This window comes from Zosterops lateralis (genome assembly GCF_965231275.1).
Source record: "Zosterops lateralis genome assembly, chromosome: 10".
NCBI lineage: Eukaryota > Metazoa > Chordata > Aves > Passeriformes > Zosteropidae > Zosterops > Zosterops lateralis.
The window spans coordinates 13,860,003-14,004,181 of NC_139770.1; the positions used below are offsets into that span (position 1 = coordinate 13,860,003).

General features: G+C 39.5%; 1 protein-coding gene across 5 annotated transcripts; it reads left to right on the forward strand.

Moving 5' to 3' along the window:
* Nucleotides 1-4,323: 4,323 nt before the first annotated feature.
* PLOD2 (procollagen-lysine,2-oxoglutarate 5-dioxygenase 2) lies at nucleotides 4,324-68,858 on the forward strand (the record flags this gene model as incomplete). 5 transcript variants are annotated; one of them, XM_083868385.1, is made up of 20 exons in its annotated part: nucleotides 4,324-4,656; nucleotides 32,726-32,817; nucleotides 34,243-34,379; nucleotides 39,933-40,096; nucleotides 41,195-41,307; nucleotides 43,198-43,261; nucleotides 44,071-44,168; nucleotides 45,895-45,996; nucleotides 49,788-49,913; nucleotides 51,496-51,617; nucleotides 58,676-58,780; nucleotides 59,042-59,167; nucleotides 60,362-60,503; nucleotides 61,702-61,764; nucleotides 63,094-63,207; nucleotides 63,612-63,677; nucleotides 64,168-64,272; nucleotides 66,084-66,230; nucleotides 66,461-66,586; nucleotides 67,649-68,858. In XM_083868385.1, the coding sequence occupies 20 exons, from the start codon at nucleotides 4,551-4,553 to the stop codon at nucleotides 67,802-67,804; spliced, it is 2,274 nt and encodes a 757-aa protein (XP_083724511.1). In that variant the 3' UTR covers nucleotides 67,805-68,858. The 5 variants fall into 5 exon arrangements, with proteins under 5 accessions (XP_083724511.1, XP_083724514.1, XP_083724513.1 ...); XM_083868386.1 differs by lacking the exon at nucleotides 4,324-4,656 and adding an exon at nucleotides 18,524-18,614; XM_083868387.1 differs by lacking the exon at nucleotides 61,702-61,764 and having other exon boundaries at nucleotides 4,326-4,656.
* Nucleotides 68,859-144,179: the final 75,321 nt, after the last annotated feature.

A 144,179-nucleotide genomic window follows, 5' to 3' on the forward strand; every position in this document is an offset into this window, starting at 1 on the left:
TCCAGTGCTCTCCGCTCCTCATTTAGTCCTCAGTTTTCACAGATTGTGAGTCTGTCTGTTGTTTTGCATGGAGTAAACAGAACAAGTGTTCTGTGTAAACAAAACAGTTTCACTTCAAAAGCAGACACATGAAATGGCAGGTCAATTTCTTAGCATTTATATCTGTATTTAAATTATTTAAATATTTAATTTAAATGTCCAAGCAATGGATAAGTTGCAATTTCTTACCCCAGCACATAAGCACATGCACAGAATGCCTCTTGGGATCCAGCTATGGGGAGAAGTCCTTGCCAGTATTTTCAGTTGCATTCTGGTCCTGCTGAAGAGTCCTTTTGCTCAGTATTTTCAATTTATTGGTTGCTTCTGGCCAGTCAAAAAGCAAAAGGAAAGAGAAATGCCATTAGTGCTGTGTACCTGGACTCTATTTGATGTTGGAATAGTTGTGCAAATTTGGGGCAAGAGTCCAGACTCTTCTGAAAGTCTTTAAATTGTATATTATTCCTTGTTAAATTAGCTTCTGTTGCTAAAATTCCTTGTATATGGAATTTCTGGGGGTACATTTTTGATTCATCAGCACTATTCTTAGAGAATTAATATTATGATTGTTATTTTAAAAATATTTTTTGCTTTATTGGCTATCTATTAACGAGATACCAGAAATCTAATCTTGATAAAATCAGCTAAAGAATTTCTGATTTCTTGAGTTAGGAGTAGAAGCTACATGTATTAGAGATTCACATGGCTAAGTCCATCATTATTATTTTTCCTGCAAGGGGTGGCACAGAGCTTCGTTTTTGCCTGTAGCTCTGAAGTCTCAGGCTCAAGCCTATTTGATCCCTGCACTTCGTCACTTACTCAAATATTCCATAAACATTGTTTGGGAGGTATTTGAAAATACCTGTTTACTTCCATGGCAGGTGCTGCGTAGAATTTAAATTTATAATTTGCATTAGAGTGAGGTCTATGGCTGTTTGAGGAATGCGTGGAATAATATTTTGCAAGTAAGCAAAACAGGGATACCTTTGTCTTTGCTGAAAAGGATCTTGTATCATAAATTCATCTGCTGACAATGAACTGGGGAGTATATCCAAATTTAAGTGAGGTGTTAAAAGGTTGGCCTAAGAGGACATAACCAGGAGACTTTATTTTCATTCCTCCAAGACAGTAAATTTTTTTCATTCATTTTTTTTTCTTAGCTGTTCACCCTAAGTCCTGGAAGCACCATCGTTCCAATAAACTTGCATACAAAATTACATAGAAAAATGAATGTGCATCTCTGTAGGGCAGTAGGGGAAGAATGGGAGAATGGAAATCGTTAAGAATAATCAACTTCACATCAAGATGTGTAGGAAAACAATGTTGCAATTCTTGTATCTTAAGGAGAATTTCAGTTGCAAGAGTAACAATTGTGTGAAGCTTAATCAAAGCCAAGACATCTGTGCTTACACACAGGTTTCTCAAATACAGTCAAATCCAACAGTGAAGTTCTGTAAGTTTTGCTGTTGCCCTTTAAGATTTTTTGATTTTGTGCTGCTCAAGTTTAGTGGTCAGATTGCTGCAGTTTATTCCTTTACCGGGTATTTAGCAAAATTAGTAAATAAGGTGAAAATTTAGATAACCTTGAGAGAATAAGTGAATCCAGCTAAGATGTAAGAAGTGGCAGCAAAGCATCTTAGATTTGCCAGAGTTGTGGTAAGAACTGGAAAGAAGTTCTACAGCCTCAGATCGTAAAACAACAGAGAGCATTGGACTTGGAGGAACTTTCCATCAGCTGGAGAACTGGATAACTGACACTGGTTACACAGCTCATAAACTTCTGTCTTGTGAAATAGTCCACACTCTCTTATGAAGGTAAAAATATTGCATGGGAAGTCCTAACTAAAGCTGCCAAAGGATAACTCTAGTTAATCAAACAATATCTTATTGCCTTTGTCATATGATATTTTTTTCTGATGCTATTTAATTGAAAAAATGGTTAGTCCTTAAATTTTTCAGGGACTTCTGGAGACTTGCTCATTTCTGAAACTGTGTTAAATGAAGAATAAATCAATCTTTCATTTTTTTTTTCATTTTGCAAGAATCATAACAACATCCATATTTAATAAATCACCAGTCTAGAACTCTCCACTCTTCATCCTTCAGACAATAAGCAATACAATGATTTAACTCCCTGTCCATAAATCCAGGCTTTGTAAAGCATTAGAAGATTTCCAGCATGCTGCCTGTTATTCAATAGCATCTCAGTGAGATTGAGCTGTTACATAAAACCTTTACAGAGTGAGATTTGCAGATGGATTTCTCCATCTCTGTTAATGACCTTTCCATCTGTGTTGTCCTGGTAAGTTTTTCATCTTCAGCTGCACAGGAGATGCAGTTGCTGAATAAAACCCTAGGGTCCATAAAGCACACAAAAACGTAATTTATATGATGTTTCTCTGTAGGAAAGCATAATTAATTCCACTTTCCAGAAAACAAAGTTATAAGTGTAAAAAAAAGTGATTTACTACTTTAGTCATAAGCAAGATTGGGTTTTTGCTATTAACCTTGTTAATTGGAAAAGAGAGAAATATTGCTTTAAAGTATTGTATAACACTTTGCCTTTAAAAAGCATTTTAGTTCAGATTTGAAAAGTTCATGAAAAAGTCTCCTTGGGTCTTTTTGGAGAGCCTTTACATCCCTCATGTACCTTGTGTTGGCTTTACTAACTAGAATAACTTTGACCAAAAGCTGACAGTGAGAGCAGGACTGCACAGCAAAAAGTGAACCAGGGAAGAAGAAAGCAGCTGTTTTCCTGAACTAAATTTAGCTTCTGCTACTGTAGATGCAGGGGTAACTCTTGGGAAATTCAAGAGATAATAAAGAAAATAAAATCTTTGTGCAAGGGGAATTTATTGTAAAATTGCACGGTTCAAGTGTTTCACTGCTAATGGCCATTGTATGATGGGGATGTTAATAATTTTTGAGAGGAAATGGTAAAGGTAAAAGCATGATTCAGGGAAGGAGTTGTGAAACCAGAGACACTTGAAAATCAGGGAACCTTTCACAACCAGGGCAAGGAAGCAGCTATAGGTTGTATCGAAGGGAAACCACCACTCCACCCTGTTAGGAAGAGGAAGAAGCCATGTTAGGCAATCATGTGCTTTGATCTTAACATTAGTGGGGCAGGAGACAAAAAAGGTATAAGAACCTCAGAGAAAATAGCAGGAGGTCAGAGGGAGATTGCTCTCCCTAACAAAGGAAAAGTGCAGCTCTCCCAGGGTGAAGAGAAGAGCCCAGCTGGTGGAATTCTGTTGGATCAGGGCTCTACATGTACTTTCATGATACATATGTCTATAGAGATAGGTGATATAGATATGTCTGCGTATGTATATATATATGTATATACGTGTGTGTGTGTATATATATATACACACACACACACACCGTGTTTGTGTGGTGGGGGTTTAGTAGCTCCCTGTCACCTTTCACGGGGAGACCTCCATATGTTACTGATTTTGTTCTGGAGAGGATTTATCTTCTGGTTTATAGCTATGTTTGACCTACCACTTGGGTTTAGTTTATTTACAATTTTTACCTGATAACATTACATTATAAAAGACAGTAGTGAGGGGAAAATATCCACTGCAGCATACCAAAGAGGAAGAAGAGATGAAAACAGGGACATGCAATGGCTGTGCCTCTTGCTTTTCGATGGGTGGCAGTGTTAGCACAGAAATTATCTTTCCACTGCTTAAACCTGGCTCTGAGATCTACAGGCAGTTTCCTTAGATGTCATTCTGATTTTCTCAGCGGAGGAATTTCACATTACACTATCTCCAAAGTATGTATTCCCTACATGAGTGTCGAAATCTAGATGTGTGTTTCCCACCAAAGCAGCAAAATCCCGAGCTTCAAATGCAATTACACACCACTAGAAAAATTAAAAAATGTGCATCTGCATGTTAAACCATGATCGATTTAAAATACTTAGACAACAAACTGTGTAATATCCTTAAAGTTGCATTAGGCTTGGTAAATGGTATAATTTGGAATTGGACTATGATTTCTGACAGAATTTACTATAGAAAGCAAAAAGTTATTAATGTATCGAGCAGGATACATCAAAGCAAACAGGCTGATTTACATCTAAGGGCATTTAGCCCCCTAGACATGAGATGGCTCCAGTGTGACATAGAATACCAGCCCCCCGGGCTTTGGTTTTGTTTCCCTCTCTCTCTCTCTCTTTTTTTCTTTTTTTTTTCCTGTTAAATTTAAACTTGCTGCTTATGCCTCAGCTGGTTTAACCTTTAGCTGACCTAGTTATTGAACCAGGCAGCTGGTAGCGTCTGAGGCAGTCAATATTTCTCCTTCGTTGTTTGCCTTTTCCGAGGAGCAAGCAGACACTGGTGGTGGCTGAGCAGCCAGCACACAGCTGGACCTCGCAGTGCCGCTGTCCCCGCCCCTGATGCACAGCCAGCCTTAGTCCCTGAGGGCAAATGCATGCCAAAGAACAAAAATAGGGGAGTGGGCTAGGGCAGGGCAGGTACCACTGGTCAGGAGCCTCCAGTTCCATGTGCTGCAGAGAGGGAATGACATGGAGATGTTCAGCTACAGGAAAATTCCAGTGCAACTCCACATCACCACTTCAAGGAGCACGGACAAAGGTGCATTTCCAAGGTAAGGGTGCAAGCACTGCAGTGCTGTCATGGCACTGCCTGTGGAGCTGGGAGTCAGTGCTGGCACCGTGGTGATCCACTGAGCTGGCAGGAGCCCCAGGAGCGAGCTGTGGGCAGCAAATGCTGCATGGAAACTCCCAGGCTAGCTGAGGTTTGTGCTGAAGGCTACAATTAGAGCTATTCATAAGAAGAGAAGTATAAACAAAAGGTAACTTGCTAATTTAAATGACCCAGTCATGTTTTGACCCTGAAGACACTGAAGACTTTGGGGCTGCCTTGACTTTGTGGTCTACAGCAGCATTTTGCTGGTATTGTGTATGACCAGCACATCAGTACAATAGTGTTTTCTAATTGAGGTTCCTGCTCTGAAGTGTAGTCCTGCTCTTGTGTAAATTCCTGAATGTGGGGATTTTTTTTGCCACAATTTGAACCTCCCAAGGTACCTGACCTTGCACAAGGATTTCTTTGTGCTGATCTGCTTTCTGTTTAGTTTTACCCTGCTGTACAACTGAGCTGTCATGTACATCACTGAGGAGCTCCCTCCAGCAGTCTTTACATGCTGTAAGTAGTTGTTCCTTTGGTTCTTTATGATCTTTCCCAAGCTCAGCCAACATTTCAGCTCAAGTTCAGTCTCCTGCTCTTACTGTGGCTCTCTCCAGCCACACATAACTATGTGGAGCAACACGTGCCCTGGGGAATTTGAACAAAACAAATCCTAATACTGCAAGAGTGTGTATGTTTGGCAAAGATCTAAATCCTGCCTTCCTTTGCTCCTGCAGCCAATCTTCCTTTTTAACTGGTACAAAACCTTTTTTTGATCCCACTGCATAGGAGTATATGGAGGGACTGAGGCACACTGTTTCATTGTCTCGTTCTTCTGAGAGCAGAATTTGTGGCTCGTGGAAAATATAGGTCTTTCAGCAGACTGAGGCTGAGCCTGCTGACACTGTTTGTGCCTGTATTCTGCTTGGTGCCAGACTGGAACAGAAAAGAAATACAAGCAAAGTTGTTCAACACAGACAAGGGCTCACTGTGCCCTGTCCTTTCCACTGAACAAACTTTGTGAGGGCTGTTAGAGGTGGTAAGCTAATATTAAATTGCACCAAGAATTAAAGCCAGCCATTGAAACGAACAAGAACTTACCTATGTGTTGCAGAACATAGGGAAAAAAAAGGAAAAACAAGGGAAAGATAATTAGTTAATGTGGTAGAGAAGAGAGCAAGACAGAGGAAGGCAAAATCTGTTGACTAAATCAACTAAATATTTGTACATTGTTCATGCCCCATTTATGGTGTTTAACTTTTTAAGCAATATGCCTAGCTGAAGGAAATATTTGTGCAAAATTGCATATTAATGAAAATGAATGAAAAATTAGTTTTTTAAAAAAAGTGGTTATGGATGCTCTAAGGAAGATACTACAATTCGATGCCAGAGTAAAACACCAACTGATCACCACCTCTTAATCTGCAAATATGAAATCTTTACAGCAAATTGTTTTTTCTGAGGATTTTCACTTCAGTAATTATGTGGTGAAATTTAGCAAAAGCTCTTACTATCAGATGAACTCAAGCCAAATTTGCAGAGAGAAGTGTGCACACGTAAAGTTTTTATCTTTTCAGAAAGAGGTAATGAGGTGTAAACATCTACAAAACACTTCAAAATCCCTTTGACTTCAAAATCCCTTGAGCCAAGATGGGCAAAGTCAAAGGCAAAGAGCTGCCTGGTCCGGAGGGCACCTAACACCACTGATAAATCTCTGCATCCCTGCTTGGATCCAGCCACAGCAGTATTTATATCTAGGTACAGATTCTGGGGGATTTTTCACTAATCTACATTTATGATTAGAATTTGACTATTTAAAAATGCAAATATGACTGCTGACCAAGGGAAAAAGCAAGAGAATGATGCTAAAAATATCAGGGCTTGAAATCTCAGCATAATCAAGCTGCAGTCTTAAGTGACTGGATAAAAGAGCATAATGAGCTTTCTTTGGAGGTTGCTGCCTGATTACAGGCAAAAATTGGGAAACTGTTGTAATTCCTGAAGCTTCATACATTCCCTGAGAATGTTACCTTCCACCCCAGATAGCTCCTGAGCTGTCTCCCTGCAATTCATTTTGATTTAGGTGTTTTTTCTTTGGCTAGGAGGAAGAAAAAGGCATTTTCCACCCAGGCTGCAACAAGTGATGCTGTCTGTCCTTTTGCTGCTGAGGTAAATCTGTATTGATAAAGCATTTGCAAATGCCTCCCTACAAACTCCCACAGCAATTCTAGGAATAGCTGATGGCTGTTAACAGGCTGTCAGCATGGCATCAACAGTTTACTCTGCTGAGGACCAAAATGTTTTAATCTAACACATGTTCTTTTTTGGATGTAATATGAGGCTATGAAAGAGAAATGCAGTGAGTGTGACATTCTGGTCAGAACACCTGATCAAGTGTCTCTAATGTTAAAATATAAGAACTATATTTTTTTTCTCCCAAAAGAAAGAAAGAAAGGAAAAAAAGCAAACAACAAACAAAACAAAACAAAAAAACCAGCCAGGTAGAACAATGAAGATGCTCCTGATAATCTAGCAATTTTGTATTTAAAGTTGTTGTATATGATGGAATTCTCCAAATAACGATCCTTGAATTAATGATTATATTAGATTTAGCTAGACAATGCCCTGTTTGTCAAAGATTTCTGACTGTGTTGCAGTAACTGAGTTTCTTCCAAGTCCCATCAGTTCCATGCTAATAATCGAGCAGATCACATGTGCAAAAGACTAATTTGGTTTAAAAGTTTACATATGCAACTCCCAAAGGAGTTTTGGTGCAAGACTAAGAATTTATTCAATAAATTTAAAATCTGTAGAAGTCTAGAAAGTACTCACATCCTTAAGAGTAGCATTCTCTTCCTCATCACCACTGGAAAGGGACGGGGTTCCCTACAGCACGGCTCTAGGGCACGCCCCGGGCAGTGCAGGAGGACCCAGGTGACCCATGGCCAGTGACACCCCAGGGACCTGCCATGAACAGGCACCTCAGGCACAGCACACATACAGAAACAAAGCAGATTTGCTAGTACCTGCTTTCTGAATCTTTGCTTACTGCCAAATTTTTTCCAGTGGGTTATGAGGAGACCACGTCACAGAGAAGTGTTGCTTCCTTGCTCTCATCCACCCACCATCTAAATTAGGTGTTTTATAAATATTTAATCACCAAAGTATCTAAGTCTTTGCCCAGTCATGCTCTCTGGTTATGGAGCCCCAAAATGATGGGAATCACAGGCTGAAGTTTGCGTGGAGTTAGAGGGGAATGGACAAATTCAGAATGAAGCCTCCTCCATAATGACAGACTGATAAATCACATCTGTTTTTCTCTACAATACAAAGAGAGAAAAAGCAAAAGAATGACCTAATTTAGCCATGGTGTGACAGGAGAGTGTTCCTAAAAACACACATAAAATGTAAATCTTCCTTTCCTGTGAATGCCTGGGCAGCAGTTGACTTCTGTGACTCACTTAACAGAAATTCTATGGGAAAAAGGTTAAGCTTTCTCTGGGATGAAAAGAACAAGAGTAAATGATATAAACGGTGATTGTAGAGCAAATTCCTGCCTAATATCCCCTGTCTGCACGATATCAAAAGAAAACACAGCCAGTAAAGTTTTCATTGCTGCAGTAGGTTCCTTGTCTTTGGAGAGGTGAAGAGGACTCCACAAACACAGCTCCAAGGCTTTGAAGGTTGACTGGAGAGTGCAAATCCCATTCAGAAGAGAAAAGGAGTGCATCCACCTGAGATTCCTGGTGTGCTGACTGAAAACCATGAACATTTAACCAGGAGCTTTTTCCTCCCTCCAGTCAGTCATTGGTGTGACGTGGAATAAGCCACAGGCAAAACAACTTCCCCGGTTGGATGCAGGGAGAAAGAGTCAGTGTGGAAAAATGTGTGGATGGTCTACGTGCAGTTGAGTTCCAGCTCACAGAGTCTGTTTATGGAAGTTTATATTCAGCTACATCATCAGCTGTTTCAATTACAGTCTTAGAGCACAGGGGAAATAAAAAGCTAGAATTATGTTTGAGAACTGGAGAATTGTTTGTAATAACTCACCAAATGAATATTGATAAACAGCAATCTGGGCTGCTCAGGAACAGCAGAAGGAAGAGATGAAGAGCAGGATTAAATGGCCTGGTCTTACTCAAACAACAAGAATCTTCATTCTCTCTGATACTGATTTGGAAAAGGACACATGAGGTATCAAGAACAGAAAGAGGCTGCAACTGAGATTTTGCACAAGCCTGACTTTAGCAGAGTATAAATTTTTTTGAATATCTGTGATTTAGAGGGGAGTTTTTTCTGCCTTTATATTGTCTTTGTTAGGTGTTGGAAATTGTGTCATGGTGCTCTCTCTGGCTTTGGTAGCTACTTTGAGCAGGGTCCAATTTAAAGATTATATTTTGTTTTGGAAGCAAAGGATTTCAATTCTTTAGACTAGAAAGCTGGGGAGGTTATCACTATTACCTCTTGGGGAGTAAACCTTTAAATTGGGTAATATGAATAGCCTGTGGCAATAATAATACCTCACAATAGCTTTATACAGTTATTTGAGGAGTCCTGATGGCTCAGTAAATATTTAGTAACAGTCTCAACATCATGATTCAGATTGCTAGCCCCCTGCTAGCCCAGGTGGTGCTCAGTAGGCTTTTGCAGGCTGTCACTACAAAACTGTGCACAATGTGTCTGACCCTTCTCTGGAGTCAAACAATACCATATTTACCCAACTGACACCAATAATAAAACATAATTCATAATAATCTGCTAGGATTACTTAATGTTCCTGCTGAGAAAAGATGTTTACTAAATACTTTTTATCTCGGAAAAACATCTGTCAAGAAGTATATTGAAAATGAGGATACATGGAAGTGAAATAATACGACGATAACTGATGTAAAGGTAAATTTTTTATTTATAATTTATATCACATATCTTTGGTTAGGAAGAATTTAGTAGGTTAGCACCAATGTTTATGTAGCTTTTCCAAGCAGAGTAACAAGAGTAGTATTACTGATCTCTTTATTTCCTGAATCACATGTACAAATCCCACTCTAGGAACCTGAATAGAAGAATAATCAATATTCTCACTACATGTGGGGAGCATTATAGCTGAGCCACAGTGAGTTCTGCAGTCATATTTTCAGCTAAATTCTAAATTGTAGCAGGCAGAATGTGAGCACAATGGGGCAGCCACATTAATAAGACTTTCCTGAATATAAGGGATTTTGCAGAGGTGATAATTTGCTAGAAAGCTGCCTGCCAGAGTTAGATATAGGGGCTATAGGTTTTTCCTTATTTCATTCTGGTTATATCAAAGAACATTGTTTATGTGTAAATGCCTCAATGGCAAGTATAGCCTTACATTGGTACAGGGATACAAGGAAAAGGAACTTGTGTCTGCCCCTTTTTCTTTGCCATGACAACAATTTGGCTTTTTCCTGGCCCTTTAGTAGGTGTCTCCTGGGGATGTGTGCTCTGTGCCTGCCACGTGTCCCTCCTGCTTTAGGTACTCTGGAACAGAGGCTGCCTGTACAGTTTGTCTGAGGATGATGAGTTAGGTTGAGTACTGTGATTTTCAATCTTCTAAACCCTACAAAAGCGATTTTGGCTACAGCATTTTATAGATTACATATCCTCTTGATGGAGTGAAAAAAGACTGAGGAAGAGGGAAAAGCAGAAGACAGGGACCCAGGTTTGTCAGCACATGATATTTCAGTTTATTCAGCCATTAATTCTGAATTAATTCTTAACTCTGCCTGGAACTTTATGAGCAGGCATGCAGAGTGCTGGGGTACTGCAGGGCTACCTGTGACTCCTGCTATTTATCCACCACAATTTTCTCCCCACTCTGGAGAACACTGCTGCCTTCCAACCCACAAAGTTTGTTTAGTTTTCTTTAAATAGGAAGGAATTTCTTTCCATCACATTCCCTAATGCAGAATCAATCTGTATGTTGCCTTGAACACCACAGGTTTAGGATTATCTGGATGTGAAGAGCCAGATCACCCCTGAAACTACCCTTCTAGAGCCCAGATTACAGGACCAAATGCACTGCCAACCTTGACAAGTCATCAGGTTTGATTTAGAGACTTCATCTTCTTGAGCATCCAAACTAAATAAGCACAAATTGCAGTCTCTGAATACGAAGTAGCCATCCTCCTGGCTTCTGTTAAGTGATGTGCTAAAAAGATTTATATTTAAAAATTTTTAGGGAAGAGTTCTTTTGAGGTACTGCTGGAAGTTCTCAATTCATTTCAGTCTTTCTATGAACAGTAGAGAGGTCTGTTGCCTTGAACACAGGGTGGATAACATTCACCAAAAGTGACCTCCTATTCAAAGTTTGCCTCCTCTGTGCCACTTTCTGCGTAAGCTGAGAACAGTTAAGCTCCCAGCCTTAAAAAAACAAAAGATCTGTGCTTTTGCTCACCAGCCTAAAAAATACAATTGAGAAGAACCATTCAGACTGGATGCATATCCCTTTCACAGTACACAGCCTGTAACCTAAAACCTTCGTTCTTTCAGTAACTCCTGGCCATTTTAGTGTTAAAGGTCTGAATCTGTTTTGCTCTCACACTTGCCCAAGCAGGCACTGAGTGAAGTGATTGAGTACACCAGAGCAGAGGGAGTTTTCTAGAAGTGATCTGAACCTAAGATCCCTTCATATCCCCTTTTATCAAATAAAGCTGTGTACACACACAGTGCAAGATGGGAGAAGAGGATGAGGAAAAAACCCTCAAAGGTGGAAAGCTCCTAAATGTTTCTAAGTTTGAAGCACACTCCCCTACTGATTGAGTCATGAGGTTTTCTTGCTTCCTTGCTTGTGCCAGGGACACTGCTCACAACCTCAGCTTTCCTGGTAACTGTGTTTAACTGTTCATTCAAATATGCTATTTTTACTCTCTTTGTTTATATTGGCTGCCACCTTTTTTCCCTGTAAAAGGTTTTTTTTGTCAAGAGAGAGGCAAAATAATTGGGTATTGAAAAGCCATATAATATTTTGACCAGCCACTAAATTAAGAAAAATCTCTGGTTCTTAGCTTTCCTTCACCTTTCCTGAGGCTGCTCTTTGACACACTGACTGCTGAAAAGTGGGTCCAGAAAGGCTCTGTAAGGGGACTTTGCAGCAGCAAAGTAATGGTCAGTCCATCTCTTCTCTTTTCTATCTTGACTCTAGTGCTCCAGAAATGCTGCCAGAAGTTGTTTTCAGGCCATCTGGGATTCCTCATTTGCATCATACAGGAAGTAGGAATAAGACTAATTTAATGGCAATTTTGTTATAAATCAAACTAAATTACTGAAAAAACCTACCTGTTAAAATTAGGACAGCAGTTTCTATTTAGCTCAAACGAGTCAGCCGGAGAAAATGAGATCATTGTGGATAGACAGAACAGACATAAAACTCCCAGAGCAGGGGAAGGAAAAGAAATTTTGACCAAAACCATTCCAGTAACAGAGGGTATGAAACCTGATGTCTTCCCATAGGGGAATACTTGTGGGACATGATTCTCTGCTCCAGTGGTTTTCCCAAATTGCCCCTCTAGAACTCTCCTCTGGTCTTCTGAAATCACAGAAATAGTCAGCTTTAGGGGAACTATTGTAAAACACATTGTGAGCTCCCCTCCCCTATTGGTCACACATGTGACACCCTTCAGCCTGCCCAGTACCACAGGATCACTTCAGTGGAACATTTTCACAGCGATGGGGTTTTGACAGGCACAAAACTCCAACTGATTCCCAGCTCCAGAAAATTTCTTTAAGGCATTTTTCTACTAGTTTTTTTATTAATCCCACACAGCAACTGTTTAAAACTATTTTTATTTTGCCAGTTTTCTTGAATGTTGCTTCATTTTCTGTTATATTCTTTTCTGCATCCCTAAACTATAACAAAAGCAGCACTTTAGTCATGTTGATTAATTGTGCATTTCAACACCTCTCATTTGAGGCTCTGGGAAGCATTTTATAGTTTATTGGGTGATGGGAGTGAAATCTTTACAAGATCAACCGTGGTCAGCAGGGATTACTCTGTAGGATTTAATTTTCAGTTTCTTTGCCTATATAAATCATGTAAAAATGAATGCAATGGAAGTGAAAAATGAGGATCAGACCCTTGTGTCCACCAGAAGCAGTACCAGAGGTCTAATGCATCTGGTTTAAGGCCAGATCAGCAGGATTAACACTCTTATGGTGCCCACTGACTTCTGTACCACAGGACAGGCCCTTGAGGCTGCAGCAACCATGTCCTAAATGCTGAAGGATGGACTACAGACAAAAAATTAGCAGGGCTTTTCATGGATATTCATGTTATGCCACTCCCATCTCAGTTAAAGAATGCAACTCTCCTTGTAATTTCAAAGCCACTCGTTCAATCTCCTTGAGTAATTATGGGATGACAGCCGATTATACCCTGGAAATGCTTGCTAGCCCTATTAATCTTTTGCTCATATGGGCTGTTTATAGCTATAATTATAAATGAGTGAATGAAATGAAGTGATTTCTGATTGGGTGGTTTGGGAAGGAAGCCATGACTGCAGCCCAAAAGGTTCCCCCAGTGCTCCGTAGTGAAAGGTGCTCCATGAGCATCCACAGAAATCAGTGAGGGCTCAGCAACCCTGAGGAGCACTTGGCAGCCCTTGGCCATGGCTGGATCACACCCACAATCACACCACTGGGGCAGCAACTCAGAGAAAGGTTCTGATTGAAACTGAGGATAAATCAAAGGGAGGCAACCAAAGAGAAACTATTTTCAGAGAGCGAGACTAGAATTTCAGTGCCATTTAGCCTGATTCTTCAGAAATAAATTGTCTGTGGAAGAGTTCTTATTAGGGTTGCAGTACTTAAGAGGCCTTATTACAGGCTTGCACACATATATTGTCAGACAATGTGATGCACAGTTTAATGCCATGTTATTGCCAGATGGACTTTCATGTCCCTGTTGATGTTTTTTTTTTTAAAAAAAAAAAGAAGAAAAATTAATTCTAGTTTAATGCCAGTGTTTTATTGGCTTGTAGTCAAAGTTAAACAACTTCAGGCAACTAAACTAAATATGTCTGAAGAAGGTTTTGTACGATGACTGACAAGGGATTTTTATTATTAATTTGGAATGTCAATTTTTATTAGTGTTATTCTATTATAGCAAACATCTATATTCAGCTACCCCAACTCATGTAAAATACTGATACACGTTGAATTTATAATTCAAAACTAGGATTTTCTTTTTAGAAATTATACTAGGTAAATAATTTAACTGGAAAAATTGGTATGACTTACTATCTCGAAGGCCTTTTCCTAATCTAGTCTCAAAAATGAACTCATGTAACTACTTTGATTAAAAAATTAGATCCATGAGATAAGAAAAAAGCCAAACCCTTTTATTTAATTTTATATAAATTGATATAGGTTATCAATTGATCCAGGCAGTGAAATCACTGCTATGAAATTACTGCTGTGACACAAAGACAGGACAAAATTTATGCAACAGTCAAAGACTTTCAAGAAATCCTTGAAATCTCAAAAAAAACCTTCTCAAGAAATTTGAGAGGAAAAGTTGGAATAGGAGACAAATCAATTTGTTCTTTATAACAAATTACTAATGACTGCTGCTATTGAAAATACATGGGGAATATCTGATTTTTCCCCAGACAAAACTTCATCTGTTAGAAAACTATGATCTTTATTGAGTTAAGGGACTTGGAATCGTTCATGATGATTTTATTTTATTCTTGGAATGCTGCTGCTGGGGAATTGTTGAAAATCTCTTCTGTCTGTGGCTTTCCACACATCAATCTTGTTATTTTTCTTTTGTTTTAATTAATGTATAATGAATAATTTCAGGGTTACAATGTTAGGGAAGGAAGTTCATTTGACCAGTGCTTCTCCATTTCAGCATTTGTGGAAAAGGTAATCTAGTGGGGCTCCGGAATAAAATAATAGCTTTTGAGGCTTGGATGCAAGGTGAGATAAGTTCAAGGAGAGGAAAAGCACTGCAACTGCACAGATTGTTGTTGTTGTTTTTTTTAAGGACAGCGAGATGAAGAGTAGTTAGAGGATGTGAAAAAGGTCTCCTAAGAGGTTCCTGTGGTTTAGGCAGCTTTCTGTGACAGGACCTCCCTCCCTTTGGCTGCAGTGGTGGGCTGGTACTGCAACGAACTGTCTTTGTTTCCATTCCACGTGGCATTGGCTACGCACATTTTGAAATATAAAATTGGTGGTGGTTTGGGGAAGAGGGGTTTCTAACCTCATGATAATTTCCTACGGACAATTAGGAGACAGGGAAATGGAGGTACAGATGGGCAGATACAGACAGGGAGTTACTGAGACCATAAAAGGACTCTCTAAATATCTAGGAAGAGCTACTGGAGGAATTAAGGTTAGAAACAATTCAGAAAGCTGTTGTCTTCTGCAGAGGTCCTGCAGAATTTTGCCCAAATACTTGCCACTTGAATTTGAGATAGTATTACTGAGCTGTTGAAAATGTGCAGGGTCTGAAAAAGAAATAAATCTGGTAACTGATTATGAGGTTAGAAAATCACTTTTCATGATTGCTTTTGGAAGTGAGGACTGCTTGCAGTTGCTCCCATTCTTGTTATCCTCACTACTGCTGGAGTTTTATGACAAAAAAACTCCTTGGAGTCCCATGTTCAAAGCCTCACAACTAAAACTCTGCTGTCCTCCATGCCTACTTAACAAAAGAGATTCATTTCTTATGAAGAAATTGCCTTGTTGCAGAGGAAAGGGAAAAAGGCTCAATAAAGTCAAAAATCAAAGGAACAAATAGTGACAATAGCAAGAATGTGAGCCTGTTTCTTGGAACATCTGTAGGAATTGCTTCAAGAATTAACATCTGTAACTTAACAGGCATATTTGGAGATTTAACTACATACTGCCTATGTTATTCCTTATAATTGTTTTCATTTGAGGGTAAGTTTCAACTTAGGAGCTCAGATATGAAATTGTTCTAAGTGTTACAGATGCCACACCAATAATACAGTCCTGAAGCAGCTTGCAAAAGCATCAGGAGAGCTGAAGATCCTGCTAATTACCAGTTCAGGCCTTGAAGCTGGTATTTGTGCACAAAAGCAGCATTTCTGACCCAAGTGTCTGTGAGAGCAGGGCAAGACAGTGCCCCTGAGCACTGCACAGCTGGTGCAGCTCAGTTCTGGAGTTTCACAAGCATTTTCCTTTCCATCAGCCAATGTCCGAGTGAAGCCTCTGGGGGTAGGAGATGTCTTGACCACATCTGTCACTTTGAAAGCAGTGTTTTGGGTAGTTTTCAGCTCTGTTTTCTCTCTGGGGACAAAGCTTGCATTTTCTAAGAACAGTCTAAAATTGAAATTAGCCTTCAAGAGACCATGGAAAATGACAATAAAAGGCATAAATTTCTAGTCCAAGTCTGGGCTTGCACTTATAGGTATGAGCTGTGTTTATATCACAGTTCTCTCATATCACAGTTCTCTCAACCCATTTTCCTCCTACTTTAGGAATCTGTCTTTGCCAGCTATTTCCTTTCCTTTCACTGTTGCATATTTACAGAGTTCCTTCACCAATTCTTTTCATTCTTGCCTGCTACTGTTTACTTGTACATTTTGATAACAAAATGCCTCTTAGGATTCCTCTTGGACTCTCTCTCCCCTTTATGCCCATTGGTTTCCACCTAAGAGTTCTGTTTCAGGACCTGTGTATTTTCTCTGGTGAAAGCAGCCACTTATGACTGTGATTTCTCAAAGCACTGGATATGTACGTGACCATCAGCCACTGATTTTACTCTCAGTTCAAGGGGCTGAAACTTTGTCTGATTCCCATTCCATCCCTGGGAGCCATGACATCATCTCCATGGTATTCTGAAATTATACCCAGTGGTCCTGTTTTTTCCTCTCAGACTTTATTGAAGAAATCTGTGATTTCTTTCAGGGTTGATGGTACTCAGTGTGCTCTACATGCCTTTAGTGATTTATTCTCAATGAGGTTTTTTTCTTTTTTTTTCAGCTTTGCAATTATACTTTCTTTCTATCTCTCAGTACAAGTTCTGGATATGAGGTGAGGTTTGATCTGTTGAGGACCTCTTTTGAAATGCTTGTTTAAATTGTTTTCTACCTTAAAACTACAGCTGTGAAATATTAACTATTTTTTTCCATCTTCATTTTCCATTGGTCAAATTTCTTGAACTTATTTATTGAAAAACCAAACCTGAAGATGGATGTACTTGTAGGATCATTCCAGTCATGGCATTGCTCACTTTCAGCTAATGTGGTGAGGCAAGCAGCAGAGGTGTTTGGTCTTGGAGGAGTGAGCAGAGTCTGTTCATGGCCGTGTGCAGTAATGTGGTCATACTGCCTGCATTCAAAACATATTTGTTCTCTGGTGAATCTCTGCATGCCTGGGAAGGTGGGAGGAAAAAGTACATCATGAGTAATTGCCCAAGAACTGGAGGATCATTTTTATTTCTCAATTTTTCTCAAGTTTTTGTAATCAAATGCATTATTACATTTTTAGTTCCCAGCTGCAGTTTTCATGAGCCTGTATGTTGCAGGAGCTCCTTCAGACCAAGGACCCAGTCTTTTTATTTGGTTTGCTCTTCATCCCTGTTGTCTGTGCAGTCTGATCTAGAAAGAATGAGCTCTCCCAATTAACCATAAAGACATCTGGGAGAATAATGCAGGCTGATTTCTGCCCTGGGTTCCAAATAACAGCACATGTTTCTTAGAGTTATAGTAGCTCAGGTCAAGTTTTCCCTTTCTTTTCCCTTTTTTTTTTTTTTTTTTTTTTTTCCCTCTGTTCTCTATAGGCCCAAAAAAGAACATCTGTTAAGCCCATAGAGACATTTAGGATAAAAAATGAAGTGTCTATTTGATGGTTACATACATGGAACTCAAATACATGAATCTTACTTTCACCACTAATTTTTATTTTGCATTATGCCTTTGGTCTTCAAATAGTATTTCCAAGGTGTGAACCTACACTGATGCCAATAGGTTGACATCTGGTTTATAATTTTATGTCACTTTTAAACACTCATGGTATTTTTATGAGTATGCTTTGCATCACAATAAGAAAAAGAGTGAAGGTGGACCAGTACACTTCCTTTTATCACCACCGTGCTCGCCTGCACTGATTTTTTTGGCTATTATTTAATGATAAAAATGTAGCAATCTTGTGTGTTTTGATTAGACAAAGGAACTGAGTCAGCTGAATGCTGAGGTGATGGAGGCTTTGACAGAGGCGTCCTTCTCAGGCAGAGCGGACGGGCAGCGCGCTCCCGATGCCGCCAGGGCACACGGGGCACACAGGGCACACAGGGCACACAGGGCACACAGGCGAAAGGCTCGCATCTTGCTCGGCTCAAGCCGTAGCAGCTTCAGGTAGTCGCAATCTCCCGAACACAATCACATTTCGGGAATAGGTTTATGGGGACGTAACAAAAGCACTGAGCGAGGTTCTGGCGGGGCTGGGGCCGCCACAGCACAGGCGGGCGCGCTCCCCGCCCGGCAGCGCCCGGCCCCGCAGCCCTGCCCGCGGCTCCGAGCCCGCGGCTCCGCCCGTGCAGCGCCGCGCCCGGGGCCGGGGCCGGGACCGGGACCGAGGCGGGGCTTGGCCGCTCGCCCCTCCCCGGCGGCGGCGGCCCCGAGCGCCCGCTGCGGCTCCTGTTGCGCGGCCGGTGCTCCGGCTGCCCGGCCCGCCCACCGCCCTATAAACCCCGGCGCGGGGGGGCGGCGAGGAGGAGCGGTGTCTGCGCTCCCCAGGCGCCTTCTCTCGGCTCTCCTTTTCCACGGCCGCCGCTTTCCCCCCGCTGTCGGGGGCTGGTGGCGCGGGCAGGCCGGCGGATGCGGGGGGCGACGATGGCGAGGAGCGGCGCCCGGTGGCTGCTGCTGCTGCCGCTGCTGGCCCTGGAGCTGCCGGCGGCGGCAGAGCGGAGCCCCGGCCCCGCAGGTGAGCGCGGCGCCGTGCGGGGGTTGGGATGCGATGGGGATGCGGTGCGGGGTTCGGGATGCGGTGGCCGTGCCCGCGGGAGGTGTGTGGGTGTGGGTGTGTGTGTGTCTGTGTCTCTGTGTGTGTGGGTGTGTGTGCGGGCGGCGGGGATGCGCTGCTGGCCGGGCGGCACCGGCCGCTTTGTGCCTCGCCGGCTCGGCTACATCCGCCGGGAAGTGAACGCTGGGACCCGCCGGGTTATTTATTTATTTATTTCCCCCCGGCCCGTCCCTGCCCCGCACGGTAGCGCGGAGCGGCTCGGCGCTGGGGGAAGGGGCCGCCGGGCCAGCGATACCTAATTCCATTTAAGGGAGAGAAAGGAAAAAAAAAAATTCCTTAAGGGGAATTGAGACTCCTAAACTTTATGGTTGCTCGCTCCCCGCCTCTTTTCCTCCTGTCTCCACGAGGCAAGGTGTTGATGAACATATTTTTCCAATGCTCGGAAAAGCAATAGCATCAGTCACCGCTTCAGTGAACTTGAGCAACCACTGATGAGGTTTCTCACTTGGTGCAAAAGTCAGCCGGAGTCTCCAGTGCCTCTTCCCGTCCTGCAGAGCCTCCCTGCCTTTCATTCGTGGAGTGGTTTTTGCTTCAAGGAGCCGGGATGTAGAAATTTTATATTCAGCATGTAAAATAAAGAAATGTATATAAAGAATCCCCTCGGGGAGAGGTGTCCAAGCACATGTATGTCCAACAATATGCCTAAACATATTTTTTGCTCTAATACTGTTTAGGGTCTGTACTTCTGATTTCTGTTCTAGTCATAGGAAGGTATTTCATTCCACTACATTATTACCACATGAAATCCAAAATAGTTTCATTTCTTGGCTTGTTTTCTCAAGACCTATCAAGTTATTTTTAATATCTATTTTAATTTCTTCTGGGGTGAACAAGGAGTCTTCTTTATTTGAGCAGCAAGTTTTCCCAGCTGGTTCTAACTTAGATATTAAAACTACTGATTTAGTTGATAAGTAGTGTAAAAAGTTAAAATACTTTTTTTAAAGCTGTTGAAGAATACCAGACCACTCAATAAAGTTCTAATTTCTAGTTTTTGTAATACTTTGCTACTTTTGGCTATTCAGAGTATTTCTCTGAAGGCTGTGGTGTGGTTGCTGTGTGTTGGGGGGGTGTGAGCATTACCCTTCAGCCTCTACTGCCCCTCGGAATGCACCCCTTGGGCACAGGTTTGAGCAAAAAGTTGAGCTCCTATCCCTGTTTCCAGGGCAGTGAGATTATAAATCGGATTTATTTGGAAATCAGTTATGGCAAACAGTTAATCTTGCAAACATATCTATTCAAATAATGTTTCACTTTAACTGTGCACTTGAAATGGGGACTCTCAGGCTGGAGTTAACTAATAGCTGGCATGGTAAGGGTTTCTCTTTAATCCTGCTGCTTTTCAAATGTGTGCAAAGCAGAGCCCCTATCCAGACAGGACTGGATGATTCAGCAACCCAAAAATAGACTGCTTTGTCTATATCAATAGTAAAAATGATTCTACATATGTTACAGTGCAAGAAAGCACTAACAGGCTAATATGTAGGTGTTCATCCAGGAAGACCTTAATTCTTTTTAATTTAGACACGAGTAGCCTGAACTGTAACAATCTCTGCTGAACTGAAACCACTCTGAGAGTAGTTTCTTGACCTCAGACACTGCCTGCTGTGTTACTTGTTTTTATTCCAGTTTTAACTCTGAAATGTTTTCCCTCACTCTGTGCTGTATTACTAGAAGAAGCACAGACCTTATGGTGCCTCTATTTCTAGAAATCTGTTTTTTAATTTCTAGTCTCTTGATACTTCATACAGTTCAGTGTAGAACAGCAGGCAACGACACAATTTACATGTCAGTTTGTAATGCAGTCCATTAGTGTTGCTTACTTGCAATGAAAGCTCTAACAAGACTTTCTGGAACCAACTGCCAAGCTGCATCTTTATTTCTTAATAAGACTTTACTCAGAAAAGCTTGGAAAAGCAGTTGCAGGAGGGCTGCCTGTTGCACAGCGCTGGTTACAGAGAGCGATCAGCACGGCCCTGTGGCAAACTGTGTTTGCAGAAATCCCTCTGCGCTCCTTCCTTGGCTGCAGGTTTATGTTTCAGGCAATCACAGAGAGGAGCACTGTTAAGCTCTGGAACACTGGCTCCTGTGTGGTGAAGATGCAAAAGTTTCTGTGTTAAAACATCAGCGCTGAAGTATTTCCATTGTGCCGTGCTCACTGCCTGCAGATCCCTTATTTTGACACACAGAAAGTCAGTGAAAATGACATTCGTGATTGTGTGAGAGGCAGACGCTCTCTTGGCAGCAGATGTAGATGGTGTTCTCACCTAGGATGTTTTATCAATCAGCTGTTTGCATGGAATGAATGACTTTGCAGCCTTTGAGTCTGTTCCCCAGAGTGGCTGTGGTGACTTGGCCGCGCTGAGGCGTCGGGGCCCAGGTTGTAATGGTGGCTGTCAGGTGGGCTCTGAGGTGGGCCCCAGGGTTTTTTGCTGGTTGTGTGCCCTTCCAAAGTGGGAGGGGTGCCTTGGGGGGCTCCAGCAGCCTGGGTGGCTTCCCAGAGCAGCTGGGCTGGGATGTGTGGCGGCTCAGCTGGCTGTGGAGGGCACTGAGCCACTGGGCTTTCCTCCACCCCACTGTCCCTCAAGTGCTGGTCACAAATGATTCAAGCAGTAATTGCTGGCTGGTCTAGCTCTGCGAGGACTCACTTTGAGATACAGCATTTGCTGCCGCCATTTCTGTTAATTTGGGCTCAGCCTGAATGGTCTGAGTGACAGCAATCAATAGGCCTTTCCTTCTGGGTCACCTGTGGTGCCCAAACAAGAAAATTTAGTCATTCAACCATCCTGACATACTTATTAAAAGTACTGACAGCCTGGGCGTGCTTGGTGAAGGAGAGGCCATAAGTACAGTGCTCTGTGTCTGCCCCTGACTCTCTGCCCAGCTTTCTGTCTCTTGCCTCTTTACTGCTGCTACTTCTGTCTCCTCTTGTCACCACAGTACCTAAAACTGCTACATAAACCTGTGTTGTGGAAAAACCACCTCCAGATCTTATGGGAGGTCTGTGCCCTTTTTGTGAGTACTGTATGAACAAGCTGCCCCTTAGAGGGGAAAGGATAAAAGCAGAATGTGATGAACCCAGAACTGACTGTGAACTAGACAGTGCTTGGGCTACTTGTGTCTGGGGCACATCATGCAGGTACCATCAGTGTGCACCACTTAGATGGGAATCACCTACTCATGAAGATATCTCCATCCTCCAGCTTTGAAATAAATAGTGAATGACAAATGAAACAGTGTGTAGTGGGAGGTGTGGGTGTTTGAAGTTAGCTAAAAATGAGCAAACATTGTGGTAGAGGTGCAGAGCAGCAAAGCTGTGCTTTCGTCATGTATTTTTCCCTGGAAGATACTCATCCTTGAAGACACCCAAGGTTTGCAGTCTGAGTTCTCCATAGCACTTGGGATAGAGGCTGCACAATGCCAGTCTATTTGGTAAAAATAAAACAAAAAATGTAGATTTATTCCGTCAGGCTTTCCTTTCTTTTCATAGGTGAATGTAATAATTAAGCTGTGGAAGTACACCACAGGGTTGGTTGGATGTGACATTGCTTTGCTCTGTGATATACATTGGGGTTACTGCAACTTTGACTGTAAAATGCATTTTCAGTTAAAGCAAGGAGAAGTGAAACAGTTGTGACCTTTATCATCAGCATTGGGCGCTGTAAATTGCACTGAAGGGGCACAGTGGAATGACTGCTGTATTTATCTGAGCCAGGGGTGGTTTGTGTGAAATGTATTGCTGTCAAGGATCTAAACGAACATTATTTCTCAGGGATTTCTTTAGGCTGATTGTATATTCTGGAGATTCATCATTTATGGGCAAGTTTTTAGCTTTTTCCCCCACTGCTGCTTACTTAAGCATAAGTGACTTTGTCTTTTCATGGGGAAGTGTTTAGTTTGTCTGTTGAATTAGCACTATTGCACTGTGTAATCCAAAGCAGTATCTTTCCATTTGTGTAGAGCCGCCAGTCTGAATTGCAAATTAATTGACATGCTGCTCAAGTGAATTCCTTTGTCATGGGGAGTAAGCATGGTTGTAGTAAGGGCATTTTTGGTTTTGTTTATAATGTTAATTTTTAATAGTTTTTGAGAGACCAGTTGCAAACAGGTTGGAAAGGGAAGGATATTTTTGATCCCTCTTAATTTGAACAGTAGCAGGGTTCTCTCCAGTGCAAAACACAACTTGACCAAATAGATTAGCAGGAGGTTTGTGTCTCATGTGTGATAATGTAGCTCTAGAGAATGACACTTAACTCTCAAGGAATTCATGCTTGCAAGAACAGCCTGACACTGCAGGTAGCTTTAGGATTAATAGAACTGCTTCTAGATTTTTCCTTAAGGTAAATTCAATTTTAAAAATATGGATTGTACAGGTGATAAGGAGACTAAATATGTAAAGTTGCAGTTTTATGCCAGATATCTATGTTTGTAAGGAAAGAGCAAGTATGTGTTTAAAGCTGCAGTATTTGTAATTAATGGAAACATACTGTAAGGAAACGAAGATAAAAAAATGCTAAACAAAAATAGGCTTGTAATTTAAGTGCCACTCCTCTGAGAATTAATTCTGTACCTCTGGTTCTGCGTTAGTGTGCTGAATGAGCCCATTCTTGCTGAAATCAGCTGTGCCGAAACTGCATCAACATCTGATAGCATTGCTCTTTGAATTTTTTTATTTTTCTTCTTTTTAGAAAAAGTAAAAATGGATCATTTAGTTTTGTAATTCACGTGAAACTTTAATACAGTGTCTTTGTAAGCATTTTGCTTGTTTCTATTTTGCATCACTGTAAAGCCGTTGGATCCGAACTAGGCTCATATCTTTAATATTTGAAGTTGCTGGATTAAATGTATAATGTTGAAAACATCTTTAAATATACATCATACATGCCACGTTGTGGTGTCTTGTGTCACAAGTAGGACAGAATTTTTTATTTAATGATTTGAAGGACTGAGTTGTACAGGACAGGGCACAAGTGTGGAGTTTAAATTCCTTGTTCACACAGAAAAAGGAACTTTGAAAAGTATGGGGTTTTTTTGTGGGGGGGAGTGGTGTTGCTTGTGTATGAAGAATTTTACATGTCTAGTGTTTGGACACAGGGCCAGATGAGAAGCTGTAGGGCAGTTTTTTTCAAATGAACTGACTGATCTGGGTGGTAGCATCTGCTTACAACATGGACTATAGTGCAGCCACGAAGGACAGCAAGGACAGCTGTGGGTCTTCAGGATGGCCGGCCCCACTTCCAGCTTAAATTCTTCTTTTCCTTTTTTTTAAAGACTAGTCAAAGGAGAAACTATTATTGCCAATCTTAACTGCTGAGTTTCATTGATGGATTGATTAACTGTCAAAAGATTGACTTCAGTAATGCCTGGTGCTGTGTGTGACCTCTTCTGTTTAAACAGCTGGGTTTGTTAAACAACAGCCCAAGAAGAAACATGCTCTTCTCCAGATACATATTTATGAGAGAGACAAGAGAGGGCAAGGCTACAAAAAGGCAGAGGCTGAGTAAACTTTCTCACTTAGGCAGCTGATGCTAATTGTGTCCTGCTCTCAGGACACAGCCCCGGTGACAGTTTATAGCGGGGCTGTCCAAGCCACGTGTTCGAGCAAGACACAGCCTGTGCCATGACTCCATCCACTCTGCTCTCAAGATTTTTGTGGTTTGATTTCTATCTGGGCACCCATAAACAGCTGCAACCTGATCTGTTCCCCATTTGTCAGGAAGTTAGGCAGCTAGGAGTTCCTTCATGCATGGTAATGATGTCATTTACAAACAGTTGATTTTAATTTTTTTCTTAGTTTGGGAACTAAGGCATAGGTCTTATCTTTGCTGTACTGCAGAATAGCTGACTCAGTACATAGGGTCTCATCCAAGTCCTCTGAAGCTGATGGAAAAACACTTTACTGCTGCTTGTATTTGGCTTTGTTCAGCTATCAAAACAAGGAAATCTTGCATTAGAGTGAGTGCAGGCCTGAGCACTGGCCAGTGCTGTGCTCAGGGCTGACGTGCGTGATTGATGAGTGCACATACAGCTCTTAATGAGCTCTTGTTGACTATATATTCAATACTGCTGAATTAAAGGAAAGTAAGTTAAGAGCTGAGACATAATCAGCTTTCAAATGCTTCCTGAAATCAGTTGAATATTGGGAGTTCCTGCTAATCTTTGAAAGTGTGTGTAGGTATGGATAAACATGTACAGAAAGAGCTGTGATTTGTGTGTCACAGTTTTTTTGGTTTGGTTTTTTTTTTTTTTTTTTTTTTTTTTTACCTTACTGGTTTTGACCTGGCTCTGTTCAACATTTGATCATTTTAGTGTAACTGTTCTAGCTGTGGTATCAGTGTGACATCAGAGACAATGCGGTCAAAGACAGCAGTGAGCAGCAGCTCTGTACACTTGCCATTTGAGTCAGTCTGCATGGAAGAGGAAAATGCCTGTTCACACCACTGCGTGCTGTGAATTAAAGCCTGAGGGAATTTCAGTTTGTAGGAAAAAAAAAAAAATGGTGTCCCGTCCAGGGCCTGTGTGTAAGCAAGTGCTAATTTAATATAGATTCTCTACTGTGAGAAAATTCAGAGCAGCTCATGCTTAGTGCAAGGATGTGTTTTTGCTAGCTCAGCTTCTTTGTTCCTTTAAACACATGAGAAGAGGGAAAACCCTGTAAGAGGTGGCATGTACTGTGGCTGAGGAAGTTGCAACAGTAGCAGCTGTTTGAAAGTACTTGAAAGTGTGAAATGATACTTTCTATATTTCTTTCCCTAGAGAGCTCCTGAAAGCTTCTTGCCCTTATTGGGTCTATTCCCTGGTTCGGGACAATGTTGGCAGGTTGGATACCAGCAGCTTTTGCTCTGTAATTTCAGCAAGGTTTACAGATAACATGGAAGAGCACAGGAAGGATTATCCATAGGCAGCCCCTGCATTGAGTGATCCTGATAAACATAAACATAAATGCCAATCGTGGTTATAAACTGTTTGTAACAGCTTAAAGACAGAAGTTTTGGTGGTGTTTCTTTTTTTGGTTAGGGTTTTTTTTTGTTGTTGTTTGTTTGTTTGTTTTTTTGTTTTGTGTTGGTTGGTTGTTTTTTCTGCAGATTAAACCAGTATAAAGATCAGAGATGGTAGCAGAGGTCATACCTGTCTACCTCCTTTAGTTAGTTCTGCAATAACTTTATACCATCATAAGAAAGATTTCTACAAATCTCTTAGTAGCTGGCAAAGAAGAATCTCATAACTTTTTGGAAATTACAGAAGTAATGTTAGTGTTACTGTCTGTACTTCGCAGTAAGACATGTATGCATAGAAATGCAGTGATTAAAGGGAGGCTTGTCATGCAGAGGAAAAGAAATCAAACTGAGGTCTGTACAGTAAGGTCTGCTTCTTCAAATTCTGGCCTTTAATGGCATTGATTCTTAGAAAACCTTCTCTCTCACACAAGGATTGCATTGGTATAGAAAATCAGTATATACTATATGTATGGCAATCTATGACTGCTCTTAACTTGCTATCTGTTAATTTTATCTTTTATTTTAACTTGTATCACTTTCTGATCTTTTATGAGCTTTTCAAACATATTTTTTCTCCCATCCAAGAACAGATTTTAGCATCAATCCAGCCATACTATTGAACTGCAGAGAACCCAATCTTATTATGTGATCCTGGCTGTGGTTAGTGGGACTTTGAAACCAGTCTGCCTCTCAGGGAAGCAGTGAAGTGTGGGATGAGTGGAGGCACGCAGCAGTGCTCTGTGCAGAGCGGAAGATGACTGGATTGTATGAAGATCAGATTAAAAAAAACTTCAGGACTCCCAAGTATGAAGTAGTATTGTTTTATGCCCCAGTCATCTTTCCCCCTCCTGCAGTGTAATGCACATTTATTTCCTGAGAAAAGAAGAAGACCATGTTTGCCATTTCAGCACATTGTTGTGTTTCTGAAGAATCCTAGGGGGAAAATAAACAGCTGTCGGATGGCTCTGGCTTTTCCCTCTTTAGGCCAAAAGTTTTATTTGACCAGAAGCTCTGCTTTTAGCTTATTACTTCATTTGAGCATATGTACGTCATAAGCTTTCACTGGATGTGTATACACATATACATACATAGTTTGTGTTTTTTTCATTGTGTACTTAAGATCTTTGTTAGCTGCTGGATTACAGTAACCATGCATATGTCTGTAGATATAACTTATAATCATGGTTACATTGTATATGATGGGTTTTCCCCATCTCCAGCTGTTTGACATCTTTTCAGAGTATGTGGATTTTCAAATATTTTGTTTGACACAGAATCTTAAGTTTAGGCAATAACTCTTTTTCATAGTGGAAAATCCAAATTTCTTTTTGAAAAGTCTAATATTGCCTTTGTGAGTGATAAGTATAAGATTGTGTTGTGCTAAAAGATCTGGATTTTGAAAGTACTCTTTAGTATTTTATTTGTCTTAATGCTTCTTGGGATTTTGAACATATAGTTTGAGTCGAAATAAATAGGGAAGTTGTTGTTGGCACCACTGGTGATTCTCTAGTTATCTGCAGAGCTTCAGCTTGTCTTGAAAACATGTGGAAGGATTGGATTTTGTGCTCTTTAAGAGTTTGACAAGAGGAATCCATGTTGAAAACAGTTTTTCAGTTGTGTCGAGCTTAGTGCATTTCTCAAATGATAGAGAAGCATGCTTTTATGAGGTGTCAAGGCATGCTGCATCATGTCTGTGCTCTGCTTGGAGTTTGTTTGGGGGAGGTTTTCTTTTTTTAATTATTATTTTATTTTTTTGTTTGTTTGTTTTTTGTGGGAAACTATATCCTGTTGGTTATATTGCCAACCGTGATTCGGGAGACATAGTAGATAATTACATAGCTTTATCAGTGAGCTTGGACACATCCATGTCCTTCTTCCAGGTGTCTATCCAGCCTATGCTTTAGTACTATGAGACCTTTCTTTTCCATTTTGTGTGCTTTTTTTCCCCTTAAATCCACAGAAGTATTTTTAGTATCCTTCCAGTTTCCAAGCTTTTTCCCCGTGATATCTAGCAACTCATTTATTAGCTTGCTGTTGATTTGTTTTGCGAATTGTAAAAGCTAACTTTATGTATCAGTCTTTCCATTAAATGAGCAGTCATTCCTGTGCTGAGCAGCTCCAGGTGAGATGTAATCTGCAAATGGGAAAGTAGGCTGTTTTATGTAGACACTAGGATATGGATAAAAATGCATTACAAGTTACAAACATAATTTATTACCATTATAAGCCACTAATTTTAAAGGCAGAGATAGATTTTAATGTCATAATGTGGTACCATGAATAGATGTCTTTTGATCTTCCAGCTTGCTTCTACTCCAGAGAAGTTTGTAAATCCAAGGACAAAATGTCAGCTTCTGTGTGGCTGTAAGCAATATCCTCAGTTTTGGCTGCTCTAAAGCCACTATACTAGTGCCCACAACCCCTGGTAGAAATTATGTAGTAATCTCTGAGAGTGTTCATTCAAGATAAATAAGAACCATGTGGGTGTGTGAGGAATGACTGCAGTTCTTTGCATACTTCTTTGCCAGGATACAGGAGAAAGGTCACCACTACTTAAAGCGCTCCTGCTGTGGCAATTCCTGGCTTAGACCTTGCCAGGCAATTCATTGAAGGCAAAGGCTCTGGTTTATTGATCTTCTTTCTGGAAATAAATATTTATGATGCAGTCAGGTCCCTGAAGGTAGCAGAAGAAAAAAGACTAGAAGACTGAGTTGTTTTGATAAACTTTCACTGGATTTCCTAATGCGCCGCATGTGCTCCATGTGTAGCGTTGTTGTCTTTCACAACTTGTGTGCTAAAGGGTTTCTAATTTGCATGTAAAAATGAATTCTGTTAGTCACTGGATATACTTTTCTTGGCTAAACGCGTGCCCTCTCAGGCTTGTTTTCAAAACAGAACAGCTGCTTTGTGGGTGTAACTATCAGAAATCTGTCTGACACAATTACATCCCAGTAACTGAGCACATACCTGGCATGGAGCTCTTGGGAGATTTTTTTTCATGCCTTCCTGTTGAACTTCAGCATGGGGTTTACATTTCCTTTTTACACAAGCTGACTTGTGGAAATAAATGCCAAGCTCAGCAATCCCCTCAGTGAGTGCCAAGGTACCTCTGGCAGGCTGTGTGTGGAGATGCCAGCAGCCTGTACCCTCTGTGGCATCTCAGCATCCTTCCAGGGGGGAGCAGTGGGAGCCTGCTGTGTCCTTGGTCTCCTGGAAGTTTGCTCTTTGAGGATTCTGTTCCTGTTGGAAGGTATTCCCAGGGCTGTATTTGTCCCTGTGTGAGGTGGATAGTCAGGGTTGAACTGCAGAGCTCAAGCCTGTGTGTGGGGTCACACAGCAGAGCTCCTTAGGGTGGACACCTCCATGGGGGACAGGGGTTTGTGGAGGGGATGATGAAGCAGGAGCAGTGTTTAGATGCAGCTGGAATTCCTTCTGGGGGTTTTGCAATGCTCTCACTGGGGAGTACCAGGCCACAGTGGCAGCTTGGGGTCCCAGTAATTGCAGACATCCTTCCACTGCTGTGCCTGGGTCCCCATTGCACAGCTGGAGATGGGGATGGTGCTGGGGGCTCTGGGCACTTGCTCAGCCTCTCTGTGCAGGGAGGGCTCTGGGGCAGCTCCGAACCTCTGCACCCACAGGCTGTGTCCTGGGCCAGACCTGCCCTGTGCAGCACAGACACTGTGGGTGGCAGCAGCTGAAATATCTGAGCACATCCCGAAATGGAAATGACACTTGGATAAACTTACGGCCTTGGGAGCGTTGTGCTTCACATTCACACTCCTATGAGATCTTGAAGGTCACTTTGTATCCATGTTGCTGCTCTCAAATGGGATGGATAAGTGTTCCAGGAAGTTCTTCTTCACCTAACTGTAGTGAGCAAGGGATAGATTTTTCAAAATGAATGAAGTTTAAAAGGTTAAAAAGAAGTTAGCAGAAGTATTTAGTGGTCAGAAGCATTCTCTTCACTCACTTCCACTGGAAGAAACAAACATCTCCCATGCTACGTTTAGTGGAAATCTCCCAGTGAAACTGCACAAGTTGTCACATCTAAATATAGTCACAGCAACCTACAGGAGCTAGGCTAATATTTTTATTAGCTGCAGGAGAATGGTTCTGTTTTCCTCATTTGGTTAATAATACCCCCTATAACGTGCCAAGGTAACTAGAACTTACTGCAGTTTGCGTTGTGTTGCCATATATACTATATATAGAATAAAAGCATGTTTCTCTGCTCTATGGTCAGGCACAGCTTTAAAAAACAAACCACCCCACAAAACAAACAAACCAAAAAAAAAAAAAAAAAAAAAAAAAAAAAAGGCCCTAGCAAAGACTAAGTAATTTATAAAAAACTAAGTAATTTATAAAAAACTATTTATTCAAATACTATAATTACACTTCAGCTGCACTTAAAAATTATTTAAGCACTTCCTCCATTTAAAGGTCAGTGGTGCAACAAAGACATGAAATAAAGTCTCTTAAACTTCTTCCAATGCAATTAAAAAAAAAAGACCATGGATAAGCATGTTAAAAAGAAAACATTTCCAATGTAAATAGTACCTTTCAAATAGTTCTGTGGGTGTTTGCAAACCCCACTCAAGCAGCTTGTTTAGATTGTGTCATTGTCTGTTGCTGCACTACAGCTCTTATATCAGTTTAAACTATATTGTTTGCCTGCTCAGCTTTCTTCATTTCATATAGTTCAGGTTGAAATCCCTTATGATTTGGCACATTATTCTCTTTCCTCTTGTTCCACAAGAGTAAAGTAACATACCAGACTCCATAGAGAATCTTGAAATACATGTATAATGTGTATTCCATTAAGAGAGAGTAACAGTATCCCATAAAGAACCATAGGGTTTTTTTGCTTGCCAGACTGTACTTGTATGTTAGTTTAAACTTTCTTTGACTTAGTAACTGTGGAAGGAATCTGATGCAGCCCACATTTTGTCATTTACATCTTGTTTTCAAGTACAGATTTTTGAGATCTTTGCTGTCAGTATTTCTTAGCAATGTGTAGGTGTGAAATATGCCTATTCCAAACCAAATTCCATGGTTATAGTCAGTGATCTGGTCACCTAGGAAACTTTTAATAATTGATCCAGTTGGTTTGATGATGCAATTCTGGTATGATCAGTTTTTTCCAGTTCCCTGTAATTCAAAAATGTAGTGCTTGAACAAAAAAGTAGTCATGATTTCCTTCATAGAGGAAAACCCTCCTCTGCCTTCAGTTCTCTTTTAGTCACAGTCACAGTGTTCTTTATTCATTTTGTGGTGGTTTCAGTAGAATTACTTGAATTTGCGTGATCTTTATAATAAACTGTTTGGAAGGTATCTAGCCATTGCTCTGTTTCTGTCTCTTTGTGAATCCACGTGAACTCATTGCACTGTGAGGTCCTCCTGTCCTTTTGAGATGTACTTGGGAGGTTTACTTCTGATTCTTTGCTACAAAAGTCTGCTAGCACTTAGGGGTTGAAAAAGGTGGAGCAGTTAATCTTCCAAATCTGTCTTTCCAAAATTTTTGGATGTTCGAGTTGATGAAGAATTGACAATATTTTCAGTTTCTTCTTTGTTGTGTATTGTATTGCAGGACTGTTTCAGTGGGAACAGTACAAGTGCCACCTGAGACTGGTCTGCAGAGTTTGTTTGCTGTGGCTACTTCAGACAGATTTGAATTTCATTAGAACAGGGGGATTTATGTTTTTCTACAAACTCTGTCTATATTCTGACAGGTGTTTCTGCCTGAGTCAATACACTTGAAATATTGGCTGCAGAGCATCAGCTGAGTAGGTTTCAAGGTGCATTTCTTCTACAACATGGGAACTGCATCATTATCTTTTGTGTTAACTTTTGCTGGTGTCACATAAAACAAAATGAGGAGTGGTGAGTGGTTTGAATGCACTCAGGATGATGTCTTGAGTGTCTGAGGGCTGCTGAGCCTACGGTGGTTGACAAGGCTGAAGAGTTAATAGGAATATTTTCCATAGCAGACACTTCTTGCACACGTTACTGGATTGAGGAAGGTAAATCCAGAGGATGTTTTTTTGGCAGGTAATGCAGTAACAGGCACTCTGTCTGGAATACTCATCATAGGTGATGAATTTCATTTCATTGTAAGGATTGATCTCATGGGCTCTGTTTAGAGGGCAGCTGTTGCTTCAACTAGGCCTGAATTGGGGAAACTGCAATGTACTCTGGTATCCAGGCTGGTCTGATTAAATACTTGATTTTAGATAGGGATAAAGCCTTCTCATAGCTTCATATTTTTTGGTTCCATTGTGCAACATATTGCATGGGGTTCTAAATGTTGTTCAGTAGTCTAATTGGGAAGCTATTTAGTGGAAATCCATGACCCCATTCGAGGTGTGTTAAAAGCCCTGGAATGGGAAGAGGAAATTTGTTGCATAGTCACTTCCCTGTATGCAGTAAGAGGGCAAAATTAGCAGTGCTGTAATGTACATATGCTCTGAATAAAAAAACCAAGCAAGCAACCTCCTTGCTCTTTTGTCTCTGCCCAAGGACTTAAAAGCACTAAACGCTGTTTGTTGGGGGATTGGTTTCATTGGTTGGGTTTTTTTTTTGACTTATTTTCATGAAGAGTATGCACTGTTGGCTGTCAGGGGAGCTACTGGGGTTGGGTGAAGTTCTCTTACCACCACTCAGTCCTGTGGTAACAGGTGACAGGATTAACTCAGACTGAAAAGTAGTAAGTTATTTTTGTTTTGAAGCTTTCTTCCTGTCCAGTAGTCATGCTGGCTTTATTTTTGTGTCTTTGAACTAGTTGTTTACAGAGTAGATAGACTTATTTGCTTCGTCTTCCAGAGGATAATTTTAAATACAGCACCTCGCCCATGGCAGTTGTTGTATGGTGATCTCACACCTGTACTGTGGTGGCCTGTTTGCCTCCTCTCTTTGAGTGAGATCCAGAAAGTCATCCTGAGCTAGTGCTATTCATTGCATTTTGTTACAAACAGTGCCCTGGAAGGCTATTAATACATGATCTTTCCTTTTCTTCCTCAGATAAACTTCTAGTCTTTACTGTAGCAACTAAAGAGACCGATGGCTTTCACCGTTTCATGCGAACTGCAAAGCATTTCAACTACACAGTAAAGGTATTGTGGGTATTGTGTGTTTTGTACCAAATATCTGTGCTATCCATGCTGTAAAACAGAGCCAGTACATGGTAGCTGACCTTGCCTTAGCTCCACTGTGTGCTGGGACAGAGTGGAACAACAGCAGAGCTGAAGGGCAGGAAGGGCATTTGCTGGTGCCCCTCTGAAGCACCAGGGGAGGGAGGTGCTTCCCCTGCCTCAGGAGCTGCTGTAGGGGTTTGGAACTATCATGGCCAGCATCCTCCTCACTCACAGGTTCTGTCACAGTTTGTCACAGAGCCTCCTTTTTCAATGTGGCTGATTTTGTTTGTATGAACACTTCTGGGAGCTCTACTGCACTCAGGGGCTTTGGATTTCTGTCCTTGAGCAAGGCTGGAACACTGCTGCAAGGAGGGGTCACAACTGGAAATTCCTCTGTTTCTTAGGAACCTGTAATTTCTGAGAGGACAGTGTGTTTCTGTCATTCTTGCCAGCCTTTTCTGCCTTGCTCTGTGCCTCTCTGTGTCACGTACTTAGGTTGGCCTCTGCATGACCCTGGGAAAGAGGGAGGGCACTAACCTCCTAAACTCTCCCCACAAATTGGTTCTGCCAAGAGAAAATCCAGGAATTCAGATGCTGATATGAAATTTTTCTGCTTGCTTACCACAGTGCCTGCACTATAAATAGGAAAATATTTGGGTCTTTGACTTCCACCACTGAATTTAGAGGACTGAGAGAACTTTTCCTAATATGATAAAGGTGTACTAGAGCACCTGAGCAGCCTGAGCTCTGGATATGTCTTTTAACTTCGCAGATTTGTCCAAAACATCATGCCGTGTAGTTCTTCCAGGCTTTATATATTCCAAAAATATCATGTTCAAAACACATAAAGAGCTTTTTATTTTTGCTTTTTTTTTTTTCCTTTTTTGACATATAATCTGCTATAGTGCTTGGCTGAGGAGGAGTTTTATGTTTAACTGAGTTTTAACAGTGAGCTGTGTACTGGAAAACCTATCCTTCTCTTTTGCTACAAAAAGCTTGCCATATGAATTAGTTATACCCTGATCCACCAAGGCCTTTTGTGCCTCCTGTTCCTAAAGGGATGTTACTGAATTTTAAACATTCAGAATGTTTTTCTTATACAAATTTCGAAACAATCCGTAGCTTTTTTTTTTTTTCTGAAGGAGGCACATATGAGTAAATGGCAGTAGCAGGCAGTTGCTTGACTCGTCTTTGGTTAAGAAGAGTCTCGTGTTTTTGCAGTGATGTCATTGTGCTGAATGTTCCTTCAGACATGGAAAACTCAGGATGCTGGAAGTGCTGGCTTGCTATGCTTTAATGTGCTGCTTCTGCTTTAGCATCTGTTTTCAATAAGGGTTTGCTTTAAAAAAGCCTCATGGGTTTGGGTACCAGCAAGAAGTGCTTTTTTCCCCCCCCTTCTTCCAGGTTCTTGGAAAAGGTGAGGAATGGAAAGGTGGTGAGCTGCCTAACTCCATTGGTGGAGGGCAGAAAGTTCGACTGCTGAAAGAAGGCATTGAGAGCTATGCTGATCAAGAGGACTTGGTTGTACTGTTTGTTGAAAGGTGAGCAAACCTGGCTTCTTGTCTCTGTTTTAGTTTGGGTAGACATGCAAAAGTAGCTGCTGTGACATGCTGAAAGTGCGTGATGCTTTTGTTCTTTGCTGTTTTGTTTGAGAGAGTTTGCATCGTTTCTTCATTCATAAAAATAGTTGATTGCTTTTGGAGCAATCGTTACTTTTTAGCAGATTTGCAGATGTAAGAGTTCATAGTTCTGCTGCCACCAGGGAGTAAAAAAATGTTGCTGGGAGCTAACAGGCTTTTAGGCAAGCATTTGTCCTCTCCCTGTTCAGCAGCAGTGAGAGCAGGATGTGGCTGCAGGCTGGGAGTGTGGATGGGAGGGGGAGCAAAAGCAGCTCCAGAAATAAAAGTGTCCAGTAGGGACTAGAGGCATTATCTTGTTTCATGAAGTAACAGTGATATGGGGGAAGCTGGGAAATGGCTCCCTGAGGAAAGCATTTAACAGGAGAACTTCTATGTGTTAGAGAACTGAAACAAGAGTCTTGGTGTCAGATGTAGCCTGGTGCCTGTGCTATCTGTGTGATAGAAGGATGGAGAGCACTGCTGCAGGTGCCAGATCACAGCTCACAGCACAGCTATGCTTCAACATCCTCCCTGGAAGCCATATAGGCTTCTCCCTGTCCCAGAAAGCATAGAGCTCAAATGTGTTCAAATCACACTTTCTCTATTGCTTCCCTCTCCTTTTTTCTCTTCCTCTTATTTCCCTCCTGTGACAGCAGCATGATCAGAGTAGTTCAGAATCCAGCTTGCAGCAGGCACCAGGCTCTTCCACACTAATGTTAACCAGAGCAGGGGCACAGCTCTGAAATAATCACTGCAAGGAAGGTGTGGGACCAGCTCTGGAATCAGGGGCAGGAAACTCCAGTTGCTGACAGACAGCCTTGGAGAGAGTCATGTGTGAGTTCACCCATGCTGCTGGTACCACGTCACGTTGGAATGTCTGCTCCAGAATTCTCTTTCTGCTTTTAACCTGCTTGATTTATTTAAATTTTGGCAGCTGAAGAGATTTAGGGACACTTTTTCAAGGCAGGAGCTTGGCAGGATTTGCACAGCAGACATCATCACAAGGCAGAGTGGCTGGACACTGGCATTTTATGGAGAGTTAATTTGTTGTTTTGCATAAGTTAACACTTCAGGAAAGTTGCAGTACCCAGCTTAAACTGGTAGCAAATTCAAATATGTTACTTAATTTTCTGTTCCAATATTACCTCATGTGATGAATAACAGAAATACCTAGAAATAAATATATAGAAAAAATACCTAGAAAGCAAAAAATCTAACTAATTTTCACTAATTTATAAATAAGCATTATAAGGAATGCGTATTATGCTGAATATTTTTTTTTTGTATGCTTAGGTTTGTAAAGTTACCTAGTCTGGAGGTACACATCCAGTTTTTGAATTCTTTTCTTATTGACTTGTTTAATTTCATTAAGTAGAAAAAGAATCTTTCTAAAAGTAAATATTTATATGTTTGTTCATAATGTTGTCCTACTGATCATACAAGAACTGAAACTTTTAAAGTTTAATTTCAAAGGTTTTGTTTTGTGTTAAAGCTCAGATGAATCAAACATTTCCCAAATGCTTTCTACTTACATTGAATTTTTTGTTTCTGAATTTATTATCCTAAATCATAACTGTATTCTTCCTATGTGGTAAAATATGTAAATTTATTATCACAGTGGTACAAAGGTCTAGCTCAAATTTTTCTCCATTATAATTTACTCTCTGGAGGGGCAGGCTGCTGGATGGGTGAGAGAGTGCAGAGGACCATGTGTGTCGAAGTGCAAAGGCCATTATCTTTCTCACATGAAAAATCACAGGATTTAAGGCCTCCCAAGTTCCTGAAGTCTGAAATCCCAAGTACATATTTATTTAAAGCTGGTGGAACTGATTCCAGAGCGGAGAGAAAAAACAGTTTGCTGATTCTAGCATTATATTTTAATTCTAATGAGCTTTTTGGTTTCCAGAAATCCTGGTTTGCAATTTAAACGCTGATCAATGTAGCAGTAAGTTTGGAAAAGACAAATGTCATGAACTTCCTTTCTTCTTCAAGTGTTTTTTGTTATATTCATTGTGAAGCATTTGGAATATTAATCTTGGGGGTGGGGAAAGGAAATGTCTGGTTTGCTTACTGTAACTAGGCAAGTAATTTCTAGGGAACTGTTTACTTAACAAACTTAGTTTCTTGGTTTGGGTTATTGGCTTTTTTTTCAGCAGTTTGTTATATGGCTCAGAATTCTGGAAATAGTTTGAGCTTCATCTGTGGACAGCTTGTGCCTGTGTGTAGATAGCAAAATGCCTGCAGATGGAACACTATTTAAATTAGGCTTGTTTTTGCTCAAGCTAACCTCTGGTTTATTTTGGACCATTTCAGATTGAACTGGCTAATGGCCAATCTAGACTGGATAAATTGGTTGGTGCTGTGACTGTTCATCCAGAGCTCCCACAGACGTTTCTTTGTATTGTGGAAAAATTTTGAAGCCTCTCAGTTTGTTGTTTGTTCAGTTGTATTTTTTTTAACATTTGTCAGAAACTAAGGCATAATTATATTTTTTATGTATCTCAGAATGGTTAAGGTGTGATCCTGGTGGGGACACAGTAAATGACAAAACAGTCTTGTGTCTGGTGACATTGCTGGTCACTAGTAGGCACTCTCTCACTTGTATTTTGAGATCTTACCTGCAGTTCCAATAACAGCAAGTTCTCATTGTTAAAGTTGTGGATGCAAAAATTGCCTGGGCAGTTCTAGAGCACCTGTGTCTCTGCTGCTGTTTCCCTGTTTTGCTGGGAATTCAGGGTGCATAGGCAGGATGCTTTGCTGCTGCAAAAGAGAGGGGAGGGAGGGAGGGTTGGATTCCAGTCCCAAGCATCTGCCATCTGGGAGCTTCAGGAAGTGGGATTAGGTTGTGGAAACTTTCTGGGTTTTTTTCTCTTTTTTTTTTTTTTTTTTTTTTTTTTTTTTCCTTTTCTTGCTTTCTACTTAATTGGAAGGATTTATGAAGAATAAATAAGAGTATCTGAGCTGTTCCTGGTTGCCAAGGAAGCCTGCTTTTTCTTGGATGTGTCCATACTCTTTTTCCCTGTCAAATTTTGAAATAGTTTTTAAAGCAAGTCGTCATGTAATGATGATATCCTAATAACAGTATAAACTCTCAAGGGTAGTCTTGGGACCTGTTTTGTGATGCTCTTAGTGGTGTAGTGAACCCCCCTTACAGCAGGAGATGAGGTCTGAATAGGTCAAATGGAATCTGACAAAGCAAGTAAACAAGGCAAATGATGCATTCATAGGTGTTAAGAGGTTTTCCTTTTGCATGGAGAGAAAAGTGGGATCATCATAAAGCAGCTGATGAGGATACTGTCAGCAAGGGTGGAAGGCTGGGGGAGGTCCTGCCCAGGAAGAGGTGTGGTGGTAGTAAGTCACCTCTTGACAAAGCAGAGGGCCTTGACTGTTAATGGCAAGTGTAGGTTCTCTCTGGATTAATAGAGCTGCATAATATCCATTGCAGTTTAGCAGCTCAGCCCTGGGTTTAGGATTATAAACTGTGTTTTTTTTATAGCTGTGTATTAAGTAGCATATTCCTTTCACAAGGAGAGCCTGTGACTGGCCGAGCATGTTGCTCAACTTTGGCTTTCTTTCACAGAATGACAGTCCTTGGAAGCAATTTTCCAGGGTGTTTGGTTCCTTCCTGCAGCTGTAAGTTCTAGCAGCAGCAGCACTGCCCTGATCACCGAGGAGAAGCACAGCCTGCCATCAGCTATTAAGTTAAAGCCTCAGACAGATCTCTTTTTGTCTGTCTTCAACGTGTCTCCTGTTCCTTGTGTGTTCTACAGGCTCGATCTGGCATTGAGTTGGGCTACAGAAATTGAAGGGAAAAGAGAGTGTATTCCTGTAAATTTGGGCAGAAACAGGCATTTTTTTAATAAAACTGGGGAAGGTCCAAAATGTACAATTCCTTTCATGCGTACTTCTGCCAAAGTTGCAGAAAAACATAGCAGAGTTTTCAGAAAACCACTTACTTATATAGACTACATAACACACTTCCTCTCCAGGGTTCATACTTCGCTTTGTGGTGAAAGTCTTTTTTTACATTTGTAAGCCAGCTGTTGTTCAGTTCTCTTAGGCCAATTTCATTAAATCCTCTTTGAAGAAAATACATCTTGAATAAGTTCAGAGCTGTAATAAAGGAGCACCGTAAGTCAGCAATGGTTGATCTGTTGGCACTATTGCTGGGTAATCCTTTGCAATGCAAAATGTTCTGTGCACTGCAGGTGGGGGTACTACTGTCCTAGTTAGCCCAGCTAAAAGGCTTTTCAAGAAAAGTCTTGGTCGAGGTTAGACCTTGGTTTTTGGTAGCTCTGCTGTTCCTTTGCCTGTTATCAGGGCTGGTGATTTTTACTTTCTGAGGTACATGTGTAGAGTAAGAATATTCCTGCATTCAGATGAGGAATCAGCAAGTCTGAGATGCTGCCATTAGAATATTTTGCTGCTTCAGCCAAAGACTACTCAGTGATGTGATTCCAATTTCACTGTGACATTCTTCATGCTGTGTAAAGTGAACCTTGAAGTGGGAGGCATTGGCACAGGTCATCCAGAGCAGCTGTGGATGCCCAATCCCTGCCAAATTCCAAATTCCAGGCCAGATTTGGGTGGGGCTTTGAGCAGACTGGTCTAGTGTGTGGCATCCCTGCCCATGGTGGGGGCACTGGTTTGTTTGTGTGATTTTCTTGGTTGTGTTCCCAACCCCTTGTGCCTGCCAGGCATTGATTTAGATTTGGTTCAGCCACAAAAAGCCACCAGGCTTGAGATGCTCCATTCTTACAGGACCTTGGCCAAACCTGGGCAGGGTTTGTTCTGGTTTGGCACACTGTTCACCTTTGGCTGTGTGTAACAGCCAAAGATGAGCCCTCCACCTTTAGGCCTTTGTCTTCAACAGGAATTGTGACTCAAAGGCATAAATAAGGTTTTTCATAAATAAATATTGTGATGCTTTGAGCCTTTTTTCAGCACACTAAAGAGGTTGAAAGAGAAATCCATGCCTTGTCAGGATGCAATACACTTTTTATGGGCAACTAGACTTCATTGAGATCTTGATAAGAGTTTTTAGAAGTCAGTGCTGTTATATTTAGGAACACGATCATCTAAATTTTCCCAGTGAAAGTCATCTAAGTCATCTCTGTCCTACTTTTCATCTGTTAAAGTTGTATATTTTTAATTGTGGTTCTTAAAAGCATAAGTAAAATACCTGAAATAGGAAAATCAATTTCAGATAAACAAAATGTGAAGGAAAAAGAATGTCCAAAATGTGGAAGACTAAAACGTAGAAGGGCAACTACTTTGGATAAGTAATACCAGTGGAAGTTTCTCTTCTGGAAGGGTATAGAATTTTTACATGGTGGTTAAATATGATTTAATTGAGTAACTTTTCAGAATTTAAGGGCTGTTTGACTTTTAAATTTGTATAATCCAATGATTTGTTCTGAATACAGAAATATTAAATGGAAACTAACTAACAGATGTATTTTCTTTCCTTTTAAGCTATGATGTTATCTTTGCTGGGGGCCCTGAAGAACTGCTAAAGAAATTTCAGGAAACTAATCACAAAGTGGTGTTTGCAGCAGATGGGCTAATTTGGCCGGATAAAAGGCTGGCTGACAAGTATCCTGTTGTCCGGAGTGGGAAACGATTCCTGAACTCAGGAGGCAAGTGTGGTCCTCAAATACTTGAACTTGAACATGACCCATCTCTGTAATCTGTTCTCTGAACTTGCTGCATGTGGAGCTGTTCCTAAATTGCCCAAGTATAACACTGATGACTGAACTTGGTGTCATCTTCCCCCCCCCACCCCACCTGAATAGCTCCCCTTCTGTGCTCAGGCATAGTTTTCATTCAAATTTGCACAGTGTGTGTTTGGCAGTAACTTGTAAAAAAGCAGATCAATGTAGTCAGGGCCTAAGCAGCTGTGCATGGCAGGGTGAGGCTGAGCAGGGCTGGCCCCATTGCTGCAGGAACAATGCTCTGCACGGGCCCAGGCACAGTTTAGCCTGGTCACAGGATTCCTGAACTCTGCTGCCTGCTTCCTGGAGATCCCTGCACACAGGCTGGATGTGCTGGCAGCTCTGCCTGGCCTATCAGAACAGCTTACACAGCTCCTTCTGAAAGGAGTGGGAGCTACTCCCTGTATTCTCAGTGATGGATGGATTCTGGAAACCTTCTTTAAATGCCAGCTTTGCTAATCATTTTGCACTTGATTAATACATGCACTGATACAAATGCTGTGCTGTGTAGAAGCCTATTGAGTGTGTCATTTCTGGGGCACTGTTCTGCAGTGTGCAGATCTGGGAATGTCCCTGCTTCTTTCCCTCACCTATCTTTCTTTTATTTTGGTGTATATTTGTTTTGAGTTGAATTCTCATTCTATTTCTGGCAGTATTAGATTCAGGCATCTCTGCCAGTAAGAAGTGATCGATGAAAATGAAGCCCACAGATGGGCTTCTTGGTAAAGTGATAGTCTGATATCATACTTTGGCATTCTCAGAACCATCCTGGACAGATCTGATTTTTTTTTTTTTTTTTTCCTTAAAATACCATTAGTACAAAAATAGCCATTAATTATTAACTTTTTGAAATAGACCTGTTACATACCTCAGGAAGAAGATTGGATTTTGTGCCGAGTTTCATTAATTTTGTATTTTTTCTTCACTGGCCCCACTCAGAATGAAGTCCCTGGTTGGTGTACAACTTTGACAGGGTTGTGCTTTTTGTGGAAATAACCTATGTTTGTGTGTGTGATGTTGCAGGATTTATTGGTTATGCTCCATACATAAATCGTATTGTGCAGCAATGGAATCTGCAGGATAACGATGATGACCAGCTGTTTTACACCAAAATCTATATTGACACATTGGCAAGGGTAGGTAGTAAGTTGCTTTCTCTTTTCTTTCTGCTTGAAATAACATGCTGCTCCTCATAAAACACCAGGAGATGAAAAGACAAGGAATGCTGTCTCTATACTGGAGTGCCATGTTGACAGTTGTTTGTTCTCCTGAGGTTCCTACTGCTGGAATGATGAACAGGCTCCCAAAGGGTCACAACTTGATATATTATTTCAGGCTATCTTCAGACCCAGGCAGGTTGTGCTTCATTGTTAGAAATAACAGCTCTGAGGTATATGATCAGACGCATTTATCTCAATGAGGGTCCCATGTACTTGGCAGTTTGATGGTCAGAGAATGTGGCATTTTTCCAGGATGTCACTGAACTACTTGCTGATCCAGTGTTTTATATTTTGGCTTGCTGCCATTTCAGATCCTGCCTTCAGCTTTCTGTGCAAATATGTTCAATAAAGCTGCATTGTAAATTCTTGGTGAAGACCCCTCTGTGTCCTCACTTAACAAAGTTCTCTGCTGAGTTGCAGTGTTAAAGCATGATAGGTGTTAGAGGTGTGTCTCTGATGCTGGGAAAAAGAGGAATAAGGGCAGGCAGTTAGCAATATATTGATGCAAAAAGATTTCAGAGGCTGATACAGCAGAATTTTGAGAAGGATTTTGGTAATTAGTATGATGCAAAGCTCTTGAAACATAGACACGTTGTTTCTGGCATAACTTAATGGAAAATCAAGTCTTGGTTCAGAAATAGAATATTACTGTTGGAAGGGCCTACAGTGATCATCTGGTCTGACTGGCTGACCAATATGGCCTGACCAAAAGCTGAAGTGTGTTACTGAGGTCATTGCCCAAATGCTCTTTAAGCCCTTGACAGGCTGGAGGTATTGACAACCTCTCTAGGTTGTCGATAGATCCAAGGTTTGACCACCCTGGTCATAAAGAAATGCTTCCTTATGTCCAGTCTGAACCTTCCCTGGTGCAGCTTTGAACCCTTCCCACCAGCTCAGCACCTCCCTCTCCCCTTCCCCTCCTCAGGAAGCTGTGGGGAGCACAGAGGTGGCCTCTCATCCTACTCCTCTAAAGCAGACAAACCTCAGCTGCTCCTCGCAGGAAATTCCTTCCAGTCTTTAATGTTTGAATTCCTTATATGCAAGTAAAGTCAGATGCCAGGGATGCAATTGAAGAGACAGGGTGTAGAGATATTAAAGCTGATTCTGCATCCAAGTCAGAAGTAACATAATTAGCTGTCTAAATGGATTGTCTTCTAGATCAAAGCTGTGTATCTTTGCAGAGCACTGCTGCACCATGGTTCAGACCACTTCCATGGTGCTTACTGTATGTCACCACTGATTCTTTGTATAGTAATAACATGCCCAATGCTGTAGAATGTGTAAGAAAATCTTGGAAGACCAAAACCAAGGATGTAATCTGTACAGGGGGTTTTTAAGTGTTTTAAATATTCCATACTTGAATCAACATTTTAAAAATGGTAAAACATGGTATTTAAAGTAGGATTAGTAATACAACATTAGGAACATGTTTTAAAACCACCAGTGTTTTCTATTCTGACATGATACTTAAATTTGACTTTTACATTTTTGTGACTCTGAAACACACAGCATGTTTTGTTTCTTGGCCAAGACTTGTTAATTTTTTTTTAAGACACAAATTTTCTTTGGCTTATACTGCTAAATTGCAGTTCCTGTGGAGAGTTATGACCTTTATCTTTCAAGTTCAAAGTTTCTGCATATGCAAAAATGATTGCACAACTTGGGAATACAGAAAAATGTAGCAATGTAAAGAACATGCAGAGTCATTTTCCCTGATTCCTTGCTGCCACTGTGGTATAATTGCAACAGTACTGTAAAAACATTGGCTTGTAGAATGCCTCAACAGCTTTGGTACTTTGATTTCAGGAGCGTATTAACATTACTTTGGACCACAAATGTACAATTTTCCAGACCCTAAATGGAGCTGTTGGTAAGTGTATGATTTGTACATTGTGTGTTTCATTAACTGTTATTGACACTTCCTTTTTTTGTTTAACTGTGAATGTAGTTCTTTAAACATATGCTTATTTTAAGGAAGTGTTTGGATGGGCCAACCTGATCAGCAGATTGGTTACAGATCTTTTGGGTTGATTCTTAATTGAATTCTCTCACTGATAATATTTGATATAAAATGGAAAAAAAATAGATTTAAATAAGTGAAGGTGGCAGTAAATACAGAGTTAAGAATAATTTTTCCATCTGCCTTTCCAAAACTTAATTACAGGAGTAAGGTTAGTAACTAAAATTGCATTTTAGATTTTCTTAAGCAAATGGCTATACATAATGAGGTAGAATGTAGAATAATGTAGAATTTTCTTTATTTAACTATTATGAATTTAAATGGAGAAATGCATCTGTGCGAAATTCCTTTCTTACGTCTGACCTTCAATTTTGGAACAGCTTTTTATAGTCAGATCATGCTAACTAATATATAAATAATTTATGAATGAAATAACTAATTTTTCTATAAATAGCATTTGCACTAAATTAGAATTATTTTAAAAGCAGATTTCATTCCAATACTGAAGCTGCTGTTGAGAAACTTTGAAGTTTGATGTCACCTTATTTATCATAAGGAGGTTAGAATTCAAGCTCAAGTTAAAAAAATGAGCAAAACTTCTAAATAAATAATACTGACAATGATAGTAAAAACAAGGTATATTGTATTAGCAAGGACTTAAAACTCTGAAATTTTAGCTTTTATTTATGAACTCACTGTCCTGCTTTGTTGATTTGCAGATGAAGTCCTTTTGAAATTTGAAGAAGGAAAAGTAAGAGCAAGGAATTCAGTGTATGACACCCTCCCAGTCACCATTCATGGAAATGGCCCAACTAAAGTGAGTGGCATTTTGGGTTTATTTTCATGTAAAACCAAAACATCAATGCAGGCAAAAAATAGAATGGTAGAAGAGTATGAAACAGTCATAGCACACCACCAGTGCATGCCTTCATTTAATGTTGTTAGGAACTGAGAGGATAAAACCCCCCTTCAAATTCATGTTATTCTGCTGTCACTGTAACTTGGTATTGCTGCTGAAACAACTCATTCTGCTCCCAAATTCATTGTAGCATGGGATATGAGAAGCAAGAAAGCTTTTGTTAGTTTGCTCACTAACACAGAGCTGTTCTTGAAGCTAGTCAAGGATGTCCAGCTGGTTATTAAATGGAAATCAGAATAACAAGGGGCAGGATAATCTAGCCAAGAGCATGGGCTGGGATACAAAACAGTAAAACATCTGTTACTACCCTGGACTCAGGTGTGTGGATATACTTACATAAAAATACTCTGCTCTTAGGCAAAGGAAGAAATCTCTGTAAGTGTATCTCTCTAGGTACACGTGTGGCTTTTGCCCTTGCCTTCAGTGTCACTGATCACTGCTGTCACTGTGCCCATGGCTTGTCAGCTTTGCCCTGTGAAATAGCTGTTTTGACAGACTCTGATGTGTAAGGATTCAAGGGTTCAGAGGCTCCTGCACAGTTGCTCTGAGAGGAATGACTGTGTTTTGGTAATATGGCAGCTGCATCTCTTTGTTCTGTGCCCAGGAAGTGAAAAGGTTTTACAGTAGTGTCTGTTGGCTGAAGGATTGGGCATGACTACTTTCCAATTTCTTCTGAATAAATGTTCCTTACTGTAGCTCTTTATTTTCAGAAAAATGCCTTTCAGGAGAAATAAAGTTTGAAACTCACTATTATCCCAGGAACTGCTGCTGCTTTGTTTGTGCATGTGTATTTTGATTTTGGAATTAGTGAATATAATGATGCCTTTATCTGTTTGCCTTATAATTACTTAGTGGGGGTGAAATGTATGACCAGTTCCTTCCACTTTTGCCTCATTAAATCTTCAAGTTCTGTCATCACTGGCTTTGCTGACGTGTTGCCAATAAAATGAAAGGTTCTGTATTTTACAGTTGGGCAAACAGCTTAGGATGAAACTTCTTATGCTAATCTAAGAGTTATGCTACATGAAGAAAAAACTCCTTTTACCTGTAGTGATGTTTTAAAAACAAAGAGGAAACTCTTGCTATGTATCACGTTGTCAGTGTGGTTAAATTCTTCTGCTTTAAACCCAGGATAGAATCAAAAGGACAATAATATATTAGGCAGAAAGATTTCTCTAGATAGTAAATTAGTTAGTCAATAAATTAACATAAAAATAATTCCCAGAATTAACTCCCAGTAGTTAATAGTTTTTTATTCATAAGATACTTCTGCTTTGTCCTTAATCTCTCCAATCTGCAGACTAGTATATTGCATTGGTTAGATACACTTCTTGAATTGCATACCAAATAATCTTTACATCCTGATGTGTAATACTTTATTTTTCACCATGAGTGCATGTCATTTTGATGAAATACTCATTTTTATAGACTCATGGTACATGTGTAATCTCTGTTTTGTCAACAAAAAAGAGTAAGATTAAGTTTTTTTACCTGCTGTGTTTTTATGTTTGTATCTTGTCAGTTGCCTTTAGTGATTAAATGAGTAAACCTGAATTGTTTGAAAGGTACAGATCATCCTTTGCACACATCTTTCATTAATTTGAATTGTTCATTTATGTACCAGATTCACTTGAATTATTTGGGGAACTATATTCCTAATGCTTGGACACGGGAAACTGGTTGCAGTGTTTGTGATTTGGACTTACTAGATCTGTCAGCAGTAAAGGTAAGAATACTCTGCACTGGAACCTTTTGAGTACATTTGAAAGGTTTGGTGATTTCTGAGGCCAAGTGGCTTCTTCGTGCAATATTACGGTTTACTACTTTCAGGAATATTTTTATGCATGTACTTTAATATAGATTTGCACAGTATTACTGAAGGTGATGCCATACCCAAAATCCCTCCAGATCTTCATCTCTGTTCAGTGAGGGTGAATATGCAATATTTGAACTGTGCAAGGTTTTAGAGAATAATTAGAATTTTTGAAGAGGTAGAAAAACTCGAGATATTTCAGATTTTTTGACCTACAAACCAGTCAATACGCATCATTTGAACAACTTCTGTCGCAAATAGAGTTATAACAGTTTGAACTAACATGCTTACAATTACTATTTTCTGAGGTTAAACAATCCAAAACTGCTTTGCCTTGTAGAGGACAATACACATATTTGTACTGTATAAGCAAATGTGTTTCTGCAGAAAAAGATGTGATGTAGTTGAGACTGGATTTCAGTACAATTTTCACATTTCTTGTAGGACAAACACACACAAACACATGGCATGTGTGTGTATCCAGTACTTGGCAGCTTTGGCTCTTCCACTCCAAGCATGATGTCTTTCATGTCTCTATAAATATTTCAGCTTGTACACAGTAAATTTGAGGCAGAGTAAATACTAAGCTCTGCCATGTGGAGTTGTAAGACTTGGACAAAGAAGTAAATTCAGATTATTCCTAACAGGCTCTTTCCAGCAGATGTTTCGTTTCTGTTCTGTATTGAAGATTTGAATGAGAACAGGTCTTAGAAGATCATGTTGAGGATAGCATGAAAGAAATAGTGGCTTGTTATCTTTGTAATGAAAGGAAAAAATGAAAGATTTTCTGGGCAGTAAGTAGCTAATGGACTGGAATATAAACTAAAAAAGTCATTGCTGGAATTTTAATAACTTTCAGATTCTTTCTATGTTTTTAAATTTTATTTTTGCTTTTAAGACAAACATTTGAATGGTGTTTTAATTAGACAGTGTTTGCACTCCTATCATAAAGTTTACCTGACGAAAAGATGTCAAAGATTTTTTTCCAATGGTGTTGATAATTAAACTATGGTTTTGAAGCAGTTAAATTGTAAAGCCAGTGAGGGGTATGCAGCGATTTACTGGATGGCTTCCTATAGTTTATGTACATTTACTTGGAATGTGTCTTCTTTACTGTAATTCATTCTTTGGACTTCATACCTCACTCACTCTGCCAGAAGAAATAACAAGGCTTTTCCTTGGCCTCAGTGGAAGTGTTTACTTCAGGCATTTCTAAGGACCAGCAGTATTTAATTTTCTGAACATGCTCTCTGTTCAGGCCAGTCTGGTTGCTGCTTAACAAGAAATTTTCAGTGAAAAGAGCAGTTCATGTTCTGTGCCTCAAATAATTTTCTCCATATTGTTTTATTTAACTGCCTGCATTTATACATTCATATCTTCTGAGGATTTTGCTTGGTTTTTGGGCGTTGCTGACAAAGAAGCTCAGAGGAACCTATGCACCGTCTTTTGCTCAGTCCTTGTCCTTTGAACAGAAACAGGATCTCCTGGGCTACAGTCATGGCTGAGGTGTGGGAAAACTCACTAACTGCTCTTCTGGTAGTGTCAGCAGCCTGTGCAACCCCCAAATTAGCCCCCTGTTCAGGTAGAAGCAACATAGTGGAAAATAAGTTGAAGAGGACACCTGGACTCAATAAGTGCAAATTTTTTCTACTTTCTTATGAGTTTTTGGTTTTGTTTTGGTTTTCTTTCTAAAACCTAAATTAAATTTGCTGCCCAATTTAACCTCCCCAGAAATGCTTTTAAATTCAAAGCTTCTTACTGGTGTGGAGTCTTTCCAATGTGGCTGAAAAGAAGGACCTTGCTCCTCTTCTCATTTCACTGGCAACTCTTGTGGCAAGAGATCCTGGACTTTGCTCTGTGCAATTGTACTAAGACATTGTCCTGTGTTTCTTCCAGAAATTGTCTTACACTCAACTGCTTATTAAAAAGTAAACTTTAAAAATCAAATCTATTAAAAAGTAAACTTTAAAAGTCAAACACATGACCTCACTGAAAATGAGAAAATCTGTCAGAGAAAATGTAACATCTGGGTGCAGACTGGGTATTCCCAAAGTGCTTTTGCTGAGAGGCAACTTCTGATTTCATTTACTCAAAATGCTCACCGTGACCTAGGTTCAGATTATGCAGTGACAACTCTTTGTGGTAAATGAAGGTCTAAATTGAGGAAGTCTGTGCTTTGAGGAGATGAAGTTTGCAGGAATTTTTGCTCCTAATTTTTTAAACACCATTCTGCTTAGGTCACACTGCGATTCCAGTGTAGAACCAAGTGTTTCATGTTTCAGTCTAATGAAGCCATGTCAGTAACTCCTCATTGTCCCCATGGCCTTTGCACATCCATCCTGAATCTCCTTCTCTTTCCCCTGGAGAATAAGGAGAGGATGACTCTGAATGAGAAGAATGTACCAAGTACAATTACTGCAGCAGTGATGGCACACAGGTGTGCTCAGCTTCGACAGGCAGCTTTCCTTGTCCCTGGCCATCAGTGGGACCAGTTCCTGTGACAGACCCACAGAGAGGGGCACAGGTGTTTTGTTGAAGACACATTCAGTGCACTCCTCCAGTTGTTCTGGAGTTATTGGGGTCTCTGTGTGGCTGTGCTTTCACCCCTACACTTGTGAGGCTTGCAGCTGTGAGTAGAAGGTTGTCAGGGATGTGTCTGGGCTGGGGCACTGGCCAGGATGTTTCTGGGTTCCGATGTAGACGGTGACACTCAGTGAAACCTCAGCATGTGTTGATGCTTTATCCAGACACTTCTCAAGTGGGTGTTGGCCTGCTTGAAAAGCTAGCTGGCAGCCTTAAATGCACATATAAGGTTTCTCTCTGAGCCTTGTAATGGATTAGGTTTTTATAGTAATTGTCTGGTTTAGAGATGGAAATAATTTTTAGTCAGTGTATTTCTTTGTGTAGGAGTCGAGGCTTTTGAAGGTTGAATTTTTTTGTCTTGCATAGTGCAATAATACACTTCAGGACTACAAAAAAGTGCTGTCTGTGTTTCTTTTAGTGGTCATGATCTCTATCAAGCACATACAAAACAGCCAAATACCTTTAAAATAAGGACTTTAAAATAAGGTCCATGAAAGTTCAGTATTTTTGGATGTAAGGAGAGAAGCTCTGTTAGTTTATTGAAGATCTTTCCAAAATCAGTGAGTAGGGAAGGAATGCAGAGCCCAGTTAAAAGGAATGGACAGAAATAGTGCATATACATTTATAGAAGGGTATTGCAGTCTTTGGCCTTAAGTAAGCTGAGTAAAACATTTTGTAGTATTCATTCTTTAACTATTTTTAAAAAACTACTCTCCCCTGTATTTTCTTGTAAATGTAGTCTGTGTCTGTACTTTGTTTAAGAGAAAAAAAAAGGAATTACCATTCTGTTCTAGGTGTATTTCTGTAAATGATTCTTTTGCTGTTTTGATGGGGTTTTTTTAAAGTAAGAATTTTAAAAACCATCTCAGGTTATTTTATACTTCTGATGTGTGTTATTAAATTCAAAGAGTTTCATATCAATATTAAATCTGTTATCTTTACTTATTTTGTGAAGCCAGTGAAAATGAATGGGCTGCATAGCAGTTTTGAGCACACTGGTTTTGATTGTTTGAAAGCTGTGTGGGCTAAGTTTACTACATGACATTAGTTGCTCTTTACTATAACTAATCTTAGAAAAGAGGCAAGTCTTATTGGTTGTGTCAAAATATCATTTTTTTTAGGAATATCCAAGAGTAAAAATTGGTGTTTTCATTGAACAACCCACTCCTTTCCTACCTAAATTTTTAGACAGACTGTTGACTCTGGACTACCCACGGGAGGCACTCAGTATCTTCATTCATAATAATGTAAGTATGACTTTATCATTGTACAAAGCTTCAGTTTTGGAAATTATGTGATGAATAAACTGTGCAGTGTAAGGATTTGATATAAGAACACAGTTATAGTGCATAGGGAGAGATAATCCTTCAGAATTTAGTATGCAGAGCTGGAAAAATTAAATTGTGTCAGGACTTACTGAAGTCTGTTTGAAGAAACTGCTTAGATTCTTTTACTAATGAAAAAAATGTATTTTGAAGTGTGTGCTTCTGGAGGAAGTACTGACTGACATAAAACAAGAACAGAACAGTTCCAGTTGGAAGGGCCTGCAGTGACCATCTGGGCCAGCTGCTGACCAGCAGTGAGACCATGTTATTAACAGCTGTCACCTGGTAGTTGGCATGGGATGGTTTTTTCCTCTTGCTGATACCCCAGTGCATTTTTGTTTCTGTTGGCACCCCTGCTGTGTCCTATGCAAAGGTTGGTGTGTTCAGGTGTATTTTAACTGGCACTGCAGATGAGTTGCTTTTGAATACTCTCTGCTATTTTCCTAATGATCTGGCATTGGTGATACTTCCCCAGTGACTTTAGTCAATATTGCTGTTTTGGACAGCCTGGTCTAATGGAAGCTGTCCCTGCCCATGGCAGGGGAGGCAGGGGTGGGAGGAATTGATCTTTAAAGTCCCTCCAACCCAAATCATTCAGTGATTCTATGATTTTAGTGATTGAGGTGTCAAATGTGTGCAATTATTTTGGAAAAAAAATGAGGCTGGAAGAGAAATGGGAGTAAAATGCAATTGTCCCCCTTTTCAGTGTGCATGCATTGTTGTTGATATGATAACAAAAAGGGGATCAGCAATAGATGTAGAGCTTATCTCTGAAGTATTATTTGTGTTTTTGTAAGGGGATTTTGAAGGTATAAATGTGATGTGCACATGGGAATTGTGGGCTATGTAGGTTTTGTAGCTTCAGCCAAAAGTTTTATGGTATTTGAAATGGACTTTAAAAACTGAACAGCTTTTTATTATAGAAGGGGAGAACCCCTACCCAATATTTCAGTTATTCTAATGTCAACCATAATAGGCAAAAGCTACAATGGTGACACTGGTTTGGAAGTACTGCATGCAGCTGAGAGCTCTTAAATAGACATAAATAGAAAGGTGAGGAGGAGTGTAAATAGAAATTAAAGCAACAATCCGTGGGACTGCATTTTAAAGAAACAGTGGCTGTGCCTGTACAATTTGGTACAGATGCAGCTCTCTCTCTAAAGCGATTCTGGAGGGGCATTAAAAACTCCTGCATGCCACTGAGGTTGTAGGATGGGATTTAAAGACTGTAACATAAATATCCTGAAAAATACTGCATAGACAGTTTGTGAATCTTGCTATGTTGTAAAGCTTTGATTAATATCGCTGACGTGTTAGATTATTTTCCTGAAGTTTTGTACAGAGGAGGCTCATTTTAATGACAGATACACTGGAATGTCTTCAAACATCGTTCGGCATCTGTTTCTTTAGGACAGAATACAGTGTGTTCTTGGACACTATGTTTATGATTCATAGTAATTTGTGCCTTACATTTGCTATAAAAAAAATGTTTACATGATTACAGGAGGTTTACCATGAAAAGCACATCAAGAAATTCTGGGAAAAAGCCAAGAGCATTATCAGAAATATTAAAATTGTTGGACCTGAAGAAAACCTGAGTCAAGCAGAGGCCCGGAACATGGGAATGTAGGTTCATATACACTCACATTTTTTCATCTTGCACGTGTGTTATTTTGCATCTTTAATGTTTACATCTTCAACTGTGAAAATGGCAGCTTTTGTGGTAGAGAAGATCTAGACATAAGATATGAGTTGTTGAGTGTTTTATGGTTTCTGTCGAATATATAAAAAACTGTTAATCACTGTGAAAAAATCTCTCTGGTTTGGGCAACTTCAATAGTCTGTCATCTTGTCTTGTGATGGTGGTGTAGACAATGCAGGTGTTTATTTTATTTTCCAGCTACCTTACTGCAGTTTTTTTTTTTTTTCATTTTTGCATTGGATATGCTTTTAACAATTACACTTTTGTTGTCCTAGTGCCAACTCTTTTTCTGAAGTGACATTATATTTAAGTAAACATGAAGTTAAAGCTTGACCAGGATGACAGAATTATATTATATACAGGTGACTGAATTATATTTCTTGCTGTGGTTCAAAGAGGCAGGAATATCCTTTAGAAGTGCTCTAGCCAAAGTTTCTCACAAAGGCAACTGACTTTGTCTTATGTTTGGTCTTACTTTTTTCTTTTGTCCTTACTGGAATACCCAAAACTTTAGCTTTTAAACATGGCATTCCATGCCTAAAGTTGAACCCTGGAGTGTGTCCCGTGTCAGACCTGCCTGTCACAGGGTCTTTTGAGTGGCTGCAGTGCTGGCTCCTGCAGGGTGGCTTGTGGCTCTCTCAGTGCTTCAGTCACACGATTGAGTTTCTCAGCCCAGGGTCCCACCAAGATCAGGACCCACCTTCCTGTGACCCTGGAGCAGGATTCATTCCATGATAATTCTTTGACTCATTCTTCTACCAAATCTTCCCTGACTGTCAGAGCAGAGAAGTTAATTTCAAAAGGCCATTTTCTGTTCAGAGGTTGAGCATAGGCCGTCATGGCCTCAGCTAAAAGAATGAAGGTCTTGGGTCTCTGTGGTGCTCTTGGAAATTTGCTTGAATAGGGTTTTGTTGTGCTGAAGCCACTGGAAAACTGATCTCTGGCTGAGGTCCCAAGTTCTCCCCTCGCCTTTCTAGGAAATGCTGCAGATGTCCAGTGTTAGTCTAAGCATTCACATTCTTATAAATCATTCTTTCTTTATTTCTAATACTCACTAAAGCAGATGTACCATGTTGACAAACTGTTTTTAGTGTGTGTTATGTGTAACTGAGGTGGAGTTTCTGGAGTTGCCTTTTCCTCTTTGTTGTTACATAGACAGAATCTTCAGTGTAATCAGTATCTATAGTAATACTAAATCTCACCCAAAGACCTTGAAACCTGTCATCTTTTGGTAGAGCCTACTGATTTATGATGTGACAGAGCTTTTGATATAAGGTTCCTGCTTGATCTGTGGATAAAAAAAAATAATAATTTACACGTATATTTGCACAAAGTCATTTCAAATCCTGTTTGATAGGCAGGTGGATAATCATATGTGTGATATGTTATTCATGGTATGGATGTAATTTGACTTTTTGTTCCAGTTTTGAAAGGCCTCTTTGATAAAGATTCTGTCCCAAGAGATACATAGAGAAAACTTGAAGTCCAATGTGTGTGGAATGAGACCATGGCAAAATACTGAATCATCCAAAAAGTATGAACCTTAGAGTAGGATTTTCCAAGTGAACAATGTAGATGTAATTCCATGGCTCCTTTCAATTTGTCTGAAGCAGATTCAGTTAATCTGCTGCTTGCTTAGCACACCTGGTGTGCTTGGCTGCCCTTGTGAACATCACTGACTTCACTGGAACAAACACATTTTACATTTCTTTAAAAAGTCTAGCTTGGAAGTCTGAGATACTCAAGGTGAAAGCAGTTACTATAAAAAATTATTTGCTTTCAGCCTTTCATCTGGCTTTGATCATCATAACCTCTTTTATTTCTCACTAATACTGCAATGGGAATAACTTGAAAAGAGTGATTCTTCAAACTTGTTTATTGTTCTGATTTAGAAATTGATATTCAGTCTTCTGATTCATCTTCTCCCACCTCTATCTGCGTTATTGACAGAGCAAAACTATCTGCTTCAAATACTTGCCTTCTTTTTCAAATCTGCTCTTCATATCTCTCTGTTAGTTTAAAGTAGATTTAGAATTAATTTGATCTTCTCACTTGCACATTTCACACAGTCTGTTTAGCTGAAGAAGCCTAACAAGGTTCAGTTAATACAAAGAAGGAGCACTTAAGCATTGAAAGTCTAGTTTGTTTTCAGCAGAATACTTTGGAGTATATAATGCAGTTTGATCAGTTTTCTCCTCACCTCTCTTCTTCTTGGCTTTTGGCTCAGTAAAAAGTGGTGATAAATCATAATGATATTCTCAGTAAATGACACTTTCATGTCAGTATAAATGTCAGAAAATAACCTTTATTCAGTTTCACCCAGAGCCAAGCAGCAAACTTTGGTCAATTTTTCTCATTCACATAATAAGGAATAATTGAGTCATTTAATTTCTTGCTTCTTCCTGATATGGAAAGCCCTCACTTGTGCTTGTGAAAGTTGGAGAGGTGTGGGAAAGGATCCAAAATTGTGCAATCTGCAAAACCTTTTAGAATTTAACAATACTGGGAAACAGGAGTGCACAGCTTTTCTTCTTGTGGGCTGAATTGAGATAAAAGGCAGGGAAAACTAAGTACAGTAAAGAGAAGAAAGGTTTAGATGCTTGTTGTCTGAATATTTTCTCTGCATTTTCATCACTCAAAACACTTGAGTGGCATTTCCATGTCTTTAATTTTTCTAGCCTTTTTAAATAAAGTATGAGTTCTTACAGTTAGTTCTTTTTTTCTTTAAGGAAAAATCCTCTTTGCTTTTGCCTTGGTTGCAGATGAGATTTCAGCCAGCTGTTACAGAATTTGTTATGACAGAAAGCATAAAAAGCAATTAAATATGTTCAAGTAATAACAGAAAGTTGGGAAATATTCACTTCTGAGGTTTTATTTATAAAAAGTCTATTTTCCATAGTATTTTTTCTCCTGGTACTTACAACCTTCAGGGTTTCTCTTTTGGGGGAGTTGGTTCTTTTTTGTTCCTCCCTCAAAAATATTAGTAACAGAACAGGGTAGGAATTTTCCAAAACTTTGTAAAAATGTCATTTATCTCAGCTTTTAAGTGGGAATGTGCACATTTTAGTGAAAGTTTACATTGAAAGCTTTCAAAAGTTTTAGGAAAAATAGAGAGATCTGAGTCAGAGTTCATTGAGAGCACTGACAAGTTTTGAGCTGTGTTTAGGGTCTCCTGTGTGTTTCCTGAAGGAGGATATGAAGTCATTGTCTCAGAGTTCCCATTTGGTATTGATAAACAGTGGCATGGACACAGGAGGGAGTGGGACACAGCCCTGGAGAAGGGCAAGGATCTTGGCTGTGGGGGGAGGAAGGGCAGGGATTACATCTTTGTCTCCCAGATGTCAAGTGTTTTCTGTTAGAGACTTGGATTTTCTGGACACTTAAATAACTTTGGGGTTCAGTCTCAGATGAAGGAGGAACACTGAAGTTCGAGTGTTGCTGAAAAACACGTTTCTACCAATAGCTGATTTTAGCAGTTTCCGGGTGTGATAGCTGTACTAACAATTCTTTAGCCTGAGATGCAAACCTGAACTTTAGTGCTTTTTGTTTTCTGGATTTGTCTTTATGATGTTGATGTCAATGTGTTTATGCTGTTGTGGCTGTCTGGAGAGATGCAAAATGGCAGGGGGTGTCAGGCAGGCTTTTGGTTGCAGACTTGTGTCTGGAGCACCTTTTCTTTCAGAGATCTGTCAGGTGGTTTAAGTGCTCTGCCTCTGGCTTGCAGTCTGCATTTGCAATTGTATTTCCAAACTGAGAGGTCTAAAAATGATAACTTGAATGATTGCAAGTTCAAACTATGTCTAAAAAAAAAAAGATGGTTCAATGGTAGATGAATTGAGTAGAAAAAATGTCTCTGTTATAACCAAGTAGACCCTTGGAATGTCTCAGTGGAAAGTGTGATGAAGGGAAGAGCTGTGACATGTTCCCATTTTCGCATGAGGTCACTGTTCCAGATGGACTTGTGGTTTGTGAATGCAGTCAAACATCACTCTGATTGCAAAATACTTTAAACTGATCTGCTGAGCTTCACACAGCCAACCAAAAAATCTTGGCTTTCTTCTAAATTGTTGTTAATCTCTACACTACAATTACTCTGTTAAGTCCAAGAACACAGCTTTCTTTTCAACATTTGGTCTTAGTTTAGAGCAGGTGGAGTGTAAAGGAAGTAGATTGAAGGTTTTAGCCATTGAATTTAGATAAGGAAGCATTTTACACACGAGCTTTGCCTAAAGTACTTTGCACATGTTCCTTGGAATAACCTGCATATGCATACAAATAGTTTCACACATAATCTGGGATTTCTGTATCTGGAGAGATTAGCATACAGTGTAAGAATATAAAGGATTACATTTATTTCCTTGGGCAAAGCTACTGGGCAACACTGAAAGCCTAAAGAGAAGATGCATTAATTTCTTGAGAGTGTGCTTGCTTTATTAATTTTGACTGAAACTTTTATCACTTTCTTTCTCTCCATCTCAAATCTGTAGTGTTTTGGGGAGATTTTTGTTAGTGACCTTAAAGTGCAAAGGATCACCAAATGGCAAAACTTAATGCTTGCTGCATAATCCTTCCAGCATTTTCAGATACAAGTCATCATGTCAAATGTGAAGGATAAGTTCTGCCATGTGGTGATCCAGTCTTCAACACTGTAGAGAAAGAAATAGGGGGAAAATATAAGTCAGATTAGTGACCTTGAAATTTCCTGACTGTTCAGGACAGGAATGCTTTCAGAGAGCTCTCAACAGGGTACTGAATGACTGAGTGTGACTTAGACCAAAATGTTCAATTTAGTATTTTGTGGTTTGGATTATTATGTGAATGAGGCACAGGAGGGTTTCTAACACTAAGCACATGGGACCGGTTGGAAAAGAATTTTCTGGTTCTGGATTTAAAAGGGATAGGGGACAGAAAAAAGGGTAGAAGTTAAAGGACAATGCATTTTGCCATTATGTAATTAGTTTTACAGGTATATTTGCTTCCAACTAAATATAAATTTGTTCCACTTTATCACATTTTTATAAATAAAAACATTAGTTCTATTAATGTTTTTGTTAGCAGCAGAGGGTTTACCTGCTTTTGGGGCAGTGCTGGCAAGTGTTATCGCTAGAACCTTGGACTGAGATCAAGTCTGGTCTCAGGTCTATTTTCCTCACTTAGAATAAGGATAAAGGAGCTGTTTTTTGGAGGAATTTAACATCTAATGCCAAGTGCAGAATACAAGTCAGGTTACTATTAATAATTGTATTTAAGCAAATATAAAGCTACATGTGACTTGTGTTCAGTGGTTGTAAAGCTTTGAAGAGAATGGATTAGCAATGGAAAATACTATAAATAATGAATTGCAGGACCATGTTATGGCCAAAATAAAACCTGCTGGTTTCAGCTGGAGCAATTATGTGAGAAAGTGCTGATTAAGGAATTTCTGTCATAAAAATGTCTATATAAGATGTCGGTTAAAGCAAATCCAGAGACTGACCAGAGATGTAAATTGGGTGTGTGTTCAAATATAGTCATTTTAGCATCAGTGGGAAAGCCATTTCTGACATATGGGTACTTCAGAAATTTTTCTGAAATTATTGCTAGATCTTTAGTGACCAAGCTCAAAGAGGAAGCAGTGCTTAAAGTCATGGAATAAAAAAAGCTCTGTCTTCTATTGTGATTATAACAAAGTCATACCTCGTGAGTCCTTTGAGCAGAAGAAAGTTGGAACAGAAAGACCCAAACGGTGTTGATGAGTAGTAATTCTGATGGAAGATTTAGTGCTAGGTTTGGAGAGGGATGGAAGAAGAGCAGGCAGGAAGCCATAGCAGCATTACCTTGACTTGTATGTAACCTGTCACATCCACCCTTTATGAGATCTTTTGAAGTGACAGAGATCTTTGCCTTTGCAGAAAACAGTCACAATCAATCAAATCAAGTGGAATTTGAACTAAAGCACTGGTTATAAATATTTTAAAGCAAGAAAATAAGATAGTGTTTCAAGCTGTTTTGGTGGAATTAAAAGAGGGAAAATTGACAAATTCAATAATACCACCTGCATGATAGGAAGCTACTGTTGTAATATTGACTTGAGGAAATTGTTCCACCTTCTCTAAAAGTATATTTGGTTCCCTGTAATCTCCTACTATCCTGATGGCATAGGAAAGCTGAATTCACTATACCAAGTTTTGACCTAGCAAGTCCACCCTACCAGAAACATACAAACAGTCTGTGGATCTTTTATTTTTACAATAGAATGTGTTTTCTTTGTCTTTCTCTTGAAGGCATGGGAATTTGTGCAAACACTTCATTCTTCTGAGATCAAAATCACAACTGATAGAAATAGTGTATGGACACATTCAGTTACTTTCTCCAGTAAAAATTCACTGCCTTTGCAATTTGTTTATATTTCTCTTTACCAACTTTGTTGTTCTTGTAGGTCAAAAAGACAAGGAAGAGGTCTTTAAATATATATTTCTTTATAGTTTTTGTCTTACACTCTCCATAAGGTTTCAATTACCATTCAGATTAGCAGATTGCATCTGTGGAATATTTTTCCAAAGACAGCATTACAGCCACATGCAATTACTTGCTAGAGGAGCTTACTAAATAAGGTCATACTTCACTATTAAGGGATTGTACTGATACTCAGCCATATAAATTAATGGCATGTTTCCCCTGCCCCATTTTAGGGCACTGTACTGAAGGTATTACTGAACTTGGTAAAGGCTAGAGGCCACTTAGTTAATTAAAAGAAAAATATAAGGCATCTTATCCATGTATTTTAATCTTTTATTTAATTACACTACTGTAATCTAAAGACACCTTTCTTTACAATTCTGTGCTGCAGAGGACAGTTGATGCAATGAATCAGTTCAGTTCTACTTGTGGTTTGGGGATTCTTTTGTTTGGTTGGTTTTTTTTGATTTTTTTGAAATTTCTGGACATATATCCATGTGGACATTATTATTAACATGTTAATAATTCTTTTTTGTCTTTTTAGGGACCTTTGTCGCCAAGATAAAACATGTGAATATTACTTAAGCATAGATGCAGATGTTGTGCTGACAAACCCAAAAACTTTAAGAATACTGATAGAACAGAACAGGTATAGTAAATCTCTTATTTTGTAGAATTTCCTCTAAATTGAAAGGATTCTCTGGGGTCTGTCCAGAGAAAATATGATCCCATTTGTTTTTGCAGAGTTAATCCTCTTTGTTTACTTTTGGTATTTCATTGCCATAGTTCATAAGGGGCTTGGGGGCCAGCAATTCACAAAGCATTTTGTTCCTGTCAAACAGCAGTTCCTGATGTGAATTTCAAGTGCTTCAGATTTTCATATGTTTTTATTCAAAATGTCACTTCACAGAAAGATAATTGCTCCTCTCATGACTCGCCATGGGAAGCTTTGGTCCAATTTTTGGGGTGCTTTGAGCCCAGATGGTTACTATGCTCGATCAGAAGATTATGTGGACATTGTCCAAGGGAACAGAGTGTAAGTAACTGTAAACTAATTGTTGAAGTCAGGGCACCCAGTGTGGTTATTAGCAACATATTGCATGAAAATATAAGAATATGGTGTCATTCCTGGAGAGATGAGGTTAGGTATATTATTTTGTGGTTTCTATTTCATAGAAAATACACTTGTTTATTCCCAGCTTGAAAAAAAAAAAGCCAAGTATTTAAGGTGATGAGCTGGTGTTAGGACTGGACACAGTCATTACTGGTACCTGTCTGATGGTGTCTGGTTGCTCTAGCAGAGCACAGGACAAGAAAAGGCAGGATAAGCAAACAGCAAACCCAAAACTCTACATCCCTGGAACCTCAGCCAAAAGGAATGGTTGTTGTATTCATCAAATGACTTTGTCATCTCTTTAGGGCAAATGCTTAATCAGTGGAACAGCTCTAATTTCTGTGTGTTTCATTCTGTATATGATGTCAAGTATCTCTTAAGGAGTTCCTCTTTCGTCAAGGATAAACTTTTGGGTTCATCCGTCCCCTAAATTAACAGGATGCAAATTGTTCTAGGCTTGATTTTTCCATATGGTGCTGTCTTTTCTTTGCCCCAGAAAAAGAAAAGGGTCTGAAACAGACTGCTTGAATAGAACTGGCTTCTTTTCAGTCCTACTGTCCTAAAAGATGTGCTCGTGGCACTGAGAGGGGGAGAAATCTGCAGAGGGAGAGTTTTGGAAGCAATGCTTTTGTGTTGATATTGGACCAACTCACATAAATTCATGGCCTGCTGTGGTCTGTGGGTATTTGTGTGAGGAGGTCAGACCAGCTGTGTGAAGTCTCAGTGAAGTCTTTAAACTCATTTAAAAATCTGTTTTGGAGTTACTTTCTCCATCTGGTAGTGAAGAATAATATTATAAGAGAGTTTGACTGATTGCCTTAACTATGGAAACATGAAGTACATGTGTAGTTAAAACTCTCTAGAGAATTAGACCTTGCTATATTTTTATAACAGTATTTCATAAAAATTGAATTACTGCCCACGCCTACATTTGAGATGTCCAGATGTAGTTTTCCAAATGTCTTGGGAACTTTTCAGCTTCTTCTCCTTGTTGCAACTTGCTTAGTCTTGTCAGCAAATACAGAGATGCTGATTTAATTGAATAGGCAACAAATTAGTTTTCATAGTTTTTAACTATTTTTGTTTTGTTTTGTTTTTTTCCCTTATTTTCAACAGAGGAGTATGGAATATCCCTTACATGGCTAATATATACTTAATTAAAGGACAAACTCTCAGATCTGAGATGAAGGAAAAGAACTATTTCATGCGTGATAAGCTGGATCCTGATATGGCTCTCTGCAGGAATGCCAGGGAAATGGTAAGGTGTATCTGGAACAGCTTGCTTGCAAATACACACATTCCTTTGTGTCCTGCTGTACTCATGGACTGCTTTACCTGATTGATCTTGGATATTATATTTCACTTCTGTTCAAAGTACTGGCCAATTTTTGTGTGATAAAACCCTTCAGGTGTATTTCTTTAAATTGTTGAGAACAGAGTTTTTTTTCAAGGCCAGTGCACTGATGCACTGACTGCATGGTAGTTTCTAGTTAAATTCCCTGAAAATTTCTGTTGAGGTTAAAAAACCATTCGCCTTGGCACAACCTCAGCAGATGAAAGAGGGCTCGACTGTTCTGCTGTGTATGACTTAAAACTTACCAATGCATTTGGATCATCTCTGTCATGCACATTTTTATACAGCGTGAAACTTCCAGCAGACTAAGTTGGAATATTTTGCAATTTTTTATTAATTAGATATATATTGAATCTAATGATGGGCATTGTGATATAAAAAGCCTAGGGGATTTAAGATACGGTATGAATCTTCTCAGAGACCATGAATTAGTCATTCATTTTTCTAGGTAGATTAGAACTGTATCAGGTAAATGTTACTTGTGTTAATATGGAAGTAATGAGAGAACTTATTTGTACTGTAAAATTATGAATCTGTAAATCCATATTTCTACTGATATTTACACTAGTTTCAACACAGAGACAAATAACACCTAAACCAGACCTATTTCCAGACACTATAGCATTGAAAAATATTTTTGCTGAATTGAACAAGAAAAGTTGGCAAGTATTAATTTTTTTATTCCCTCATAACAAGGCATGATCTCCTCTGTTTGTACTGATTCTTCAGAACATCCCCGTCCAGTCCTGTTGTATTCAAACCCCTTCAGCATCAGTTCCTGCAAAACCTGTGCTTTCCATGTGCTCATTAAACTAATCTGACTGGCTCAGAAAATTGCTTCCTCTTCTTCTCAGTCTGGGCTGTAGGAGGGTTTGGTTCGTGCTTGTTTTTGTACTGCAGCAGATAAGAAGGGGCTGGTGGAAACAGCTTTGACATGTGTATGAAGAGCTTTGCTTGGAGATGCATGTTGTCTGTAAAGGCATATCAGCTTTTGATGAAAGGCTGCTATTTCCCTGATGTAACTCTGGAAACCTAAAAGTAGTCGGAAAAAGAGAAAGAAATTGTGTCAGAAAACTGATGTGATGATTCTCCTTCATTTTAGACCTTACAAAGGGAAAAAGACTCCCCTTCTTCGGAAACATTCCATATGCTCAGAGCCCCAAAGGTGTTGCTTTATTTTTTTTTATTAATTAGTTATTATTACATGCAGTATCATTCTACCACAGGAAGATACTTCTCCTCTGTCCACTTCCTCTGATGAAATACTGCTCTAGCTTTCTCTTCAGTCTTCTAAGGTTCAGGTTTTTGCCAGGGACAGGTTTTTTCATGCCCAGCTGAAAGCATCCCAGAAAGGCTCTTTGTTTCCTTAGGGGGGTTTCTCAGTGCTTTTAGGGTCAAGGTGTGCTGACACTGCTGTAGCTAAAATGGATGGAGCAGTCCTAGGAAGGAGTAAAGCTCAGATCACTGGTAGGTCTGCCAGGCCCCCTCAGTGACCACATTGTCACTTTAAGCTGTTTTTCTTGATCCAGGCCCTCCTTATTCTCCCTGCTGCAGCTATTTTATGATTTGGTAAGTGCCCAGAACTGGGCATGTTTAACATAATCATAATCTTTCTAACAGTTTAACTCTTTTTCAGACAAAAACATAGAAGTACCAAAGTACCCAAATGGTAATGTCTTCATCTGCTGCAAATCCAAAAGTCACAAACATTTCAGAAAGAAAGTTTTAGTCTGAAAAACCTTAAACTAAAAATAAAAAAATCCCATAGAACCTAAGTTTCTTTTTAAAAAGACTATTTTCTGCTACTACTTCTAATCAAGAGAATTCTCTTAATACCTTCTGTTAATAGCTTGATAATAAAGCTGTATCTTACCGTACTTGGTATCTTGCATATAATTACATGAACAGACTTCAGAGTGCTCAGCTGTTTTGGATGCTGATCTGAATATTCTCGTGTGCCATATTTGCCAATATCTTTTTATTTCAGTTCACCAGACGGATCATGTAGTGAATACTCTGAACTAACTTTCCTGTTCTGACTTTCATGAACTCTTTGATAGTTAGCTTATTCTTTCAGTTTTTAATTTGAAAATAAACTTTAGATGTTGGTTTTCTTGTGTGTGAGCATTGTCAGTTTGAGATCAGATGCTTTCAGTGTGTCTGCTTAAGTTTTCTGGAAAACAAATCAACCAATCACTCCTCTACTTTTTCCTTTCTATAGCTCTACATATGTTCTCAACAATATATGTTTTGGTTTAATGTGTTTAAAAAATAAATGCAGTGAAATGAGTCAAATGCTTGTAAACAACAACTTATGAAGAGTAGTTGGTGATTAGTTGACCACTTGAAAATTAAGATGCTAAATTAACAGCACCTTTACAATATATGTGTACACATATGTGATCATATTTTATGAAAGCTCAGTCATGAACAAACCTTTCTAAAACTTTAAGATGGGCAGTTTTGCTAATGACGGTTTCTCTAATTGGTATAGGGTGTTTTCATGTACATTACCAACAGACATGAGTTTGGAAGACTTCTTTCTACAGCCAATTACAATACCTCCCACCTCAACAATGACCTCTGGCAGATATTTGAGAATCCTGTGGTATGTATCTAATTATTGCTAAAAAGTTACTTCATTTTAAAAAAGTAGAAATTTATATATTATAAAGGACTTGAAATTTCAGCGCTTTATGTGGTGAACTTTTTTTTTACTGCGTGCTAAATATTATGTGCTAAAAGGTGTTCTCACCCATCTAAGCAGACGACAATGTATCATATCAGTAACCCAGCTAGTGGCCAGAGCGTGAAATTGTAAATATGGCCCTGAGGTAACAGGTTTCATGATTTTTGACATGATGGGAACCAGTTTTTTTATGAGAACAAAAAATTTTTTAATTGTTTCTGGTGCTCTCAGTAGAGCAAATGAATCAAGTATATATATTTTTATTTAATCACTTATTAATGTTGTTGTTCTGTTATAATGCTTTTAAATTGTGGTTTTTTTAGGACTGGAAGGAAACTTACATAAATCCAAACTACTCAAAAATCTTCACTGATAACATAGTAGAACAGGTGAGTAAAAGTATTTATTAAAAAATCTGTGGGACTGACTGATAATAAATTGGCATGCAGTAAATATTTCCATGCAAATGCTGTTTTGGTCTGTGACTAAACAGTTTTTTTGATGTTTTGGATCAGAATTTAATTTTTGCCATTTGGTATAGGCTGCTTGCTTTTATGCAACTGATCTGGACAGAGCACTTGTGTTGGATGATCAATTGTGGTAATTAAGGACAGTGACTTGATGAACATTGCCTCTCTAAAAAGCTGGGATGAATTGTTTGTATGTAAAGTAATGTTAAGTTTTAAGCTGTTTTCCCATATTAACCTTAATGTGAAAGACCAGGGTTGTTATTTAGAGCCAGAAGGTACAGAAGGTGTGGCCACACTGACACAATCTTAGTGCTGGGTCAGAGCCTAGAATGTAACTCATAGCTTTTGCTTTTGTGAGAATGTGCTTGAGGATCAAGTTTTTAATTGTTTGGGTTTTTTGTTTTTCTAGCCGTGTCCAGATGTGTTTTGGTTTCCCATATTTTCTGACACTGCCTGTGATGAATTAGTAGAAGAAATGGAGCATTTTGGGCAATGGTCTGGTGGAAAACACCAAGTAAGTGTCAGCCTGTATAAACTTAATCTTAACGAGTGATCTTTACTACTTTTACGAGAGTAAGTCACAGTGTACTGCAAACATCCCAACAATTGCCAATGGTCTGAAACATCTGCTTTTTGGTATGAAGTGCTTAGTTTAGTCTACCTAAATTTGCTTCTTCAGTAGATTTAGAGCCATTCTTCAATTAATGTTGTGGCGTGCTGATCCTGGCTGGATGCCAGGCACCCACGAAAGTCACTCTGTCACTGCCCTCAACTCGACAGGAGAGAGAAAGTGAAAAAGAGTTTGACTTGAGAGATAAGGACAGGGAGAGATCATACAATTGCCACCATAGGCAAAACAGACTCAGTTTGAGGAAATTAGTTTACTTTCTGCTCTTCTTTCTACTCTGGTTCAATTGGTAATATAATGAGCAATGAAACATCTTAAAAACACCGTCCCCCCACTCCTCTCATCCTTCCAAGCTTAAATTTACTCCCCATTTTCTCTACCTCCTCTTCCCCAGCAGCACACAGGGATGGAAAAATGGGAGATTGGGTCATCACATCCTCTGCCCTCAGGGGGAGGGCTCCTTCCATTCTTCCTCTGCTCCAGTGTGGGCTCCCTGTGGAGGGGGCTCCTGCCAGGAAATCTACTGCAGTGTGGGCTGCTGTCTGCTGCCAGGACTGTGCTCCAGCACAGGCTTCCATGGGGTCTCAGCTTCCTTTGGGCATCCACCTGCTCTGCCGTGGCCTCCTCAGGGGCTGCAGGTGGATCTCTGCTCCTCCAGGGACCTCCATGGGCTGGCCCAGGGGCTGCACGGGAACCTCAGCTCTAGTGCCTGGAGCGGCTCCTGCCCTTCTTCCCTTGACCCTGCTGTCTGCAGGGCTGTTTCCCTCCATTTCTTCAGTCTCCTCTCTAGCTGCAGTTTCTGTTGCACTGGTTTTTTCCCCCCTTTCTGAAAGGCACTGCCACCACAGAGGTGCTGTCTGTGTCACTGCTGGGCTCAGCCTTGGCCAGTGGCAGGTGTGTCTTACAGTGGCTGACATTGGCTCCACAGGGGAAGTTTCCAGCAGCTTCTCACAAAGGCCACCCTTGCAGCCCTCCTGGTACCCAAGGTGTGCCACATAAACCCAATGCAGACTTTGAATTAGCAAAATAGACACTAACAGTGGTGCAGCTCTGTAGCAGGTACCTGACAGTTACCCAAGGTTGATTTTTGGGTAGCTGTTAAGACAAGTTTTACTCATTTACTTCTTAAGTACTAATTTGTCAGACTTGTCCCCCTAAGGAATTACCTGCAAATGTTGTGAGCTATTGTGTCAATGTTCTCAAGAATTAAAGGTATTTATTAACTACCACTAGAATCAGAGGAATGTTTCTCTTATTCATAAATGAGAAACTATAATTTTGTAGCATAGGTAGGAGACTCTGGAAAGAATTTTTGCATACTTTTATCTTCAGATTATCTCAATGTTTATTACCCTGTCAAGTTGAGGCCTGTAGTTTCTTGATCTGATAGAAATTCAGTTGCATCTGCAGCTCAGTAAATAAAACTTATTATCCCAAGAAGCCCTTTTATTTATAGGCAACGCATCCAAATATTGACTCATCCTATAAAAACTTCCAATTTTTTGCTCATTGATACCTCTGCACACTTTTTTCCTTGACAGTGAGCTGTGGAATTGCTGTACAGACACCCACTGAAACATTGCTTTGTTGCAGTTCTGTGATTCTGCGGATTTCAAATAAATATTTGTTGAAATGTCAGAAGCATGCTCAGAAATCCCATGTTCCTGTTTCCAAGCTGTTTGTGGTGTTTTCATTAGGACAGCCGCATTTCTGGAGGTTATGAAAATGTCCCAACTGATGACATTCATATGAAGCAAATAGGGCTGGATAATGAATGGCTGCATTTCATACGAGAGTTCATTGCCCCTGTAACACTGAAAGTCTTTGCTGGCTATTACACCAAGGTAGGGGTTAAAAGTTTTGCACATAATTACTCCATGGTGTGGCTAAATTTAAGTGTTTAAATGAATATAAAACTCTTTGGTTTGGTTGGGGAGTTTATGCATGACATAGCAGTAGTTAAAGATGAATGTTGTTGATGTTTGGTTTTAACTAAGCTTTAAACAAAATCCCAAGAATCCTGTGTGTGACTTGGCAGTTCACTGCCTGAAGTCTGACTGCGTGTTTGTTACAGGGCTTTGCTCTGCTGAACTTTGTTGTAAAGTACAGCCCTGACAGACAACGGTCGCTCAGACCTCACCATGACTCCTCCACCTTCACCATCAACATTGCCCTCAACAAAGTAGGAGAGGACTTTCAGGTAAGTTCTTGATTAAAAAATGTTGTCCTTTGAGTATGTAGTATTATTTTTAAACTAAAGCTCAAACACATATACTTAGAGACCCGGCTGAGAAGGAAAAGATGCACATCACAAATTGAGATAGATTATGCCTTGTGGGTTTTTGGCTAATGCTAGATTTGTTCAATTCCAAGATCCAGAACTGTTGATGCAGTCAGGCTGAATTGATCAAACTGGTTTCAGGTGGTGGGAGAGAAGGGTTTTGAAGAAAAACTTAGGGAGATGTTAGTAATTTCATTTTTGACATCTCTGAAATGCTTCATTTCTGTACAGTGAAAACCAACTTTTCAAGAGAGTTTAAATAGTGCCAAGTTGACTCAAGTGGCTTCTTTTCTGTAGAATTTTTTAATTTATACTTTTTAGATCAGCCACAGAATGAAAATTTTTAATTCTTGTATCTGTTTAGTTTTTTTTCTGAGCTAAATTATTTTCTAATCTGATATTGGTTCAAATAAAACAGTTCCCAGAGTGTGGAGTTAGGCAGGGCAGTGGCAATAATATCCAACTTTTACTTACAGAGGAATTTAACCTGTTGTGTTTATAAACCTGTATCATTCACAGTACTCAACACCAATAAATGTGCTTGCTACATTTACTATTTTAGAAAGCACACCTTCAGTTTGAAATCAGCAGCCAGATGAATTAATTTAAGATTTGTTTAAATGCTGTCCTGGAATAGGTGTGCAGTCCAGGAGCAAGGCCTCTGAACAGAATTTGCTTCTCTCTGGTAGAATCTATAGTGAAGTTACTGAAGATCTGTTGGTCAGATTTGTTTCTTGAATGAGTTGTTATCCAGTGAATGCTAAAGCAAGACAAGGAGAAATCTGATTGCTAATGCTTGTCTGTTAAATAATGCTCTAAAGGTGGCGTCATGTAAACAGCTTTACTAAGGGATGGTAGAAGAAAAAAAACCCAGCTTATTAACAATAGCAAATTATTTTAAGTAATGGATATATAAAAAGGTCTTTATTATAACACCAGGTAAATGTTTGGGGTTTTATTGTGTTTGTGTTTTTATCACAGGGAGGTGGATGTAAATTCCTTAGGTACAACTGCTCCATTGAGTCTCCCAGGAAAGGATGGAGCTTCATGCACCCAGGAAGACTTACACATTTACACGAAGGACTTCCCATCTTGAATGGCACAAGATACATTGCAGTATCGTTTATTGATCCTTAATTTTATTTTTTTGTCCTCTTCAACAGCAGTGTTCTTTACATAAACATTAATTTATAGATCTCTTCTGGAAGATGGTGATAAAAGAAACTTTAAGTTACTGTTACTACGCAGCAGAGGTACTTTGGGCTAAAAGGAGGAAAACAGAAAATGTTGTAATATTGTTGAAGATTTCTTGATATCTGCTCTGAGCCTTGAGTCCCAAAGTAAACATGTCCTACTTGTTTTTCCATTCTGCTGTCCTAAAGAGTGGGTAAGGAGAAAAAATGGAAAAGCACAGTGAACCCATTTCTTCGTTGAAAAAACCCCAAACCCCAAGCAATGCTAAATCCAAAGTCATCGGAAAAAATTGATCGTGGTTTTCATTCGGTAAAGTGACACAGCTCAAGTTTGGTGGTCTGTATATTTGGTACCAGCCAATGAAAGAAAAATCACAGCATAGAAACAAAATCAAATGAGTCTTGTTTACAGTTGTTTCTGGTAAGCAATAATTCCATATGCTGGTTTATAGTGAAGGGAAAATGTCTCTGTAGCCTGGTCTCTTAATTCATTGTCAATACCGAAATGTACACCCTTAGAAGAAAAAAATAATTAATTGCAGAGATGGAACAAGGATTAAATCCTTTATCTAAGGAGAAAACGGTTTATCATTTGTTCTGAGAACTCATCCTGTAGAAAGCTTACTTTTCTTCAGCAAGTGGCCTTTGTTTAAAGTGAGTTATTTTTCTAAATGTGTAGTTGCAACCAATGGATACTGGAAATTTGATGCTTATTTTCAGAATGCTGGTAAATTTTAATAGGATGTTTTATAGGGACGGTTTTCTACTCTTAAAACTACTTGAATTTTGTATCAGGAAAATAAAATGGTGGCAGTGTCTTTTAAAGCTAAGGGTCTTAACTTGACATTTATTTTAAAGAAATTGGTTTAAAATATTCCTACTGTATCTACTGTTTGTAATTTAAAGAAACTTGAAGCTAACTGTCTCGAAGTCTACCGTGCCAAAATGCACGAGATGTTGGAAAACCTTGTGAAAAATAAAGGGTAATTTTAAATTAATGGAGCAGCTGTTACTTGACTCTCTTAGGTGGTTTCTCTGCATTTGTGACTGTTCTTAAAGAAACTGTTTTACTGACAAATATTTGCTAATGATCTGGAGATGGGAGTGTCAGATTTTGGCTTGTTTGCTATTGAAATTGTTTCAGTGAGTCCCTGTGTACCAAGCCTTGCAGAATGACCCCAGCAGGAGTGATGCTTCCTGGGTTTGTTTTTATGTGGAGGCTATTTGATGATCCAAACAATACTTCACTTTTTAACTTTGTATCTTTAAAAAAGCTTTATATCACATTTTCTGAACAGAAACTCTATATGCAGCTGACAGGATTAGGAGAGACTTTCAAAGTTTTTTTGTTTTACTGAAAATAACTGCATCTGCTTATTTCCCTGTTCTGCAGTTTTGAGGAATGAGTTGTAGCTGTATTTAAAGTAATGCTGAAGCAAATACATCCAAGTGAATTAACCTCAATAAGGTATTAAAATGGGCTGGCTTCAAAAGGAATGCCTTTTGACAGGAAAATTTTTGCTTTCTTTTAATTTCTCTTTATGCTATCAACTTTTGTCCTTTTCTGGCTAATATTTGGGGGTTGCTGTCCCTCAGCTTTGTTTCCTGGTGTGGAACAGCTGTCTCAGTCTCTCTATCTCTCTCTCTCTCTCCTGCCTGTGCTTAGACAAACCTTACAGATAAGAAAATCTTCAGGCCTTCAAAATGAAAACAGCCTTTGTTAATCATCTTTTTCTGAGCATTTTTCTGTGGTCTCTTAGGCTAACTTAGAACAGAATGATATTTTGTACGATTGGATCAGTTAACAGATAGTGTATTGTTTTGAGGAGATTTCTTGGAAAAAAAATCACAAAAATACAATCCTGTAACACAGGGGAGTTTCTGCAGAATTTTTTCTCCCCCACAACTTGTATTATGATTATGTATTCTGCAATCCTCAGCTAAGTTTTTTTGTTTGTTTGTTTGTTTTTGTTTTTTTTTTTTTTTTTTTTTGGTTTTTTTTTTTTTTTTAATTGTATATTTTGCCTCAAGTAAACCCTGAGGGCTTTGACTGCTAAATTTTTGTGTTTGCAGCTCTTGGTTCACTCTGTCACTTAGTGACACGTAACTGTGTTTACTGTCCTACACTTTTGTTGGAAGGGAAAAAGTGTTTGCCCTGCTCAAGTTACCACTGTTCTCTATTTCTTCTTTCAATAAAGTATTTGCAAAGAGTGGCGGATGCCTTTCAGGTGGACAGCAACAGGTATGAAAGTGTTCTCATTAACTTCTTGGGAACTCACACGTGCCAGGAAACTTTTTTTTTAACAGTTCACCTGAATTATTTCTGAAAGCTTTGCCGTGCTGTTGGAATGTGAGGATGTGAGCTCATGTAGACTAAACAGAAGTGCCACTATTAGAAGATTCTTTCTGTATTTCATTACTTTTAAAAACACTTAGACTCTTGTGTCTCTTCAGCAAAGTTTGTTTTGAGGCATAGAAGTTACAGCAGCAACCTAAACTCCAGCAGTGTGTGAGAAACCTCAGGAGTACAGGGACATAAGGGTGCTCTGCAACAGATGAGACATTTGTATTTTTTGTTCTGCTTTCATCTAGCTTTACTTTTCACTGTTAAGTGCTTGGAGAGGCTGTGGTGTGGGTAAGAGAGCAGTATATAGGCAATAGTTTTCTGAAGTCTCCTTTTGCTTAAAAATACCGAGTATAGCTTGGTTTTATTTCATATTTGGGAACTACTCTAGCTCTACTCCTAAGAAATGTTCAGTGCTTTTGGTCATATTTTACACATTTAATCTTCCTGAACATCACTGTTCAGCAAGTAATTCCAATATCTATTTGTCTGTTCATTTTTTGGTTCCCAAAGGATTTCTGTTTCATGCTTACTGTGAGCGGGTAGTAGTAAGACTATGACAAGCCCAAAAAGAATATAGATTTTTTTACAGTGAGGCAATAATAATGAAATCTATTTGATTGTGCCTGTTTCTTTATAATGACTTTTCCCCCACATCTGCTGTATTCATGGATTTAATGCTAATTCTATGCAGGTCTTCCACAGCAGTTTCTCTTGCAGCAAATAGAGATATTAAAGAGACAGAAATCTAAAAAAGACCCTTGTACTTCTTTCCTCCCATGTGCATGTAACCAGTTTTGCTTTTGTTTTTTCTGCTTGAAAGAACTGGTTTAGATTTTTCTCTTCAGCTACTGCAGTGAGCTTTTGAAGAACTTTGGTTTTATTTGATTTATATCTGATATGGTCTTCAGTGGATTCAGTTCTGAAATGAGTAAGTATTTTTTTGAATCTTTGCCTCCCTGAATTCTCACTTCCTTGGACAGCAGAGTAAGCTGTTCTGCTATTTTTGTGACTGGAAGACAGTGCCTATCTCAGCAGCCCCTATGACTTGAGGTGTCAAATAAATTACTGGACTATTGCTTTTTTTTATAATGGGAGTTTTTTTTTTTTTTTTATTCCACAGCAGACTATGAATTGGAGGGCAGAGCTTTCAGAAAATACATTTGTAGAATTGATATTGGTAATTCTTATAGATGAGATTTGCACTAGTAGTTTTAATTGTCGAGTTGTAAGAATGAGTAATTAATTTATGACTGCCAGGGTTTTGTTCTACCTAGATGGTGCAAGTGCCACTTCAATGTCTTTCCAGCACGGTGTCCCAAATACTTTGTGTCTTAATGTAAGAAGTTACTTGGAATTTAATAAAGCAGGTAGTCTTGTTCAGCAGTGCTGGAGAACCTTGGTCCAAGCCTTAAATACAAATGGAAAGAGAAGCTTTTAATTTCTTCAGTGAAATATTTGGCACTTTGTCACCTTTCTTAATTTTTTAATTTTTAATTTTTTTTTTCTCTCTGTGTGTAATTCTCTTCCTATTTGACATATGGATCAAATCTGTATAAATGCATCCCACTTACAGGGTGGTGGCTGCCTTTTATTGTATTTCAGGGCTTGGGGGAGGGCAGAATGAGGAAGGGATGGGTGAAAGTTCAGAATTCACCCCATACAATTGCTTCCTTTTGCAGCTGTTTGCACAGAGCTGTGTTCCTACAGCACCTCAATCCTAAACTAGCATGAGGAGGTCTGAGAAGCAGTTGATATCCTGGCATGATGCTAAGGCTGTTAAATGCAGGATCATCCTTTTCTCTTGGTAATTTATTATTTCTGGAAAGTGAGTTTTCTGGATTCAGCTTCACTTCACAAGAACTGTTTTGGCTGTGTTAGAGCAATGCCCCTCAGGATTATTTTGCACAAGGATCAAATGTAAGATCAGCTCTCTGATAAAATCATATTGGTATTAAGTTATTTAATAGAGTATGGCAAGAATTCAAAAGCAAGATTTCAGTCAGCATGATTACAGCCTGTACTGGCATCAGTGCAGCTGCAGAAGTAGCAAAGCTCAGAGCCCGGCCAGCGAGGAAGGCCTTGGCCTGGGGTGATGCTGTGCTGCTTAGGCAATGGAGAAAACTGCTGTCTTGAGAAAACCTGCTTGTGTTCTGGCTCCTGAATATTGATCCTTCTGCACTTGCCTGCTCCAGTTACTTCTGCTTTATGGTTGTTGAATGTCTGAGTGCCTGAGGTTGGCAAGGGAGATGTATAGTCATATAGTAACAGACTTAGTCAGAACTGGCCTTCTGGCCTCAAACCAGAGTTCTCCTATTTCCCAGAATTTTGCCTACTTGTGAAAGGAGTTGCTAAACTACCAGTGACTCTGCACCATTTTGTTTTTGCAGTCTGTTGAGTGAGGAGAGCAGACAGAGGAGGCAGGGAGCAGAATAAATTTATTGTAAGCCACTTCCTTGCTACAATGTCTGTAGTGTAGACATGAAAACGTTGCATTTTCAGAGCCTGAGTTGCAATGACAGTCAGTGTGAGCAGTAGTGTAAGCCCATGAGATGGTTTACCATATTTAATACTTTAAAACATCAGGACCTACCCTTCAGAGTGGCTTTACTGACACTTCAGGCTTTAAGCTTTCTCAGACATGGGTTACTGGTCTCTCAGCCATCCACTGTGTTTGCAGGCTTGCTGTTTTCCACTTCTCCATGTCTCTAGCAGCAGGACTAGCAGAACAACTGCTCAGGTGTTTGTTCCTTAAAGCAAATTGCTGACTGATAACAATTATCATTCTTCTGTAAGTGGAAGAAGTGTTCAACTTGTGATGTTAATATTTGAACAATAAGTCTTTCTCCAGCTCTTGTGATAGCAGTCAGGATGGAGCGATGGAACTGGGGAGGGTGCCAGAGAGAACAAGCTGCATCCTGCTGTGGTCCCACAGTAAGCACACTGATTACAGAGAAATCTAGGCTTTACTGCCAGAGTTTGATCCAACTTAGTTGCCTCCAGGATGTGTGTAAAGAGCTTAGAGAAAATGGAGTGTGCTTTGTAAGGATTAACTCCTCTGATGTTTTAGCTCCTAAATTCTATCTATGAGAGATAAAGATTTGGGGAGTTAACTTGCTTTTTCCTCGGAGAATTCTAACACAGGCATGGTGCAATTAAGGCATTTCTGTAAGAAGTGCCTTCTAAAGGAAGGTACTCCAACACAAAATAGATGGAATGCATGAGAAGGTGGGGCAGAAAGTATTAAGTCCAAGCTACTGGAAGCTAGTTTTATCTTTGGCAGTGCTAGAAGAATGTACGAGGTGGGCGGGTACAGAATGTAACAATGAACTTCTGGCCCAGCCAAATTTAGAGACTGATCATCTCTGAATCACTTTTGTACACTGATTCACCCAGGCAGCATTTCAAGGTCATTGTTTAAGACACGTACCACATAAAGTGAGAGAGGTCCTGGTGTATAAAATAGTGATTTGCCATAGAATTTCTAGCTCCAGCTGTCACAGACTTGTCTTTGCTGTGCCATCAGGAACTTTAAATTGGAGATTTTGATAGAGTTACTTGAAAATAGAGGAAATTGTCAGTTTTTATACTTTAATCACACATGTTAATCTGCATGAGAACATTTTGGCCACATGTGCTATCAACTTCTAGTTCTCTTGGCCTCTTTGCCTGTGTTCCCATCACTCAGGCATACAGTGCACGTCTCTCCATCCAAACTGTGCCCCCTTTCCATCTCATGTGTTTGCCAGATGTCGGCTTTCCAGGGACAAAAAATAAACATGGGTGGCCGATGGCTTTCGCATGAATGGAGGCAGGAGCAAGGGAGACAGAGACAAGGGATCTTTATTCTCAAGTGTTCTTGAAGTGTAAATTTTTCAACTGCTTCTTTAGAGCTCTACAGAGCTATGCCCTCTAAAAAATCACAGAGGAGGTTTCCTGATTTTCTTCTAGTAGCCTGTGCAGCCAGTGGGGTGAGGTGCACATAGAGGGCTCCAGGCAAGAGCAGTTTCTCAGATCCCACAGGCAAGCCCTTCACCCTGAGCTTGTGCCTCTTGGAGCAGGTGAGCAGTGCTGAATTTCAGTGATGTGCTCTGGCTTTGGAAAGGGCTTAAGGGCTTTTTAGTCTTCATCTCATTATCCCTCAGTTGTATGTGTATTAACACAAACCCATGCTTTTTTTTTTTTTTTTTTTTTTTTTTTTTTTTTTTTTTTTTTTTTTTTTTTCCTTTTTTTTTTTTTTCCCTATAGCCAGGCTGTAGCTTGGCCTTCTTCTGTAACTTCTTCTGTAAATAGGTTTTTTTATTGTGCAGCTCATAGTGAAAAAAATTACCTCCTTCTGAAAATTAAGGCACAGAGTACAGAGGCATGATTTAATTTTTCTCTAAATATTACTGACAAAAAGGGCATATGAGTATGAACTTCACATGAATTAATTGATCTCTGTTAGTTGTTCAAATAGCAAAAATAGGAAAATGAGATGTTCTTTAGCTTGAACATAGTGGGGTGGGAAATGCTCTGTTTTCTGTCATTAACTAGACATAATCTACCTGAAGTTACACAAACAAGAAAGGCTGAATGGACATCCCAGTATGTTTCCAAAATAGCTGTGCAGGTGTTCTTGAAATGTTTTTTGAGCAAATAAATAAATCTGTTCTTGGCAAGCTGTTCCCATTTTTATTTACTTTTAGTATCAAGGGAACAAAAGCACATTAATGTAGTGTTATAGCAGCATTCAAATGCTGGGAATCCAAAGCTCAAAAAAAAAAAATAAAAAATTAGAGATTAGATTGCAGAGGAGAGAAAAGCTTTGTAGCCATTAAGACAACAAAAATATTCCCTGTGTGGAGTATTTTGTGACCAGAACCCTGAGATGGCACTTGAGGAATGTCATCAAAATACCACAGCCTGAAGACTTTTTTTTTTTTTTTCCACAATTTAAACTCTTTTTAAAAAGAGCTTCTAGTTCCAGATTTTATTCCTGAAGGGTTTTTTCTTTGTGCACAACCAAAGTGAGAGATTTCATTAAAACATAGGTATTCAGAAATAAAGGCAAACTATCAACCTAGTTAAGGTTCCTCAGCTGAGATGCCCCCACATGCAATTCTCCAAGTCTCATGCTTGGCATTAAAATTCCATGGCAAGTTCTGCTAAGCTAGAAGGCAGAAAGGAGTCAAGTATAGGGACAGGTGTATTTTTGATAGATTTCATACAGTACTGACACTGGTTGCATTTGTGAGTTCAGGTTGCAAATGTGAGGATTAATTTCAGCCAGAACAAGCTTTTGCACATGGCTTCAACATGTCCTCTGCTTGTGGGGACATAAGAACTGGTAAGAAGCTTGCAAAATACTTGGGCCTAAAGGGCTCTTTATCTGTTTCCTGCAGAGCAGGAGGTGTTATTAGATAGTGAGACCACAGAGGCCAAGGGTTGAGAGAGTAAAGGTTCACAGTTCTGGTGTCTTGGACAGGCTTCACATTTAGGATAAATAAGAATTATTGAATAAAAGGATGCTTGTCTCAAAGGATGCTGAAATGGCTCTTCCAGCTGGGAATTAAAGACACTTTGCTTGAGAATGGGAGCAAATGAACCTTTTCTGTCTTGGTAATTAAGAAGTCCAAGTAGAGCTCCTTGTTGTTTTTTCTTGTGGATCTGTAGGAGCAGGGTGGCAATTCAGAGTAGTGCCAGGGCTTGATGGAGGTCCAAGCAGAGCAGAGACAGAGCAAAGCCTCGGGAAGAGGGAAGGTTGATACCACAACATACCTCTGCATGTTTTCCATGGCATTGATCAGGGCTGGTTTCTTCTGCCCTTTTTGTTTGCTTGGTTGGTTGTTTATTGTTTTTAATTGGGAAATGAGGAAGGCTAATAAATTTCGTGAACAATTTAAATCACTAGAACTATAGAAATGAGAAGTGAACACTTCTTTCTTTGAGAGAAATAGTAAAAATACGTAATCGGAGTGTTTAAATATCAAGAAACTCTGGTTGACAAAGTGTAGAAGCTCTGCAGTAAGCAAATGCTATTCTTTTTTCTGGAAATGCCCTTACAGAGTTATTTGATTTCTGCAGATAATGGAGTAAAATATGCACAAAGTAAAACTACAGCTCCTTGCCTAATGCAAAAGGAATTGGTCTCATAAGGCTGAATTTATTTTTTTTTGCTTCACAAAGAAACTGTAGAGAAGGGTACTCATGTATGTATTGTAAGTAACTCAAATATAAATTCTCCTTCTGTATAGTTCTTTTATAATTATTCCCATCTGCTTTTGCCCTTTTGTTTTTGATGTGCTTATCTCCAAGCTGAAGATTTTATGTGCAGCATGCTGTATTGTAGTGCCGCTTCTTTACTTCAAAGGCAAGCCAAGGAAGCTCTTTTGGACTGAATATCTCCCACAGAAAATCTGCTCATGATAAAAACTTAGAGCAAACTTTACTAGATTTTTATCTTTTCTCTTTTAAATGTCTAAGAAGTGATGAGTGTTTGTTTCTAATGATAAGACTGTTTTCCTTTCACTACTGAAGCTTGCAGATTTTTTTAAAAAATAACCCTGCTGAAGAAAACTGATTTAGGATTCAGTTTCATTTCTAAAAGGAAAGAAATAAGTTTGTGGGTTTGGTTTTTTGGGATTGTTTTTGTTTGGTTGTTTTTTTGTTTTTGTTTTTTTTTTTTTTTTCTTTAATAACGGAACCAAGTAGATGTATACCAAGCAAAGTTATAAATCTTAATCTATAGGAAGTGAGTTTAGAAAAAGTGCAAGGCAGTGGAATTGAGTGACAACAAGTGATAACATTGCATATCATGGTCTATCCTCCATGCAAAAGATAGCATTAAATGTCTTACTTCATTCCACTTGCCAAGCTGTAATGGAGAGTGAAATATATTGATTATGTCAGAAGTTAACACATCCTCTGTTGTCTTTCATTTTCTGTTCTAAGGAGCTGAATTCCCAATAGGCATCTCTGCTGTCATTTCTCAAATTTGGCCAGCTGAAACAATAAGAATTACTCATAAGGCCACTAATTGGAACCCCTACATTCTCCCTCCCCAGCTTAAGTTGACTCTCTCTTTGCTTGCCAACAGCTGTTGGATACATTTGATTCATTATTTTTTGCTGTTGCTGTGTGTGTTGTTTGGTGCAATGTCTCAAGGTACAAGCAGAGCGCTGCTAAGACATGGCACTTCTCCATCCCTTGTGCCAACTACTTTCTTGAATCCAGTATTTTCCTAAATGCCTGTGGTCCACTGGTAAAGTGATTACAGAGATGCCTGCAGTCCTTCCTCACTGTTTTATGAAACATTTCGCCGCTTCTCTTGGATTCCTGGAAATTGGTTGTAGATACAGAGCTTCTTTCTGTGTTCCCACCTGGCTTAAGTTCAGCATGTTGATGGCCCTCTGAATAAAGTGAACCTTGATAAAGAGAATATTCTTCCTTTTCATCTAGCTTTCCAACTGCCTGAGTTTTGAATTATGAATGTTCTTCTGTGTAGTAGAGTGATGTGGGAAAAGAGAAAACAGTCCAACAACTCAGCCAATACCACTGGCAATAAAAATGTTACTTAAATGTGAAGCATGGTTTCTTCATGGTATGCTTTTCCAGGCTCCAGTTGCTCTCTCTTCATCCCTCCTTCAGTTCAGAAATAAATATGTTCAAACCCAATGCCAAAATTCATCTTTTCCTTTCCTTTTTAGACTAGCAGTAAGTTCAGGGCTGTCTGAATAGATAGTGGACTATCTTTGCATAGATAGTGGACTAACAGCTTTGCACAATGTCAATTTTGTATTTATTTGTCATTCAGGAAATTATTTGAAGGTGTGTTAAAACCCTTTGAAATGAACTGCTGCCCTCTGCAAGCTGGAGTGCATTATGTTTTGGTTAAATGATAACACATGAAGCTCAAAGAAGGCCCTCTGAATATGTAATGGTGCTTTTTTGTGCTCATTTTCATGAGAACTTGGGGCAGAAAGCTGCTAGAATTCTCATATTCACTAAACTTAAACCAAGAATAATAACAGCATGAAAAAATGCTTATAATTTAGGAGTGAGTTTTGGATAGTCCTACAATAGCCTCCTGTCTGCTAAGCTTCTGGTAATTCATTCTGCTATCTTGGGTATGTATTGCATAAATATACCACAAGAACATTGTTTCATTTATTTGGTGGTTACTTAATGGTGGCTGCTCACAAGAATAATCTTTAAAACTCTGATAAATAGAGACTAAATAACTATAATTTTCAAACAATTAAAATGTACGAGCAGTGAAACAGTGAGATCTGTTTTGGGGCCATGCCTGCAAAATGCTGAATTTCTGCACATTTGACTTAGGTCATTACCAAGAAGAAACTTTTCTCAATTTAATTTCATGATATGTGTGTTCCATAAACACACTACTGTAATTTGCTGGGGAGGTCAAAGTATTTAACCTAGTTAATAAAAATATGAGCAAACAGAGACAGTGGAAGAAAAAAAAAGGCTTTGTCCTATCTATGTACTTTTTCTCTGGTGAGTAGAAGCTGTAGGTAAAGTAGTGCCTTTATCCTCTGTCTGCCATTCCACAGCCAAAATTGAATTGTACAGATGTTTCTAAAAACCAGGATGGGGTCTGGATAATAGAAATGAGGACAGAAATAAAAGCTGCAAAAAATACTTCAACATAATACTTAAGGTACAGTTATTGGAGTTAAGCAATATGGTCATATTTGTACAGTGTGCATTTGTCCACATGCACCTAAAAATGTCATGAATAGTACTTGCATACCCACATTTTTAGGTGGAAGTTGCAATTTACAACCTGGGAGAGGATGAAATAGTGTCTGGTAATCGAGCAGCGCTCGCACAGCCTTTCATCTGAGTGCGTCAAAGTATTTGATGGGAAAATTGTGGCTCCGAAGGACTGATTTGTTCATTCCATTTGGCAGCAGATCTGGGAAGAGGCTGCAGAGTCTCAGTTTCCAGTCTTGGCCATGGCCCCTGACTGAGTTGCCAGGCGAGTGTCCGCGATTGCAGCGAGCGCTTCCCGGCAGCCCGGCTGGGGCTGGGGCAGGAGGGGGCTCTGAGCAGGGACAGCTCCAAACACCAGGCACAGCCCCCTGCCAGCTCTATCTGCAGAGCAAGGAAGGAAAGACAAAGCTTCTCTTCCCTGGTCCTACTCTGTTACTTTCTAAAAATGTCTTCTGGTGTAAGCCCAAACTGCGGGAGCCAAGAGAGACACGGGCCAACACAATGCTGTGGGAGCATCGCCTCCCTTCCCTCCCTGCTCTGGGCTCAGGCTCTCCTGTGCCTGTCTTATTTTCTAATGAAATGCTACCTCTGGCTCTTGTGCTCCTGTAGATTTGAATGTTAATATGTGGAGGTTGTGTTGATCCATGATGAGGCTAATTATTTGGTTAATGTTTTCCTAGGTGCTGGTTGAGTGTGCCATTCCCATGTGGTGGTGAGTATGAAGTCGCCTGGAGAGGTGTGACCCCTTTCCCAAGCCTTTCTGCTAATTATTTGGATATGAGAAAATAACTGGTACTTCCCAGAAGTAAAATGTCATTATGTTTCTTTGAAATTATTTACTGTTTCAAATATTGAAACACTATATAATTTTTTAATATCGCTTCATTCCTTATCAAAACATTCAAATATTTTAAGTGACCACTGACATATATGTTTAGTTGTACATTTTTAAAGCCAGGTCAGAAAAATAATATAACTTATAATAACTTAATATAGTACTATAACTAAATAATAATATTATAAATATTATAATTAAAATAATATTATAATAAACAATTATAAATATATAACTATAATAATATAACTTTTAATAACTTAAAACTGTATTAAAAAATTGCACAGACTTGTCTTGAAGTTTCTTAACAAGAGGCAGGTGAATAGAGCAATTTTCATGAGCTCTTATTTGATGGATTTGTCTAATCAGTCAAGTCAGAGAAATTTAAATGGAAACTTTGTATACTTCAGTGAGTGCATTAACCAGTTATGTGGTTTGTAGGTTTCAGAGAAAAATACAAAAAGGAAAAACTATGTACATTTTACACCTTAAACCTGTGAAATGCTTGGGCTATTATGTTTTATAAATATTCATTGTTAATTTATTTTCTTACCTGTTCTTGAGGTAAAAATCTTGAACTACTGACTAATAGAATGTGAAAATTTTGTATTATCTCTCAAGTTCTCTGTTGGCGAAGTTCAATTTTTTTCCATGTAACTTTATTGTCTAAAGAAGTCATTATCAGAAGAGGCAATTTCTTTGTGAGTAAAGGCATTTTTGAATTTTTTGGGTTGGCTTTTGATTTTATGGGTGTGGCAGATCAGAGAGTACAATTGCAAATTTTTTCTTACTTGAGATTGTTGATGTTATCCTCTATGTGAGCTGAAAAAATTACAGTTCTGAACCAAATGGAGCCTTTTTGTGCTGTGGGATTTCCTTTCTAGATATGGTGAATGGGAAGAGTGTTCTCAAAAAAACGTAACTGGAAAATAAGGGAATTCCTAAACTGGCCTTAAAGACTAATCCAGAAAATAAAAATCCTTATCTTGTTTGGTGTTTGTTTAATGTTTTATTCCTTCTAAATGCACTAAAGGAGTACACAAAGGGTTAAGAACATTCTTTGCTATAAGAATGGAAAATGTAGCAAGTATCTTTACTTACCATGGGATTTCTGTGGTTGGTAGTAGTGAATCAGGTTGAAGCAGACTGATGGGGCAAGGGGGAAAGGACACCTTTCTTTACAGGGAAAGCAGTGTTGGAAATAGGAAGGTGCATCCAGTGGCTCTTGTGCCACGTGTCAGCGCTGCTTCACAAAGGCCACAGGGCTGGTCTTCAGCGTCCTGCTGGATACCCTGGTTCTCCCACAGCACTGTGCAACCACAGCTGGGCTGTCAGCTGGGTAAGTCATGCTGTGTTTATCCTGAGAGGTCATTCTTGGCCAAGGATCAGTACAGATCTGGCAGTCCCAGAGAGTTTTGAAAGAACGAAGCGGTGCTAGAGATCTGAGGCTTTTGTCACATTGCCGGAAAGTTTGGGGATGTGGAGGGGGTTCAGTCTGTGCTTTGGGCTGTGGGCAGATGCTGGGAGACTTGTTTGTTTGCATGGCTCTGCTTTCCCCCAACAGCCATCCTCGCTGCAGAGACACAGGAGGAGGTGTGAATGCAAGAGTTGGGGGTGCTGTGCCATTGCTAGGGCATCTGCTTCCTCTATCACCTGTTCAGCTTCACTGGGCTCGGGTGACATGGCTGGGAAGCAGCAACAGAAATGTCCTGTTGCCATTTTTAGTCCTGACTGACATTTATAGCATCAGGCACAGAAGATGTTCCTCAGCTCTGAGTGAATGAAGCCTCTAAATCAAGAGCTCATAAAGCACCTGCTTACTCATCAGATCTTGCATCCTCAGGAATTCTTCACATCTCTGGTCAGATTTCATTTCGTAGATGTATGGAAAATATAGATCCATCAAGGAAGGCACTATTAAGGACAAATAAGTGTGTGTAGTATGTTTTATTTGAATTGTCATTTGGATGGAGGTGCTTTCAGAAATGGCTTTTTAACTGGAAGACTGTTTCAGAGCTGAAGTGATTCAGAGGAAGAATAAAGCCTGTGAAACTCACTTCGAGCAGGGGTGGAAAGGGGCAGTAATTTGTCTCTTACTCCATTATATAATTCAACAGTAGGACAGAAGTGCTTTCAGCAGCAAAACCAGGTATTCTAAAGGCAGCTTGTGCAGACAACAGATTTTTCCATGCCTTGACTCTAAGGGGATTTGGCTCTTATATTTGCAGCCATGGGGAGGAAGCTCAGCCTGGAGGCTCGTGCCAAAGCTCATTCCTGAGGACAGAGACCATGAGCCCTGGCTGCTGCCAGGCTGTGGGCTCTCCCCACACCACTGGGAGCCTCAGCCTCCCGCAGAAAGGCATTGGGAGCTGGGAAATGGAAACCAGGCCATGGATGCTTTTGGCAACATCCAACTCTCTCTCTCTCTTTTTATAAGACAGCATACCTGGCTTTTGCTGCACCTCACTTCCTCCCTCCCAGAACAGAGTAAATATTTGTCCTGAATCTCTGTCTAGCTCATAATATTTGGAAATCTGCCCTGAAGGTGTGTAGTTATAAGAACTGGACAGGGAATAGGGAGGAATGCTTCAGTTAAAGCTGCTGCAGAAGAGGAGAGAAAAGTAGCTTTATTTTTTTTTTTTCTCCCTCCTCCTCCTCAGAAACAAAATCCAGCTAAATTACCATTTCAGGAAATGCACAGATTTGCTTAAAATTTTTCGTTCTGCTTCAGCATATTTTCTCATCTCTGGAATTCATCTGCATTCATTGTCTCAGCAGTCACTACAGCCTAAGCACTACTGTAAAAGTTTCCAGGGGACTATATTAATGTTGTGTTATGCTGATGCCTAATCAGTGGATTGATAGTGGCAAGAAAGATTTCAGAAATTTGACTTTGTTTGCCGGCACATGGTAATTTCTGATTTAAACTCGGCAATTGTCAAGGGAAAATGGTGACTCTTACAGGCTTTATTGGACAGATGTGTATGAATGCTGATTATGCTATTTATTGTGTAGATCTCAACTGACTGCATGCTAATCATCTTCTTTTTCCTTAGCTAGCCTGGAGTTCCTTTTCTAGCAGTTTCTACTTTCCTCATTGCCTCGCCACGTATGTACTTTCTCTCCTAGTCTTATTCTGCATAGATTCTCTGTTGATGATCTTTGAACACAGGCAGGGAAAAGCCCCTTGTCATAATTTTTTTTTTTTTTTTTTTTTTTTTTTTTTTTTTTTTTTTTTTTTTTTTCACCCCTCTTTGGCAGTGAAGCATTTGGCCACGTCTTCATGTTCTCTTCCTCCCAGTATTGCTTCCAGATGTTGTCTTGGTGCTTTTTTCTTGTTTGCGTTTGGATTGTCACTTGATCATTAGCACTCTGTTTTTGAGAGGGAAGCCTTTGACTTGGTAGCAAGCAGACATGAACCCAAGCCACAACTGTCTGACCTCAGCTTCCTCTGTTTGAGGTTGTGTTTGGATTTAAGACGTTGGTTTGGCCTGTGGCAACAATCAGACGCAGCCACAAAGTGGATTTCTGGATTCAGAGGTGGATTTTACCAATGATCCAAGACTACACAGGCTATTGCTTCATGCTGACTACGTGTAGAGTCAAAAATCCTGTTGCTAAAGATTTAACCCTTTTCCTTTTGTCTGGAACACTGCTATGGACAGCTTGCATATTCAGAAGAATTAAATAACCTGAAACTCTGTTCTTGATGTGATTTTGTTCTTGGGGGCCATAAATATCATGATGGAGTGGAGGGTGGTCTCACGCCAGACTGGAAGTGAGACCATCTCTCCTCAATGACCCTAGCACAGACCTGAGCTGTGCTGCTCTGATAAGAGGAATTGGAGCTCAGGTTCTTCTGCAGCTGCCTCAAGCACCTTTTCCTTCCCATTGCTCCTAGAGGAGCACTGGGGGAGTCAACCTTGTTGGAATGACAGATGTGACACTGCTGGGGCTTTGCAGAAAGAATTATTAATTACCGATGTAAATACCAAAACAAGCTCTATTAACCTATGTTCCTCACAGCTTTCTCTTACTACTCATGAATCAAGCAGAAGATAAAGAGAATGCTCCTTTCTCTCATAGCCCGGGTAATCCCATCCTCTGTTCCTGGCTGTTGCTTCTGGCATGAAGAAATCAGATACTAGGTTCCCAATCTTTAAGTGATATCTGTGTTTTGTGAATCACTGATTTTGGAGTGTTTCCTACTGGGGAGTGTTTCCCCCTCCTACTGGTGGGGAATTTGCTCCTTTACCGCACCATTAGGAAGTGGAAGATTAGCTGGAGACCAGCTTAACTGGATGCCATCCCCAAATCAATGCAGGCACAGTTCAGAATGGAGGCAGGCCCCGAATTCAGTCTGGTACAGAAATGGGGACCTGCAGTCCCCAAGTGACAAAACATGGAAAGAGTCACACAAGTGACAAAGAATAAACTTTGTTACAACAAGGCTGTTTCAGAAGAATTCACTCCAGCCTGGGCAAGGGAGAGGCCTTCATCAAATTTCAAGCAAAAATGGTTTCTGTCTGGGGTTCCTCAGGACTAAAGCCTCCCAGTGTCAGGCAAAGGATGGGAAAAAAAATCACTCTACCATTAAAAACTGCTGAAGAAATTGAAGTTGCTTTTGTTCCAGCAAACTTCATGTATCTCTTCCACTCCCTTGGCTGGAAGAAAGTCAGCATAAATACCATCTTTTAAACTGTGGTTGATTTGGCAAGATGCAGATGTTTATTCCTATGGAATAATTTCCTATGCAGCAGACTTGTTCCAAAAGCAGTCCAGAAGTGATTAAATCTGGAGAACAATGTTACATTTACATGATCCACAGGAATTCAGCTCATCTGTGCTTACTCCTTCTCAGCTGGAAAGAAGCAAATAATGCCCAGATTTCTCTTGCTGTGGTGAAGGTGTGAAGGAGCTCAAGGGCTCTCCCTTTTCTCGGCCCACAGGAGGGCAACATCGAGCTGCAGCTGATACAGGCATTGCCAGAGCAGGTGTACAGCTTGCTAATGCAAGAATCAATGAATTGAAACGAATTAGCTAATTTAGAAGTGCTATAGACTATGGCTATTTAGTGCTATGTCAGTCTGCATCCTCTCTGGCTTTGGTTGTGTTTGTGGTTAATCTGTAATTGCTCTAAATTCCTTGTCATCTGTGGCCAACAACATATGATTTGAAGAATAAGACAAAGTTGTTTATTAGGGTGTAGTCCTGTTTTTTTGTTTGTTTGTTTGTTTGTTTGTTTGTTTGTTTTCTTCTTGATTCCCTTTCCAAACTGTATTGCATAGCTGAGGAAAATGGACTCCTAGGGTTACAGTTTTGAGTTGTGGCATTATCTAAGAGTACCTGTATGTTAAAGGCTGTGCTACACAGATTGCAGGCTGAGAGCTGCACAATATTGATGGCATGAAGTTCAGTTATTTCAGCAACATACCAGCTTTGGTGTTTAATGCAGCTAGTAGTATTGCAGTAGCAGTGTAGCAAAGGTGGTGGCACAAAGGGTTTGTTTTGCAATAACCTGCAGTCTCCATAAATGCTGATCACACTCTGGAGTGAGGTGCTTTGGGAGGCTGAGAAGCCTGACTCTGGAGCAGCTCTGCCAGATCCTAAGGGGCTGGGAAACCAGATCAGACAGAGCTTGGCACTCAGGCTTTCTGAGTCTCTGGACATATGATGTTTTCAGTTTCACAGAACTACAGAATATACTGTGTTGGAAGACACCCATTAGGATCATTAATTGACCGGTGAGTGAAGGGAGGGAGGGCTTGTGACTGCAACCAAGACTTCAAAAACCTTCCTTGTGCTGTATCCCTTTGGCTGGCAAAGCTGGTCTCTCCAGGGGAATTACCTGAACTCTCAGGCCCTTTTCTTCAAGGGGGAATGGAGACCCAGATGGAGGTTGTGATATACCAGGCACTAATAACATTTTTGTTTCTAACCAAAATTTTCTAGAGGGATAAACAAGGTAAAGTGATTTAGTAAAGGTGGTGTCTTCTATTAAACAGGATAATCCACAGTCAGGTTGAGGGAGGTTCCAGGTTTTGCATGGATGTTAGTGGTATGGTTAAAAGATCTTCATTTGGGTGCTTTGGGGTTTCATAGAGGCAGTATATTGCCAATTAAAACAAAATTCATGGTTTGGAAGCTCCCCCTTCCCCAGCAATATAAGCTAAAAGCATTATTGAAACTGAAAACCAGGAGTCTGTAACAAGGCGTGGATTTTTGTGCCAAGTTCTGCAAGGGGATAATACTTGAATTTCCTTTTTAGTGTTCAAATCAGGAAAGAATGACCTAGGCTTTCTCCCAGCCTCCTTTTTTTCCTTTTTTTTTTTTTACCCCAGGATCTCCTGAAGTATATTGGCATATACTAAAACAACATTGATAGGACATTATAGATGATGGATTGGTGTGTGAAGGATGCATTCTAGTATTTTATTACAAAATCAATTGTTTGGATGTGTATCACTTCTAGTTTAGCCAGAGGCAGTTATATAGTTTCATATAGCCAGCGAGATTAACTCTCTGTGAATTGACACTTTGGGAAGCTATCAATCTTGCAAGGACTCAAAAAAGAATCTCAAGTAGAACAAGCTTGTGTCCATTTTGGTCTATATCAGCAAATGTAATTTTTGGGTCCTTGGGAGTTAGACTTGCTCCAAATCATTATTCTTTAATGAAGGAAAAAAGAAATCAGTCTGGAAATGAGTGGGCCATCAAGCCTATTCTGTTAGTTTTCTGTTATTGGATTCTCAAACAACAGCTTTGCTTGTCTGTGCAGCCCTGACCTTGCCAGTAAGAAGTGTTGGATGCATTAGCTCAAGTCATTATCAGCAAAGGGTGTAAGTACTAAGGGATACTAAGGGATCAATCATCGTGATCTGTTAAGGGTGAATAATAAAAAAGCTTAGTGCTTTTTTGTAAACTTTAATTATGTTAATAAAAACTTAAAATAAAGAAACCCATATGAGTTCTAAGTCTCTTAAAAGTAACTCTAGTTCCTACAAGTGCATTTGACTTATTTTTGATGGCTTATGTGGAATCTAGGGAGTTTGTCCCACTTACATTTTACCTCCTCCTACTGGTTTGTCACAATCCATTGGTGACAGGATGCTCCATGCAGGGTTACAGTGCATATAGAGCACTGTATATCCTATAGAGCTCTTTATATCCTATAAAGAGCAGTCAGGCATATCAAATCCAGGGAAAAAAGAGGCCAAAATAAGCACCTAAGAGTGGACACATGTAAATATGCAGGTGTGGCCATGCTGTGGATGGGCAGGAGGAGGGCTCAGGCCTGTGTTCAGCACGGCACCTTCTCTGGCTGTGGGAGTCCCTGCACCAGAAGCAGCCCCAGTGCTCAGTCAGCCACGTCTGCCATGGCAGAGAATGGCTCCCACAATGGGCAAAGCAATCCCAAAGGCTCCCTTCCAGACCCTGGTGTACAGGTGGAAACCCAAGGGTAGTAGCAAGAGTAGGTAACACACTATTTTAGATGAGCTCAGTCTGCCCTGACTTGCCTCAAACAGAGGTGCCAGGTTTTGCTCAATTTTTCTCTCCATCTACAAATTCCCTTCTCATGCCACCTTTAATCCCTGTTCTCCAGCCCCCTTTTTGTCCTCCTGGAGCACTCTACAAACCCCTTGTGATGAGTAATTTCACGAGCTGTCTCTGGTGCCTGTGCCTCCCCCAGTCCTGCACTGATGCATTGCTGTGGAAGCCCCAGGTTCCTCTGCTGCAGAGGAACTCCACAAATTTGTGGGAGTGGATGAGAGACATTGCAAAAACATCCCTGCTGCTGTGAGAAAGGCCTCTGGAGCTGGAATGTAAGATTCTCATTGACAGTTCATGTACAGCAAGTGGGATGAGGTGGTATGGAAATATTCATAAAAACACAGCCCATAAAAATATTCCCTCCTTTTTTTTTCCCCTCCACCTCCAAAAAGCATAAAGTATTTGGACTGCATCCACTTATAGCACAGGTTTGTACATTAAGCACTGTCAAATAGCAAAACTTAGAGAAAAATCTGAAACTGGGGAAGGAGACAGGATGTAGGGTGGTTACAGGGGTTAATATGGTTTCAACATAAATGTGAAACACTGCTGTCATTACTCCATAGCCTTGCTAAATCAAGCTGCAGATAACAAAAAACATTGAACAATGATGACAACCTCCTGGACAAAGCTGCGCACATCTCACCCCTTAGGATGGTGTGCAATAGTGTTCTGCTACCAAGTTACTGGTGTGTTCTTTCTGGCTTGATTTGATTTTTTCAATTGAAAAATATGATTTCAGAGCGGAGCATGTGTTTTTGTATGCATGTGGCTGTTTGTGTATAAACTCACTAATTTCAATAATTTCCTTGGCCTCTGGGCCCCGGGTGTGAATGCCAGGACTGGGCTATGACTCGCTGCTGTCGAGACCTGTTGGAGCAGCCATGGATGTGGCAGAAATCCACACAGCTGCAGTGACTGCCTCAGTCAGGCTGTGCACAGCCTGTGCCCAGGGCACTGGGGTAAATAAAAGGAGGAAAGATTAACTGATATTTCCAAATCCTGTCACTAAAAAATTCGTTTGACACACCTACACTCTCATGCACACACACAAATTCTGCTTCTAGAAAGGAAGCACTCTGCATGTGCTGTATCCTCTGTATGGAATCCCTTAGACACCCAGCTGGTGAACACTCATAAATGATTCAAAATTTATTCCCCAGCAGTGACTTCCTACTGTGGAGGAGGAGTCAGGGACTTTATAAAGTGTTCTGGGACTTGTTTTGAGTGACTGTAGGCAGAACCTGTGAAGGGATTGGGAACCTTTAAAGCCTGTGGGAAGCTCAGGGAGGCAGGTGAGTCAGCAGAGAACTTTGTGGCAGGCAGTGAGTGTAAGAAGCAGAGAAAAAGCACAGCCCCAGGCACAGGCAGTTGCCATAGTTTCTGAGAAGCAGAGACTGATGTTGTTCCACTGTGTCTTGTAAACCTTTCCATGATGCAGCTAAGTCACAAGGCAGAGAGCCTCTCTCTGAGGGGAATGGGGACATGGACAGGAACAAGCCCACCCACCCTGGTGATGCTCTGAGCTTGCTGCCAGCTCTGTCACTATACTAGCATGACAGTTCTGAGTTAGTAAGTCCTGCAGAGAAACATTTGTATGGGCTCTGTGCTGCACTCATGGGGTCAAATGGCTTTTGGATCAGGTAAGGTTTGTGTCCTCCAGGACACAGGCACAGTGAACAGAAGTTGTTTCCATGTGTCACTGGTGGATGAAAGACGATTTGTTTATTGAACTGTAAAAAAGAATGGGGAGCTCTCAGGTGGGTACAAACACTATAATTCTCCTGAAGAGCATGGTGATGTGTCTCCTGTAAACTGTAGCGTTTAAGACTTAGCATGTCGTGATGAATGCAATTCTGAATTCCAGGAATTCTAAACTCCTTAACAGCACTAAGGAATTAAAATATAAAGCTCTGGATCATCAGCATAAGAGAAAGCCTGTACATCTTGACTTCACAGAGTTCAGAGTCAGTTTCCCCTTCTGCAGTAGTGAAAATTTCTTTAAGCAGAGGTGTCCATTTTAGGTTGTTTAAATAACGTGTCAGAAGAGCATGCATAGATAAGGGCATGATTGATGGGTGGGTGGAGAATAACTATTACCTTGATGTCTAATATTACAGGCTAGCAGAAACCGGAGACGGATGTTTTCATTACATTTTCTGTCTTCAAAAGATGGTAAATTAAGGGTGGTCCTGGGTAGCAAGGTGCTTTTCAAAAAGTGCAAGGGAACAGCTCTGAAATTGATGTATTAGTCATTCTTCTCTTTGTCCTCTGAAAAATGAAAGTGCTGCATGCTGGATTATGGAACTCTGCTGATGGTGTCATTTGTCATGAAAAAGTGTGCTTGCTTTCTGCACCACCTTTTTTAATAATTGATACCTACTCTGAGATATAAACTCACAGTATTTGTGTAGTGACAGAAAATAAAACCTCCAATAGAGAGCCACAGATAATAAATTGACCTTTTCTTATGCTTTTTCTACTGAGACTTTGAGCAGAATTGTCATATCTGGAAAAAATGCTTATGAAAACTTTTAAAAGTGAGCAGTCAAGGAGTGATATTTCTGGAAACAGTAACTACGAGGAGCATGTGATGCTACAGTTTGGGGAGTTTAAATGGTCCTATTCACTTTGATTAGTTCTAAATATCTGCATTGCTAAGGGTGAAACAGTGTTTTGGTTTTTTTTTTTTTTTTTTTTTTTTTTTTTTTGTTTGTTTGTTTGTTTGTTTGTTTTGTTTTTGTTTTTGTTTTTGTTTCTTTTTTTTTTTTAATGCATGCAATAAAGGTGAGGAAAGAAGGTAGCTACTGCTTAAAGTATCAGATTATCTAAGTTTTTTGAATATTTGTCAACCTAATGGCCCAGAGCAATTCTCTGCCTAGAAAATATAGATACATCTGTGCTGTCTGTGCTCCCAGTTATAAAACTGGATTTGGGAGCCATTAGGTCTAGCAATACACCAATGCTGTTGGTGCAAAGCCTCAGAGCTGGTGTTTGGATCTCCCTGGGAACTCCTCTAACCAATGAGAGTAGTGACCAGGAATCAGTTCTTGACTGCAGGATCACTTATTTGGTGCCAGACTCTTTTATCAAACAAGGGATCCATAAGCCTCTAAGTTGTAATGCCCTTTTTAGCTAGACACAATCATTACCTGTGTCTCACAAACCCAGTGTCCTTGAAGAGCTAGAAAGGTCAAAGGCTGTTGATTTGAGCTGATGAGACCTTTTTCCCTTAGGAATTCTACAAGCAAAAGTAACTGACTTTAGAAAGCTATCCTAGAAGTTTTTGTTGTTTCAAAAGTTATTCTTTCAGACAGTCCATTGAAATAAGGATTTCTCTTTAATTTCTTCCAAAAAAGAACTACTGCCAAATGTCAGCAGAGGTGGAAACCATGAGTTCAGTGTATGCACAAACTGAGCAACACCAACGCTGGCACTGAGCTCTGGCAGAGGTGCTCAGCTCTGTTTTGAAAGGGCCACCTCCAGGAGCAAGAGGCAACAACATAATATTTTCCAGTTTTCTCTGAGTTTTGATGATTTTCATACTTTTAAGATTTATATCGTAAAGCCAGAGAAGGAAATACCACCACCAAATGTCAGGACACTCTGTTTGCAGCCAGGTCTCCTTGGGTATGGCTGGCTTGCATTTTCCACATCACAGCTCTCAGCTGAAGCGAGCTGCTCTGACTGTCCTAACAGTGGAATGGTTTTCAGCAAACTCTTAAAAAAACCTAGAAAAGAACAAACAGAGTGGATGGATTGCTAGAAGTTCTAAATGCATTTTAGAGGAGTTTATATTAAAATTCTGTCTGCTCATATTTGGATGAAGGCTAAACTCCTAACTCACAGTACTAAACAGCAGAAAGTACTGATTATTAGTTTTAGTTTAGTGGCAGGAATCTGGTAACCTTCTTCCTCAAAGGAAAAGTAATTTAAGTGTACATACAGGAAGAAACTGCTAATTCTGGTTCTTTATTAAAGGGCTAAACCCATTTCTTAAATTTTAAGAAATAATGAATATTTGTCCTGTCCTTGCTAATCATATCTTCACTAAGTTTTCTCTCTGCTTGCTGCCTTCTGCATAGATTTATATGGTGCACATTCACCAGTGAATAGATTTTGGATAATCTCACTGACAGTTAAGTCCTATAACCACTACCCTCTTTCATAAGGAATTATCCACCTACTTCTTTAGCCTATAAAAATTAACTGCACAAACTTTAATCATCAAAAATAATGGTATATCTCATATTATTTCTCAGGGATACTGGGTTTTTCCTCTCTATGTATTTTAAATATTAAAACATTAAAGGTATTTTTGTGGGGAACATACATTATGTAAAAGTATTTCTACACTGGGCACATTAGAATCAATCCCTTCTTGCTCATTAAAATAAATGCATGTGTTGGCTGGTCTGCACTGGTTGCTGTTAAATATCTTTGTCTTTCTCTGCACAGACTTTGTGTCTTGAAAGTCAGAGAGGTTTGACTAATGATCCTTGACCATCACTAAATTTCCATACAACTGGTGAAGTGGTTTCCTTCTGATAGGAAAAACTATTCCAGGGAACTTTCAATGGATGTTATTTCATATTTCTTCCTATTTCAGGTCTAGACAATGTGTGTGTATGTGTATGTAATAACAGTGAAGGCAAAAAAAGCAAAGCCCAGGAGTGCAGAAGCACTCACTCTGGGGTATGGTTGGAGAGTGGACATTTTAACAGAGATAAGTCAAAGTCTTGCTGTAGCCTTAATTAACTACAAAACTTAATAAACTGTAAGGTCACATTTGCAGTTAAATGCCTTAGTATTGATTAGAAAACAAAGAAAATTAAGTACTAAAAAACCTCCAAACATTTCACAAAATCAAAATAGCCACGTATTTTTCTTGCTTCTTGTTGTTGTTGTTCCTAGGATGCACTTAACTATTTTCATGTCTAGCAATCTTGCCATAATACAGGAGGGTAGAATTTCTACCTTCCAACATTTCTGTGCTTGTGTTACTATTGCCTGCTGTGCTCCTTGCTGAAGAGAAGATAAATAGCTTCTGATGATAAAGAGAATATTCAGAAACCTTTCTGAGAATGTGCTTGCCAAAAGGCATTGGGCATTCCTGAGTCTGCTTGAAAAAAAAAGCCTAGCAGAGACTAATTTCAGTAAATAGGTTAATGTTTATGTTTAAGACACAGCATTTAAAATGTTTAACTGAATCATGAATTTTTTCCACATGGTCTGAAGTTCTTTGGACATTTTTCAAATCTCAGTTTCTTAAATGTCCAAGAGTAAAACCACATTAGTATTCAGAAAGGTTTTTTGAATCTTCATGCCTTATTTGCTGAGGCTAAGTGTGCATCCCACTTTGATTAAGACTTCACTGATCCTGGAGTAAAATCATTAAAGATTCATAAACGACCATTGCTTTTTCTCCTCCTTGAGAATGTACTGACATATTTTATGCAATTATTTGTCTTGAGTATCTTCCTGAACTTTTAACCCTCTTTACATTCTCTTACATCTCCTTATATTAAGTCCAAAAATCTCCATTTTAAAGCATTTTTAAAAGCTAATATACAATTCATTTGAGTTCAGTGAAAGTAAAATTATGAAAAAGCACCCTGTCGTGGAAGGGCTCATTGTTAATTAACTACTTGGGTGGTTTCCTTTGAGGAATAATTTCTCTCCATTCTTTAATTTCCAGGTTAAACCACCTTGAGTCTAAGCTCATCTTTTGGAAAGATGTCTCTAAAAGTGACAGCTGGATAATGTTGTCCTCCAAGGTGAGGTCTGCTTTCACATCTCAGCTCCATGGCAGGGGCATACACAGGGAGTTTAATCCACCAGAAATTTAATTTTTTCTCCTTCCTTTAGCTTGGCTTCTAAGCACACAAGGCTTGTGCTTCCTTTAGCAGTTATCTAACCCAGTCCCTCCATTCTTCCTCATTGCTTGTGTGTGCTCTGAAGTGAGGGGGAGTGGGACATTTCCAGGACTCCAGGGCGTGTCCCAAGGCACCCAGCCCAGCCCCAGCAGCCAGGCACCATCTCCTGCCAGGGCAGGACCCAAAGCACCAGACCCCAAAATGCCCCTTGGTGCTCCTGGGGCTGCCTGAGCACACCTGAGCACACCTGAGCACACCTGTCCCACCCTGGGGCTTTCTGGCAATCTGTGGAGCAGTAGCAGTGAGGAGAACTGCTCCCCATCCTGCCAGACCCTTGGGCAGTGCCTTTTCCTTCCTCCTGGGTTTGTGCTCTAACCCAGCACCAGGTGTAAAAGCCCAGAAGAAACAGATGAGGCCATTCTGTTCAGAATCTGGAACATTTTAATGCTGAAATAGTCAGAAAGCAATTTGAATTAGTGGGTGTACAAAGCTGGGAGAGTAACCAGCTTTTTTCCATCAGTTATCCTAAGAGTGAGGAAATTCTTTTTAGATGTCTGTATAAAATGCTCTTGGATATCCAGTTTGTTATTAAAACAGCTTTCTTTAATGTATTTATAAATTTTGCATGTGTACTTACTACAATTAAAACTGATGATAAAACCCTCACTGGCTCCAAGAGTAGGGATTAATCAGAATACTCAATTATTCATTACTGGGAAAACACCTGCACAGGATTTTAGGTTATCAAACTTGCCTGCTTTTGATGCTTTGGTTTAATCTCAATGTACACTGGAGCCTAAACAGGATTTTGGTATAAAATAGGAAGGTGATGTCTACATTGGAAAAAAAGGACATTCAATTTATATTCTCAGTAAAGGCTGAATTGTCTTTGATTAAGGTGAACTGTAAATGTCCCTGTATTAATGGTGTCTAACTATTAAGCAAGATGTTTTTTAGGTCGTAGAAATGACAGCCAGCCACCTCTTTATCTGCTGTTTGCTTTAATTGAAGAGCTAGTCCATTACCAACATCAGAGATACCAGGAAACAAATTTTTTTTGAAAAAGAACAAATAAAAATTTTAACCAAATTGTTTTTAACATTTCAACGTGACTTGTTTTGAAATGCCTTTTTCTCTCAGAAGCCAAGAACTGAATAACTTACCATGTGTCCATGCATTCAGAGCACACGATTTAGATTTGTTGTAGTCATCCTTAATGCTAAAAATTGGTATTTCTCTATATAACCCGTTAAAGAGAAAAAAATATCTCACATAATCATTTTTTTCAGTCCTTCTTCATGGTCATTAACGTATAAAGCATTTTTTAAAGTGGCTAGCTTGATTTGCCTATTTAGGACTTTTAGTTTAGCCAAGGGAATAAGAAAATTTCCTCCTACTCCTCTGATTATATTGCTTAGAGTCATGTGTAATCTGAGTGTAGCCAGTCTTAGCTGAGAATGTGAGTAAAAGTGTCCTAATTTATTTTTCAGAATGAAAAGTGAAATACATCCTTTGACAAGTTACCACTGGGACTGGTTTTCAAACATTTTGCAAAATTTTTTTGTCATCCATTGTGCTGCTGCCTCTCATCTTTGATAAAGTTAATATTTTTCTAAGTTGTTATATAGTCATTTTCTCAAAGTTTCTAGAAGTTATTTATATTATTTGACATATATATAAAATGGGCAACTTTCAGCAATTTTACCAATGAACTTTTCTCATGGATGAAGTCTTTACAAAGGAATTTAAAGTATTAAGAGATTACCATTCTTAATACAGATTTGAAAATATGACTATTATAAAAAAATTCCCATCAGGTATTTTGACTTCCTTCAAGGTTATCTAATTAAAAACACAGGAAACCCCTCCTGAAAAAGTTAGCATAACCTTGGCTTTGGGAAAAGAAAATGCTGTATAAGATTTCAACATCGCTTTTATGTAAGAAAATAAAGCCTGAGTGCTGATTTTCAGGTTCACTCCATTTGAGCCACAGGACATTCTGACATTGTTATTTATAACTACAATATTGTCAGCTGGATATTTATGTATATAATTATCCATGCTTTTTTTAGACTAACCATCTGCAAATATAACCTTAAAAAATATAGAAAAATATCATTAACCTGATAATATTTTAGCTGTCACATACACTTTTCTTCTTTGATTCTTTTTTTACAAATATGTTTTCTGTAATTTATTCCTTGATGGAAACAAATTCTCTGGAAGTAAAAATTTTAACCTTCAGGGTCTATACAGCAAGAGTAGAATAGAGAACTTCAAGAGATGATGTAAAAACCTCTTAACTGTTCACATACACAAATCTGTTATGACTGTAAAATTGAATTTCACAGGTTGACTACCAGTGAAGTTAATAAGACTGCAAGAAAGTACTTATTTTGGTAATTTTTTCTTCAAAAATTGCTCCATGGTCTTTACAACAGTATCATTGCTTTGCTGGGACTTGTATCTCTTTTGCTGCTTAGTGCCTTGTCAGAGGGCTCTGTGCCAAAACAGAGATGTGGGTTTGCAAGGGCTGGAGTGCCAAGGTCTGCATATCTTATGTTGGTCCATTTCTCCTTGAGGGCTGTTTTGTTTCTCTCTGCTTTAAGACCAGTAACTCAATCTAGAGCAAAGTCCTGCTTTGCTGATGTGACTGAGGTTGTGCTGGTGGGTGCAAAGTGTTTGTAAAGCCTGGCAGTGGGCAGCACTCCCTGCTATCACAGCGTGGCCTGGCTGCCATCCCATAATAGTCTAGCTACCTCAATCTCCCACCTTTTTACTACTGCAGCATATCTCTTCCTAAATGTAGAACAAAACTCTTTCTAGCCAAAATCTCTCTGTTGCCATTGAGCAGCAAACACTTTTCTGTACCACCACCTGTTGTGTGCTGAGATTGTGATCTCCTCTCTCTCCTGGAGCTTTCCAGGAAGCTTTAGGCTGGGTGGAACCTTTCTGCAGCATCAACGATACATTTATTTCCATTTATTTATTACTCCATGCCCAATCCATTCCTTCTGTTGCTCATGTCAACACACAAATTCAGTGGTGGCTGTGGTTGTGCAAATAACTCCACCACAGCCTCCACGACAGTAAAAGATCAGGAAAATGTCTGTTTGGGGATATTTGCTGGTTTTCATTTAGCAGCTTCTACAGCAATGAATCCCATAATGTTTGGGTGGCCTCTGTGGCAGAGTTACTGAATATTTAATTACGAAGACAAAATAATGTCAAGACACAGATTCTTTTCTGTGGTGAAAAAATTGACACTTAGGTGGCAAATACACACCACACCACCCTGCCCTCAAACTGCCTGATTCAGAAAATTTAATACCTGATTAATGTGTCAAAAATGTAGGACATATTTGATCAAAGTTGGAGTATAAAAAGTTCACTGAAATGTTTTGACAGGGTTGCAGTAAAAAGGCTTTTAAACATGAGCTTTTTATTTTGGGATCAATATTCTAAACGAACACCTTGAAACCAATGTTTCTGTCACTGTAGCAGTGTGTTAAACAGGCAAGCTGTATTCTGTGTTAGGTAACATTGCAGACTCTGATTTTAGAAAGCTCAGGAAAATGTACTACAGTAACCCACATTTCCTTTTAGATGCTGCCACCTGGGCACCGTGAAGCACCCACAGTGGGGAGGAGGAATCTGGTGCTTACTTTGAAAATTCTCAGACAGAAGACTCTCTGGTTTGTGTACGTCTAGAAAACCACATAATTCCCTGAAGTGTTTTCTGTCTCAAATAGAAGCATTATTTCTTCCTGAGGAGTGGCTTTCAGCATGGAAAATGAAAAAAAAAACTGAACAGGTTGGAAAGTACTTGAGACAAAAATAATGAAGTGCAAAACTTGTTGATCAGCATTATCCTGTTTTGGAGGATGATCCTTCCTCCTTGACAGGCAGGAGGGAGACATTCTGCTACTAGAGCAAAATTGTCCCCTTCCCCTGTGCCTTGAAGGAGTTAGGTGCAGATCTAAAATATTTAACTCTATTGCCTGTGTGTAATGTTAATTTGAAACATCAGTCCAGTAGGAGAGAGTGGAGGTTTGCATTCAGGGGTGATCATGGCAGCTCCTTCCATCCATGTCCTCCTGAAAGGAGCTGGAAGCACAGGGCACAAGAGGTCATTGCTATGACTCCACCAACTTCATTCCTTTTATTTTTTCTGGACATTCTATGCCATCCACATGATAATGTAAATCCTTTTTTGCAAATGTGGTAGGAACCTGAAAGAAGGTTGTAGGCAGGTGGGGGCTGATCTCTTCTCCAAGGTAACAAGTGACAGGAAATGTCCTCACATTGTGCCAAAGGAGGTTTAGATTGGGTACTAGGGAAAAATTTATTCACTGAAAGAGTGGTCAGGCATTGCTGCCCAGAGGAATGCTGGAATCACTGTCCTTAGAAATGTTCAAAAACAATGGAGATATGATGCTAGAGACCTGACAGTGCTGGACCTGGCAGTTGGGTTAAAGGTTGGACTCAACGATCTTAGAGGTCTTTTCCAACCTATGATTCTAGGAAATGGCTGGCTGCAAATTGTCCTTTAACCGCTCAACTGAAAAAAGTATTTCACAAAGCACTTTTTTTCCTTTTTTTCTTTTTTAAGATCTTTAGAAATATGCAAGAAAACCTGAGTTTTGGCACTTAAAATCTTACAGATGTTGTCGTTATACTTACCAAACCACATCGTTATTGTTGGAACTCATGCTAGTGTTGCAGGAGTTGCTAGACCACTTCAGTAAAGCAGGTGGCGAGAAGCTGGAATTAAACCCTTTGTTTCTGTCCACTGGCCTGCAGGCATGACTACATACCTTCAGTGCACTTAGGGGACTAACAATAATAGCTTGCCAAATACACTTTTAATTCCTGGTGACTGAACAGATAACCTGGGGGCCTTGCACTGATGTTTTCCTGCCATTCCACTTTATATTTTTAGTGATTTGTTTTTCTATGCAAGCTTTGTGTTGTTTGCATTAGTATTTTTTAAAGGCCTGGTTACAGACCAGTGGTGAGAAGCAACTCAGTCCTCAAACTGTTCACAGCTGGAATTTTCTGTTATGATAAGAGGAAGCATAGGGAGAGAGCAGAAGACTGAGGGGAACCTGAGGAGTTCCCTGCTTAGCACTGGCTTGCAAAGATCAGGTCTGGAGTCAAACTTAAATTCAAATAGTCTCTTTTGCTTTCTTGCACATCAATAGTCTATTATTAATGCCCAATATCTGTAGCTCAAAATTAGTTTAATTAGCCTAATCTTTATAGGATACCTCTAAATATTCGTCTACATTGTCCAGGGACTGCCTAAATTAGGTTGATTGGTAACTGCTTATAAATTGCAAATATGCATTGATCCTTTCTGCCCACCCCTGCGTTCAAGTGGAGTTCATGTTCAGGAAAATTCTTTCCTATGAAGCCAATCCATACCTTGGAACTGCTGCAGTCAATACATTGACAGCACATGGCATGTGAAAACAGATGAGGAAAACAACTCAGGTTTGTTTTCAGGAAGAATACAACCTGTCCTGGTTGATAGACCACCATTACTGTGCTCCTCACTTCTCAGGTTCAGCTCCCTGTTACCATCAGAGCTGACCAGAATTTTAACTCTCAGACAACCATAATATGTAAATGGATTCCTGCTTCCAAATCCATCAATGACAGTGTTTAGACTTCTTTGGGCAAGAGTGCAAGGCACTAGAATAAGCCCTATCCCCCAAAAAATGGATATTTAAGTTTCTTAAACCAGTTCAATACCCACTCTGAATACCCCTGTTGGAAACACCACTGAGCTGAGGCTGGTTGTTGTTATGACAGAGCTTGCTAAGATGTGACAGCAGAGGGGGGAAGATTATTAGGGAGAAAAACTCATCAGGCCACCAGAGAAACAGGATGTCTTAAGTTCTGCTGGGCTCTTTGTAAGAGCCAGAGTTCAACAAATGGCAGGGTGATATCCTGGGGTCCTGAGTCTGGAGGGATGAGCTCTGGGCTAGCTGCCACAAGGAAAGGGAATTCCAGCTGGCTGGGGAATTGTTGGCATGAGCACAGGGATGTGGAAGGGAGGCTGTGGGTTTCTTCCCTAGCACATAGTTCCCCTTTTCTCTTGCACTGTGGTACAGCTCCAAGCACTCTGAGCACTATTAACTCCTTAATGCTCCCAGAAACAATACCAGGAGGAGTTCATCAACAGTGTGAAAGGGGAAATCCTGCATATAACAATAATGCAGCACCAAGACATGCAAACATTCCTTTCAATACTGAAATAATTAAAATATTTCCATTTCTTTCTGATTTTTTTTCTAGGAAACTCTTCCTGCTTTGCAATTCTTGCTGCATGTGGAAGATTAGATATTATGTGTTCTTGAACTCTCACGGTTCATTTAATAATTTGGAGATATAATGACAATGAAATTAGGTGAAAATCCCATAAACCACCAGAATTACACATCTAGAAGCACATGGAACTCAGAGTCAATATTTCTGCTGGAACAGAGATGTAGAGCACGTTGCTGTTTTCATTTAGTGATACTGACTTTCCAAATTGCTGACATGCAGTGGTATGAAAAGCATCCCTACTACTCTGTGTGAAATCAAAAGGTCTTTTTTTCTCTCAATTTATTTCTCAAATATTTTTTTGCCCAAATTCATACTTCCAAGAAGTAATGAAATTAATTTTGTACATTCCAAAGCTGGTTTTGATGGCTTATTGTCAGGGATAAATCAACTGTAGAATGTCCAGATCTTGGGTGCTTAGAGTTATCAGGCAGTTTGAACTATATTGTACTTATGCTGCAGAGGACTTGTAGAAGCAGACAGAATATAAAGAAGCAGATTTAAACACTAAAGAAAAAAGATAAATACAGAACTTTCTTGTCTCTTTTTTTTTTTTTTTTTTTTTTTTTTTTTTTTTTTTTTTTTTTTTTTTTTTTTTTTTTTAGCTCTAAACACTACCTATAAAATGGCTGCCTTACAGTAAAGGTGGTACCAAATACATGATGCCATCCACACCCTTTCCTACCCAGGCCAACAAATCCTGTTTTTACTGAGAGCAGGGTGAGATATGGACCCACTTGCTCCACGTTCACTTGGCCAGAGCTGCTTGGACCTTGCTGGCGCCTTAATGCCACCTGAGACCTGCTGTCACTGCCTGCTGGCTCCTGGCGATGCTCAGGGGGTTTTTTCCTTCCAGTAATGCTGTTCCTTCTGCAGAGTTCATCTGCCTTTTCTTTGTTATCCCTCCTTTACTGGCACATGACTGACAGGAACAGAGCCATGAGGTCAGTTTTTCATTAATTTCTATTCATTTCTCAAAGTCCTTAGAAATCTGTGACCTGTTTGTCCCCTGAAAGGGGACACACAGCTGTCCTTCCAAGGAAGAAGTCAGGTAGGCTTTAGAGAGTTGAATTCAACAGGAAATGTTAGTGAGATTCACTGAAGCATTAGAAGTGTTTTGGCACAATATCCAGGATATTTGTATTGACCTATGTAGCACTGCTGCAAAAAACTCCCAGCAGCTCCCAGCATGCTCAGAAATACATGATAACTGTTTCTTTTTCCCCCTAAATGCTTTAAGATATGTTCATTCTGATATTTTGTATCAGGTATTCCTACCAGCAGGGAGGCCATAAAGATATTTCTGAAAACTGTAGCACTTTTTAATATACGTTTTCTCAATTCTTGGGAAAAAAAATGATAGAAAAGGCACTCAGTAAAGCATTCCAGATTTCTATGTTCTGAACTCAACAAAATGGTTAAAAACTATAAGAAAATACACTAGATAATAGTAGGCTAGTAAAAACGAAAACGAGTTCAGTAATGGAGCACTGCCTTTTTTTTTTTTTTTTTTTTTTTTTTTTTTAATAATAAATCAAAAGTTTCCATGTAAAAAAGGTTTTATATTAGACTTTTATGACAATAGTGATTTTATCCTTGCTGGGATAAGCCTGAGTGTTATTCACTGAAGTAGTAATAGGCTGCAGGAACACCCATGCTCCCTACTGCTGATGTATTTATTTCTCATGTGTATTCCTGTTTAGAGACTGAGAAAAACCTCTAAGAATTAGAGGATTAATCCTGTCAGAAAAGAGGTTTTGTGAGAGATGCAGAAAACTTAATAAAGCTAAAAAAATTCTACTTACTAGTTTTAAAACCAGATGTGATAGGCCCCTATGAAATCATTTCCTACTGCTATCATGCTGATTAGCTGCACAGGCTGTGGTTCTGGTCTCTTGAACAGATGGTCTATACTTCTCTTGCAAACTCCAGAGTTACTGGATGACAGAGGCATTTAATTTTGAAGTCCTTTTTAAAAAATAGTCCTGTTTTAGATTTACTTCTTGATGAAGATTCACATTTTTTTACTACAGGGTAATATTTCTCCAAAGCCTAAATCCCTACCACTTTATTTCTGGAACGATTCACAGGTTTGGCCTCCAGCTTTTTCTGTGTTATGTCAGTCTGGCTCCCAGCTCCAAGGGCTTTGTTTTCTGTCCAGTGCCTGCTACACTCCACCCATTTGCCTGTGTGATTGAAAGAAGGCAGTGATGCCTCAAGTTTTCCATATTTTCCAGATTCTGTACTGCATTGGTATATAACTTTGAACTTGATATCAAGTGTTAGCAAGTTCTTGTCACAGTTTAGTTAGACAAAACAATCCTTTTACAGCTCCAGAACCAAGGACACCATTGCAGCTTCAGGCCCAAAAAGTATAAACAGCAGTGAATTGAGGAGAGCAAACTGGGAGAATGGAACTGCATAACCTGAAGCAGTAATTGGACAATTAACCCCAATATGTAAATGGACCAAAACTTACAAAAGTGTGAAAATGTGTGACCCAGAGTTCATCTTGAGTGTAGCCTCGGCCAGGCTCTTGTACTGCCCAAGGTGTATCCTTTGAAGGCCCTTTAATAAATACCTACTTTATTCCTTTAACACTGTCCAGCCTCTGCTCTACGTAGCTTCCCAAGGCACCAGCAGCATTAAGCAATCTTTGCTTATGACAGCATTTTCCAGAAGAATTCAGATACTTTCAAACTCTCTGTGTTTGTTTTCTTGGGTATGAAAACAACTTCTGTTTCAATGGCTGTCTTGAGGACTTCTAGGTAAATATGAATAAGCATGAACCAGCTTTATGACTATGGCCAGTCTTAGTCTGACACAGTGCAGCAATCGAGCACAGAATACACAGCTCTTTCCCATCTGTCTTTATGTAGCACACAGCTTTGTCTGGCAGGGTGGCTCGTGCATTTATAGATATATATATATATATACACACACATAAGTATGTTTAAATGCTTCCTGTCAGTATAAGACAGAACTGTGACTGCTATAATACTGCAAATTGCACTGAACATTTTATGAACTCAGAATTTATGTTACTGTTTAGTTTTGTTTTGCTTTTCTGCCATGTGTTTTCTTAGAAAGACCTCGAGCTGACAGTATATCAACCGAGTTCCAAGTTAACAACTTTACTGCCTTATTTTATACTTCTAAAAATTATGTTTGTGAATTTAGTACCTGTGAAACTCTAATAGCTTTAGGGCTAAATTCAATACAAGGATCTATAGCAGCACAGCTAGCACACACCATGACAGATGGATAAAGAAGCTGCAACTCCATTTGTTTGGAAGGAGTTGCATAAGTCAAACCTGAGTACAAAAACTGTGAGATTATGGTAAACATACAGACAAGCACAGTCCCATCTGGACTTCAGGGCTCATTTGAGCACTCTTGAAGCTGCTCCACATGGGGAGGGGTTCTTGGTCCCTTCCTCACGGACAAAATTCAGAAAAGCAGCTTCCTAGACACGGGATGCTCAGCTGTCACAAGGACGTGTAACTAATCTCTCTCTCCAAATGACCGCATAACCACTGCAGCCTAACCCCAGAGTCCCCTCACCCACCACCTTCACATCAGCTGGCAGCTTCTCTGCTTCTTCTGCCCATGTTTGGGTGTAGTGGTGTGGGTTTGGTTTTATCAGTTTATGTATGTATTTGTTCCTTGTATTAAGTTCATTTTTATAAGTTACAATGGTTTGCCCCAGGCACCCATGTTCCACCCTCATTGGTTTCATCCCAACCCCAGTTCTATGTCAATCAGAAGTTACCCAGCCCCTGGGCCTTGTCTGTCACTTTGGGGTCTCTCCCAAAAGTCTGGAAAGTTCCATGAAAAACCCCAAGTGATTGGACAAGACTTCAGCTGTCTCCCCACCTGAGTTATTAATTTGTTACTATGTATGTCATTTATCCAGAGAGCCTTGCCCCTTTGGCCCCTGATTTGTCCCCAGTTAGACCCATACCTGAGTTCCTCACCCCAATAAAAGGTGCTGCATTGGAGGGGTTCAAAGAGATTCTTTTCCCTCATTTTTCCCCTGCTGCTTCTGCTGAGGGGTGTCCGCTGGGGCAGATCCCCTGATGAATAAAGCCAGCAGTTAACCCAGAACAGCCTCCTCTTTTTTCCTGCCGTCGCTGCTTCACTCCTTCAAGCAAGACAAGAACTCACAGGGTCGGTGAGGTTCACCCTGCTACCGAGCCGCCCCCTTTACTGTTGAGGTGTCAGGGCTAGCTGAGGCAGAAAAAGACACCTCAGCATTTGGGGACCACAAAAATAAGTGCCAGACTGGACAGGCATATTATTTGCATGCCTGAGATCATCCAGCCTTCATAGATCTGACATGATGAAACATTAATTCATACCCTATCAATTTTTTTGCAGTTGACATTAGATTGATCCCAAGTGTCTGTTCACATCTGCTTGAAGGATTTGTATTTCACACCTCTTGCTGAGCACATAATGAAATGTAAATTCCCTGACTCACCATGTACAAAAATGGCTTACAAAAAGGATTTTCTCTTTCTCTGGCATATCATTCAACAAAGCCAGGTCTCTGCTTGCTCTTTCAGCTGATTTAGCACCCTTTCACTCAGGAGAGGAGACCAGGGAATATACCTTTCTTACATAATTTTTATTACATTCTGAACCAGCCTCTTAGCATCCTCCCTGGGTTTAATTTTTGACTGAGATAAGCCATTTGAGACAGATCTGAAGACAAATTCCTATTGACCCAAAGCCCAGGGAGCCCTTAAGGAACATCTTGATCTTCATGATCTTCACTCTGCTGTTCTGCAAGTACTTCCTTCAGAAAGAGTGCTTAGGTAATGATTGCAGGAGTTGTAAGTTGCTTTACATATTTTTTCACAGAAAGGAATTACATGGCTCTATTGCATTTTTTCCCACTTTGTTACCAATTTACAATGTTTTCCTATAAATCTGGGAAGTCTTTATTAGGTAACTGGGCATGCCTATTCTGCAGGAGAGGATCTGTCTTGTTTGTAATCTGTGAGAAGTTATATGAACTATTTAGAGGCTAAAATATTTTTATTTTATTTTTTATGTAGAGAAGCTCAGGGAATGGATATGGCTGTTTGTTTTACCTACAATGGCTCCCGTGTGCTCTTTGGCATCAGTGCTGCTCTCTGTTCCCCTCCACAGGGAAAGAATTTCAGTTGTAGAGAGGTGACCTTATGAATTGTCATTAATTAACACTCTACATGTAAATTAGCACCTCTATCTTAGGCATGCAGAGAAGCTGCTACTCCATGAGAAATGCAGGCACACAAGTTACCAACAGCTCTGTTCAAATGTGAGCAGTTCCTTCCTACAGCTCCTGCCAGGCCAAGCACACGGACAGGCAAATATCCACCTCTGGGACAAAGGAAAATATTCCTGAGGATGTTAATGGGAAAGTAAGTGATATTGCCAGAACATGTCATTTTCAACAAAAATCACATTTTCTAGTCCTCTCAGAGTACCAAGAGATTTGCAGCTGTGTGAAGCTTATGGTCTGAAAACTCTCCTAGAATGTCTAAATACAGAGAAATTTAATTTTTTTTTTATAACTCCAGGGCACAGAATTTTTTATTTTCTCTCAAATATATCTTAAATTTTTTCAGTCAATCTATGTGGTTATCTCTCAATATTACAAAATTTAGAAAATATATGGGGTTGCTCTACAATATTCTTTGAGTTTATATTGTTCTGGCACATAAATATAGAAGATGATAAGAGTGACCAGCTATTTTTGAAATTATCTCAATGCTGCAAGAAAATTATTGGTTATTTTTGAATATAGCTTGATCACACAATGTGGATTTATAACCTCCTTGATTCTAAACATTTAAACATAAGCATTTTCAATACTGTCTGGAGGAGGGCCATGGATCTGCCTGCTATGGGATTGATCAAATTATCTTTCTGATAAACAGCAGGCAGTTGGACTGCCAATAGTCAAAAATAGTACTCAGGGAACAAAATAATCTGGCTGTAGAAGAAAAATCTTTTCTTTTTTAAATAATAAATGAGAAAATATTTGTGTGGAATATCAACACTTCTGGCAGGAAATCCTTACACATAAAAAAAAAAAAAAGTTCCCTGGCCTGTAAATTGTACTATATAAGAAAAAATTAAAAACCCTTTACTGCTTCAAATACTCTTTTTTTCTTTCCTTAGTGTCACTGTTGCACGGCAAGAGAACTGGGGGAGCTGCTGAAAATGGAGTAACCAGCTGGCACCTGGAATTAGGTTCCTTCTCTCTCTGTTAGGGAACCATTGGAGTGCCTTCACATTTTCTTCTGGGAAATTAATTGTCCTCTACCTTTTCTTGCTATGGGGTCTTTGCTTTCAGGGCCTTGGCTTTGCTGCTTTGGAGGGTTTGACACCAAGGTTGAATCCAGAGAATCAAGTGTATGAACCAAAGGGCCAAGAAGGGAACAGTGGTGGTACAGCCTTTACACCAGTGAGTCTGTTGGGCCTGGGAGGTCTCTGTGTCCCCTGGGTGGTTGTGGGGCCAGCCTTGAGGAGATGCAGGAGCCCTGTGCTGTAAAGCATCCTTCACCCTGTGGGGCAGAGACACTCCTGGAAGGGGATGTTACATCTGTTCCCTTGCAGTGCCTCCCAGGACTCTGTGTGTTCCAGCCCCAGGGGCTGAATGTTTGCTCAATCAATTCTTGTGAAATTTTAAACCCTGGCTGCAAGAAGTCTTTTTACTTAATGTATATTTAGTCCAGGGAATAGTTCCTCTTTTCTTATGGAAACAATCTTGCTGTATGAGAGGAAATGACACCTACAAATTTAACCTTCATAACCTGTAAATCTTGTCACAAATGGGCAGAAAGTTCCATCATGCTCCTTTTCAAGTCCTTCAAAGGAGAAATGAGTTTGTAGTTAGCATATATACAATCATGAGCCCTGTGAGTTTGGCAGTTCCTGGTGTTGTGCCAGTGGCAGAACCACAGATGTACAAGTAGCAACTCCTCTCACGGAAATGTCATCTCCTTCAGCCTCTCAGGGCCAGAAATGTTTCCATTTAGGAAAAACAGACCATCAAGTGGTGTGGTGGCACTTACCACCACAAACAGAGATCTTAGATGAAATCACATGGATGGGTCTGTTTGGACTGTGCAGGATACAATTTGCCTGCTCCACAAATGGAAACAAAAGAAATCAGGGTCTGATGGTTCTTGCAGCCTGGTGTGTATCATGTTGTTTATTTAAATGTATCACATTGTTTATTTAAACAGATCAATGAATCTGGGGATCTATTGCACAGCTTAACTCATACTGGAAATTGAAGATGGAAGATAAATAATTCAGCAGTTGAATAGTAAAAATGCAAATTTTTGCGCTTTTTTTGCTGCTTGAGGGATGTGGTTATGCATAAATGTTTCCACTGGGACCCAGTGACTGTAGCTGGATGCAGTTTGCACTGGCAGCACTAGGGTGCCCATCTAGAATTAATCTGTTTAACAGCTCAGTCTGAAGCCCCAATCAGTACAACTCATCTCAAAAGATATTTCTCATGCACACTGATTTTAAAGTAATTATTTAAATTACTATTACTGTTCTGTTTTCCACAGAGCCTGTCAGAAGTTCTGCTTGGCCTCCATTTATTGTCAGGCTGGGAAGCTTACAGGGAATTCAGGATCTCATGGCAAGAGAAAATCTGAAAAATCTTGTAGAATTCCCTGCATTCAGTGCTGTGAGTATTTCTGTCTGGTTTAATTCTACAGAGGTTTTTTGAAACTCATCATTATAACAACTCCAGCTTCCAAGGTGTAGCTGACCCTCAGATATACAGAACTCCAAATGGGTAAGAGTCTCAAACTAATTTGCCCATCTTAGGAGACATATAAAAGTTATTAGTTAGAGACTAAATTTTAGGCAGAACAGGTTCTAATGAAACTTGATTAAACCGGAAACATAATTTACAACACAAGTTGGTTTTGGTGAACAAACATATTTAAAAAAAAAATCACAGCATGTTTAGGTAATGATCAAAATGTTAGCCTGTTTGTGAATAATTCATAGATAGTCTGGATGATGTACAGTGGCTTAAGTTCTGTAATTAAGCATGAGAAACACACCACTGGATTTCAATTTTAGTGGAAATTTACACATTTGTTAAGAATATGATCATCATCACTTTTTAAAGTGCCCTTCGTACTTATTTCTTTAAGGTGTAAGGTGTTTTTCTAGATCAGTAACTAGGTAAAATGGACCGAACAAAAAAAACCCCTGATTATTTCACTAAATTTTTGATGGGTCATTTCAGAAAGGCTTAGGATGCAATGGCTCCTTACCAGACCCTTAGGGACTGCCTTATTCTAGGAGTGCAGTTGATGAACTATTCTACTTTTGCTTTTATTTTGTGAAAGTAACAGACATGAAGCATGGGGCACTCAGACAAAATTGTGTTATTCAAATTAGAGAAAACTACCAGGCAGTTTTCTAATGCTACCTTGAAGTGCTTCCTAAACCTCCATGCAGCTTTGTTAGCAAGTAGTCTCATCAAATAAACATCAAACATCAAATAAACATCAAAACCGGTGAAAGCAAGGCAGTCACAGCTTGTGCCCAGTAATGAACTGAATGAGTAGAGAAAATTATCTGAGGCTAAGCTGGTCCTGGGCTGCTGTCCCACTCCCCAGGAAGAACCAGGGAGATGCTGCTGCAGCCCCCCAGGGCTCCTGCTCACCTGCAGCCTGGCTTCTGGACTGTAGTGGAGGAACTCTGTGTGCTCAGCTTTCTCCTTTGTTACCGTGAGCTGCTCCACAGAGATGCCAAATGACAAATCCCAAAATAGGAATAAACTGCTTCCCTTCCCAATGGCAATCTGCCGTGAGAGGTGTCTGTGAAAGTGTGTGAGAGCAGTTACCAGGGGACCCATTGTGGAATCACTATCCATCAGAAGCACAGGAGGCTGAGAGGAAAAAGGAACACCTCTGTGTACACTAAGCCAGTTACTTTATTAGGATAAACCAGAGCTGTGAGCTTTGTCAAATAAGGCACACCATAAAGTTCGAGTTTCGCTCCTGCTTTTCACTTTTCACTGTTTTGCCCTGTTTTAGTTACATGAGTGACAGCTTAGATGGAAGTGACAGCACAGCCAGAGCCAGTCAGCACTGAGCCCCCTGAGCCAGCAGGAGATCAAACTCCCTGAGGGAAGTTTGGGACCAAACACCCCACTGTGACTCTGAGCCTAAGCTTCTCTGATGGATGTCTCAGCAAGCTGGCTGCTCCCAGCCTTGTCAAACATATTTCTGCACCAACACAGAAGAGCAAAAATAGCTCTCTCACTTCTTGTTAGATGTCCATGGCCAGGATATCCCTGTCCGGACTAATAGGTCATTGCTAGTTTAGAAAAGCACAGCTCATATACCTCTTTACATCCATCCTGCCCTGCAGAGGTAGCCAAGCAGCAGGATATTTTCAGGCACCACCTGCACAGCCTGGCTCAGAACCTGGCAGAGAAACACGGGTGGTCTCCAGACACCAACTGCAGCCGTGCTGACACTGCACCTCCAGCTGTACTTAGAGGGACTTGGAAATGTATAATGCTAGGTTAGTAACTAAAGCCCCTATTTAGGCTAACTCAAAGCAGCTTTTAATCTTTGCTAATGAAAATCTGCAGTTATGATCCTAAGTCTTTTTCCAAATACTTCTGCAGCTTTGGGTGCAATCCAACACCCACTGACTCAAAAGAAAAAAATCTGACTGTAGAAGGCCACTGCTGCTGGCAATTCTGTACCAGCTGCAGAGGCTGCCCAACAGGGGAAGAGTCCAAAATTCAGCAGCGGCTCCCCCTGTGCTTGCACAGGCCTCCTGCACACACCCTGAGCAGTGCAGAGCTGGCACTTTGCACTGAGCTGTGCTAGGGGACCAAGAGCCCACAGTTTCTCTTGAAGCACTGCTGTCACAGCTCAAGTGCTCCTCAGGTAGTTCTTTCTCCTCTAAAGGAATTTGAAGTTTTGCACAACCACAGCCTCAGATTCCAATTTCTACCTACGTGTGAGCTGAGGAAAGATTGATCAAATTTGTAGTGTTTTTACTTTTCTGCTTAGCCAGAGCAGATGAGCCTCCAAGGAAAACAATCTGCAGCCTGGAGGGACCATTGGACTTGGCACTTGAGCTGCACTTCATAAGCATTGCTTTTGCCAGCACTTCTGAGCTAGAAAGAGCAAACCTGGACATGACAGCTGAGGAGAATGAGAGCAGGTTAGGAAGCACTAATGACTTGTTCACTTCCAGACTCCCCCACAGCTGAGAGAGCTGAGTAATGGGTTTTGACTAGAGCAACATTAATGCATTTGTGGCTTTCCCTGTTCTGCAGCCCCAAGGCTGGCTTGCTGGAGCAGAGTGTGGCTTGGGCTGGCTCTGCTGCTGCTCAGGTAATTTCCCTTACCTTGGGAAGATGTCTGTGCAGTTTGTTAAGTTCAAAGCTGGGCCAGTAGTGCTTGGGGACTGCCAGTGCAGGGACATGGTGACATGTGGGGGAGTGACTCCAGAGTGGTCCCAGGCTGGGGCTGAGCCTCTTCAGTGTGAGCATTGACAAGCTCCTGAGGTAAACCACTAAAGTGCCATTGAAACTTTATGTCACAATAAGAGAGACAGTGACAGGAAGGAAACCTGACTGAAAACTCTTGAGGGAGACCCCAGGTCTGCAGGGAGACAGAACCCCTGCTCATGCAGCAGTGCTGCTGCTCCAGCCTCTATGCTCAGTCCTGAGGTAAGGTTTCAGCAGGCCAAAATAATCCCATTTAATGAGGTCCGGGGGGCATTGTGCCTCTCGCCAGCTCCTCATTAGTGAAAGGACTGCACTACAAAAGGCAAACCCCATCAGCCTGTGCAGGCAGAGAGTGCTGCTGGGTCTGTTGCTGATTTACAAAGCTCAGCTGTTCTGGGTTAAGCAATCGCATATGGGAGCTTGTTGGGAGCTTCCTTCAAGTAAGCCCTAAAGTAAGTTACATCTTTATGGGAAAGTGTTTAAAAATAAAACCATATGAAGAAGCATGCAGGAGTATGGGCTGGAAGGGGAAAGACAGCTCTGTTTTTGTTTGGCTGTAGCTCGCTGTCTGCATCTAGTAAACAAGAAGAAGATGAAACAACTACTAAAAGTGAAGTTACTATTTCAAGAGGGAAGAAAATGGGGATCATTCCAATCTTACCTTCAAAGATTTTTATTGATCTTAGGGGTTTTTTTTCTACTCCTTATGAGAAACAGAACCATAGTTTTTTTGCCTTTATTTCTATTTCTCCAGTTGTGAGAAAGTATTATAGTAGGGACAGGCAGTGGAAACAGAATAAGCTGGAGTTACCATCACTCTCCTGTGACCATGAGTATTTCAGTATTTGGTTTTCATCTCTGCTAGATCAGAGCAGATCCTTTATGTGGGATGGCGATGCCAACAAGGTCATGGCTTTGAATAAATGTTTCTGTGCAAATGTAATAATTTTTTGACTACTAGAAAATATTGCATAGAAATGTGACTCGAGCACAGCTACACTGTCAGTAGGACAGAATCTGTGATGCAGAGCCCATAGTAGAGTCCATCATATGTGAGCTGAATATGAAGGACATAAATTCATACAGTTTGCTCTTACCCCGGTTCTGTGGGAGCAGTGAGTGATTTTTGCTGAGTCTTTAGTTAGGAAATGCAGTTACAGATTGCGAGAGAGCTGACAGAGGTTTCTCAGGAATGATGGGCTTGTGGTCCTTGGAAAACTGTTTAATGGTGGCAGAGAAGTGGGAAAATAAATGGCTTCTACTGGGGAGGCTCAGACCTTCTCTTAGTTTAATACCTCTAGGAAAAGGTCTGTGAATATCAGCTCACAGTGTGAAAAATTAATATTACCTCCTTATATTCTCTGTTCTTTTCCAGTGCGTTTTGCCACAAGATTTGGAGTATTTTCACGATCAACAAGGGTAAAGGAAAACATTTTGAGAGGTTGGCAGAAACATACTAACAGTTTAGCAGGAAGCTGAACACTCTATTTCCATGGAAGTGCATAAACTGAGATCTTTTTATAAGTAGGAGGAAATGAAGCTTATGTTTTGTGGGTTTTAAAAATAAGTTACTGTATCTACCACATATTGCATTAAAATCAAAAGTCAAGGAAGCTAAAGTTACTCACATATGCTCAAACTGGCACACTCATTTCATCTATAAATACCTGGAACTGATACATTCATTGATAGGTAAATGGGATCATTGTCCTCTTAGGTCTGTATGGCTTAGTGGTCCCATTTTTAAATTCTATCTTCTAATTTTAATCAAGGTTCAGACTTCAGAAATCTTGAAATCTGCTGAGAGGGGAAGCAGGGGCTGGGAGGATGTGAGAACAGAGGAACAAAAGCATTTCAGCTCCTTGGCTGGGCTGCTCCTGAGTCCCACAGCAGCCTGAAGGAACCTGAAGAATGCAGATTCCTCCACACCTTTAAAAATTAAAACACAGCAACAAAAAATCTTTGCACTTTCATTCATGAATCAGTTCAATGACTTTGATGCAACTGTTCACTATTAATAACATACTATATTTTAATCTCCTTTTTTATTAATCAATTTTATTTCGTTTTTTAATAGTATTCATATATTTCCTGGTTTAACTTATTCTGGTGTTGATAGTCATGACATATCAGTCAGTTTTTGGGACTACAATTTTTCCTTCTTTGTAAACAGAAGTTCTACTTGTGTTTCTCCTCAGTCACAAGTCCTCTCAGGTCTGACCCCATACCAGTGCTTTTAGCATTCTGGATGGATATTCCTTGAGTGAACACATAAATTTCAGCCTTGGATGAATGTTGAATATGGTAATTTAAATTTCTGTAGTCACAGTTCATTAATTAACCATAGTTTCATCCCAATATTCTACTTTATAATCTTTACAAAAAATGTAGGCATATGTTACATTTAATTTTTGGGCTTAAAGTTCGTTAAAATTTTTACCATCCTACTGCTTAACAGTTCTGTTTAGTTTCTTTTTCCTGCCTTTTTTTTTTTTTTTTTTTCTTGACTAATTCTTTTGGAATGTATTTTACATTACCTTTGAAAATTCAAACTGAATTTGTATTTTGATGAGCTTCACTCTATTAATTAGGTCTTTGTTCATTGAAACCTGATTGTTTTCCAGCCTTTCTCTGAAATCTAACTTGAACAAGATTCATAAATGCAGCAGAGCTATCATTCTCCATATATTTGTCAAAAATCTGCACTTATTATACAGAAGCAGCAGAATATATTCTTATTTTTTTATATTAAAATTAATAGAACATTATCAGAAGCAAGTGGCTCTAGAAAAGACACCTGGGAACTAAAAGCTTTTTATGTGTAATTGGTGGATATAATTTCATGGAAATTAATTATAAATGGAAGAAATATGAGCAACCTTAGTATTTTAATCTTGTTGATGATCAAGGGCATTTAAAATTTTGCACATTGGAATAAAAACAAATATTAAACAGAAGAGCTTTCTAAATACATATTTGAAGCTCTTGAAAAGAGTCCTCTCAGTCATCTAATGAGTTAAATTTCTGATTACTCTTGCAAGTGTTTTCTAAAGGATTTTGTGAAAGGTGAAAAGAATTGCTGACATCATACTCAGAAACTGAGAGGTACAAAATAGGTTAATATAACCTGATGCTGAGTCAATTTTGTTTGGGTACTCATTTAAAAAAAAAAATCTACAAAATTTTATTCATTTTCCTACAAAAAATAGCTCATCTAGATTTATGCATATAAACAACAAAAGGTGATAACTTCCCCCCTATGTGACAAACACACCATATAAGAAATACTTAGTATTTTTAAACATAAATCATAAAAAATATTTTATGCTTGAGAAATGGACTCAGCATTTGGGTGCCAAATGACTCACACCAAAATCCTTTCTGCTGCAAATGTTTTATTCACTTTTATACCTGCAAGGGCCTGAAGAGAGAGGCAAGGTTTGAGGTTTGTGAATTCACTGAGAAGTGAGACAGCTGTAAACAGAGACACCAAAAGTAGCCTCTTTTTACTGAAAGTGCAGCTTCCTCTGTGCAGTGTTTGTTCACATCTCCCAGGTGTTGTCTGAGGACACGAGCTCCAACCCTGCACGGCCTCTCAAGGGTTCTGCTGGGCCTTGGAGTGTCCTCCAGCCAGGAGACAAAGATGTGCATTCAGGCACTGGACCTTCCCCCTGGCACAGGAGGATGACCACAATAACTCCATGGAAAAGCAGCTCTTTAGCACCATTCAGGCCTTGCACTCCTCTCACTGTGCCAGAATGGGCTCCCTGCTCCTCACTGAGACACACAACAGGCAGAGGAAGGAAGGACTTCACACAGAATTAGATGTGTGCACAAACACACCTGATAACCTCCTGAACAAGTTTGTGGTTTACAGCTCTGATGAACTGCTGGGGTAGATGTTAAAACACAAGAGGAAAATCTTTAGAATTCAACCCTCCTAAAACAGGCCCAGTAGAAAAGTCAACAACTCAGATCTAGCTCAAGGCATCTGCCCAATGTATAGAACAAAAAAGGGTACAGAAGGAAAAACTCTTGTTAAGACAAAGAAAGAGATCTTTGAATTGCTTCTGTCCTTAGAAAGACTTTTCTCACACCGTGCTATTTCTCACACTATACCTGAGGCAATGGGGCAATCACCTTGTCTCAGGCCCCTCAGTATTACTCCACTCTTAATTGCTTAATTGGACTTCAGTCCCTATGCTGACATTCACTTTCTGTGGGCCTGTGTAAGCAATTTCTGTGGAGCTGAATCCAAGTTCAGCAAACTATAAACTGATGGATATTATCTTTATTGGCATCACAGAGAGCTTTTTGCTTTTTTATTTTCATGAAATATGTGACATAGAAATATTGTCATATTTATACTAGAGTCATAAGAACTCTCCTGCTCTTTTACTTAATATCACATTGGTAAAGAGCATCCAATACCATCCATTTCACTGATTTTTTTTCATTTATACATGAGTCTGTCGCTATTTTACTTCAGGATTCAAATTCATTGTGTTATCCAATGTCTGCCAAGTTATTTTCCTTCTTACTTAGATGTTTGCCTCCAATCTGCTGACCTGTACTTCTACATGTGTTTTTTTCCTACACCATAAAGTGCACTGAGCTCAGGAGCCAGTGCATCAGCTTTTACATAAACATCTTTGTTCCCTCCTAGCCCTTTTCTGTTTTGGCATTATCACAGGGTGTTGCTGCTCTGACAGTTATGAAAGGCTAATCATTATGACAACACAGGTACCAAGCAGAAATATTAACCAGCCTATTGCTTGCTCATGCATTCACTAATTATACAGAATGTGGGGACTTTTTACATAACAACTATGCTTCACTGATCCCTGTCCAGCATTTGAGGGAGAGTGGAGAGAAAATCCTCCACAGAGCAGTGGATTTCTTAAGGTTTAGGTTGGCACGTGCTCAGTCATGGCACCTCAAAGACTTCAGAGTTTGCCCATCCTTTGGAGATACAGGGACAGAAGTGATGACAAATTTTGAAACTTTATACATGATTTTTGTGCTTCAAAGCAGCCTGGAAAACATTTGCAGCATTCTAGGGTAATGGAGCACTGCTGGGCTGGGCTGACAGCCAGTTGGAGTTGGTTACTCGTGTCCAGTGGAGATGCAGGTGTGGGGTTTCGTTCATGTTTTATGTATGTTTCAGTTATTTGTACCTCAGTTCTATTGTTCAAGATGGCTCCCCTGGCCTTGTTCTTTGTCCTCCATTTTGTTGTTTACCCCAAAGTTATATAACCCTCTCCTTGCCTGCCCTGGAGACAGCCCCTGATTGGCTGCTCCTTCCCGCCACCAGCCCTGTCCATCACCCCTACCCCCCCATGCCAATCTCCCTGAGGCCTGGGCCTGGGGATTGGCTGGGTCCCTTCCCGCCTTTTCCCTGGTCTTCTCTGGATGGATCACCCCACCTGTTTGCCACTCCCTGGTTCCACATTATTGGTTGTCGCATGTTTTCCCCACCCCTGGATCTGTGTATACTTAAGGCGGTGTTTCGAGCATCTCAGGGTCTCTCCTCGGAGATCCTGGGTAGAGAATAAACCTTTCTTTACCCCCTCCGTGAGAGTCCTCTCCCTCATTTCACCCGACTCCTTTGCAGCAGGGACAGTCACTGACTTAGGTGGAGAGCCCAAAGCTTGTGGGTGCTGTCTCGTGCGCCTAGGGCTAGCCGCAAAGAACAGGTGCACGGCGACATGCAGGCACCTGCATTGGGAAAAAAATGGCGCAAGGGTTTGGTTCAGGTACAGTCAAGGCAATGTGTTTAAACCTGATGAGGTCTAGGGACTTAAAGACAGATTGGCTTAATCATGAGTTTAATGACTCAGAGTACCAAGGTGATGGGTAATCCATCTTTCAAAAAGAGTGGTCTGGGAGGAGATTGTAAATCAACCAGGATAAAAATTTAGTTGTGAAGCAAGAAAGTAACTGTCTTCAGGTGACACTGTGACGTTGATGCCTGGGGAAAAGATGGAGTGCAGAAACAACAAAACTGCAGCCTGGTGGTTTCTGTAGAGGTACATAGGTCCAATATGTGCAGCAATTTCTGATCTGTTGTGAGGAAAGCAGATCCTTTAAAAGAAAGTGGGGATCACAGAGATTATTGAGTCATCAGATCTGTAGAAGAAGCTGCAGGCTTAAGGAAAGGCGAAACTATAAAAAGAGCAGTGCTCTGTAGCATACAAAACCCCATGCAATGATTAAAATAAGGACAGCAAATCTGTCTAAAGGGCATTCCTGTCACTAAGCAGCAAACACAACCATCCTTTTGGAAGGTTTCCTCAAAATAAATATTACATTTAACTGGAGCAGGAGTGGCCAAGAACAGTAAGATACAACAAAAAATGTGTGAAAGAGACATGAGCCTGCCCTGTGAAGGAGTGTGGCTCAGGAAGTCCATGAGTGGTTAATGACAGAGAGAGATGCTCATGCTCAAAGGAAACCCAGGGAAGCCTGGCACTGGTACCTTCCTGGATGCTTGTTTATCCACATGACACAGGGTGTGTGGTGTGTGTGACACTGGGGATGCCCCCAGGGAGCTGCTGAGCTGATTCCTCCTGGGAATCCCTGCCTGGCCCGGGTTCAGAGGAGGGAGCAGTGCACATGTGCAGGCTTGCTGTGCTTTGGCCAAATACAGCAGTGTCATGCTTTGAAAGCAAGTTGTGCTCAAGAGAGACAATTTTATGGTTAAAACAAGGAATTAGATTTAAAGCCAAAAGTAACTGTTAAACCTTCATGGGCTGTATAAAAAAGTGCTGAAGGACAAAGGAAAAGTTCATTGAGTCTCCTGGCATGATACCTCTAGGCAATCTATCTTGCTGCAGTTTGGTGATAGTATTATAACTATGTCTTTGTAGCCATTTTGAGTACCTGGAAGCATAAAATAATAGTAGCAGAAATAAATAACCCATTAACTGATTGGAAAATGCTGGGGTTTTTTAGTGGGTGTTTTTTCCCAATAGTTGGCATGTAGATACAATTATTATTATTTTATTATTTTTGATTTTATTCTTGCACTAAAAGAAATTCTTCCTGTGGGAGCATTCTAAAAAATAGCAGACTATATATACTACTTACCCTTTATTTGGTTTAGATTTGATTTACTTCCTGCACTAATAACATTGCCAATCAGATATGTGTAATAGCACCTTCTAGGCTTAGCTAGCCCAGAACTGCAAACATTTCACATTGAGACAAAAGCAACTGGCTTTAGGTTAAGATTACTACAAAATAGATTAAAACCCCCAGCTTTTCTGCCAAAGGTCTTGTAATTCTTCTTAGTCACAGCTCTTATCTCCTTTCCCACCTTGTTTTCTCTGTCTTTAAGAGAGAACTTTTCTTTCCTGGAAAACTTTACTGGTTCTTTTGTTTCTTCCAGTTAATTATTATCATGCTGGTTTTTGGTAGATTATGTATCTATTAAAACACTGTAGAGAGACTTGGTCTTTCCTACTATGCTTTGTGAACTATTTTAACATGCAAACTGGATTTGTTTGAAGTGAAATGTCACTGAAATAGCTAAAAATGTATTCTTAATACTCTGTGAGATATCTCACCACTCTGTCCAGGTTTGAAACAGTTTAGACCGGTGCTGAGCTATATGAATTAGTTCTTTTTTTCATGTTTTGGGAACTCTGTAATCTTAGGCTACTCTGAGCTGCCACTGAAATAGGCTGACAATAAGATTAGAATGACTGAAGAGGTCAAATTCCATCCAGAGAGACCTTGACAGCCTTGAGAGAAGGACTAACCTCCCAAAGTTCAGTGAGGGGGATCGTCTTTAAACTGAAGGAGAGTGGATTTGGATTCAGTATTAGGAAGACATTCTTCCCTGTGAGGGTGCTGAGGCCCTGGCACAGGTTTCCCAGAGAAGCTGTGGTTGCCCCATCCCTGGAAGTGTCCAAGGCCAGGTTGGATGGGGCTCTGAGCAGCCTGGGATAGTGGGAGGTGTCACTGCCCGTGGCAGGGGAGTTGGAACAAGAGGATCCCTAAGGTGCTTTCCAACAGAGACCATTCTAGAATTCTATGATTTCCAGACAAACTGGAGCCAGGCCATGGATGTTTTCTGAATTAAACCAGCTTAAAATTTAATGGCCAGTTAAAACTCTCTGAAGTCAGACTGTAGACTGGCATAAGAAGACACAACTATTGAGATGCCCATGCTAGCTAATGAAATAAATCAATAAAAATAAACACTCTCCCAGTCATTGCTATATCTGCTCAGTGATTTTTCTTATTCTCTCCTGGGGAAATTGCTCAGTGAGCACATCTGGATCTAGAGAGAAAAGTAAGACTTAAGGAGAGAGGATGTTAAGAGTGACAGCTGGGACCGACTTGGTCTGTGTTAAATAGTGGGGAACTACTAGTAACTATAGCATTGTTATAATTTTGAAGTATTAAAAGGCATTTGGAAAAGGTTAAAAATGCATTATTAAAACATGATAGGCCTTTTTTGATAGATTTGCTTAACAAACAAAAGGAAAAAAGAATTTTGAAACATGGAGGAATAGCTAGGGAAGAGAGAACATTATATCTGGAAAATGAGAAGGAAGAAGTCAGGATGAAAAAGAAAAGAAAAAGTATGAAACGGGGATTTTATAGTCATTTGTGTTCAGTTTGTCTGCAATAATCCCAGCAGAAAATCCCAGGAGCAATTTTTCCAGCAGATTAATACAAATCCTTATTTCAAACTGCTTCATTTTTCAGAGCCTATGTTTTGCTAAATTTTTTTCCTGGCTATACAGCAAATATTGCTTTCTCTAAAAGCCTACAGCATTAGCTGGAGCAATGGAAGCTGATTCCAAATAGTGTAATTCTCCCTCTGCAATCCATGATGCATGAGAAGGAATGGGTCTGTAACAGAAGGGAGTCAGTGCAGGTCTGGGGTGTGCCAGGTGTGGTGGGAAAGAGCAGGAGAAAAGTGTGGGTTTGACTACCATGATCATATCAGCACCTAATGACCATGGCAACATTTGGTATTGCATTGAAATAGAAGTTTGCAGGAGCAGTTTTCAAGTTCTATGTTCAGTAAAAACTTACTGGCTGGTTCAGGTTTCAGACAAATTTATTGAAGCCACATTTCACAACTTAGTCTGTGATCCATTCCTCAAAAAAGGAAACTGATCTACCAAAGGGCTTGAGTATGAAAAAATTGTGATTTGTCTATGTCTGATTTTGCTGTAATGTATTCCAAAAATCACAGCACTTTTTCAAAAGACTGCTGTTGTTTGCTCTCGGATTTCAGAACTTCCCACACAGTAAAAAAGACATTGAAAGGGCTAAACTAATGAAGAATGGAACTATTAAGCTAGAACTATGTCAGATTTCTTCCAAACCAAGAAGTGTTTCTTGCCAGAGGTTTATAATGGCTAGAGCAAAGGTTTACAATAAATTCAAGAGCACATATTAGATCCTTGAAAGCAGTTACAAGTTTCTTCTGCCTGAAGCCTGTTTTGATAGAACAGGAAATCTGGGCTGCTCTACCCCAGCTCTCTCGACTGGCTGATATTTAAACCCATGTTTAGTTAATCAACATATCTAAACTGAATGCCAGTGGCTCTGCTAAATGATATAATCAGTTCTGAAAACATATTTTCTAGATTAAAACCCAGAATATACTCCTTGTTCCCATAGTTATTTTCTTGCAGTATCTGTGTCCATTTTGGGTGATACATGGAAGAACAGAGTGAACATGAGGACTGGGTATCTCACCAAAATTGTGTTCACTATGACTATAATGTTGCCACTAATGCCCAGAATCCTAATATAAGGCCCCCAAATAGTCATATTATGATTATAATGTATTAATATTACATTAAAATAGTGTATTTATGGTTCCACAGTCCTCATTTTGATATAAGCTAAAACACTATTGGGCGAGGTGAGTTTGATCTCCATGCAGCTTAGCAATTGGATGCAGACTTTTGACCAGTCAAAACACAACTGCCTTTATTTTAAGGGTAGAGAACAGACTCCAAGTGAGCTCCTTCCAGGAGCAGTTAATGCTAAAGTCATAAACCTGTGTGAGCTTTGCAGCAGAACACACATATCAGAGGGTGCTTGACTTTTACACAAGAACCAAATCATATCACACACAATATATTTTTGACAGGAGGTTAAATGTGCTTTATGCATTCACAAAAAAAAGACCAAATGTCAAAATAGCATAAATGCAGTGTATGTGGTGATGATTTTTAACACATAAATGAGGCCAGACAAGTAAGTATTTTGGCAAAAATCTGTGAAAGCTTCTAAGTTGAACCAGAAGGATGATTCTGTGCCAGTTTGAAATTGACATATATTTCTACACAGCTATTTCTTTGATGCATATAGAAAGCCATATTTGACACCTTATTTAAAAGATTCCACTCTGTATGAAACAATTCTGTACTAAGTGGAAAATGGTTTAAATTTTTCTATTTTTTCTATTGGAACAACGATTTCAGCAGATGGTTGAAATTTTGTCACATGTTCCTGTGATTTCCATAACCCAAAGGCAACTGAGGAACCATTTCACAGTTCAACATTCTTTGAAGACAGTGTGAGCCCTTCCACAGATTTGGGATAACAATCAAAATTTTCTTTAAATGTGAACTGTCTTCATATTCAATTGATTTTAGATCCGTCCATGTTTTTTTTCCAATACCAATTCATAGATCTCAAACTATAGAGCAGATTTCCTCTCTTATATCTCACTTCTCCCAGTCAGGCATTGCCATGGTTTTTTTTTTTTGCCTTGCTGTCAATAATTTCTGAGATGCCTTTAGACACAGTTATAAAGTCCATTGACCACCTCAAGAAAATACTGATTTCATGAAACCTGTTGTACAAGTGATGCAAACAGAACAGTAACACTTAAAGTTGGATGAACCCAGTCTTGGGATAAACACTGGATCTTTTAAGGTCATTAATTTTATATGTGGGAACCCATGGAATTGAAGACACCCCTGTCTCCTGTGAAATTTTTAACTGTAAAATACTGTATAGCAGAATAGCTCTAATGGATTGTTTCCTGTTCCATTAACATAAATCCTGTGAGTTGCTGCAACGTTGATCACACCTCTCTCTGATTTTAGAGATGATAATGGAAATTCTCTTTTTCCCATCATGGAGTTGACGAAAAGTTTTTCTTTAAGGCTACTGTGCATGGGCCAGCACAGGGCAGCAGATGCTCTTTCAACTTTTCTAGGAATTTTCTGCTATAAGAATCTCCTCTATTTACAAGAACACTATTTATTTCTTATTCTTTTCTAATTTGAAATCAGTAAGAAGGAGTGAATAAAAGAAATGTTTGAACCATCACTTCCCAGAAGGAAAAACATGAAAAGTACTAGGGGGAAAAAGGTTTGAAGGAGTTGGAGTTTTTTAATTGACACATAATTTAATTTTTTTAAAGTTTCTTCTTTTTTATATTTGTACCTATCCCTGGTTTTTGCTTTCTCTCAACAAAAGGAAAACTATGAAAAGTTAAAAGAATGACAAAATCTCCATTCTTATTATAAGAAGGGTTTCTGTTTTTATTTTTATGTTTTTGAAAGTGAGGACAACGTCATTTGAAAATGAGCACAATACCTGGTCATGAAATGTTGGCATTACTAGGAATGCTGTCCACTGATGACAATGCACTGCTCCAACAAGCATCTTAGAGAGGTGTTCCCTGATTTCCAGTGGTAGTTGAACATTGGCTGCTGTTGACTTTTTCTGCTTTCTTTAGCCTTGGTCACAACGTGACTTCCATACAAAATCCTCTGAGAGGACTGTGGAGAACTTTCTTTCTTGTGGTTGAAGAAACATCAAAGGAATGACTGGATTTATTCTGCTGAAGTGGTGAAACCTGCCTGGAAATGTCTTGGCCCATACAGGAATAATTCATTTTATTCCAGTTAACATGTGGAGTTATTTGCATTGTACTGCATATTCATTTAGCTGTCATCACCACGGGTGGGTTTCCATTTTCCACTTTCTGTCTGAGCCGTGATTTGGTAGAAGACAGTTCCTACAGGAACATAGGAAAAAGTGATCTATAGCAGTCATAAAAACAGTCAAGGTGGAAAATGGTTTTACCTACAGGTATTGATATTTCACTGCACACTTCAATCCCTGTTGAGCAATTGCTCGTAAAAGGAAAATGCTTTGGTTAAGCTGGCAAAGATTAGAAATTAGAAAATATTACACAGCCCAGATAGCATTCCTGACCTGGAATGTGGGTGCCCATAAATGATAAATATGACACAGTAAATAGATGGCAGAAAAACCAGAGATGTGAAGATTCTATGTCCTGAAATGGAAATAAAATTGGAATTTTGTAGTAAGAGATGGCAATATGACAACAGAAACACTGAAATAATACTCTTTTTCTGAAGGGTCAGAGAGTTTTCTAATTATTTTATATTAGATCTTACATTTTAGGGGTCAAAAAAATTGCAGGAAAAATGTTTCTAGTTTTCGTGTGGGTTTTGGTGTGTTTTTGTTTTTGTTTTTGGAACAGGTGTTCCAAACAACATGAAGCATTATTTGCTAAATATGTATGTGGCCAATAGAGTTCTACAGGGTATTTTCATTCCTCCCATAATGACATCACTTCTCTGTAAGCCTTCTATATAAACACCTCACTGTTTGGAAAAAACATTTATTTTTGTATTCTGTACTCTTTGCTTTATGCTACTTGTGCGGCTGAAAATGTTCTCTGAACAAAGCAAATTACAAAGTGTCATTGGAATGGCCAAATTCCATGGAGAAGGCCCCCAAATCACAGACTTAGAACAACCACAAAACTTCAACTAAAAAATTGCAGAAAAGTACTACCTTTTCTATTCTATTCTAGAACAAGCACTGCTGTGCTAAGGAAAGGTGGGAGGCAGAGGAGCGTAGAAGATTCATTCTACCATCAAACAGTTCTAGCCTCAATGTTAAAACCTATTCCACAAACATGTTACTTTGTTAAAAAAAAGATTTTTATTCTCTGCTTGAGATTCTTAGTAAGATAAGGTTGAAAAGTAATCTTGTTGGGGCGAACCTAGTAATTGGGAATAAACAGCTGGGGATTGGCAAACTCAATTACCTGTGTTCTCTCATGTGCAATCCTCAGAAAGAAAGGCAAGAGGAGCATTTGCAAACACATACTGCCCTTTCTGCAGCCTAGTCTTTCTTTCTCTCTGGGTCAATTTGAGCTGTCTCAGAAAATCTTACAGTCTAGTGAAAACAGAGATGTATGAGAACAGAAATATCTCCCAAAATTTTCTTATAGAAAAAATATTAGGAGATCTTGCATGTATTACACTCCATTTAAGAAATATGTTAGAACAGTAATCATGAAAGTCAGTGCTGTGTTGGTTTTCCAGGGAAATACGAGTTTCAAATTCAGCTGTGTAGGTGGTTCTGGCCTCTCTTTAGCTCTGTAGGTTTGAAAAATGCAAGCTATGCACTGAGAGATTTTCCATGTTGAATGTTTATTTTGGTATAATTTTGTCTTGCAATCTTAAGCCAGAATTGTGTTTCATGTTAGATACCTGTGAGCAGTTTTCAGACATACCATAATTACTTTTTGGTAATTATGGGATTATTTGTGCAAAAGCAGCCCATTGCCCCAAGGCAGAAGCCATGCACTGGAAGTGGAGACCCCAGCATCCTGCAGTTGTAGCATCTCCAGGGATTCACCTCATCCAGCAAAAGGTGGGTAACCAAAAACTCTGAGGGGGCTCTGCTTTCCTTGGCAATGCTGAGACTAATGTAACTTACATGATGCATGGTTTTGATTCTGAGAGAAGGGATCCAAAGAGTAGTCTTGAGTTTCATTCTGAGGGATCCAAACAAGTAATAAAACAATTTCCATCTATGCCTAATTCGAAAGACTGGGCCATCAGATCCAGATTAGCCTGAAAGAGTGATGGAGCTTCATGCTGACAATGTCTGTACCCATTTCAGAAGAAACTGTGCACTCATAGACTCCTGAGGCATGTGAGCTTTGACAAGATAAAACTGATTCATTCAAGAGCAGAGGGAAAGAGGCAAGTTAGAGGAAAGCAGTCCCTTACTGAGAGCAGCATAAGCCAAAAGAAAATACTACATATCAAAAGCTAAGGAAAGATAGAGAATAACTTGGCAAGATCCAAGATAGACCCTGATTTATTATACAGAAAATGTTATTTGGCAACTTAGAGCACAATGATGAAGAAATTTTCCAGGCTGGGACATAATTTTATACCAATTTTTCAATTTGTTTAATTTTGCGCTTGGCATAGGAACATCAGAAGGACGACACTACTTGAAGGAGCTCCATTTTGTGTTTGCTTTGTATCTAAAAAAATATTTAATATTTCTTATGAGTTGTTATATGCTTGCATGTTTCCCCATCAAACTTTATTTTAGTTATTTGTCTATCTCAGTAAGCTTTTTTAGTATATTTGCAAAAGATGTGTGCAATGCATTATGCTGTGCCAATTTCTTCCAAAGTAGCTTATGAGAAAAACTAACAACCCTAAAATAATGGGAGTTTTTTACTACTATTTCAGTGGTCCAGTCTTCATTCCAATCTTATAGTGAAATATATAATCAGAAAGGTGTATTTTGACAGCTCTTCTGAAGCTGAGTAGAGAATAATTAAAGCAAATAGCAATTAACCTGTGTCAGGGAAGGCATCATAATGTAAGTGCTGCTTCAGGGAAATTTCTGTTGTAAAATCAAAATGATAGACAAGGAGAAAAATAGTATTTGTGGCAAGCTGCCAGTCAAATTATGTTCAGTATGGTTGACCGAATGTTCCTTCATCTTCCTAGTCAGAGTCGTGGTCTTAAGGAACTTAATAGGAGCTTGCAAGGAGCTATAAATATAGAGCATGTAAAATGGAATAAAGACAACATTGCAATTTGGAATTAAAAAGATGAAAAAAAAAAAGCATATATATATATGCACATTTACTGAAAATGAAAGCAAGACTTATGTAATTAGGCTTAGTTCTGTTATTTACTAAATAGAGATTTTATGCTTTTTAGTGAATAAATTGCTGAATACACTGAGGCATGTCAGTAAAAGCTTTAAAATGGCTATACAGAGTAAAACCAAAGTCCATAATATGCTGTCTCAAGCAATGAGTAAAAGCAGATGTCTAAGACAGCCCAAACATGAAATCAGAAACTACCTCAGTCAGTGAAAGTTTTCTCTTTTCTTCCCCTTGTTCTTAACAATTCTTAACATTTGTCTTTATTTTTCTATTCTCTGAGCAGATGTTCTCATGGACTGTGTATTTCTCTGCACGATGCAGTCTGCTGTAATTTATAACACATCATGTTATATGTGAAATGATGATTTGTCTTTCCCTCATCTATATCATTTCACATTTATTTTGTTGAATTGTATCTGCCATTTAAATGACCAGTGGCCCATCTCAAAGGGTTTTTTAAAATTTCTTTAGTGAATCTTCAACTTCTGTTCCTACTCTCTCTTTTCAGCTCTTTTATCCTTCTCTTTTGACAAGGGAGATTTTGAGAGCCCTTTGGAAAGCCAGATATGTTATATTAAGTAGATCTTCTATATCACAGACTTTTTGTCTCCTTCAAGAAAACAAAGAATAAAGATTCATTTATGTTTTAGTTTATCAGTTTCGATTTTTCTTGTACTTTTGAATAATGTTTAAGGTATCAATATCAAATTTACTGTCTTGTAATTTTGTGCCCTTCTCAGGACACACATTTATCATATTTTCTGTTTCCCAACCCTTGACTACCAAGGTGGTTTTTGAGCTGGAGCTCATGAAACAGAGCCAGGTCAATTACTGCATCACAGATAAACTTTAGAATGTCTGGAAATGGTCCTGGCAGATCTGCCTCTTGCCTAGACTGATTTTCCTGATGTTTATGTTGATATGTTCCTAACTATTCTTTGATATTCTTATCTACTTATACTCCACAGAATGAGAACCAAGCTGTGCTATAAAGTTATACCCTCTCACACTCTTCAGGGGAACTCTACCCTCTGCTAATTTGACTGCACATTTTGCAGCTAATGTCTATGGATTTAAGTTGGAAAATTCCAGAATTTAATTTTCCTACTCAATAGCCGAAGAATAGAAGCAACAGAAAAATCACTTTTACAGACAGAGGAACATCAAGGTGCTGTTTCCATTTGTCTTTCTGCTTGCTATGAAAAAAAATGACTGAACCCACAAGTACAATAGTGCAGAAAGTCTAATATTGAAAATCCATACAACTTCTCCATAAAAGAACAGGGACTCTTAAGAAATTCTGGAATAGCTGGCAAGAAGGATAGTCTCCTTCTTTCATTCATCTGCCTTTCTAGAGCAGTAACAGAAGGTGCATAAGACAATCTGATCCAGTAGAATCTGTCACTGTACTTCCTTTAATCAAGAAAGCTCTTCTGTACATCTTAAATACAAGAGTTTTCCAAGAGCTCAGAAAATATTGAGAATGCTGCACCAACTGCATGAAGTATTACAAAGGGCTCTAGTTGATATAAAAAATATTATTGTTCAGCAGCAGGGACCATGAGCTACTTAGCTGTTATGTCACACTATTAGGTTTAAGGCAAAAAGGAACAATTATAATGCTAAAAATAACACTCAGGAGAATAAACCAATAATTAGAGTTTCTGCTGCAGGATGAGTCAGACACAGGAGCAGCAGCCAAGCCCTGCCATGACTGAGACATGGGCTGGTGCATGCACTGCTTGGGAAGCTGGTGAAAGCTGGAGTCTGGAGCCAAAACACGCTGGGGAATTACTGTAGATTAATTTCTGTTGGTGTTGAAGGGTGCATCTGTCCTAAATCCTTTGCTTGTTATGACTCTCCTCCGCTCAAGTGGACTGGAAAGAGATAAAGCTGAAAAGACATTCTACTAGGGAGATAAATACTGCTGGGATCTCTAACACCACAAAATAATATACCTTCCCAAATGCAGACTGGAGAACAGGTATTGTCAAATGGTCCAGCCAATGCAGCTTGTTATGGGTGAAAGATTTCAGCATTTCTGAAGCAAAACGTATTTTCATTCTGCCATGAATTTTGGTGAAGGGATTAATTTGAAACTGATAGAAGCTCACAGAGTATTTTTTCTTAAATATCAACAAATAGTAAGTTTGTTTTCAAATGGCCAAGCTTTTAGATGGCAAGAGAAGCAGTCAATAAAAGCAAGTGGGAAGGAAAGGTTGAGTTATTCTTAAAATAAAGGCAAAAATGATCTGAAAATTGTATCCCAGGGATATGTGAAAATTAGTAATTAGATTGTTGGACAAATAATCCCCTCTTCTAGAGCAGAAAAGAGCAAGCAGGAAAAAAAAACTGAATGTTGAAGATTTAGGCAAAGCAACAGATGAGGGAGAAGACGTAAGAAAGTGAAAATTGCCAGACTTTGCAGAGGAAATTAGGAACACCCTTCAAACCTTGGATAGCAGGATGAAAGAGCAGTGGAAGATGGGAGATTTAAGGCAATGCAGGAGGACTCTAGAGGGCATGGGCACGTTGTGCTCTCAGTAGGAATATGAATGTAGTTTATGGGTGTGATGATATCAGAGCTAATGCCAGAGGGTATTAGTGAGAAAGTGTGACAGGAGAGCTGGCAGTCACATACAAGGACCTGCAGACACTCCCACTGAGGGATTTACTATTCCACCCCCACAGTGATGAACAACCTGGCAGGAAATACTGCAAGGCTCTGAACAGGATTTTAATCATTCCTTCAGATGTGGATGTAAGGGGCAGATAAAACCTTTTAGCTGTATAATGTGATAATGACTGGAGCATGGAAGGACATGGGGAAATGAGTGCAAAAGAAAATCAGGTGATGACTGCCCCAGGCAGGGGTAGGGAAACAAAGGGGGACAGAGACAGAAATGAAGATCCAGAAGGAAGAGGGCTTGAAAAGTAACACAGAATGTGAGAGCAATCTAGCAACCCTCTCCATCTTTAAGACCTAGGAGGGGTAAGTGTATGTTAGCTGGATTTTAAATAAGGCTGAGAAATGTGGCTGTGCTGGTGTTCAGCAGGGAAGGGGAGCTGAGATCTCGATGAGTCCAGGGTAGTGACTCCAGGGCTGCTTCTTCTGGGACAGCTGTGCTGACACCATTCCCTGCTCTGCCTGCAGCACAAGGAGCTGCACACTGTGAGCACCCAGCCCTTTGCCTCTGAAGGGACATCTGGATTGTGTCTCAGGTCAGGAAATTATTCTGGTATGGAGTGGGAGCTCTCCTTTTCCACGTATTAAAGAACTGCACCCATTCTCAGACTGCACAACCCCTGTAAATGTGTATTCACACGGCCCAGCTGGTCACAGACACTCAGCTGGGGACAGGCAGCAGCCAGTGTGACATCTAAAACATAATGAGAGAAGTCCAGTGCTGAACCTCATATAAACATTCACCCACTAAGATGAAGTGCTAGTGTTTATAGTCACTAATGGTGAAAGCAGGTTTTTTGGGCTAGAGAGACACTTATCTATTACATCTGTTTATCTAAGATGGACATTGTGTGGCAAGAAAATATGTAAGACTGACAGTAGCGAGTTTACCAATTATTTTTACAATAATCTGTGAATTTCAATCTATTTGTCATTTCCCATTCTGTAGTCAGCAGAACCCAATCATTTTTATCAGAACTTTGAGTGCTACAATACACCATCAAGACTGGAGAAAAATGGGGATATAAAAGTAATCTCTGTAACAGGTAGGGGTGTTTACATATAGATAGCATGTTTAGTTTGATAAATGCTTCTTCATGTAGTCAGATAGTTTTCTAAATATCTGATATCAAGAAAACACACAGAAGGTGCCAAGTTCTATTTCTGTTTTCTAGATAGATGAAAATGAACTGAATTTATAAATGCCACTGCTGTGCCACTCATTTACTGACATTAAATTCTGAAAATTGTGAAGAAGGACAGCAAAAGAGAGGCTATTTCATTTTAATAGAGAAGTGACAGTTCTGTGAACTTTCTTTGTCATTTCTCATATGAGCTTGTCAAGCAGCATGAGTGAAAATGACATTTGGAAAAAGAGGCCAACATGGTGAATTTAGTGACAATTTGTTGTTTTCTGTTTTTCCCAGACACCTTTCTTGAAAAAAGAGAACTCTGAAAGTGAAAAAATTTCGAATGCAAAATAGAATTGAGAAAAACCTTATTACAAATTAACTGTATTTGGTTCACCCTGCCAAAAAAAAAAAAAAAAAAAAAAAAAGTGTGCGTGGGGGGATTTGATTTCTTTGTTCTTTGCTTTCATTGAATTTGTGTGATCACCTCAATAAAATAGGAAAATATATAGGCTATTCTTCTAAAAGAAAACCTATAAATATGTAGACATAAGTTAGCATGGTACCAAACCCCAGACACCTGATTTACCATTCCATTTTTGCACTTTTTTTCTGATACAGTTTAATATTGTTCCAGGTAAGGAAAATTAAAAAAAAAAAAAAAAAAAAAAAAAAAAAAAAAAAAAAAAAAAAAAAAAAGAGAACACCAAATATCACATAGAACATATAAAAGAATATTTCAAGATTATTTTCAAAGCATAGTGCTCAGAAATGGCTTGCAAGCTCCGTGGGCAGACACCTCACTGTGTTTGATTCCTGGTAAATCCCAGCCTGCTGCCTCTCCTGTGGCAGGGATGGAGCAGCTGAAGCCCAGGAGGAGCTCACCCTGAGCATCACACATCCCCAGGGTCCTGCCAGCTTTAGCAACGTGACATTGCAGGGCAGGGAAGGATTCACAGCTTTGCTCCTGTGGGCCCAGGGCCAGCCCCAGGGGGACAGGGGACAAGAAGTGAGTAAAGAGCTGCTCTGCCCTGCTAGGCACCACAGAGCACAGTGTCCAGACCATCTTGCTACCACAAAGGTACTAAAACTCTGTAGAAAGCCTGGCACCTCTTTTTTTTAATTTTTTTTTTTTTTTTTTTTTTTAATGGAGCCCTACAGCTTATTTTCTCAACTTCCAATAAAGGATTAATTGAAGTATCTATTTTAACTGATCATGGCCTGCCAGTACAGGCTGCAGCTGAAAAATTGTATTAACAGCCTTCTCAAGCTAAGTCTTATTTTTCATGGCTCATTAGCTTTGGTGTAGTCTGCTCCAGGCTGAAATTTTACAAGATTACAGTTCTAAAATGTTTTCTTTAAGAACTGATAACTAAAAATAGCTGGCAAGTTCAATAGTATATAAAAATAAATAAGTTATTAGCGTTAGACACTTCTAATTTACAGGGCTTGAAAATGTCAGATAAGAAAAAGGTGGCAGACTCTTATCACTGCTAATTACCTCCCAGCTCTGTTTTGGGTATATTTGCAGGAGCTGTGAATGAAGTGGTGCTCTTCAATGTGTAAGAAATTGACTAGAATTATTTTGTAAAACCTTCAATAAGAATGTCTTTGTCAAAGGTAAAGGGTACTCGGATTTCAAGCAGAGAATTATCTTAGCAGCCAGGAAAATGTCCTTTCCCAGGGCTGTGCAAGAGAAGAAGGGAGAGGGATCTCTGACAAGCCTTGCGCATTCTTTTCCCAGCTCCTGGGAGGCAGCAGGGTGTTCACAGCCTGCCCAGATCCCCACCCTGTCCCAGAGAGGGGATCTGCCCTGTCCTTCTCCTCCCTGGGCAGCGTGGCCAGGGCAGAGCTCAGGGCTCTGCAGCCTCCCTGCTGCCCACTGCCCACACTGCCCAGGGTAAAGCCAAGCTGGGAATCGGCAGCCCCAGGGTCAGAAATAGTTCCCCAGTCTGAGCTCCACGGCTTGTCCCAGCTCCTCACTCAGTAGCAGAACAAAATAACTTTCTTGTCCTGCAGCAGTTATGAAAATGCAGACTCAGGGGTGCAGGACACCTCTAAACCATCCCTGTCCATTGTGGCTGCCCACTGTGGATCTGATCAGCAGATCAGATTATTCAGTGCAGAGGGGGGTTCAGATTATTCAATGCATTATTTAATGCAGAAGGAGGTTCTCCCACTCCCCCTCCCGTCAGCTGTGCAGTTGCTCCCCACATACCCCCCCTCTCCTATAAAAACACAGTTTAGTATTTGCGGGGCAGGAAAGGGTAAGTGTGTGTTTGACACCACTTAAATTATTGTCACATACTGAGTGTGGCAATCTGCACAGCTGGGAGGGACTTAGGCTATGAAACAAGAGTATGCAAGAATTCAACAAGGTTTATTTCTGCCACCTCAATTTTGCTTTCCATTTCTCAGATACTGAAAGAGCTTGGCCTTTCATTTATAGCCCAAAATATTAATAGTTAGATTTTTTTTGGACTCTCTTTCAAAAAAATATTTGGAATTTGTCTTCTTGGAGGGGGTGGGGAACTGACTGCCTCACTTAAAGAAAAAAAGGACCTTTATTTTTACACAGTATGGGTCATGTTTCTATTATCAACTGGTTTGAAAAAAAGCTTTGAATTAAATGTTACCAGAGAATCCAAATCCAAGTTAATACACTGTCTTATCAACATCAATTCTACTTTGTAAAGGAGGTACCATTTCACAGAAATTGAGTTTATTGATGAAATAATGGAAGAAAGGACCTTCCAAAAAATAGTCCTATTTCAAAATTTTTAGATTTTTTTGTTCTACATTTGTATTTTGGAACTTGGCTTTACATTATACCATATATCATATGACTGAAACTGCTTCAAAGAAAGAAAAATGGTTTCAATATGTATGACGAATTTCTTTCCATATGTCATGAAGGAAAAAAAATGTTTTGACAACTGTGTTCTCAGGAGACAAGATTTGTGTGTTCTGAGGTGCAGTAACGTCACCAGCTAAGCTGGTGAACAGCAGCAGTTTGAAATAGCCAGTGAGGATGGCTGGTCCAAAAGACTTTTTTCTAAAAAAGCCAGCTGCAATGCCATTTCTCATTTAGCTGGTGACTGGCAGTCAGCATTTCTTTTGGATTTGAATAAATGTGCTCTGCATAACGATTTCTTAGCATTTTGGTGTCCATTCTTCCTCTTTTCTCTAGCAATTCTGGGCTTTGTTGCATCCCTGACTGTGATGTTTGGGACGTGGTTTTCTTCCCTTCCATTTTTAAAGATGACCTTCCTGGTAAATCTGCTTTCAAAGGTCCCTTGGCTCCATTTAAAATCCAGACCTTTAAACATGGTCTTTAATAGTTGTAAAATGTCCTCATAAATTCCAAGCTATGTATTTTCTATATTGTTTCTTTATGGTTCATTTAGTGTGACATTATATAAAAATTTTAAAGAGGCATTTCCTTCTCAATCACTTTTGAGTGAAGTGTCTGGAAAAATCACTCTTAAAACTTTCTGTTTGAGCCATTAATTAGCACACTTCTTTTTGTTAACTGCTGCTGGAGCTTTTGATTCACTGGCACCAGCACAATTCTGGTGTGATGGATGGGCTGTAAAGGCTTAGATAGATCGGCTGTTTGCTTGTCATAGTTAAATGAGATATGGAATTCACTTTCAAAATGAACTTTATGGGATAATACTTTATAGAAGTGATGATGTCGTCCTGGATACTGCAGCTTTGTAAGCAAATACAAATAATGCTCCATGTGTTTTATTGGCCTTTGTCAGTGTAACCTTTAACAGAAAATTAAGACAAATTCAGTGCAGTATTTTAAGATGAAAGGGGCATTAACATAATGGCGTAAATAACAACCCAAGAATTTATGTAGGTATCTATAAATAAAGAAACAAATGTTTCCTGAACATAAGAGTCTGCTGTGAGGAAAAATCAAAAAGTCCCATGGAAATAGAAGGGGCCTAGGAAATCAGAACCCCTTGAGATGGGGAGAAATTTAGTGACTCTGGTTTTATTTTGACTCTTCTCCTAGAAAAAAAGAAAGTTTTAGTATTGCCCAACATTTTTCTATTATGTATAACAAACTGCAGTGTAGAAATCTTTGCACCTAATGGGAATTAATCACCAAGGAAAAACCCAAACAGAAAAATAAGAGGGACATTTGTGGAGTTTGCACAGGTCTGGTCACCATTGTCCTTCTTGCCCTTGAAACTGCTGAGGGATTAAAGGCGGTGAGGTGCTCACATGTCACTGTAATGAAAGGGCCTGAACAACAAACGCTTCAGGGAGGAAAAGCAGCCTGAGGAGAACAGAGAAACCACAACTGGTCACTGCCCTTGGTTCATTGGTGACCAGCAGCTCTAACACAGCAGTAAAGGGTAAGGCTTAGGCAAAGTCTGTTATTTATCCATGACTGGTGCTGGAAAGCAGTGCTGGAGTGAAATCCATCCCGGGGTGGGGGGCTCTACAGGGAGGCAGGAGCCCGAGTGCCTTGCTTAGCAGGGACCTCAGCCCCTCTCTGCTCCCTGGGTCTGCTGGGCTCCTGCACTGCCTCCCCAGAGAGCAGCAAGGAGCACAAACACCATCACAGGCCTGTAGGTAGATGTCTCAGAGAATTATCAGGGACATTGATGAATCACACTGGCATTTAGACTGTGCTCAGTGGGAGCTAAAAAGTGAAAAAGTAATTTCATTCTGTAGTAGATTTTTAAAATACCTGGAGGCAGATATTTCCCTGGGTCATGGCCCAGTCTTGGAACATTCCTTCTACAAATCCCTTCTCTTTTTGGTTCTTACAGCTGGTGCTCTTGTATAATAATAATAATAATAATAATAATAATAATAATTATGCTCTTGCATAATAATCACACATTTAGAGTAAGGAGGCTTGCCAGCTACAGTGATAGCACCAAGACTCAGTTATGTGGAAATTCTGCAGCATTTTCTCTTGGTCATTACAAATAGAATTAATGAAAGGCAGAAATGTAAAATTGCTTTCAAAAGGTGGATGGATCTAATAAATAATAACCAGAAAAAAAAATGTTGTCAATTTACATTCTACAAAACTTGGGTGGGTTTTGGCATGCAGTATTAAACGTAACTTTGCTGTGTTGCTGTGCATCATTTCAGGACAAAAAGTATTACACAATGCTTGTATTTAATGTATTCCACTTATGTCAGTCAGTAAGTGATAGTATGTCCTATCTAATTAAATCCAGATTTCTGTGCATCTCTTCATTTACTTACTGTGCAAATAATGGAAGCTAGCATTAAAGTATTAAAATCAGATAAAATTGCAGTTCATATTAATACAGTGTGTGGAAATGTATAATATAAAATATATCTTATGAAATGTAATCTCCTTTACATATTGCAAAGAGCTCTGATATTTATCAAGGTATTTCCGGGAATACATGATGAGGGGCAAAAATGAGTGTGTTATCCTTCCTCTAGGGATAAGCTTGCTCCTTGCTGATCTCCCATACTGCTTCTTTGAATAAAACTAGTTCTCGTTTGATCTTTTTCTTCTTGTTTGAGGAAGGTTAGCTTCAAAAAGGAGTGTTGGAATGTAGTCAGCCTCTCTGCAGTCAGATACTTTGCAGAGCAGTGGGTGAGCAATCCAGGGCCTCTTCAGCTCTGTCCCTTCCCTGGTCACACTGGGATCAGTTCCTAAGACAAACCTGGCTTTGTTTCCCCGTTTCAGACAAGCACAGGCCAAGGGCAGCCAGCAAGGTCTGGCTGACAAAGGCTCTGAGAGCTGCCCTTGGCAAGAGCAGGAGCCTGTGAAGGGCTGCAGGAGCCACAGCCTGCAGTGACTGCAGGGACTGCCAGGACACCTGGGATCCACAGGGCAACGTGTTCACTTTGCTTCCAGCCTGAAACTGAGGCCTGTTTAAGGACAAAACAGCTTTAAGTTCCTTTTGTGAACACTGCATCTTTCAGGCTGGCTCATGTGTCATTCATAGGGATGTAAATCCTCTGAGGCCATTGGGAATTGTGCTGGGCACAAATGCAGTGAGAGTGAGGTCCTCAACATTCATGTGCAGGATCTTCACCTTTCCATACCAATGTCACCTCTTTGTGACTAAGGATCTGCTTTTGAAATCATAGTTTTGGTTTGTATCAGAAACATTCAAATATAGTCATCATGGACTACACACATACACATTTTTAATTGAATCCTCTCTTGTTCCTTATGAAAGTATGTCTAATAAATCCTGTAAAAAAAATCCATCTATGCAATCTTGAGACAGGCACTATTAAAATTAAGAAGGACTTTCAAATTTAGGAGACACTTTAGGATTAGAGCCTTATATTTTAATATTTAACATCAATGCTTCAAAGAAATTTATTCAAACTTGTACAGCAATATGGAAGGTGCCAGGTGTCTTCCTGTATTGTTATCTGCTGGCTGGGGACCAAAAAGCAAAAATCAGTGATGTAGAAATCTGAAAACTGAATTGAAAAATGAACTCATAAAGCTTGACATGAATATTGCTTATATCTCTGGAACAATAATTGTAACAGTTCACTTTTTAAACTTTTTCATCAACCAGGCACTTAAAAATTTTCAAACTAATACAATTATCTGAGAAAAAACAAAATTGCAACTATTTCCACTCAGTGTTGTTTACCCTTGGAGAAACAAAATTGTCTGCCAAATGTGGAATGATTCCCTTCTTTAATTCTGACTGGCAGGAAAAAAAAATCTGCTCTGTGCAGAAATTATCTAATTTTGTAGCTGTCTCAAGGATATGTCTCCTTTTATCAGATGATGCCCTTTCTTCCTTGAGTGGAAAACTCACTGTGCTCCATAAACAGTCACTTTGCATTATGTAGATTATTTCCCAAGAAAAGTAAAGGAGTGGGCTTTTGACAATGATGGAAACAATGAAGCATGAAGACTTCAGAGAAGATCAAAGGTGCTCATTAGTTTAGATGGTAGGAAATAGAGCTGTTAATAATAACACAGAATCTTTCTTGTTACTCTTACATACAGTATGAAATCCCATAATAGTTGCATCAGAAAATGCCTCATTTACTTTTCACGAATCAAATATTTAAAGGAAATTCTTATGCTTCATATCACATGTAGTAGACAGACCCCCTCATTTATTGTATAATTTGATGTATTTCTTTTATTACTTGAAAGGCTAATTCAGATTGCAGAGGTTTTATGAATATTTTATAGACTCAACGTTGTGAATGATGAGAAATCTCTCCCTCTGATATGCTCTGGGCTTACAATTCAGCAGTGCTCAAATTGAACCCAGCAGAGGAATAGAGTGTGGAAGCAAAAACCCAGTTGAATCATCTTCCCTATTCCTGCATTTCTACTCAGAGCTCTCTTATGACAGCTACAGGTGCCTCCCATATGTATAGAGCTGAGCACATCAGTGGGGCAAAGCAATTTCTTATTCATGTCTCTTCTCTGCTAAGACACAACTAAGAGACTCTAATTTAGGCAAATTCATGTTTTAACCACTGACTTAGTTCAACCTAAAACTATTTTTGATCTTATTTATATTCTTGCTTTAAATTATAAAGGCCTGCAAATCTCCTAGTATATGGTTTAGCAGTTCTAATATTACTCTTTCCCTGCTCCATTTGAGGTTGAAGTATAACAATAATACAACTGGTTTAATTAAATTTTTACTGCTTCTTTATGTCTCTTATGATTATGAGACTGGTGCTGTATTTAGATACTGAATTATTTTTATTTAATAGCACATAAATAGTTTTTTAATTCTACCCACTATGGGTTTTCTCCCTGCATCTCCTGCAAAAGACAAAGGGATCTGTGTATTTAAAATTTTACGATAGAATATTCTGGGCAAAGCAGTGGATACATTAGTGAAGGACAGATAAAAAAACCCATAAAAATATATCTTCAGCATCCACAGCTAGTAAGAAATCATACTGAAAAACCTGCCAGAGTACCACTAAAACCCACCATACCTACAGAAATCGCTTATTTGTAATATGATGGATACAGACTCTTTCTTTAATAGTGATAAAAGCCTCACCGAGCCCTTTCTGCTGGCTCATACAAGATCTGTGTCCCCTGCACTGCTCAGAAGGTTTGTGTGAACCCCTTCAGGTAGAGAAGGTCTCAACTCTCCTGTAACAGGGCTGGAAAACCCAGTGTCAGTCATCCTGTGCCTCAGCCAACAGCTCCCCTGCTCACAGTAATTGTGTGTGTGACAGCTGACCACTGTGCCAGGATAAATGTTTCCATCTCTCCTTGTGCTGGTTTGAACTCCAAACTCCCCAATGTTACTGTTTGCCCACAGCAGTGAGTTCCCACAACAGAACAGGCAGAGAAATTGTCCCTGCTTTCAGAAGTCATGGGATTTTCCCCACCATGAACAGGCTGGAGGTTAGCACTGCTCTGAAGCCGTGGGAAACATCCACAGTGAAGGGATGTGGGAGGGTTTGTGCAGTTCCTCTCTCTCCTGTTCTGCTGTTTCAGAGCCTACAGACAGCTGCCAATGTGGTTAATCATTGCAGGCAGGGAAATAACGCTGGTAAATGTGTGCAAAATATGGGTGCACTGGGAGAGGACGGGAGGGTGGGAGAGAAAAAGAAGACAGATTTTAATGACCTCTGTCTACTCCCAAAGTAAAGGGATACCCAATGTTATTCAGCAGCATGAAGATATGTTTTAACAATACCCTTTAAAATAATAGTAAGAAATAGAAATGAAATTCTGCTTGCCTGTACTCCAGAGTTTGAAAAGAAGATCAGATTCTGGTTCATTTGCTAAGAAGCCTTCAGTTACTCCAGAGAACAGGGTGTAAAGCCACAGTCTTGCATTGTTAAACAGAGTTGATATTCCAGTTAGGTACTGAATTTCCTTTAATAAATATTAGTACTTGGAAAAATTCTGAACTGTGTAAAACTCACCATTTCAAATTCCTTTTCAGCACTTTAGCTTATGCAAGACTGACACAGAAAGTAACTTCTGAAGCCCATAAAGGCAAGGAGGTTTAACTTCTGTTTTCATTTTTCCTAAAAAATATTAAAGCCATGCTCGAGTAATCATTTTTAATGAAAAAATGTAACTCTGGGAGGTAAACTCTGATCATAAGCCTGATCTTGTGGAAGAAGTGCATCTCAAGACTATCATGAGTAATTGCTGCATATTTTCAAGACATCATTATTAAGATGAGCAGCTTTCAGTGCTGGTTAACTGTGACACTGATGATTTGCAAGTGTATGCAACTTTTACATTTTTGTCATGTTATCTTTCAACAGCTCATTCTCATTTTGCCTCAGAACACGGGACAGGTTTCTGTTTTCAGTGGGGTTTATTGTCTCCTTGTCTCCCTTCCTTGCAACTCCATTAACTAATGAAAAAAAAAAAAAATATATATATATATATAAAGATGATGGACTTGTGAACCATGCCCTGACATGTACATACCACAGGTTTTTCTGTTAAGAGTTTTCAGTCATTTAACACATATAAAGATCATGCTGAAAGGTGAGATTCCAATACACAAGCCAGCTATGAGAAAACAGACATAGTGGTAGTTTTTCTTCTCAAACTATTGGCTCAGATACTGAGGGGACAGGAGAGGGAAGGGAACTTTGCTACACAATAAAGAATCTCCTGACTCAGCCTAAGGGAAGAGATATTTTTCTGGTTCTGTGATCCAGATCACTCATGGGCAAGATCAGACCAAGGCAGATGGATCAGACAGATGCAGAACTAGCCCAGACATAAAAACCTCAAATAAATCTTCCAGTTTATGTCCCAAGCTCTTTAATATGATGCTCAGGGCATCATTACCCTGTAAGTTTTAAAAAGGAAAGCAACAAAGCCATTTTCCTACCTTTTTACTGAATCCTGCATTATATTTCCTTTTATAAAAAGCAGGCTAAATCTAATAACTGCAGCCATCTTACAATCTGCAGGCCATTTTCTGCCTGCAAGCTGTGAGCAATTTTTAAAGTACAGAGGAAAAAAGGCAGCCCAGAGCAGGATGTAAAATTCCCTGTTAGATGCCAAAACTCTCTCAGGTGCCCTCTTTGTGGGCAACAGCTCCACACTCATGGCAGGGGGTGAGAAAGTAGTTGAAATGAAGTCATCTCTTTAGAGAACAATAATGTCATTCCTAAAACTTTTCTTCAGTCACTTTTCTTAAGTTCCATTTCACTGATTTCAGGGCACTCAAAATTTACTTACAGCACATCAAAATTAAAATAAAGGACTCAAACTGCATCAACTTTTAAATGATTTCTTGTTCTTCAAGATACTGGCAACCTGATACCACAAATTCCACATCCTTTTATCTGTCTTAAGAGGAGCTTACAGACTTAGAAACAATTTTCCCACTCTATCAAAATTCTACAAAGGACATGAGAAAGGTCAGAAAAAAAGCTCTGGTTTCCCTGACTTTGACCATAGAGCTCTCCAAAAAGCATATTGAATATCATTGCACCCACACACCGAAACATCATACTACTACCTTGTTAATCTATGATGGATGGCAATTACAGAGCAATACAATGGCAACCTTGTCTTTCTCTGGGTTTCATGTAGATCAAATCCCCCAAATGAAGCCAAATTTAAAAATAAAAACAAAGAAGCTGAACTTTAAATCCTACTACAATATATATTAGTGGGCCAGTTACAGTCCTACAAGGAGTTCTTTTTTATTTGAAAGCACATGTAAGCTCAAAATACGAATTCAGATACTCATTTACTTTTCCCAGGGTGGTCTCTTTGCTTTGGTGAGTCTCAAGCTTCTAATTATCCAGATCAGGTGTCAGAACAGAGAGATAATGTTGGATCCTGCATGGGCCTGGTTGCATTTCCCCTGGAAACCAGTGTGCAGGGATCATAAGGGAAGATGTTAATAGTTTGCACCAGATTTTCTTCAAAGAAAGGTGTAAGAACTGAGCCGTGGTTTTCTTATACATATACTAGGAAAGCCTTAGATGTCTCTACCTGGAAAGCACAATGTGGAGGCATGATGAGCTTTAGGAATGCCATGGAGATGTGTTCTGTACTAAACAATGATGATTTTTTTTTTTCAGAAGAAATTATGAGTTAAATTAATTGATATGTTGTAGGTGTATTGTTTTGTGATCTTCAAACAGGTGGAAGTACAACTACAAGATATTTATTAATGGCTTAGCAGGAAAGTGTTACCTGTATGCAAGATGAAGTGTGCCTGGGAGAGGAGGAACTTTCCTGTGAGTCTGCAAGATGTAGAGAGCTGTGGGTTAAAGTCTAGTACCACATGAAGTGATGGTATTAAAAATAAATAAGTGTTTAACTCATAAACCATGAGAAAAAGAATGAACTGCATTACTGAGCAGTTTAGAAGAGAAAGAAAAATTAATCCAACTCCTTGGATCAAGGCAGTTAGAAATGGTTTATAGTTTTAATACTCAAGACTGGAAATGACAATAAAATTTTAAAAAACTCTAGACACTGTGGCCTTTATCATTCTCCCCACTTACAATCATGGAAGATATTTGTGCCTATTGTGCATTTATCAACACTCAGTTTTCTGTAAGATGTAAATATTGATAAGTAAAATGCCAACGTCAAACCATAAAAAAACACTGTCAAGTGAAAAATATTCAAGTTCACACCTCAGAAAAGAAGCATTCCATACAGATGGCTGCAGCCCAGCCGTGGTACTACTGCTGTGGAATTTCTCAGAGTGGTGAAAAGGGACATGGATTTTGCAGTTTCCCTGGAGGCATGTTAAACTCCACAGACACCTCTCCAGAGAATCCAGTGACCGAGATCTCTGTTCCCTTCACCAAGGAAATCAAATGCAATGAACTCAAAAATCGAACTCTTCACAAGGCAGGTTCAGTACTGAATAGAAAAACTGTGTGCTTGTCTTAAAGAAATAGCCAAAACCTCCCAAGTCTCTACATAAGTACACAAAGGTTGAAATGCTTGTGTCTAGGTGTAAAACACACAAAGCCCTGGACTTGTGCAGAGTAAGTGCTCAGTCCCATGTAGTACTCATTAATTTCTTTGGCCATGAGCAGTAACTCCTGTCAGATGTGCATTATCACAGTGCTGGAGGCCAAAAGCTCTCTTGTTGCTTTCTTTTGAGGTAATAAATGAAGTGATGCCATTCACATTTTATAGATAAGGATGTTAGCTACAGAGAGCTGAAGTGTCTTGCCTTAGGTCATGGAGGAATTACTTAGTCTGAGCTGGTTATCACTTATTTTAGTCGCATAACTGAATCTCAGTTATCAAGTATTTATCATTAAATATGTCATTGAGCAAAGAATAAAGAGTCAGCATCGCTGTCATCATTCAACAGAAAAACATCTTGCCAGGGTGAATCATCACAAGGTGGAATTGTGCAACAGGATGTTTTAACAAGAGCAAGGCTAGAGGATAAATATTAGAGTTACAGAAAGTATCTAATAAAGACAAGATTACTGAAAACTCATCTAGTTTCTAAAAGAAGTGGATAAGGTGTGAATCACATCACAGGTTTCAGATTTTTATGGCTTAGGAAAACAGTTCTGATTTTGGCTTCATGTTTTAACCTTGTAAAACTCCCACTTTTTTGCATTTTGATGGGAAAACCAGACTTCTATCAAATTTTTGAGGCTATTTAATTCCCAGACTCAAATAAAATCGCAGGACAGCTAAAACAACAACACCTAAGACCAAAGCAAAATTTTACAGGAAACTTCATGTGCCCAAAGACATCTGAATTTAACAAATTTCTATGGAATATACAAACTTGAGGTTTTAGTCATAATTTGTTCTATGACATCAAGCATGCCTGCTCACCCAAGCTGGGCTGCAAGAATGACCCAGCACAATTACTCATTGCTACTTTGTTAGAGGGTTTTTTTTGTCATTTGCAAATTTTACTAACAATGATTTTATATGACCTTTCACATACTTGCTACTTGTGGGTCAAGAAGTTTAATTACTCTCAATCAAGAGTATTTCTATAAAAGACTTTAAAATATGCAAGTGGAGATCTCTAATTCAAGATAATTTTTAGTCTAATTGTACATCATAGCCTACTTATATTGAGATTCTATTAAATTTTATAGACTTATTTGAAATACATAGTTTTCTGTGTCATTAATTTCAAATATTTTTAAATTTTAGATGGTTTGGTCACTCAAAATGGATGTTTGCTTTGAACTTCATAATTCTAATTAATGGATAAGTTTGCAATTTGATGATCAGATGCACAGAACTACCAGGCATTTTTTATTATCCTATACAATTTTAATATGAGTGGCAATAAACAGCCTAACTAGAAAGCTTATTGTTGATTTTAAATTGATTTGTGTCTTTTTAAGGACTATGGTTTTAGTGTCCTCTTTAATTTTTTACAGTTTATGGTGGATTTTGGTAGTAGAGGTTAATTCCTCTGATAAAGGAAACATAGCATGTGCAATAGAATGTCTTTACAAAGATTATTTTTATTGCAGAAATGATTGATCTCCTAAATTTTATGATGATAAATATCCAAATAAACCACAGTGAAATATGGATTATTTTCTAGACATTCAGGAATTCTTGGAATGATAAAAAATGGGAATGCATTGGCAATGAGTGCTTGGTGATGTTTGACTTTTCCAAGCACCTCTGAAGCCTCACCTGGTGCTTCTTGGACTAAAATTCCTACATAACTAAGGAGGCAACAAGGCAATTACAGAAAAAACACTGAAAGAGAAAAAAATAATATTTTAAATGCTGTTTAATTAAATATTATTCTCAGGATAATCTTTTGATTCCTGTGAAAATCATTTTATCAGGATTTAGAGGGAGATCATTGACAACACCAGCATTGCAGAGCTGGAACCTTTTCAAGTTATATTAATAAAAATAAGGAAAGCTCTTCAAGGGATTTAATATCAAATTATGTATTTTGGTGCAGGTAATTACATACTAGTCTACATCTATCAAAGACTTAACTATTCATTTTGATTCAGTGTCAGAATTCTGATTTGAGTCAAGAAGTTCTGGTGTTACACCCTGAGTTTTTGTCTTCCATTCCTTTCAGTGTGCAGATGCATTCAATGCTTCTGCAAATTGGCCTCATAACTCTAAAGAGCACTGAGGGATTTTTGTGGCTTTTATTTGTTTATTTTGTTTTGGCTTTGTTTTGTTTTCCTGTCCATTCTCTCCAGGAAGAAAATTAGTTTTGTTACACCAGTTAATTTAGAAATGGGCTGGGAAGCTACTGATTTGACAGTAATAGTGTATTGTTACATTTTTTTAAAATTTGAATAACAAACCATTTTTAATTCTTGGTGATGAATAAATGGTCATAAAATATTCTAAGCCAATGTCACAGCTCAGAGAAAAATACAGAACGTGCTGATTACCAGCTGACTGAAAATCCCAGTCTGTAATCTTTGTGAATTCAGACTAGTAGTGATTCTTCTCTGAATTTTTGATGAGTCAAGTACAGTTCAGACATGGAAGGGTTTTTATTCTCCACATTATCCTATAGTGTATTATTTTTTAGCAGGTTTTAAGCTAAAAATAATAATTAAAAAAGCATTTCTCAGTACACCAGAAAATAATATCTTTAAGTATTCAGAAAATACTTCAAATTATTCATTGTAGGATTTTTTAGATACAGTCAGAGAGCCTGGCCATGGTGAGCTGTATTTAGCCTAAGGCTGAACAAGTATTAAGAAGACACGGTGGCTTTGTACCAATTATGTCTTTTATGAATTCAAGGCTTTAGAAAAGGACAATTTGGCTTCCTTACAACAGGTGTTGTGTAAAAGCAGGTTCAGAGCTGTTTTAATCACATCTGTGACATTTGAGAAGCTGTACAAGCCAGAGACCAGGAGTGACACTTGGCTGCCTCCTACACATCACAGGGGGATTTCTAAGGGACTCTCAGAGGTCACTGGTTTCCAAATGCTGAACAAAGATGATGGCAAACAGGGGGAGGTGGAGGCAGCTTTTCTACCCATCAGTTTCAACAAAGTCTAAATTTATTACATAAAATGTATCTGCTTTGAGCAGACACTTGGTATATACTATACTTGATATAGCACTATTTATGACCCAGACAAATACGGATTGGAAAGTACCATGTTCATGATTTCTCTCTGCTGCTTTTTATTAGTGTAAAATTAAATAAATGAACCTCAAAGAGTCATAGAAGAGAACTTCTGTGCAAGTGGCTTTCATTGGTTCATATGAAAAATCTGTATGAAAAATAAAAGCAAGGTACTGTCAAAAATGTCTACCGGCTTCTTGTTTCATTGCCATCTCACTTTTCCAAAACAATATCCAAAACTTTTTCACTCTAAGCAGGGTGTGATGCAAGGTATCATTCATTAGAATGCCACAGAAAGGATCATGCTCTGAGTCAGGCATCTTACCAAGCACACTGGGATGGACACTGAATCAAGCA